This window comes from Eumetopias jubatus, unplaced genomic scaffold, assembly GCF_037043125.1.
Source record: "Eumetopias jubatus isolate StellerSeaLion01/CBP00866 unplaced genomic scaffold, mEumJub1_p1.0 scaffold_7, whole genome shotgun sequence".
NCBI classification, from domain to species: Eukaryota; Metazoa; Chordata; class Mammalia; order Carnivora; family Otariidae; genus Eumetopias; species Eumetopias jubatus.
In genome coordinates, this window is record NW_028274813.1 from 57,988,253 (window position 1) to 58,132,431 (window position 144,179).

Here is a 144,179-nt window from a genome sequence, read left to right on the forward strand (position 1 = left end):
GTGTAAGTTGTCTTTAATGTAGTATGCATTACCAGGTTTAGTGATCACATAGATCATCATAGATGACATGTTTATAAAAGTAGAAAGTCTGAAAGAATTTATATACTACTGTTGGAATTAATATGTTAAGTTGTCAAGACTTCTAGATCAAGGTCAATATACAAAATTCAACTATATTTTTTATACTGGTGGCAAACATAGAGAAAACAACATTTACAAAGATACAATATAGGGGCGCCTGGGTGGCTCAGTCAGTTAAGAGACTCTTAAGGATAGAGAACATAGGGTTGATGGAGGGAGGTGTGTGGGGAGATGGGCTAGATGGGTGATGGGCACTTGGTGTGCCCATAAGTGCCCATGAGTGATGAACCAGTGAATTTTACTCCTGAAACCGATATTGCATTGTTAATTAACTAAAATTTAAGGGGCACCTGGGTGACTCAGTCGTTAGGTGTCTGCCTTCGGCTCGGGTCGTGATCCCAGGGTCCTGGGATCAAGCCCCGCATCAGGCTCCCTGCTCGGTGGGAGGCCTGCTTCTCCCTCTCCCACTCCCCCTGCTTGTGTTCCCTCTCTCACTGCCTCTCTCTCTGTCAAATAAATAAATAAAATATTTTAAAAAATAAAATAAAATTTAAATAAAAATTGAGAAAACAAACAAAAAAAGAAATAATATTAGCTCACTGATACTTGAGTTTGAGAAATTCTAGGAGATAGTAATGTAAAGATACACAGTTCGAGGCGCCTGGGTGATTCAGTTGGTTAAGTGTCTACCTTCAGCTCAGGTCATGATCCGAGGGTCCCGGGATCGAGCCCCACGCTGGGCTCCCGGCTCAGCAGGGAGTCTGCTTCTTCCTCTGCCCCTGCCCCCATCCATGCTCTCTCTCAAATAAATAAGATCTTTAAAAAAAATGAAGATCCACAGTTTAAGATTTCACTGTCATTATCAGGATCTAGATTGCTGTTCTCTGTATCTCTGCATTCATCTTCCAAATTCTGAATTCTTATATTTATTGAAAACTAAAAGCATAGTACAAAAATCTTGAAAAATGCTGCAGTACTTTGAGCATTGCAAGAAGAAAATGCAATATGACCTACTTCACTACTGTATCATCTTTGGTAATTCTATTGTTCTTCCATTTTCTTATTATTTTAGTCTTTTTAATTTAAAATTTTTAAAAGATTATTTATTTATTTATTTGACAGAGAGGAAGAGAGAGCACAAGCAGTGGGGTCAGGAGAGGGAGAAACTGGCTCCCTGCTGAGCAGGGAGCGGGATTGGATTCAGGGCTTGATCTCAGGACTCTGGGATCATGACCTGAGCCAAAGGCAGATGGTCAACAGACTGAGCTATCCAGGCACCCCTATTTTAGTTTTTTTTAAAGAGCTTGAATAATTGATGGGTAAACGATTCCATGGATGATGAATTAGCAGAATATTTCCAGATATAGAAAAATAAGATCAGTAAGGTCCCATGATATATTCTAGATTTATAAGAGTCCAATGGACCAATAAGGCAATTACAAATAGAATAAGTTTTATTCTATTTTTAAAAATTATTTTCTCTGTTCTTTGGAAGAACTCTAAGAAAGAATAAAAGTCACGAAACATGGATTCTTACATACAGAACTCCAAAAAAAAGAAACCCCCAAAAACTAAAGTTGAGTCCAGTAGATCTTGATGCTATAACTCATTCATCTTAAAGTACAATGAAGACGGATATAAATAAATTTATTTCCCATCCTAATATCTATTTCATTGTAATAGGGAACACAGGCCTTTGTTCAGCTAAGAACAAGGGATTTATGACTTCTTAGGTTTCATTGAGCTGCAAGGCAAAGATGCATTTCTGGGGACCACAAAATGAATGAAATTATCAAAGGTGCTACACTTTGGTTTATTCCTCACTGAATTCCAGATTTCCCATGGATCCTCTCATCTATGTCTATTTACCCTACTCATTCTTGGATCTTGCTTCTTTTTTGTGAATGTCCTTATTCCACCTTTTTACCATTGCCCACAGCTCTTTACTTGCTGTACTTTAAGTCAAGAATCCTCATTAAGATAGCATCCTGAGCTCACTTTATTTGCAGGCCTACACTGAATTTTTGTGTTTGATTCCCATGTCCTCTTCAGGATTGTATTTAAATTTGACAAGCAAAAGCATCCTCTTCTACCTTACAAAACAACCTTAGCATACACATTATAGGCAGAAAATATATGACTGGTGTGCATCTTATTTCTCAACTATAATGAAGAACAAGGGTTGGGTCTTTTTTCCTACTCCTTAAAAATGCTTATAAGGCTAAGCCTGACTGGATTTTAGGTGTTGTCATATATGGAATTAATTCCATGAGCAACCCCTCGCTTAAGGATGGGGTGCTCCAGACCACCAAGCTCTAATGTCTTAACAACCTGTTTCTCTCTCCCATTTTGCTCAGCTCTTTCCTTGGAAAGAGAAGCAGAAAACGCCTTAAGATTAAGCAGCCAGAGATTGTAGTGGTGAGGAGGAAGGTTGGCAGATGCAGTGTAGGAGGAAAGAGGTGGACTGCCTAGGAATACAAAAATCCAATGTACAGGCCAGGTATTTTGGCCTGTTTTGTCTATGTCATATCACCAGCATTGCTACTGTACCTGGCACATAGTAGTGTTCAGTAAATATTTGTTGCACTAGGTGAAAAAACGAACTTTTCACTTTGATTTTTTAGGAGAGATGTGGTTTTGTGGTTCTAGGAATCAACCAGGGCCTTACAGGAGAGGATGTCCTACGGACGCCCCCTCCTGCGATTTGAGGAGTCTGAATGGCGACAGAAGTTCTCATTCTCGCCTGCGGCCCTCAGGGAATGGGATCCGCCGAGGCTGCCGAGAAAGGGTTAAGGCGCTCCAATTCCGCTGGGGTCCCTCTTCCCTCCCGTGGTCCCCCGCAAGGTTTGGCGCGGTTGCCCCGCCCCCCAGGCTCCGTCGCCGCCCCTTCCCTCCCTTTCTCCTCCTCGTCCCCACCCCTTACAGTTCCGCCCGGGTGCCGCACCCTCCCCATTCGCTCCCTCCTCCAGGAGCCCCGCCCCGGCTCCGTCCACGCCCCTTCCCCTCCCCTCTCTCCTCCTCGTGCCCTATCCACGCTCCACTCCGCGGGGTCCCGCACTCTCCCCTTCTGTTCCCTGGCGCGGTCGCCCCGCCTCTTCACCCCTTGACGTGGCAGAGGCGGCACCAGCCATGTTGGCCCTGCGGTGTTCTGCGCGGAGGCAGGGGGCGAGGCGGTGCCGGCCCTGATTGCAGTGCCACGGTTGCTCAGGTCGGCGGAAAGGACCGATTTTGCAAGGCGGTGGCTGCGACCGGCGCGGGTCTTGTTTGGGGGCACTGTGGTAAGGACTGACTTCGGGGCTGCCTCCTCCCGGCTCCCCGGAGGGGCTGCGGACGCTCAGCGGAAAGCGGGGGAGGGGAAGCTGTGCGGCCGTGGGGCGGCAGGCGGGTGGGCCGGGGTCTCTGGGGTGGTGCCCGTTCTGCCCTCTTGGTGCCCCGGAGCAGGCGGGCGTGCCGGCGCCAGCGACCGGCCGGCGGAGGCACCTTTGAATCCTCTCCCCTTCGCTGTCTCACCCACCACTCTGCTTCGTTCTTCCGGGGCCTGGGGGCCCGGGCCCCTCACCAAGCTTCCCTGGATAAGGTGCGAAAGGTGGGAGTTGGGTCAAAAACGGCTGTTCAGCATCTCGCCGAGCACCCACCCCTGCCTTCCGGGCGACCTGCCTTCCTCACCCCAGCTTATCAGCGCTTCTGGACACTTGGGCTTCTTGGTTCATACCTTGTCTGATCTGAAGTGCCCTAGACTTTGAACCCAGGTGACTTCGTCACCGGTAGTTCGGCCTTGGGAGTCAAAGGGGATAAGGAGAATTAAGTGCCAGGTCAAGCTAACGCCTTAGGCCTCGATTACAAGTAGAGTGCAGTTTTCAAATCGGACCAATTTTTCTGTTGTGCTAGCGTTTTCCGGATTTGGTGGGAAAGGAAAAGCACAGCCAATGTACATATAATCTCTGGTGTATGTTGAATTCACGTGAATTGTTCAAGATCATAAAGCTAGGCATGGAAAGCAGTTGAAAATACTTCATTGAGGATTTTACAACTGAAAAGTAAAGAGGCACACTTAGTTGTTAAATACATCTGATTGGAAGACACTCAAATTTTACTTGCAGTTTAGGATATTTTTCACTTAGGATCTATAAAAGTGCTAAAATTGGAATATTGCAAACTCCCAATTATTATTGAATAGGAGAAGCTTTTAAAAATACTGTGGGCATGTATTTGATATGTTAGGTTAAAGAGACATAATGCTTCGCTTTGCTTCTTTGCTTTTAGTTATACCATGAGAAATTATTTAACTAAAGTAAGTCCTACTGATTATAAGTTGTGCTGGGAAATGAGACATTTCTTTAGCGTAGTCTTTTGTGTTTTGTACCACTTTAAAAAATATTATGAGTAGTATTTTAAATCTCCATCCTAATACAGTGTCTGAATCATATTTATTTGGTTTAAACATAAGATTAGGGGACAGAGTGCTGATCAAATAATGCCATTTTATAAAAAGCTAGTTTGTAAAAGGAATTTATTTCAGATATGCCATTGTTGGATATGAGGCCCAGCGTGGAAAGGTTTGTACTAGAATTAGTTTTAAAATTGAGCAATTCCTACCTTGGAAAGGTGAGGGAAGTCAGGGAGGTGTTGTGCATGGCCATGTCATTGGACCAGTTAAGAAGAAATAGGTGGGACTTTTTCAAAATAGTGATGGAAAGTGAGAATGTACAAAATAAAATAGATGTGATTTAGTGAACAAATATGATATTAGAGCAGAGAGGAAAAGGAGGGTAATTGTGCTCAAACATCACACAGGTGATATTTCATATGTCATATTAAAAGGAAGGATGTTACAGTCCAGCCTTGTTACTTACAAAAACTTAAACCTGGCTATTGTGTGTAAATGTCTTTATGCTAAGTCTCAGAGCCTTTGTCTACTAGGCTCTCTGATTGAATTAAGCCCTAATGTCCTAAGACCTTTGTTCTTTTGTCTTTTTTTAAATTAAAGAATTTTATTTATTTATTTGACAGAGAACACAGGCAGGGGGAGCGGCAGGCAAGGGAGAGGGAGAAGCAGGCTCCCCTCTGAGCAAGGAGCCGGACACAGGACTTGATCCCAGGACCCTGGGATCATGACCTGAGCCGAAGGCAGACGTCTAACCAACTGAACCACCCAGGTGCCCTAAGACCTTGGTTCTTAGGATCTCTTTGGACTCTTAAACATTATTGAGGATCCCCCCCCAAAAAACCCAAAAACCCACCCCTGCCTTAATAGAAAACAGGTGGATTTTCATATCTACTTCTGCATTCGGTCTATTGTGATATGTTATTTTGCTTGAACCGTATGAAAGAAATCTGGCCTCACATAGATATGTACTGGGAAAAAGGAATATTTTAATAGCTTTTCCATATAATTGTGCATATTCTTCTTTGGTACTAAACCACAACTTGACAGTTTTAATTCAGAAATCAAGGGTTTGTTCTTTTTTTTATAAAGATTTTATTTATTTATTTGATAGAGACACAGTGAGAGAGGGAACACAAGCAGAGGGAGTGGGAGAGGGAGAAGCAGGCCTCCAACAGAGCTGGGAGCCCGATGCGGGGCTCGATCCCAGGACCCCGGGATCATGACCTGAGCCGAAGGCAGACGCTTAACGACTGAGCCACCCAGGCGCCCCAGAAATCAAGGGTTAATAACAGTGTGAAGTCTGAAATCTTAGAAATGAACTTTTTGTATCCTATTGCATTAAAATTCATTGGTCTGTCCTGTACTTTGGATCTATATCCATGCATGATTTTGTAATATCATGAATTGATCATTTGGGAGATTTTGCTTCACTGAATAAAGTATATTTTCTAAATGTTGACATGTTTCATTATAACAGTAGAAAATTCACATTAATATCAGCACCAATCTTATCAGAAAAATCTTTACATACTAGCCAGCTGTGAAGCTCAGGGTCATGGACACAGGTTTTCAAAAATTTTGATATTTGTAGGGTGCCTGGGTGGCTGAGTGGGTTAAGCGTCTGCCTTCAGCTCATGTCACGATCCCAGGACCCTGAGATAGAGCCCTATCAGACTCTCTGCTCAGCGGGGAGCCTGCTTCTCCATCTTCCTCTGTCTGCCACTCCCCCTGCTTGTACACTCTTTCTCTGTCAAATAAATAAATAATATCTTTAAAAATTTTTTTTTATATTTGCTTGAACGCTCAATTTTTATCTTTGTTAATAACTACTGTCAATTATTTTCCAGGTGACAGATTCACTTCATCAGTTGAGAAAGAGTATGTCAAATATCTAAATACTAGTTATGTACCATTTTTGGATAATTGAGAAAATAGTCAAAACATTTTTTGTGTTTTTATGGTTCAGATGAAAAACCTTGATTGGTCTAGTATTTTAATAGGTATTTTAATGCTTTTTGGTGATGTATTTTATTATTTTTTAAAATTCTAACTAAAAATTTTTTTTGATGATACATTTCAGATTATATAGATTCGATTCTGCACGCAAAAATGGAAAACTTCATTTGCTTTTTGTTCTGTAGAAATAATGGGAGGGATTGCATAGTGCTGGGGTTTGTATGTTTGTTTATTTATTTATTTAAAGATTTTATCCATTTTTTGGCAGAGAGAGACAGACAGCTAGAGAGGGAACACAAGCAGGGGGAGAAGGAGAAGCAGGCTTCCCGCTGAGCAGGGAGCCTGATGCAGGGCTTGATGCTGGGCTTGTTGCTGGCTCGATTCGGGACCCTAGGATCATGACCAGAGCTGAAGGCAGATGCTTAACGACTGAGCCACCCAGGCGCCTCAATCCTGGGGTTTATATTCACATGTGTAGCATGGAAGCTGTTGCTAAACCTAGATTTCTCTCCCAGAGGAAGCTGTTTCTCCTTTAAAACTGAGGTTGGCGTCTAACTGTTCTCTCACTATTCCAGACATTTGTTTTATCATTATTTTTCAACACCCACTTTTTCTTGAAAACTCATACTATTCTTCTCAAATCTGGCTTCTATATTTACCTTGAAGATCATCTTTTCTAAACAAGTTTAGTTATCTTAGGATTCCTCTTTATCCCTTATCAACCTTTGAAAAATCTGTGTTCGCTCTTGATTAGCACACAATTCTCTAGTGGTCTCTGAGATTCTGATAGGAAATACAGTGTTTAATTTTTCTTTTATTTTTTAACTGAGGTGTATTTAATATGTAACATTCTTATTTCTTTTAAAGAAAAAAAATTCTTAGCTGTTAAGGAAGAGAAATACCTAGATTTGTTAAGCTTCGCTTTCTGTAATTTTTATTAACAAGATCTATTTGAAAATGTTTCTAAAATTAAAATTATTATATTCAATATGCTTTTTTCAAATGATACCTTTTTTTTCCTCAGTTACATTTTAGAATCAGTTCCTCATCCTGTTGTCATTCTTAGCAAATTATGAAGGTACCCTACTTTCATAATTCTTCAATTGTTGATATCTTTCATCTCTCCTACAAATATTTTGGCCAGCCACTTAGCACTTGAAACTCTCTGTTCTCTCAGAACTTTAAATTTTACCGTTTCCTTCCTTCACTAATCACTGTTGCAGTTTGAGAATGTGAGATAGAACTGTTGCTGAGGTAGGAAAGCTGGCTTTCTAGGTAGGCGGTAAGAGTAACAAGATGGAGATGTCTCTTGATACTGGGCCCTAACGAGAGCAGCATCCTCCTTCCCCTGCTAATAAATTGAAGTGATTATATTGAAATTGTATGTCTCAAATTAGAGTTTAAAATGCTCTCCTAAGTTGGAATGTTGGAATGTTAAAAATATTCTGAATTAAGTTTCTTCCAAAAGAAGTCAAATGGCACGTAAATCATACAGAACACCACTTAGCAAGCATTTTATGTATTGTGCCACAAATGGTCCTGTATTTGCACAATAAAAAAAATTGTCCAAAATAGAAGTACCCAGTTTTAGAAAAAATGTTTTTGTTATGCGTTGTTAAGCATTCTCTTCTAGCATGGTTTGTGGAAACTTGTCATCTTCTGGTTAGAAAACCATATGAGCTTTAGAATTTAATGTTTTTGATAATCTGTTCATTAGAAAAGTGTAACTTAGAGGGCTGATATGGAAAATGTGGGATCTAAATTTTTCCCCATCTTTGCCTTTCTTTCCTATACACCCTTAAATAAATAGGATACCTATTTTACTATTTTTTTTGCTGTAGTTTTTTTTATTTTCAGAATGAATAAAAAAGGATAAAATACCCCTTACTGGGGGGCGCTTGGGTGGCTTAGTCAGTTAAACGTCTGTCTTTGGCTCAGGTCATGATTCTGGAATCCTGGGATGGAGCCGCCCCCCTCCCCCCCGCCCCAGGGAGCATTGGGCTCCCTGCTCATCGGGGAGTCTGCTTCTCCTTCTCCCTCTGCCTGCCGCTCCCCCTGCTTGTGCGCATTCTCTCTCTCTCTGTCAAATAAATAAATAAAATCTTAAAAACAAAACCAAACCAAAAAAAACCTTCTTACTGGGCCTAATGAGCACTGGGTTCTGTAGAGTCATTAATCATTTTGTTATAAGTAAGGTTATTGTTGCTTGTGAATTTTTTTTCTGAGATAAATACTTTTATTTTTTTTAAAGATTTTATTTATTTATTTGAGAGAGAGAGAGAATGAGAGATAGAAAGCACGAGAGGGAAGAGGGTCAGAGGGAGAAGCAGACTCCCTGCTGAGCAGGGAGCCCAATGTGGGACTCGATCCCGGGACTCCAGGATCATGACCTGAAGCTGAAGGCAGTCGTTTAACCAACTGAGCCACCCAGGCGCCTTAAATACTTTTATTTGGCTATGATTTCTCATGGATTAATATTGCTGTAAGTGGGGAAAAACGTACTTATTTTAGTTTTCCTTAAGAGGATTTTTAGGGGTGCCTGGGTGGCTCAGTATGTCAAGTGTCTGCCTTCGGCTCAGGTCATCATCCCAGGGTCCTGGGATCGAGCCCCACGTCCAGGGAGCCTGCTTCTCCCTCTCCCTCTGTCTGCCACTCTCTCTGCTTGAGCTCTCTCTCTGTCAAATAAAAGAATAAAATCTGTAAAGAAAAAAAGATTTTTAAACATCTTTAATTTGTCACAGAAATAACCATCAGGCTCTACGATGACAACGTATTTGGAATTCATCCAACAAAATGAAGAACGAGATGGAGTCCGATTTAGTTGGAATGTTTGGCCATCAAGTCGACTGGAAGCTACAAGGATGGTCGTTCCAGTAGCAGCCCTATTTACACCCCTGAAGGAGAGACCTGATTTACCACCTATTCAGTATGAACCTGTTCTGTGTAGTAGGACCACTTGCCGTGCAGTTCTGAATCCTTTATGGTAATTAAAATATAGTGAAAAAAACTTACGTGGCAATACTATTTAAAATTATAGTTTCTTTCTTGCTCATTTATAGAGAATGTTTTTGTTATAATTTTTCGGATTAGGATACTGAAATCCAAAGTGCTGTAAAATTGAAGGATATTCTAGTTGTAATGAGTTGATAAGAGACCAAAGGTAAAATTGTCACTATATGAACTGTTAGATCCTGTCACTAGTATCTCTAGATACTGGTGCTGGCTGTGTGTCATTAGACCCATCTTGTCATTAGAAAAGTCATAATTGAGTGGTATGGTATTTGAAAATGTTAATTTCTTTTTTTTTTTTTAAGATTTTATTTATTTATTTGACAGAAAGAGACAGCAAGAGAGGGAACACAAGCAGGGGGAGTGGGAGAGGGAGAAGCAGGCTTCCCACGGAGCAGGGAGCCTGATGTGGGGCTCAGTCCCAGGACCCTGGGATCATGACCTGAGCCGAAGGCAAACTCTTAACGACTGAGCCACCCAGGCACCCCAGAAATGTTAATTTCTTAATGCATAAACCAGAATATCAAGAATCATCTTTTATTCCTCTTTCTACCCTCTCTACCCACCCAGTCCACTAGCAGCTCTGATTCTGCCTCCAGAACATTACTGATTCTGTCTCTTACATTCTGTACTACTGATTCTGCTAGTACACTCTACTTAAAGATACACCATCTTTTTTTCTGGACAATTTAATTATCCTCCTAAATGGCCACCCTGTTTCCATTCTTGTCTTTCAGCAGTTTATTATTTATCCAGAAGCTAGAGTGTTACAAATGCATATCAGATTATTAAAATCCTTCAGTAGTGTCTTACTATACTTGCAATGAAAAATCCAAACTGGTTGTCAAGACTTAAACCTATATCACCTAGCCTTTGTATATTTCTGCTTTCATCTTATGTTACCCATTTTCCTTATTGTTATCTACATTATACTTTACCCTCTTTCGGATCCTTGAGCATCCAGATTTATTCCTACCTTGAAACTTGTGCAATAGCTGTATATTCTGCCTGGATTGCTCTGCCTGGATTGACTGGTTCCTTTTCATTTAGATCACATTTCAGTTGTTTATTTAAAAAGGCTTTCTTTTAAAGTAGCCCTCCTAAACACATTCTCACACCCTGCTCTGTTATCTTTAATCTCTTATTATCACTATCTGAAAGTATCTTCTGTGTTTATGCATCTATTTTTCTGATATGTCTTTCTGTTCTAGATTATAAGCTCCATGATAACAGGGACCTTTGATCTCTTATTTACTGCTGTATTTACTGCTGGAATAATGGCTGGTACATATTAGGCATTCAGTAAATATATTTTTGAATTAAATAAATGTTTTCTAGATCTGAGTGTAGAAGTTACCAAATCATTTGAAGAAAAAAGGATTATCTTAATTTTATTGATATTTCCTATATATTAAAAGTTATGTTCATTTAGGTGAAATTGTATATGCTAAAAGTATCAATTAGATATTGGCAACATCTAAAAGTAATTACCTTTAAAGATCACTTTAACTGTTAATTTGGTTGTGTTCATGTTTCAGAAAGAATTTTATTAAAATTAGGTTCATTGTACAATTGAACTGAAACATGAGCTCTTTTTTATCTTTTCTTAAAACAGTCAGGTGGATTATCGAGCAAAACTCTGGGCTTGCAACTTTTGTTATCAAAGGAATCAGGTAAGAAAACCCCTAATGCAGATGTTAATGCTTTGGTACTGGTCTAAATATGTAGAAAAATGCATATTTAAAAAAAGATGAAATTTTTCATATGACAAATACTTTTTAATAACTAAATGCAGAAAATTATTTGCAGTTTAGAATTTCATTACTCTTTCTGGTAAATAATTTGTTAAAAATTTTTGTTTTTTTTCCCCACAGTTTCCACCTACTTATGCTGGTATATCTGAACTGAATCAACCTGCTGAGCTTTTACCTCAGTTTTCTAGTATTGAATATGTAGTTTTGGTAAGAACATAAGAGTAAATCCTTAACAAAGTTTTAAATATCTAGTAATTTACTTTATACCAAAATAATTGTTAAGTTGAGATGACTTAAAGGGCGTCATTCTTGATTCTCACATTGAATTGATGGAGCATTTAAGAGGTAAGAGCTATCCTAGTCAATTTGAACAAGGTAATTTCTCTGTTGTAGTTATTTAATGGGTGGCCAGGATATTGGGTGATGTGATGATTTGCTATGCTGAGTAGATCAATAAACAGTACAGTGTCAATGTTGTTATGTATTTGGGAGATTATATTTCTGAACTAACCTGCAGATGCCTCAGAAATACTTTTCTATTAATATGATGCTAGAACCTGATATTTCCCCAAGTCTAATTAATAAAGTTACTCTTGCATTGGTCCTTGTTAAGAAAGTCATTTTTCTTCCCTTTCTGAATGACTTTACATAGTTGTTTACATACTTAAGTATTAAAGTGATATTATCCTTTATGAATGTTGTAGAGAAAGCAGAATATGGTTCACTTGAGCCAGTAAGTAATTTGTCCAGCCTACCTAGTTTCCAGTTCTTTTGCAGTCTGATTCAGGTTTAGATAATTATTTTATAAAAATTACCTTTTTTTTTTTTAAAGATTTTATTTATTTATTTGACAGAGAGAGACATAGCGAGAGAGGGAACACAAGCAGGGGGAGTAGCAGGCTTCTCCACGGAGCAGGGAGCCCGATGTGGGGCTCGATCCCAGGACCCTGGGATCACGACCTGAGCCGAAGGCAGACGCTTAACGACTGAGCCACACAGGCGCCCCAAAAATTACCTTATTTTGTTTTTAAACTTTATAGCTACTGTTTTTTTATTTTAAGAGAAATAAATACTTGTTAAAGAAAATGAAGCCTCATGCAATTAAACAAATCAAAAGCTTTCGAAACTATAAATGTTTTTAAATTTAATTTTTCTCTTGATAGGTCTTACATATCTCTCTGTTCATATGTAACTTGTTTCATTTCTGAAATGACTTAAGATTTCATTGTATGAATGTACTGTAAATTATTTAAGTCTTCTACTAATTGTTCTTGTATATTGTGCTGAGTATTAATGCATTAACATTATTTTCTTATTGCAACATTTTTTAAAAGCGTGGTCCTCAGATGCCTTTGATATTCCTCTATGTGGTTGATACTTGCATGGAAGATGAAGATTTACAAGCTCTGAAAGAATCTATGCAGATGTCATTAAGTCTTTTACCACCTACAGCTTTGGTTGGACTTATTACTTTTGGGAGAATGGTACAGGTTCATGAACTTGGATGTGAGGGCATTTCAAAAAGCTATGTGTTCAGAGGAACAAAAGATCTGTCTGCCAAACAACTGCAGGTAAACAACAAGTATGGTAGTTTGATCTTATCTGTGGGCACCACTCCGTAAATGTCTATAAATGCATTCTGATATAAGTTTGTAGAAAATATATTAAGATGAATGATTAATTACATTCTAACAAAGGCTTTAAATTTAGTGTTGGTATCAGTTTTCTTTCATTTCCCTTGAATTGTTATTATACAGATTGAAGACCCCTAACTTTTGATGGTGAAACTGAAGGTATTTTGCTAGAGATTTAAAGGGCTTATGGAAGTCATGCTGAAGACTGAGGGAAAGCAACCATAGAATGAATGTTAACTTTGGTTTCTTGACATCTCATTTAGGACGTAAGCACTTCTATTATGTTTGCCAAGGGGAGTATTTTAAAGCTTGAGAGTTACTAATGTATGAACCAAGAGTATATAGTTTTTCATACCCTAGGACAACATTTTTATTTTGGGAGCAAATTGAAGCTTTTCTTCCAAGACAGGGAGTTGCGTGTAGCTTACTAGGATCATTTGGGTATATTTTCTTTTTTTTTTTTTTTAAAGATTTTATTTATTTATTTGACAGAGAGAGCGAGAGAGCACAAGCAGGGGGAGCAGTAGAAGGAGAGGGAGAAGCAGGCTTCCCGCCGAGCAAGGAGCCCGATGCGGGGCTCGATCCCAGGACCCTGGGATCATGACCTGAGCCGAAGGCAGACGCTTAACCATCTGAGCCACCCAGGCGCCCCTGGGTATATTTTCAATATATTTTTTTTTTTGCTTAGAGATTTTGCTAGACCCTGAGAGAGTAAGTGAACATGTGCTTGTATTGGGAGGTTGTTGAGAGGGCAAGACTGTTCATGTAAGTATTTTGAAAAACTTTATAAGTGATTCTGCTACAACCCCCAGTTAAGAATAGTTAGCCTAGAAGATGATAGGTAAGCCTCGTATAAAGTACACAGACATGAAGTCAGACTTTGGAACATCCAGGTAGCCCAGAATGAAAAAGAAAAGAAGATTTTGAGAATGATTTTAAATGATTCTAATTTGAAGCTTGGTAGACAGGATAGTGGTGCTACAGTTAATTGAGATAGAAAATAGTGGAGGAATTTGCAGCTTTGGATGGGGAGGATAATGAACAGTGAATAAGATCATGAATAAGGTTTGAGGAAGTGAAGAAAATTAGAGTCTGCGTTCTTTCAAGAGGTTTGTTGAAGGTAAGGAAGGCAACAGTGTGGGAATTTGAGAGAGAGAACGGAGTTAACAGGTTTACTTTAGGAGGGACACTTGAATGTGTTTTTTACACAGGAGGGAAAGAGAGACTAAAGAGGGTGAGTGAAAACAAGAGTGAGGTGAGGTTTCAGAAGACATGGTAGGGAATAGAGAGGAAGATCATTTGTTTCCATGAGACAGGAGAGAAAGTGGGCAAGTTTTAGTCTTTCTGTGCCTTAATTTTTTTCATTTGTAGAAGAGAGGTAATAACAGTATCTACCTTACAGTGTGGTCATGAAGATTAAATGGTTTGTGCCTGTAAGTGTTTGCTGTTATTTTTAAAGTGTAAATTTATTTAAAGTTTAATATTACCTCTGATTATAGAGTACATTTTGCTTATATAATACATATGTAGCACATAAAATACCTCCTTTTTTGTAGCAGGCAGTACATGCCTACAGACTAAATTTTCTTCTTCATTAAAATGTTTTTATTTTCCTTCTCTATTCATTTCATCGAAAAGAGCTTGGTCTTTGCTCCCCAAATAGTATTAAACTCTTCCAGTTGTGCAATCTTGGGTTGATCTCTTTGCTTGTTTTCTTATCCTCTGTGGAAAGGGATAAATACCTATTTTACAAGGCTATTATTAGTACTAAGTGAAATAATGTGAGAATACTCAGAATACTGTAAACTGTTACAGGGCTTTGTTGCAAAACCTGGATTAATATCTTGCTTTGCCACTTAACTAGTTGTGTAACCTTTGGCAAGTTATGTAGCCTTTCTGAGTGTCAGTTTTCATTTATAAAGCAGGGACTAAGAAATCTACTTCATTTTGTTGTGTGAACAAAGAGTATATATAGAGTTTAGCACAGAATCTAACACATAGTAAGTTCTTAGTAAAAAGTTGTTTTTCCTGCTAGGAGTATAGGAAATACCGTAGGATTAATTCAGTATTTTTTATTTCCAAATATTTAGAGTTTCTGATTTTCTGTTACCTACTTTTACTCTGTCACTTCATGATGGAGCATTTCTAAATTCAAGAAAACTTTAGGGGGCGCCTGGGTGGCTCAGTCATTGAGCATCTGCCTTCGGCTCGGGTCGTGGTCCCGGGGTCCTGGGATCGAGCCCTGCGTCAGGCTCCCTGCTCCTCGGGAAGCCTTCTTCTCCCTCTCCCACTCCCCCTGCCTGTGTTCCCTCTCTCGTTTCTCTCTCTGTCAAATAAATAAAATCTTTAAAGAAAAAAAAAAACTAGTAAAATATTTTTATGTGTCTAGAGAGGAATTTTGTACACATTTAAAATTCAAAACAAAACTGGCAATTTGGTTAGACGATAAGTCAGAAATTAAGAAATATAAACATACAAGGTATATGAACCTTATAACCCCTTTTATTTATTTATTTATTAAGATTTTATTTATTTAACAGAGACACAGCAAGAGAGGAAATACAGGCAGGGGGAGTGGGAGAGAGAACCTTATAACCCCTTTTATATGATTCCATGTACCTCTCCTTTACATTTATTACAATTGCAATTTTATACTTTTTTTTGCTAATGATTTTTATTATCTGCTATTTGTTTCACCAGATTTTAATTTCATAAGGTCAGGGACTGTATATTTTTTTTTACCATTAGATGCCTGGCACATAGCAGATACTTGAAATATAGTTGCTCAGAGGGATGGATGAATATAAGTTAAGAAATACAGACATTCAAGTTACACAGTAACTTTTTTTTTTTTTAAAGATTTATTTATTTATTTGAGAGAGCGAGAAAGAGAGAGTACATGAGGGGGGGAGGGTCAGAGGGAGAAGCAGGCTCCTTGCTGAGCAGGGAGCCTGATGTGGGACTCGATCCCGGGACTCCAGGATCATGACCTGAGCCGAAGGCAGTCGCTTAACCAACTGAGCCACCCAGGCGCCCTACACAGTAACTTTTTGACTATTAATTAGAAATGAAGTATTTCGGAGCTAGTACCCCTCTTTGCTTCTACAGCATCTTGTACTTTGCTCTCTTACGGTGATTATTTCATTGTATTGTTATTGTTTACCTGATCATCTCCCCAACTGGACCTTTTGCTTTCTGAGGAAAGAGACTTTATGTTCTTTATTTTTGTGTTCCTAATACCTAGCACAGGACCTTGCACATGGTAAGAGGTTGTTTCATCTTTGTAGGAGTAATTGAATGGATCTCACAGAAATCATCTCTTTACAGGAAATGCTCGGACTCTCTAAAGTACCCGTTACTCAAGCAACACGTGGTCCTCAGGTACAGCAGCCACCTCCTTCCAACAGGTAATAATTAAATATGGCAAAGAGAATTTTACAATTTGTGCAGCTCTTTTAAGCATCCCCCCCTTAACTTGAAAATAAGACATTCAGTGATACTATGTTGTTAAATATTTTTAGGAATATAAATACATTGCATTAGTATACCTTCTAAAGAGCTGAGGCAGAATCATGTTACCAAAATGGTTGCTTTCTCATCATTGCAATGTTAAGGAGTTACTTAAGTTTTGATATTTTGATATATTCCTGATCTTCTATTTTTAAGTTCATAAAAACTTTTGTGGTTGAAGGCAGCCAAGCAAAAATAGGGCCTCAGAACTTTCTCATTTTGCCTTCTTAGCCTTAGAGGTAGTTTTTTTTTTCCCCCTAAACTTACTAATCAGAGGTGGTATTAACTAAAATTGAGTCTCATAATTATTTCAGTGGCCTTAAAACTTAACTAGACTGGTAAATAAAAGATGTAGTCCTGAAGTAATACTTGGTGTGAATGTTTCCCTTATAGCAGTTGTACTCAAACTGGTTCTGGACCAGTAGATAGCATCACCTAGGAACTTGTCTGAAATGCAAATTCTTGGGCCCTACCCCAGACTTACTGAAACAAAGCTCTGCAACCAGCAATCTGTTAAAATAAGTCCTCCCACCAATTCTGATGTACACAAAAGTTAGAGAACCAGTGGTCTGCTATGTATTCAAGTTACTTTTCTTTCTTTTTTTTTTAAAGATTTTACTTATTTATGAGAGAAAGAATGAGCAGGTAAGCAGCAGGGAGGAGCAGAGGGAGAGGGAAAAGTAGGCTCCCAGCTGAGCAGGGAGCCCAGTGTGGGACTCCATCTCAGGACCCCAGGATAATGACCTGAGCTGAAGGTAGATGCTTAACCAACTGCGCCACCCAGGCGCCCCATACTTTTCTCTATTAGTAGACAGTTTGTTTCTTTTTTTTTGAAGATTTTATTTATTTACTTGACAGAGAGAGACACAGCGAGAGAGGGAACACAAGTAGGGGGAGCGGGAGAGGGAGAAGCAGGCTTCCCGCAGAGCAGGGAGTCCGATGCGGGGCTCGATCCTAGGACCCTAGGATCATGACCTGAGCTGAAGGCAGACGCTTAATGACTGAGCCACCCAGGTGCCCCGACAGTTTGTTTCTTAAACTCTTACCCACAAACATTTTTTTTTTTAAGTTTTTATTTATTTATCTGACAGAGACAGCAAGAGAGGGAACACAAGCAGGGGGAGTGGGAGAGGGAGAAGCAGGCTTCTCGCCAAGCAGGGAGCCTGATGCAGGGCCCAATCCCAGGACGCTGGGATCATGACCTGAGCCAAAGGCAGACGCTTAACTGAGCCACCCAGGCGCCCCACCCACAAACATTTATAAATGACTTTTTATTTAATATTGTTTTGTAGATTCTTACAGCCAGTACAGAAAATAGACATGAATCTCACAGATCTTCTGGGAGAACTGCAACGAGACCCTTGGCCTGTACCACAGGGAAAGAGACCTTTGCGTTCCTCTGGAGTGGCACTTTCCATAGCTGTGGGACTACTTGAGGTAGTGACAATAGCTTTGTTTTAGAATGTAAATGTGTGTGTGTGTGTGTGTGTATGTATCAGTGGTATGTACAAGATAATGTTGAGTGAAAAAACTAGGTCATTAGGACAGCAAGTATATAATTATGTTTAAAGTTTGACTTGCAGAGGCCCCTGGAAGGGCGTTCATCCAAGTATTAGCAGTGGTAGGATAAGGGGAAATTTTGCTTTTAAGTAGAATTGGAAAATTTTACACTACACATATCTTAAGCTTTATAATTAGAAAAGAGAGTTTTAAAAAATGCATTTTAAAAATGTGAAATGCTGTCAAATTTACAGAAAAGTTGTAAAGAACTTTATTCCTTTGTTTATTTGTTTGTTTATTTATTTATTTGACACAGAGAGAGAGACAATGAGAGAGGGAACACAAGCAGAGGCAACGGGAGAGGGAGAAGCAGGCTCCTGTGGGGATCGATCCCAGTACCCTGGGATCATGACCGGAGCCGAAGGCAGACGCTTAATGACCGAGCCACCCAGGTGCCCCAAGAACTTTTTTCCTCTTGAGCTGTTTAAGTTGCTGGTACATTCTCAACCCCTTGAATACTTGATTTGAATTCGTGTAAAGCAGGATATTTTCTTACATAACCACAATACAATTATTAAAATCAGAGTATTAACACGGATACATTACTACCACCTAATTTTCAGACCCCATTCAAGTTTTGCTGGTTATTTCAATAATTTCTTTTACTAAAAAGATTTAGTTCAGAGACATATATTTAGTGGTATGTCTGTCTAGTCTCCTTCAGTTGGGAACAGTTCTTCAGCTTTTCTTTTACTTTCATGACCTTGATACTTTGGAAGATTCAGGCCAGTTATCTCATAGACTCTTTCAAATTAGGTTTGTTTTGATGTATCCTCACAATTAGATTTAGGTCTTGCATCATTGGCAGGAATATCACAAATAATGCTATTCTCATTACACCCCATCAGGTGGCCCATAATTTTCATTTGCCCCATTCAAGGTGATACAATCACCATGGTCACTTACTAAGATTGTGTCTGCAGGTTTCTCCACTGTAGAATTACTCTCATTTCCTCGCCTCTTGTAATTAATAAACATTAGATGGTGAGGATCTTTGAATCCATGCAAATATCCTGTTCCTCATCAAACTTTGAGTTTATTTGTTTATTAATATCATTATGGAGTTTACATCTCCTTCTCTATGTGTATAGTTATTCTAATTTGTTCCATAATTAGAAAAATTTATGTAGTCGTATTAGAAATGCTTTTATTTGCAATTTCCATAGTTACTGGACAAAAATTCAGAGCACATTTTTCATGTTATGTTATAGCTTTAGAAAATAAATAAATGACATAACTTTTGTAATCCACTGTGTTTGGATTCCTCAAAATTTCTGGTCTACTGATAGCACTCTTATTTATTTATTTATTTATTTATTTAAAAAATAATACCATTTTTTCTAATGTCGCTGATACGTTGGGAGAAAGGAGAGGTAGATTGGAGTACTCCATCATCTTGAACTAGAAACATATGCTTGTGTTTTAGACATAAAAATAAAAAATAAAATGACAACAAAAAGAAGATGTGCTCTATTTACTCTTCTCTACTTCTCCCAGTCTAGGATTAGCTAAGCATGAGAAGCATCCTTGTTTATAGGGATCAGGTTTATAGATTATTTTAAACTTAGGAAAGTACTCTTATTTAGTATAGGATTTCAAAAGAGTTATTCAAATGCCCTGTTTTTAAATTTCATTTTAAACATTTAGTTATTTCTTGGAAAATGTATGCTTTCCTGTTTCTAGAAAGAATATGTCAAAATTTACTTTTAGAAATGTGTATCCTTGGGGGCGCCTGGGTGGCTCAGCTGTTAAGCATCTGCCTTCGGCTCAGGTCATGATCCCAAGGTCCTGGGATCGAGCCCCGCGTTGGGCTCCCTGCTCGGCAGGAAGCCTGCTTCTCCCTCTCTCACTCCCCCTGCTTGTGTTCCTGCTCTCACTTTGTCTCTGTCAAATAAATAAATAAAATCTTTAAAAAAAAAAAGAAAAAAGAAATGCGTATCCTTGTATTTTCCTTTAAACTCTTTTGACAGATTACTTTTTTCCAATAGTGTACTTTTCCCAACACTGGTGCTCGTATCATGATGTTCATTGGCGGTCCAGCCACTCAGGGGCCTGGAATGGTGGTTGGAGATGAATTGAAGACACCTATAAGATCATGGCATGACATTGAAAAAGACAACGCCAAATATGTTAAAAAGGGAACTAAGGTAATTTTGGTTTTTAAGCCTTTTTGCTTTAGTAGACAAATTCATTTGATGGAAGAGGAAGAATACAAATACTTGATGATAAGAAATCTGATATTGCAAAGTCTGATATTGTAACTTCTATTCAGAATTGGAGAAATAGGTTTTTTTTTCTTGATAATTTTTCTGGTTTTAAATATTTAAAGGCTTAATAGCACCAATAGGTATCTCTTTAAAGATTATTCCAGAGAGAAGTTCTATGTGCTTTTTAAATATTCATTTGAAAGAATATCTTTCCTGGGCGCCTGGGTGGTTCAGTTGGTTAAGCGACTGCCTTCAGCTCAGGTCATGATCCTGGAGTCCCGGGATCGAGTCCCACATCGGGCTCCCTGCTCAGCAGGGAGTCTGCTTCTCCCTCTGACCCTCTTCCCTCTTGTGCTCTCTATCTCTCATTCTCTCTCTCAAATAAATAAATAAATAAATAAAAGAATATCTTTCCTGCTTTGGAAAAGTTTCTTTCATTTTCCAATTTTTCATTTCCAAGAGGCTGTCTTGTAGATACATACATTGTACATAGCATGGATAGTCTATCATTTTCTTGTGAGTTGTTTTCTGTTCATGTTATTTCAATTTTATTTGGGTTCATGGCAGTACATTTTCACTTTTGACTATTGACTACCCTGAATTGGTTTTGCTGTTAATGTCCCTTTAAAAAAAAAAAAATAAGATTCTCTGGAGTTCACAATTTTAGTTTAGTTGTGCTGTATTATCTCTTATTTCTTTTTGGTAGTCATTATATATAATATTTTTAAAAGTGTAATTAATAACATAATTTTTGTCACTATTACTGGATGCTTTTCTCCTGCTACCTAATTTCCCTTTGAGTTTGGAATTTTTCTTAGAGCTTCAGAAGTATTTTTTTATTTGTTTATCTAATAGCTTTTGTTACTGTTTTTCTATATTTGATGTTTTTGTTACCTGGATGTGGATTTACTCAGGAAAAACAGTTCTGTGTTGTTCTACTATGTTCATGTATGAAGAGCAAGATGTTTGATATGCCTTTTCTCCAAGGTTAGCTTCATTTAGGAGTATATTTAGAAAGAATGCTTTCAAAATGTGAAAGTGTCAGGCTTATAGAAGTTACTGTAAAATGAGAAATTTTTTATTATAGAAAATTAAATTAGAACATAATCACATTTAAATTATGATTATTCTTTTAGTATTTTTTAGGTTATTTTGATCTCTTTATGGGAAAAATGATTTATAGGATGGTTACATTTGTGCATTACTTTGATTTGATTTAATTTAAAAAAATCTTTTATAGCATTTTGAAGCATTGGCTAATCGAGCTGCTACGACTGGTCATGTTATTGATATCTATGCATGTGCATTAGATCAGACAGGTCTCCTGGAGATGAAATGTTGTCCCAACCTTACTGGGTATGTATTTATAGTTTTTACAGTTTTTGCAATTATAGACTGATAATTACAGTTTACAAATGTAAACCAGTAATGGCAGTTTAAGAAAAACAGTCGTCGTCCTACCACTCCAGGACAACTGTTAACAGTTTTTGATACTCCTTTCAGTAAAGCTCACTTTAAATTTTTTCGAAAATTCAGTTATAAAGGCACAAGTTCTGTTTGAAAAGCTTGTCTTGATATTGTGCAGTCATTGTTTTATTATTGTAGTAGCTTTTTGAGATATAATTCGCACATGATAAAATTTCCCATTTAAAGCTTACAGTTTAATGTTTTGTTTTTGGTGTATTCACAGGTCAAGCGACCATCACCAAATTTCGTTTTAGAACATTAACATTACCCCAGAAAGTAACTCTGTACCCATTAGCAGTCATTCCCCTTTCCTGCTTCCTTCTTCTCCCTCTCCCCCTCTCTCAGCCTAGACCACTAATCTACTCTCTGTCAATAGATTTGTCTGTTCTTGGTCTTAGGGGGAAACCATTTCATTTATCACCATTAAGTGTGATGTTAGCTGTGGGTTTTTGTAGATGCCTTTATCAGGTTGAAGAATTTTCTGTCCTTAGTTGAGATTTTTTTTCATCATAGGGTGTTGGATTTTTAGCTGGAGTGGGGTGAGTGAGAAGGACAGATTGTGAAGGTCTTTTGACTATTGTAAGGGCTTTGGATTTTACTTTGAGTGAGATGGGAAATCGCTGGAGAGTTTTCAGTGGAGGAGTGATATGATCTGTTGTAATGTTTTAAAGGGACCATCTGACTTCAGTTGTCTACATAAAGTCTGTATAGGGATACAGGAATACCAAGTGGTGGCGGAGAAGTGGTTGGGTTTTGGGTGTATTTAGAAGGTAGAAGATTTGCTGATAGATTGGATCTGGGATTTGGGAAAACCAAAGGAAATCTATTGGAAGGATTGCCCTTTATTGAAATGGGTAACCCTGTGGAAAGGAGTATTTGGGGAGAAGACTAGGAGTTCGGTTCTGAACATGTTTGGTTTAAGATGCCATTTGACATCCATGAGGAGGTGTTGAGTAGGCAGTTGGATATTACAACATAGAGTGCAGGAGATAGGTTTGGGCTGGGGATAAAAATGTGGGAGCTGTCAGAATATTGGTGTGTGTGTGTTTTTTTTTTTTTAAATAGCAGTAAAAACGGATGAGATTGTAAGATTTTGCAATTCAACACTGCAAAGGTCATCGGTGACCTTCCTAAGAGCAGTGAATGTTGACTTAAAGTGATCTAGAAGATGAATACGAAGGGGGGATTGGAAACAGCTGGTATAGATTACAACTTTTCAAACTTTCACATATGCAGATCAGCTGGGTATCTTGTTATAAAGTACAGGTTCTGGATTTACCATGCATAGGATGGGACTTGGAATTCTACTTTTCAAACAAGATCCTTGGTGATGCTAATGTTGCTGGGCCAAGGGCCACACTGAGTAGTAAGGGTATAGACAACTCTTTCATAGAGGTTTGCTGTAAAAGGGAACAGATAAGTGGGGTGGTGTAAGTTGTCTTTAATGTAGTATGTATTACCAGGTTTAGTGATCACATAGATCATCAGAGATGACATGTTTGTAAAAGAAAGTCTGAAAGAATTTATATGCTACTGTTGGAATTAATATGTTGTCAAGACTTCTAGATCAAGGTTAGTGTACAAAATTCAACTATTTTTGTATACTGGTGACAAACAGAGAAAATAACATTTACAAAAATATAGGGGCGCCTGTGTGGCTCAGTCAGTTAAGTGTCTGCCTTCGGCTTGGGTCATGATCCCAGGGTCCTGGGATCCGAGCCTCATGTCGGGCTCCCTGCTCAGCGGGGAGTCTGTTTCTCCCTTTCCATCTGCCTCTCCCCTAGCTCGCTCGCTCTCTCAACTAAATAAATAAAGATATATAATAGCATCAGAGATAACATAAATCAAGAGTTTCACAGTATCAAAAATAAAATTACCATTAATTATGCTATATCAGGTTTATTCTTTTGCCTGTTTTAATTTTTGATTGTATTTTGTTTAAAAGCTACCTAAAATGTTTTAAAAATATGAGCAAATATATTTGTATGCATGTGAGTGTATGGGTGTATGTATCTCCTTTTTCTGTGAGCAGCAGAAAATTCTACAGAACTTTACCCACTTCGCATTTTCACTTATACCCTAGAAAGTGGTCTATAGCAGTATATTACCTCATTGTGTGGATGTGCCATATTTTATTGAACTAGTCTCTAATAGATGATTATCTGGATTGTTATCTGGATTGTTTCCAATCTTTTATTACTAGAAGGAGTGAATAGCCTTGTGCATATATTCTGCTTTTTGTTTTTTTTTTCCAGAATATCTTTGGGATAGATTCCCAATAGTGGGTTGGCTAGATTAAAGAGAAAACACATAGGTAATTATGTTAGATATTGTCAAATTCCCCTGCATTCAGGTTGCATCATTTTGCACTCCCATCTGTTTCCACAGCCTCATCAACAGAATATGTTGTCAAACTGTGAGTTTTGCTGATCTATTAGAATAAAATGGTATCTCAATTGTTTTTATTTGACCATTAATGTTTTTTAAAACTTAAAATTAAAATAGGTATATGCTTACTGAAAAAAATCAAGCAGTACATAAGTGCTTAAAGTGAAAATGGTCCTTCAGTCTCCTTTTCTCATTCATTGGGTGTGATCCTGTTAAGTTTGATGTGATATACACAGAGACAGTATATGCAAATATATACATACACAGGTATATATTTGTTTTTAAGATTACCATTTTGTACCTTTTGAATTTTGTAATGTGTGGCTGTATTATCTATTTATAAAATAACATTAGTAAATTACCAAGGACAAATGCAAGTGTTAGGGGCACTCAGATACCCTCAGGATTGAGATTATTTGTGGGGTGAAGATGGTCTCATATATTTGAGTTTTTAAAATTAATGGTAATATAGCACATTTTGGAAAGTATCTTTAAAATTTGGTAGTATTGGAAGGTAATTTACTTTTCTGGTTTTAACACATGGACCCAATACTTGTGTCACATACGTTATTTTTCTTTCCATGCAGAGGATACATGGTAATGGGTGACTCTTTCAACACTTCCTTATTCAAGCAGACTTTCCAAAGAGTCTTTACCAAAGATATGCATGGACAGTTTAAAATGGGCTTTGGTGGTACATTAGAAATAAAGGTAAGAGCCAAAATTTGACATGTATGGTATGTTATCAAGAGAAATCTATAGGCTTGACTGTGATTTTAAAATATTATAAATCAGGGCACCTGGGTGGCTCAGTCGTTAAGCATCTGCCTTCAGCTCAGGTCATGATCCCAGGGTCCTGGGATTGAGTCCCACGTCGGGCTCCCTGCTGAGCAGGAAGCCTGCTTGTCCCTCTTCCACTCCCCCTGCTTGTGTTCCCTCTCTCGCTGTCTCTCTCTCTGTCAAGTGAATAAATAAAATCTTTAAAAAAATAAATAAATAAAATAAAATAAATCAGTTAATCAGGGGCACCTGGGTGGCTCAGTCATTAAGCGTCTGCCTTCAGCTCGGGTCATGATCCCAATGTCCTGGGATCGAGCCCCACATCGGGTCCCCTGCTGAGCGGGAAGCCTGCTTCTCCCTCTCCAGGTCCCCCTTCTTGTGTTCCTTCTCTTGCTGTCTCTCTCTGTCAAATAAATAAATAAAATCTTTAAAAAAATCATTAATTAAATTCAATATAAGCTTTACAAGTAGTGGTTGTTTTATATCGAAAACCAGAATTAGAAATTTTACCAGGAAAATGTGTCATCATTAAATGTACATGAAATATTACTTGAGCATTTCCAAATAATTGTTAGAAAAGAAGATACTATATAGGTAAAATTTCATTTAACTCTTTTTAAGTGTGCTTTATCTTTTTAGTGTTGTGTTTGCTATTGTTAATGCTAGATTTTGTTAGTTGTAGGAATTAGTTTCTAACTTAGGAGAAACCTATTCTATACCATTTGGATAATCAGTAATTGTTTTATGGTTGGTAGGTTGTTGATATTACTTTTTTTTTTAAAGATTTTATGTATTTATTTGACAGAGAGAGACAGAGAGAGAGGGAACACAAGCAGGGGGAGTGGGAAAGGGAGAAGCAGGCTTCCCGCGGAGCAGGGAGCCCGATGTGGGGCTCGATCCCAGGACCCTGAGATCATGACCTGAGCCGAAGGCAGTCGCTTAACCAACTGAGCCACCCAGGTGCCCCTGATATTACTTCTATCGTTCACTTCAGATTTGGATTTAAAAAATCCAAAGGGTTGGGCGCACCTGGGTGGCACAGTCAGTTGGGCATCCAACTCTTGGTTTCAGCTCAGGTGGTGGGATCGAGCCCTGCATTGGGCTCAAGGTTCAGAGGGGAGTCTGCTTGAGATACTCTCTCGCCATCTCCCTCTCTCTCCCCTCTCCGCTCTCTCTCTTTCTCTAAAATAAATAAATAAATCTTTAAACAAAACAAAAAACCCAAAGGCTTAGTGTTAGTTACAAGTGTATTATAAACATGTTGATTTTGAATTTCCATTAAATATTTCTTGTTAATCTTTTTATTTTATTGAATGCTTGCTCTATATCCAGCATTAGGCAAGGAAATTATAGAGATCTCAGGGGTTTTTAAGGCACAGGTTTTCTTAAGAAGAAACTTAGCCTTGGGGTACCTGGTTGGCTCAGTCCATAGAACATGCAGCTCTTGATCTCAGGGTCATGAATTCAAGCCCCACATTGGGCATGAAGCCTACTTTAAAAAAAAAAAGCAACTTAGTTTTGAAAGAAAGATAAGATTAACACTTGATAGAGTGTAATAACAGATTATAAAAGTCATGTAAAGGTTTAGGGAAGAAACATGAATGTATGCAGGTTACAATTTATTCTTCATGATAAGTGGTTTTATAGTGACTTATAGTGGTTTTGAAAGATGGCAAACTGTAAGTTGGTTGACGAGAACACATTTTAGTTAGGATCCCACGTGAGGAGAGGTAAAGAAGTGAGAATCAGTCTGGTATATTTGGGGAAACTTCCCAGTGAGAGTGAATGGTTTTTATTGCAGTGTAAGGGAAATAGTTTTAATTATGTGGTTGGTTGTAGTTTGGAGATGCATGTCTAGGCAGAAGAAGCCATTGTAAATTAGTGAAGAACAGTGTTTCGGGAAAAATTTGTCTGACAATAGTATTCAGTTTGTCAGGAAAAAGAATCTCAAGAAAAGTGAATTAGGCTTTCTAATTTTTTTTCTTTAAAGATTTTATATTTATTTATTTATTTATTTGACAGAAAGAGCAAACACAAGCAGGGGGTAGTGGCAGAGGCAAAGGGAGAAGCAGGCTTCCTGCTGAGCAGGGAGCCCGATGTGTGACTGGATCCCAGAATCCTGGGATCATGACCTGAGCCAAAGGCAGACACTCAACAGACTGAGCCACCCAGGCGCCCCCTAATTTTTTTGATAGAATGTAACAATAGCTTAAATTTTGGTGTCAGTAGAGATTGGAAAGAAACCAATCTTGGTGACAGATTTTCTAAGGGAGGAAAAACAAGATAGTGTTTAAGGCTTTGGATTAGGATGTATGAATTTTTTTTTTAATTTTAATCCAATTAACGTATAGTGAGTGTATTATTAATTTCAGAGATCAGTTGCATGTAACACCTAGTGTTCGTCACATCATGTGCCCTCCTTAATGCCCATTACCCAGTTACCCCATCCTCCCACACACCTCCCCTACAGCAACCCTCAATTTGTTTCCTGTAGTTAAGAGTCTCTTATGGTTTGTCTCCCTCTCTGATTTCCCTTATTTTGTTTTTCCTTCCCTTTTCCTATAATAGGATGTATGAATTTTTGGTATGGTTTTATTTTGAATTGAGGGTGAAGTTTCCAAATGGAGACCTCCTATGGGCAGTTGGAAATAGAGTATTAAAGTTAGGTCGGGACTAGATTTTATTTTATTTTATTTTTATTTATTTATTTTTAAAGTTATAGTGAGCTGTATATATATATTTTTTAAAGATTTTATTTATTCATGAGAGACAGAGAGGCAGAGGGAGAAGCAGGCTGCCTGCTGAGCAGGGAGTCGAATGCGGGACTAGATCCCAGGACCCCAGGATCATGACCTGAGCCAAAGGAAGACGCTTAACCATCTGAGCCACCCAGGCGCCCAGGACTAGATTTTAAATTTGGGAGTTACCAACCTAGAAGTGCCCAGTGATTCATTATTTCTAACATTAGCATGTTTTCATTGACTTTTAAGTTTTAAATATGGAAAAAAAAATGTCTATTCTTACATACTTACAGTTGAGTGTGTTTGAACTTATCTTTGACTACACTGAAGTTTTCACTGTGTTCTTATTTTGCAGACCTCAAGGGAAATAAAGATTTCAGGAGCTATTGGACCCTGTGTGTCTCTCAATTCTAAAGGACCTTGTGTATCTGAAAATGTAAGTCACCTTTACTCTAAAAAGAAAATATAGTTATTTCAAAGGGCAGACCAACAAGAGACCTGGAGTGGCAGTCTATAGCATTCCTTTCAAAATTATTATGTGGGCTAAGTTTTCAGTAGAATGTGGTTCAGCTTCCATTGGTATAATCTGTTTGTGGTCACTCCTTTTGCTTACCCCTTTTAACATCTACCCCTAAATTTAAACCTTTTGTACTGTAACCAATCTCCTATTTTTTATGCCTAAGTTATTCCTTGCCCCAGTGTGTCTAAAAAAACCCAAAAACTGTGATTTAGAAATTTGGAAACTTCTGAAAGTCGAAATACAAAATTTTTTTTTGTTAGTAGGATTTCCAGCAAAGCAACCAAGTTAGCCAGATTTTAGTTTCAGTTCCTTTCTTTTTTGTTATCCCATCTAGTGGTCATATAATATACTTTAAAATGGTGGAATTATATAGCTGTAGAGAGGATGATGGGACAGATAACAAAGTGAGTAATCATCTCTAAAAATACAGAGTTTAAAAATTAATTTGAAGCAGTTTGCATGGTAAAAATTCATATCTAAGACATGTTTTTGGGAATCAGACTGCTTACATTATAGAATTCTGATCTAGAGAACCTATATTCATATGTGCATATATTATGTTAAATCGATAACTCTTTACACAGATTAAATAGTTGGTTAGAAGGATAGTGTTAGTTGTAATTATGTCATTAAATGGTGTATTTTTTTTTAATCATTAAATGATGTATACTTTTAGGGGCACCTGGGTGGCTCAGTCGTTAAACATCTGCCTTCAGCTCAGATCATGATCCCAGGGTCCTGGGATGGAGTCCCACATTGGACTTCTTACTCATCGGGGAACCTGCTTCTCCCTCTGCCTGCCACTCCCCCTGCTTGTGCTCTCTCTGTCAAATAAATAAATAAAAATCTTTAAAAATAAAAAAATAAATATGTATACTTTTAAAGTCTACAATATGAAGAATTTGTATCAATACTTAGCAAGAATTTGAATTATAATTTTGTGTAAGAATTGCTTGATTTTAATAACATTTATATGACCTTTAAAAATCTTAAGCTTTTAACATTCATTAAGTTAGTTAGAAATGTGAAACAGTTTTTCTTACTGCAGTTTTTTCCTCCCCTTTTTACCTTAATATATATTATAGTAATAGATTGGGGGTGCCTGGCTGGCTCAGTCAGTGGAACATGCTACTGTTGATCTTGGAGTTGTGAGTTCGAGCCCCACCTTGGGTATAGAGATTACTTAAAAGCAAAATCTTTTAAAAAATTGTGTTCTCTAGCTTTCACACATACTGTGTGTTATTTTTACAGGAAATAGGAACAGGTGGCACTTGTCAGTGGAAGATATGTGGACTCAGCCCCACTACAACCTTAGCTATATATTTTGAGGTTGTCAATCAGGTATGACTTTTTGTATTAGAAGTACTCAATTTAGGCCATAAATATTTCATATTTTTTTCCAATAGTAATTATGACTTGAAGATTAATCTGTTTTGGAATTTTTGTTTGTCATTTTCTGTTTTGCAAGACTAAACTCCTTGGTAAGAGGATAAACTATAATAGAAAGAGATGTTAGGGAGACCCACAAATGCCTAACATTGGGCAACCCAGCTTTTTGTCTCAGTTTTCTTTTTATTTTTTCTGTCTTAATATAAAATTGAAGCATAAATAAAATCTTAATAAATTCTGTACTAGCTCTGCATTTTTGTAATTAGGCATCGAGCTCCTCCTAGTTGCCACAGGGTATATAACAATATATGAAACCCCTACAAGAAAGTTTAATATGTCAAAATTCATAGAAAACGATTGGAAGGTAAAGATTCTAATATTTGAAAAGTTTTTTTTCTGGTATAGGAGGAAGTTATATTAGGAATGATATAATGTACAAATTACTGACTTATATACCAGTAGTTAATTAGGCATAAAATGAACCACAAAATATTAATGGTCAGCTTTCCTAAGACCGGTACAGGAATTTTTTTGTTTATCCATCAGAATTTGTGGAAAAAATAGTGGCTCTTACTGACCAAATAAATAAAGAAATAAAGAATGCTTATTGTCAAAGGTCGTGAACAAAGTTTCTCGTATTGACCACTTGCTATTTCTTTCTGAGGATCATTTATTATAAATTACCATTGGGTTCTTCTTATTAATGGTTTTCCATTAGTCATCTGTTCATCATGTGATTATCTTCCTAAAAGTTCTGTTTTCATCTCATATACTGAGGGGAGAAGGACTTGTTCAGTTTCTCTTTATCCAGCTACTATTTGGCGAAATTGCTTTACTTATGCCTTTGCCATATCTGTTAATTTCTTTACACTTCTCTCTCCATTTTGTTCTTTCACATCCCTCTGATTATATATTACTTGAAATTGATATCCTAGCTGGACTGACTTCTCTTATGCTTCATCATTTTTCCCCTTTCCCAGATAACATTTCTCTTTTATGTGGCAAATCACAATTGTTTGGTATGCATTGGAAACAAACATCCTTCTAATCGATTTTAGAATGAATTTCATTAATGCTAGGGAGACTGTATGATAACACTGTAATAGATTTTGCTTAGATTTTACTCTTGTTTTTATATAGCATAATGCTCCAATTCCTCAAGGAGGGCGTGGTGCAATCCAGTTTGTGACTCAGTATCAGCATTCAAGTGGGCAGAGACGCATCCGAGTGACCACCATCGCTAGGAAGTAAGTTGTATTTGTTAGAGATTTAATTTGCATATTAAAACTATTCTGGGTCATGTTTCCAAACTGGGTTTCTGTTTTGAGCAACATCTATAACAAGAAAGTGAACATTTATGACTAATAGCATTTTATTTCTTTCTAATCCAGCTTATTGGCTAAAATATTCATTGTTAGGAACTGTGAAGTAACTTAAAAAATGACTCCTAACACACATTCTTCAAAATACTCTTTTATTTACCATATTCCTCTGAGAGGAGGAGAAAAACTAATAAACATTATCCTATAATAGGCAATAATAATATATATATACATATAATAATAGCATTACTTTTCAATTGATAAAGCTTTTTTTTTTGAAAGATTTTATTTGTTTATTTGATAGAGAGCACAAGTAGGGAAAGTGGGGGAGGGAAAAGCAGGCTTCCCGCTGAGCAGGGAGCCTGATGCAGGACTTGATCCCAGGACCCTGGGATCATGACCTGAGCTGAAAGTAGATGCTTAACCGACTGAGCCACCCAAGTGCTCCTGATGATAAAGTTCTTAGCTACTTTTATTATTATGTATTTTTTTCAGGTTTTTATTAGTCATTTAATTCATTTACCAAGCTTTATTCACTGGCTTATTTGTGGATTAGGTACTTTGGGGGCAGGCTATGGAAGGCAAAGCTCTTTAACATACTTGGTCTGCTATATGATGTGGAATAGACCAGTCCTCAAAACTCTGTAGTGAAAGGACAGTTGTTTTTTTCCTTCCAATTTTTTGGAGACTAATACTTTTTTTTTTTTAAAGATTTTATTTATTTATTCATGAGAGACAGAGAGAGAGAGAGAGAGAGAGAAGCAGAGGGAGAAGCAGGCTCCCAAGGAGCAGGGAGCCCAATGCGGGACTCGATCCCAGGACCCTGGGATCACGACCCGAGCTGAAGACAGACGCTTAACCATCTGAGCCACCCAGGCGCCCGACTAATACTTTTATTAAATACGATAAAAATGAATTACTAGAAACTTAAAAAATTCAAAATACAAGTCCCTATTTTTATTATTAGATTTATTGGACAAAAAATTATTTTGTTAAATCGCTTAAAAATTTCTAAACATTTATTCTTAGTTTTTCTTCTTTATTTATTTATTGAGAGAGAGAGAGAGAATGGTAGAGAGAGAGCATGAGAGGGAAGAAGGTCAGAGGGAGAAGCAGACTCCCTGCTGAGCAGGGAGCCCAATGCGGGACTCAATCCTGGGACTCCAGGATCATGACCTGAGCCGAAGGCAGTTGCTTAACCAACTGAGCCACCCAGGCACCCTCTTAGTTTCTCTTCTTACCTCATGGCGAACTGGCACTGGGTTTGCATACCACACTTTGCATAGTACTGGTTGAGACCACAAAAGGTGAAAGTCTCTTAACAGTTAATATTATAAGGTATCATTTTATGTAACAAAGTCATGTCCTACATTTCTTGAGGTAGTTACAGTTTCCACAAGGGAGTAATAGGGCATACCAGATGCCTTTTCTTATTCATATCTATATGATATATCCTGAATAAGGCAAAAGAGAGAGTTGATTAGTATAAACTTACCTGATTTAAGCATGGGCTAGAAAATGGACACAGAAAGCATTGGAGCTCTCATTTTATTGAACTGTATTTAAACTCTGGCTTCATTCCTGAAAACCATGAGATTGTTTTGGTGAGAGACAGACATTAGCCTTATGCTTGAACTGAGTTTCGGTTGGGTGGTCTATTGCTTAGCAAAGGATTGTGCATAGATTTACTGTCCTCCTCTTTTACCTTGCTTTGACTTAAAATCCTGGACCAATGTCAAGAAAATACATTATTCATTTGAACTAAAAATGCCAACTGACTGAGCATTCACTTGGATTTGTTCATATTTCGGATCAGGAACTTGGATGTTTTGATTCTTGGCAAACATGTCAGTTTATTTATGCCCCCTCAATACTCACACATTCACACGTGCGTGGGCACATGAATGTGCAACTTAAATTGGACATTCAAAACATTTTCTTACGGAAACCACTGGACATACCAAGTTGAGGGATATTTTATAAAGCTGCTGACTTAGACTTGTCAAAAATGTCTTGGAAGGCAAGCAAAGCATTAGTAACCAGTCCAGATTAAAGGAGATTGAAGCAATGTTATGACTAAAGCCAATATGTGATTTTGGGTTAAATCCTGTGTCAGGAGAAATTTTGCTCTAGAGAACACTATGGAGACAATTGGAGAAATTTGAATATGGTTTATATATCGGATAATGTTATATCAATGTTTAATTTCATGAATGTGATAATTAAGGCTATATAAGAATATAAGATAATTGCCTTGTTCTTAGGAGATATACATTGAAGTTTTCAAGGGAGAGGTCATCATATCTCTAACTTAAGAAGTTTGGCAAAGGAAAAAGTATGTTTGTGTATGAAAGAAGTGAGAATGATAAAGCAAATGTTAAAATGCCAACAACTGATAAATCTAGATGATGGATATATAGGAGTTTATTCTAGTCATAGCTTTTTTTTTCTTTTTTTTAAGATTCATTTGTTTATTTGAGAGAAAGAGACAGAATGAGTGGGAGGGGTAGAGGGAGAGGGAGACTCTCAAGCTGACTCTGCACTGAGTGTGGAGCTGGACGCAGGGCTCCATCTCACAATCCTGACATCATGACCTGAGCCGAAACCAAGAGTTAAGATGCTTAACCAACCTCCCAGGCACCCCACCAGTCATAGCTTTTATGTTTAAAATAATGTTTTTTGGGGGGGCCCCTGGGTGGCTCAGTCGTTGGGCATCGGCCTTCAGCTTAGGTCGTGATCCTGGGGTCCTGGGATCGAGCCCTGCATCGGGCTCCCTGCTCTGTGGGAAGCCTGCTTCTCCCTCTCCTACTCCCCCTGCTTGTGTTCCCTCTCTCGCTATGTCTCTCTCTGTCAAATAAATAAATAAAATCTTTAAAAAAAATTAAAAATAATGTTTGTTTTTTTTTTAAAGATTTATTTGAGAGAGTGAGCATGTTACATGAGCAGGGGGAGGGGGAGGGGAAGAGAGAGAGAGAATCCTCAAGCAGACTTCCCACTTAGCTCAGAGCCCAACTCAGGGCTTGGTGCCAGGACCCTGAGATCATGGCTTGAGCTGAAATCAAGAGCTGGCCGCTTAACTGATTGAGCCATCCAGGTTCCCCTGTTTAAAATATTCTTAAAGTGAAAAGTTTTTAAAAGTTAGGTAATAATCCAGTTAAGAAATGGGCAGAAGACGTGACATGAATAGATATTTTTTTAAAGAAGACATACAGATAACTAACAGACACATGAAAAGATGCTCAATATCACTCATCATCAGGGAAATACAAATCAAAACCACAATGAGATATCACCTTACACCTGCCAGAATGGCTAAAATTAACGACACAGGAAACAACAAATGTTGGCGAGTGTGTTGAGAAAGGGGAACCCTCTTACACTGTTGGTGGGAATGCAAACAGGTATAGCCACTCTGGAAAACAGGATAGAGGTTCCTCAGAAAGTTAAAAATAAGACTGCTGTATGACCCAGCAATTGCACTACTAGGTATTTACCCAAAGGATACAAAAATACTGATTCAAAGGGGCACATGCATCCCAATGTTTATAGCAGCATTATCAACAATAGCCAAACTATTGAAAGAGCCCAGATGTCCATCGACTGATGAATGGATAAAGAAGAGGTGGAAAAAAAAAAAAAAAAATATATATATATATATAAATATTTTATTGCTTTGGATGGTTGAGTGAATATCATCCAAAAGAATGAAATATTGCCATTTGCAATGATGTGGATAGAGCTAGAATGTATTATGCTAAATGAAATAAGTCAGAGAAAGACAAATACTATATGATTTCACTCATACATGGAATTTAAGAAATAAAACAGATGAGCATGAAAAAAAGGCAAACCATAAACCAGACTTTTTTTTTTTTTTTAAAGTAGATTCCATGTCAAGGGTTGAACTCATGACCTGAGATCAAGACCTGAGCTGAAATCAAGAGTCTGATGTTTAACTGGGCCAGGCACCCTTAAAACACATTCTTAACTATAAAGTACAACAGGGTTGCTGGAGGAGAGGTGGGCGGGGAATGGGCCAGATGGGTAATGGGCATTAAGGAGGGCACTTGTTTAGTACAGAGTGCTTGTGCTCTCTCGCTCTCTCCCAAATAAATAAATCTTTAAAGAAAACCCATATATTTCTTTAAAAAAATAAAATAAGTTTGATTTGAAACTAGTTGTAAGAATTACAGTGAAATGGGGATATTGGAAATGCAGAAGACAGATTTTACCATGTGAGTAAACTCTTAAAACTTGATTTTAAGGGCACAATTTTTAAGTTACAGCTAAATAAGTTTTAATTAGTAAATATGCATGTGTTTACTTGTCAGTGTAATTAAAATGTCATCTTTATGTTTCAGTTTGAAGCAAGTGAATATCATGGTCATCTAAGTTGGGAAAATGTTGATTTTGATAATTTTATTTTGAGTTCTTTGAGTTTTTTAAATTAAAATTTAATACTTAAACTATTAGTATAACCACTCATTGTTTAAGTTACATTAGAAAACAATTTCAAAATTACTAGTTCTTATTCTTTTACTCATTCTCATTCTTTTCTGCCTCTTGTCTGTTTCACTAGACTGAGATACTTAACGGTTGTTAGTCATCTGGAAAATATTAAAAAATTGTGTATTTGAAAAAAATTAAAAATAGAGGAAGAAGAGAGAAGAATTTTTCAAAATGTTACTGCCTGAATTTTCTGGGGATTACTCCTTACATCTTTGAGTCATGCAAAAGTGGTGTAGCTTTTCAAAAGTCCTTAAGTATTGCCAGACTTGCTTAAAGTGAGGTACTTTAGAATTAGGATCAGCTGAAGTATTACAAAACTTTGTGAGGGCGCCTGGGTGGCTCAGTTGGTTAGGCGACTGCTCGGGTCATGATCCTGGAGTCCCGGGATCAAGTCCTGCATCGGGCTCCCTGCTCAGGGAGTCTGCTTCTCCCTCTGACCCTCTTTCCTCTCGTGCTCTCTATCTCTCTTTCTCTCTCTCTCTCAAATAAATAAATAAAATCTTTAAAAAAAAAAACTTTGTGAAACATTAAACTAACAAACAAAAACTGTTGCTGTGTCTACGCAGGATCAGTTTGACTTGATTGGATTTATAGAACATGTGAATTTAATAAATGACTGCTGTTTTATACTTAATAGCAAATTAATCCCTTAAACTAAAATTTTCACTTAACTAACTTTTGATTAGTTGTAGTCAGTATATTAGCATAGAGAGAAAAGAATACAAAGAGACTTTAATTATATAATTTTTTATCATTAATAGTTGAATTAAAGACCAAATGAGAAAACAGTTTTGGGTAATTTTGTTCATTTTCCAGGTTGGTAAATGAGAATTATTTAGGCTGCGGGGAAAACTTTTATTTTTGTTGTATTTCCATGTTTCTGCCTTTAGAAAATTGAAGAAATAAAATTGAAAGTCTGATACAGAGACTTGTGTATCTGTGTGCACATGCATACACACATATATACCTGTGCTTTTTCTTTACTTGTAAAAATCTTAATGTTTTGGGGCGCCTGGGTGGCTCAGTCGTTAAGCGTCTGCCTTCGGCTCAGGTCATGGTCCCAGGGTCCTGGGATCGAGCCCCGCATCGGGCTTCCTGCTCCACGGGAAGCCTGCTTCTCCCTCTCCCACTCCCCCTGCTTGTGTTCCCTCTCTCGCTGTGTCTCTCTCTGTCAAATAAATAAATAAAATAAAATAAAAAAATCTTAATGTTTTAAGGAGTATGTTTGGAGATCTATCTTTACAATTATATTAGAGGACTTTATTAGGTTTGGATATATTTTTCTGAAAAATAATGCTATACTGAAACTGCTATTAGTGATTTTAAAAATGCTGGTTTTCTATGTAATGTTGGAATTTTCAAATATTGATGTAATTTTCTGCATCATTTTAATTTAAATCTGTGTGGTGGCCAGCTGTGATATTGTGACTTGAGTAATTCAGCAGCATCTCTATGCTTTCTTCTTGCCTTTAGCTGGGCAGATGCTCAAACTCAAATCCAAAACATTGCTGCGTCTTTTGACCAGGAGGCAGCTGCCATTCTTATGGCCCGGCTGGCAATCTATAGAGCAGAAACAGAGGAAGGACCAGATGTACTTAGATGGCTAGACAGACAGCTCATTCGACTGGTAAGAAGTAAACATTGCACTTTTCTCAATCTATATGCTTTTGTTTGTTGTAAGTATTTGTTGCTTTTGTTAAGTATCTCTTTCAACATACTTGACAATTTAACTGAAAGACTGTATGAGAGATTCCTATTCAAGTTGCTGAGAAAGGCATAGTAATGAATAGTAAGTATATTTATCTCTTTCAGTAAACTAAAATGCCTTTTTTCCTTAAAAGAAAAAGTGACACCTAAGTAACCTATTCTTTTTTTTTTTTTCTTTTCTTTTTTGGGGGCTGGTATCATATTGTTCCAAATTTAATCCTAAATTATTGTAAATTTTTTTAGGTTTTTTTTTGCATATTTTTTCTTCATTGCCATGGTTTTAGTATTTAAGAGGAGTTAATTGTGATATAAAAATTATATACATTAACATACAAAAATATAAGTAAGTATTGATTATCTGGATCTATTAGCAAAATGTGTGTTAGTAAAATTATTGATAATGCTGATTTACTTGGGTTTTTAATATAGCAGGAACCCAATACTTATATTTGGACCCACAATGCTTAGTTAAGTTCTATTCTTTTTTTTTTTAGATTTATTCATTTATTTGAGAAAGAGAGGGAGAGAGAGAACACGAGCACACAGAGGCAGAGGGAGAGGGAGAAACAGACTCTCTGCTGAGCAGGGAGCCTGTTGTGGGGCTTGATCCCAGGAGTCTGGGCTCATGACCTGAGTGGAAGGCAGACATTTAACTGACTGAGCCACCCAGACACCCCTCAAAATGAAGTGCCCCAATTAAATTTTATTCTTAATGCTACATTTTTACTCAGCAAACTCTGGCTTATTATTTTAGTCAAACACCCCGTTGAGAACTCTCTGCTAAGCTATTAGATTCCTGTTTGTAACAGGTTTTACACTTTGTTTGGATTTTCATGAAGTTTTTAAAACATTCTTGAGTGAACTAGTCTTTGTTTAGTATCATCCAGGACTTTTTTTTTTTTTCCACTTTACCTTCAAAGGTGTTTTTATACTAACCTCTCTTTTCAAGAGGAGGCATAAAACCTCTCATAGAGTCAACCACTGATTGAACACCATCGGTACAAATGCCAACCCAGTTCCTCCAAGATGAACCATTGTTTCTAGATAGGACGATAAAATATTAAATATATTTTGACCTTTGCTAGTTTGGGACAGCAGAAACATTTTCCTGAATCACACTACCATTTAGCAGTTTGACATGACAGTGCAATCTGTTGGCTCATCAACCTGAATAGAGAAGCTGTTATTTTTCAGCTGATTGCGTAAACCTCTTTAGCATCATGTGACGTTATCAATGCATTCACTTATTATATTGTTTTAAAATGGAACCTTTTCAGTTTCTCAGACTGCATCTTTTTTTAAGATTTATTTATTTTAGAGTGTGTGTGCGTGAGTGGGGGGAGGGACAGAGTGAGAGAGAGTCTTAAGCAGACTCCCCACTGAGCACGGAGCCCCACATGGGGCTCGATCTCATGAGCCATGAGATCATGACTTGAGCCAAAACCAAGAGTCAGAAGCTTAACCAACTGAGCCACCCAGACACCGCTCAGACTGCATCTTATCCTAGCATTTTACTTACTATAATTTTATATATTGGTGTTAGTAGGTTCTATTACTAGTTCTGTGACTTTTCTTTTTCTGGGTGAGAAGTTAGTAACCTGAAAGAGCTTGCTTCCTGAGCCTTTTCAATGAATGTGACTTTGTTTTAATAAACACTTTGTTGTTTTGAGAAGAAGGTGTTTAAAGTAATCAGCACCTTTATTTGCCAAATGGCTGTGGTTTGTAGTAAAGCTTTTGCTGTTTTGCTAGAACTGTTACTGCATATTACTGCATTACTGTCACATGTGACACAAAACTAAATAGTACAGCTTCAGTTATCAGCCCGCATAAAACCCATTGATAAGTAGGTTTCATTTGTAAAGATTGACCTTTTCTGTGTCCCTTATTGCCTAAGTGTAGTGAAATGACTTAGAAGATTGTAATTCTTCAGAATTCTCTGTGGGCTTCTGTTTGAATCTCTCTCTCTCTCTCACACCCGAACTTCAAATTTGCCATATTGTTTGACATGCTTGTAACACACAAACACTATTAATATATAAAACAGAATGGCCTTGTAAAGAACTAAATGAGACAGTTACAAAAAGTAAAAATTACAAAACCTACAATATAATTTACTTCTACACATTCTGTAATTTTATAGCATTACAATAGCAGCACAAGACTTCTGGGGATAGAGAATAGATGAGTCATGGCATGATGAAAATATTTTACTCTTATCTTCTGCCACACCAGTATAGCTTGTCTGTTCCTATAAGTCAGTCGGCAAATGTGTGTAAGAGGAAGTTGGTGGAGGTAATTTGAGGGAGAGGTTGACATTACCAGACTAGTGCCCTGCTTTCTGTGCAAAATAGCTTTTACCAGTTATTGGTGGCCTCCCTTATCATACGTCAAAAACTGAGAATGGAGTTCTCCAAATGAGCATAGTCCTACTGCATACTGACACATGGGACTGAAAGGTGCCTAAGAGAAATTGCTAACAGGTAACTTGGAAACCGTCTATCACTGTGGCTGGCATCATGTGGTATGCAAAGTTCAAAAAACAAATTAAAAAAAAAAACACAGTCTCTTACAGAACCCATAGTGACTAAGAGACCCTGATCTATGGTAAAAGTGGTGAGAATGTATCTTTACATTCTTTTAATTGATTGAATCAAATTGGCATACAGTTGAAGTGAAGCTCAAGGTGATGACCAATGAGCCTTTGTTACAGAGGCTGTTCTAACATTCATTTTTTGTATTGATTCTGTACTTCTGAAATTTCAGCTATAACAGTGATAACACAGAGAAGGGGTTAATAATACCTTTTAGGTACTATACTTTTCTAAGTTTTTTCCTAATGAAGAAAAATCTATGAAATTATACGAACAAACTTCTTCAATTTGGCATAGTGAATATAATTGTTTTCTTTTTTCTTGATGCCTAAGACTAATTTTCGTTAAAAATAAATATCTTTTTGGGGCACCTGGGTGGCCGACTCTTGGTTTTGGCTCAGATTGTGATCTCAGGATCGTGAGATTGAGCCCCGCATTGGACTCCCTGCTCAGTGTGGAGTCTGCTTGAAATTCTCTTTCCCTGTCCCTCTGCCTCTCCTGCTTATGCTCTGTCTCTGTCTCCCTCTAAGATAAATAAAGAAATCTTTTAAAAAACCCAAACATCTTTTTAAAAAATGTTTTGTAGATAATGGGCACTGTATGGGCAGATTGGTACTGTACCACATTTGCTTCTGACATTTTTAATGTAAGCCCTTGCTCCCCTTGGTCATAATCACTTAAGATACTGGTGTCAACATTGATTTGTCACCTACATCCAAACCTCTTGTTTGGGTCCATCTTGTGCCCACCTTCATGGATTTGTTCCTTACTTTTTTGACTCCTGACCTTTTCTGTTGAATGATACCCTTTTTACAACTTAAACTTGATATTTGATTTTTTTTTTCCTCTTTGACCATTGGTTTACCCTCTAACCACAAATTGTATTTTCCCTTTAGCTGTGCTGCTAGTTACAGTGGATAAACAGTTCATCTGATCAGACTTGGCCCAGGAGACCCTTGGGACTTTCCTGGCAAATCCTACCCCAGCCAGCTTTTTTCTTGTTATACCAGTGGGACCATGCACTTTAATTGTGCTGTTTTTTTGTTTTTTTGAAGAGAGAGTGGGGGTGGAGGAGCAGAGGGAGAATCTTCAGGAGGCTCCATGCCCAGCACAGACCCTGATGGGGGGCTTAATCTCAAAACCCTGAGATCATGATCTGAGCCAAAATCAAGAGTCGGAAGCTTAACCGACTGAGCCACCCAGGAGCCCCTGTTGTGCTGTTTTTAAAGATGACCACGTTTGTCGTTACCATTTTCTTATAGAGGTTAGGCTTTGACCGTTAGGGCCTTTTATGTGTCTGCCTTTATGTATAAATAGTTACTAAATTAAAGACAGGACTAGATTTCTTGTTAAGTGTTGTTATTTTCCTAAAGAAAATTATTGTTGCCTTATCTGCCCAATCTTATTACTTCTAAATAACTCAAACCATGGATCTTTGATATACCTTCTTTATTCTTCAGTCTGTTTTTCTTTTTCATCTGTGTTAGTGTTTTGGTTAGGTTGTAAATAAGGACTATTCCTCATGATTCCAGTAATTAATGCAAGGCACTTGATAAGTGTTCAAAAAAATTTTTAAGAAGTAACTCAAAGTGAGATGCCTAGGTGGCTCAGTTGGCTCAGGTCATGATCCCACAGCCCTGGGATGGAGTCCCACATCGGGCTCCTTGCTCAGCGGGGGCCTGCTTCCCCTTCTGCCTCTGCTCCCCCTGCTTGTGTGTTGTCCCTCTCTGGCTGAGAAATAAATAAAATCTTTGAAAGAAAAGTAACTCAAAGATTAGAAATATATGTTTGTTTTTAAAAAGTTTTGCAAATTTTGTATTGTTATCTGTGATAAAGTTTGGCTATATTTATCGAAAAATTAGGTTAATACACATTTAACTTCTGGATGCAGAAAGATTTCTTTTTTTAGGAGGGAAGGCGGGAGGGACAGAGGGAGAGAGAGAATCTTAAGCAGGCTCCACATCCAGTGTGGGGCCTGATGCAGGGCCCGATCTCACAACCCTGAGGTCATGACCTGAGCCGATGCTTAACTGACTGAGCCACCCAGGTGCCCCTGATGCAGGATTTTTAACACAAAATAAAAAACAGGAGCCGTTAAATAAAAATATTAAAAAATTTTATTATGGGGCACCTGGGTGTTGGTTAAGTATCCAACTCTTGATTTTGGCTCAGATCATGATCTCAGGGTTGTGGGATCCAGCCCCACGTTGGGCTCCAAGATCAGCAGGGAGTCTGCTTCAGATTCTTTATCTCTTCCTCTGCCCTGCTCTCTCTCTCTAAAATAAATAAATCTTAAAAAAATAAAATAAAAGGTTTTATTACATTAAAGTGAAATTAAAAATCTGTGTGGTAAGGGTGCCTGGGTGGCTCAGTCAGTTAAGCGTCTGCCTTTGGCTCGGGTCATGATCCCAGGATCCTGGGATGGAGCCCTGCATCGGGCTTCCTGCTGAGCGGGGAGTCTGTTTCTCCTTCTCCCTCTGCCCTTCTTCCCAGCTTGTGCCCTCTCCCTCTCTCCTCTCAAATAAATAAAATCTTAAAAAAATAAAATCTGTGTGGTAAAAATACTATTATCAAAATTTAATGCCAACTAGTATGTATGACTTATTCTTATACGACATATTCTTATACATATAACAGAATGTGGAAATTTTCGTATATATATCCTCTTACAAATCAGTAAGATATGGGTAAAAACCGAGTAAAGATCAGGAACAAGGAATTACCAGAAGAAGGAATGCAAATGACCAGTAAACATATGAAAAAATTATCAATCTTATTTATAATCAAAGTTAGAAAATAGAACAAGGTAACAATTTTTATCTGTCAAACTAATAAGAATTAGAAAAACAATAATGCTTAAAAGTTGCTTAGTATTCAGGGAAATGAAAGACAGCTTCATAGCTTGTAGGTTTGGAGTATGAACTGTACAACTTTTATAAACATCTGTATAACCTTACGTATAGAAGGCAGTTGATGACATATGTCAGAAGCTTAAAAACTGCCTTTTACCTAGAAATTCTACCTCTTAAGAATTTATTCTAGAGATATAACAGGATAAATACAAATGCTCATAATGAAGGATTGGATAAGATTGTTATGGTATATATTTTAATATAGTGGAAAGCTCTTCAGCCATTAAAAATGAAATGATTGTTTAGGGATATGAAAATAAATGTTCATAATACAAGTAAAAATTTTGGACATAAGTATCAAATATGTCCCACTCTAAAAATTAGCCTTTTGGAAATCCATGGTTACCCAAGCATAAAAGTCAATAATGTTGGGGCGCCTGGGTGGCGCTCAGTCTTTAAGCGTCTGCCTTCGGCTCAGATGATGATCCCAGGGTCCTGGGATCGAGCCCCACATTGGGCTCCCTGCTCGGCGGGAAGCCTGCTTCTCCCTCTCCCACTCCCCCTGCTAAATAAATAAATAAAATCTTTTAAAAAAAAATCAATAGTGTTTTTATTACCCTCATTAACCATAACATCAGATTTTCCTAATGCTTTATTTTAACAGAATTCCAGGCACAATTTAAAATGTGTATATTGTAATGTGATCAATAGTTCTGAATAATGTGTGACTACTGGTTTTGCTCACAGAATCTTTTCAGTGTATTTGACATTTTAGATTTCAGGTGTATCTGATATACAGATCAACAATTCAGGAGAGCTTTCCACAAATGGTGAAAATGTTCTGTAATCTGCACTGTCCATTACAGAAGTATTTACTACCCACATACAGCTGTTGAGCACTTGAAATATGGCTAGTGCAATTGAGGAACTGGAATTTTATTTAATTTCAATTTATTTAAATTGCTGCATTTAGCTAGTGGCTATCATATTGTACAGTGAACATTACTCTCTTAGTCTATAAGTTCATCAGTGAAGTATTATTAAGGGGCATTAAAGACAACAATACTCTTATTTTCAGATACCAAGATCTATTTTCTGAGGATTAGCTCTACAACCATAGCTTTTCTTGCGTGACAGTAGTTCTGAAATGATCTTTCCTCGAAGCCAAAAATGTGATCAAACCAATTATGCCTTTCTATGTGCTCTATACATAGTTGCATAAATAAATCATATAGTTGAACATTCCAGGAAGCAAAAGCAACTACACTAACTATAGCAGTGAATCCTTTGCTAGTTTTTACTTGTTATTTGTGCCCTTGATCATATGTGAGAACTGTGCTGAACATTGCCAGGCTATAGACCAGTTACATAAGTACTATAAAAAAATTTTCAGATCAGAGACTGTACAAGAACAAGAAGAAGCTAATGTTTGTTGAGGGCTTAGTGTTAGTCACTGTACTGAGCACTTTCTCATATGGATTATTTCAGTTATTTAGTTGCCTTTTGTCACATTATCATGGAGGGCTTACTTCTCGCTTGCCAGTATGTGTGCCTCCATTTACTTTATTTCCTTATTTCTGCCTTTGTGTTTCTTCTTTGTTTACCAGTTTACCTGTTTGTCTCAGATTTTCTTTTCCTCAGCTCTTCTTTCTTTTTTGGCATTGTTTCTATTGTAGACTTTTATATCATTAACTTGCTTTTACAACCCCTGTGGTATTTTGATAGTTGCATCTTCCTGTCAGGCTGTTGTCCTTTTTCAACAGAGTCTTAAGGGGCACATATTGAGCTCTTTTGGCCATTATCTAAGAATTCTTTATCAGATATGCTTAGTTTAAAAAAAATCAAAACATTGAAGATGAGTTGTTGCGCCGGAGCAATGTATTGTTTGCTTCTCAAATTCAAATATATTTTTTTGGGTGTAATCCTTCTCTTGGTAAGTCTGTAAGTAATTCCAATTTTATCCCTTATCAAGTATCTGCCTTCTAAAGAGTAATAGCTTTTTTTTTTTTTTTTTTTTTTTTTAGGATTTTTAGTTTATTTGAGAGAGAGAGAGAGAGAGCACTAGCAGGGGGAGAGGCAGAAGGAGAGGGAGAAATAGACTCCCAGCTGAGCAGAGAGCCTGACTAGGGTCTCAATCCCAGGACCTTGGGATCATTTCCTCAGCCGAAGGCAGACGCTTAACTAACTGAGCCACCCAGGTACCCCAAGAGTAATAACTTTAAAAAAATAGAATATGTACAGGCAAGAGGTTTAGCTGTATGCCAGGCAATATATTACTAACATTTTATTTTATTTAGTGTCAGAAATTTGGAGAGTATCACAAAGATGATCCAAGTTCCTTCAGATTTTCAGAAACTTTCTCCCTTTATCCACAGGTGAGTAGATTAAAAAGTCCATGTTCTTTTCTTACTGTTGACAGTAGCATTGGGTCTCACTTTTTCTGTTTTATAAGAATATAGGACCTGTTGTATTGGGTTATTCTTTTGGTAATGTTTTAAGTTTTGGGATAGCTGAGAAATTAATATTGTGCTTGAATAGTCATTGAAAAGTGTATTATATTTTTGTGATTGCCTTCAAATAGTCATTTATTTGTGGTGAAATAAATTTACACTGGAACCCTACTCTGGAGTAGAATTAGGTGTGAGGTAGATTAGCTTTCCATCTGATATAAGGGATCTAATTATAGTAGTACCGAAAGTAAGTAACTTGACCAGTCAACTAGTCTTACAGCATGGTATCGTTTTACCTGAGAACAAATTTATGGGGATATACCAGATAAATAGAAAAGAAGCTAATTTGATTTATCTTACAGAAATTTTTTCACTTGGGTTGTAGAATCTACCTGTCTTATTTTCATAGATACTTTTAAAAGTCTAGGTTGTTTATATGATGAGTAACAGAACCATTTATTCAGCTGAGGTCTTTATGCAGGGAACTTTAGGAGAATAAAGATGACTGACACATCTCACTTTTAAGGAGCTTTCAGTCTGAAGGGTGAGATCTGAAATATATCTAACACAGAACAGAGAGAGAGAAATGCTATGCGAGATATACAAAATTTAAAGGAAACTTAAAGGAATCCTTCCAAGTGAATGGTGTGATACATCTTTATAGAAGAGGTGGCAATTTTAGCTTAGCCTGGAAGGATGATTATATTGAGATGTGGAAATTCAAATTTTTGCCCATGAACACCTCGCTCAAAGCTTCAACTTTGTTTTCAGAACTACTCTTATTTTTCATTGATCTGTAGCGTAGAAACTTCATGTTTATACAGGGAGATGTCCCTAAACCTCGGGTTGCAGTTTTGGAGAACTAGGAAGGGGCAGAGTCTTTTTGTCTTAAGGCAGGCAAAACCATTTCTCAGGCCTCATATTAGCAGAAACTAATGGGAAAGAGAATGTGGGCATTAGCCTCAGTATTTGACTGAATGCCGAACACTTTCCTTTCTTTCTCTTCTCTCCCAACTCCAAGCCTTCTTTTTAGGCTTTTGATAGTTGATAGATCTCCCGAGAGATCTGGGCCTCTCATCTTTTCCCCTCTATTGGAAATCACAGAGGACCCAGAAATAATTTTCTTTGGGCTTTCAAAGCCTGATGCTCTTCTAAAAGGTAACATAGACTAAATTTAGGGAAGGTTTTTATTTCTGGAAAATTTACTCCCAAATTTACCAATTACACATTGCTGTGAGTAAACAGGAATGGCTGAAGTGGTAAGGAATGAGAGAGCATCTTAGTGAATTCTGATCACTGAGAACAGAGAAGGAATGAGAGTGTCACTGAGCAGCATGTACTGGGAGAGACCTGTGGAATGAGTCCCAGGGCAGAAGCATCATGTAGGCACTTGAGCCCTGAGGGTGGAGGGCAGTGGAGAGAAGTAACTGAAAAACAAATGAGAGTTCTTTGGAGAGCTGATTCTTTTGATTGTATCTGAGACCCTTTGATTGTATCAAAGTACAATGTAGCTGTCCTTTATTCAGGCCAGACTCTTCCCCTTTTTGATCTCTTTCATATGAGGAGTGGGTGGAATGAAAGTGAAAGGAGAAAGAAGTAATGAAATGGTCTAAAGAATGTTTCTTAGGGATGAGGAAGAACTTAAATATTAAGAAACAAGTAGGTGTATGTAAGTCCTTTTCTTTTAAATCAATGCAGACCCTTCCCAGTGCAACTTTTGGGAGCTCTCAAAACCTAGAAAATCTGTTAGTCTATTTTTATGTACGCTTGGAGTCTTTTGATGGTGGTAAGGAATAGTAATAAAAAAGTTCAAAGATGTGCCAGAGAGATGATGAGTAGAAACAAAGAATGCTGATAGTGCACCGTGTAGCATCAGCCTCTGAATAACTTAGATCTGAGCAAGGACTTTTTTTTCCCCTATTTTTGTTTTCCTTTTGAGTCATCTCTTTTAATTTTATTTATTGTTAAATTATATTTTCAAGTAACTGATAAAGATCGTGAATACAATTTAGAAGGTCCTTATTATAACTTGTTATTGTCTTAATAGTAATCAAATGCTTTTGTAATAGTAAACTTCTGTTGAAGTAAAATCAGTAAAAGCTATCTCACATTTTTTTTCTTGTAGTTTATGTTTCATTTAAGAAGATCTCCTTTCTTACAAGTTTTTAACAATAGTCCTGATGAGAGTTCATATTATCGTCACCATTTTATGCGTCAAGATTTGACCCAGTCCCTAATTATGATACAGCCTATTCTGTATGCATATTCTTTTAGTGGACCCCCAGAGGTAAGAGAGACAGAAAACAAAAATTGGTTTTGTTACTGTGATGTGTGTCATTAAAAAGCAAAAACAACTAAGTTTTTCTTGGAATATAGTTACTAAATACAGGAATTTAGTTCAAGAAGTTATGTTATCCATATATTCAGTTAAAAATATTTGAGTGCTTATTATATGCTAGGTTGCACTAGGAAATCATTTTAAAAAATACAAAAACCGAGGTGGAAGAGACTTTTAAGATCAATTTGTGTAGTTATTTGGTTGATCAAATTCTCTAGGGCTTATGATTATCCTTTTGTCTTTAACAGTGTCCATTGGTAATGATGATTCTAGAACCTGTAGCTTATTCCAGAGTATATACTGTCTGATAATTAGGACATTCTGTCTAAAGAAAACCTCTTGCTTAAATATCATCTCATTCTCCTGTAGCTTTTTTTGAACATAAGATACAGTTAATTATAAAGACGTATATTTAGAAAGGTGGTAACAAAGTCATCCATTTAGATTTCTTAGCAAACTGTCCCACTTACTTTAACCAATTGTTAAACAGTTTTTCTATTTTGTAGTTAAAATTGTCTGTTTTACCACTTACAAGTATGTAATGACTGTATTTGAAAGTAATATTTAAGAATGGTCAGCATAAACAATATTTATAATATCTCCTGATTAATGATCTCTGGTGATGCCTTTATTCATTGTTTCGGAAAAATAGTTTTAAAACATTTTGTTACTATAATTGTTTTTAATTTGTCATAGTGTCTACTTTTCTAGAAAATATAATATTGTTAATGTGATGGTCTAGCTATGTATTTGGTTTTATAGTTCTTTGAATCAGGAAAGAAAACTTTAGAGATTTTTTTTTTCTCATTTCAGAGTAATACATGTAAATTGTAGATATCTGGAAAATGTAGATTAGTGTTTAGAAGAAATTTGGAATCCCACAATCCCTACTGTCTGCTCCTGTTAAATTCCAACCTTTCCATTTAATCCACGAATCCCATTAGCTTAATTTACTTAAGGCTCTGCTGTTGGAGTTACTCTCTTTCCTCCATCATCACTTGCTCTTCCTCTGGATCATTCTCATTAACACAGAAACCCGAGTCACATTCATGTTAAAAACCAACAGACAAAACCACCCTTGACTTCACATTTTCTCTAATTGCTACTCATTTCTCTGGTCTCAATTGCAGCCAAACTCAGAAAATTACCTATTGTCTCTATGATGATCTCACCTCACATTCTCTTTTCAACCTCCATTATTCAGATTCTTGTTCTTAACATTACACTGAAACAACTCTTACCAGACCACCAATGTCCTACGTCTTGCCAGAACTCTTGACAGCATTTATTTACCTAATGAGGACTCTCCTTGAAAACCTTTTGTTTAAACTAATCTGACACCTGCAAAACCTACTGGTTTTCCTCCTAATCACTGCCTGTTCCTTCTCAGTTTCCTTTTGCTGACTTCTCCTTTTCAGATCTTTGAAGTGTTGGCATGTTCCGGGGCCCAGTCTCTGGCTTTCGCTCTATCTTCCTTCCCTCTGGTGTAGATATGTACTGTGATGTAGTATAATCACATAGCTTTAATTACCATCTTCATGCATGTGATATCCAAATTTATGTCATTAGTTCTGGCCACTCCCTTACATTTCCTACTCAGAACTATTTTTCCATCTCCAGATTTGCTCTTTCCCAAGCCTTTCCCCTCTCACTCAACGGTCCATCATCAGGCTTAGGAGTTAACCCTGATTTCCTCTTGGCTCTACTCTGTTTTTCAGTTGTTACCTCTGTTTTTACGAGTTCTCAGAAAATTAAAATGTACTGCAAGAATTCATGAGAGCGAGATGTTTTTAAGTTATAAGATACAAATTTAAAATTTTAAAGGTATCCTGGAAAGATCTGTTTTGTAACTTTAATTTCTTTTTCCATCTTCCTCCTTTCTCATTGTTTTCTTCTGTTAGCCGGTTCTTCTTGATAGCAGCAGCATTCTTGCGGATCGCATTCTTCTCATGGACACGTTCTTCCAGATTTTGATTTATCATGGTGAGGTAAGAGTCCACTGCATTTAACCCTGTGCACGTGTGTGCAACAGAGTGTTTTTATTCATGGAAGCTGTCCCTTCTTTACCATATGATTACTGTTTCCTCTCTGATAAACTTTTATTTCCATTTTTATAAAGTAGGTATAAAATATGATTCTTCTTGCCACTGGTTTTTAGACTTCATTTGCATTTGACCTGCCTGTGCTTGTTTTGTCCATTTGTCCATGTACGATTGGATAAATGGATTTTACACAGAGCATAGTGTTGTGAAAGTAAGAGCATTGATGTATACATAGACATGCCATACTTTTGGGTTTTACTGGAGACATCGAGAAGGAAAAAGCCTTTGTCAGTAGGCAGACTCTCCCTTTCATTACTTCATGGTAATCATTTAAAAAGTATTCCATTTGGGCCCCTGAGTGGCTCAGTTGGTTAAGCGACTGCCTTCGGCTCCGGTCATGATCCTGGAGTCCCGGGATCGAGTCCCACATCGGACTCCCTGCTCAGCAGGGAGTCTGCTTCTCCCTCGGACCCTCTCCCCTCTCATGCTCTCTCTCTATCTCATTCTCTCTCAAATAAATAAAATCTTAAAAAAAAATTTAAAAAGTATTCCATTTAATGCATTTAAAGTATTTAAAAAATATTCCACATGATCTGAAAACTCATTTTTAATGGATAAGTGAATTAAAATTAAAATTTACACCTTAATTGGAATGGTACATGATTAAAAAGAGAATATTTCAGTAGCTATTAAGCTTTAATCAGGTATTTAGCAGAACTCTGTTCATTCCTGCATTTATTCATTCAGCCAGTAATTAAATGTTTCCTCTGTATAAGAAAGCACTGTGTTCTGGATGCCTTGAAAGAGATTCTTTTTTTTTTTTAATTTTTTTATTGTTATGTTAATAACCATATATTACATCATTAGTTTTTGATGTAGTGTTCCATGATTCATTGTTTGTTCATAACACCCAGTGCTCCATGCAGAATGTGCCCTCTTTAATACCCATCACCAGGCTAACCCATCCCCCTACCCTCCTCCCCTCTAGAACCCTCAGTTTGTTTTTCAGAGTCCATCAAAAAGATAGAGATTCTTTTTTTCACAGATCCACACTCAAATTTATAGTCTAGTGACTTGTGCAGATTTATTTATTTATTTATTTATTTATTTTTATTTATTTTCACAGACCCACACTCAAATTTATAGTCTAGTAACTTGTGCAGATTTATTTTTCCAGTTGTTTTAATTGTAAATGATTTTAGATTTGCACTCTAATTGTAGAGGTGTACTCAAAATGTCCTTTTAAGTAATATTATCTAGGCCTTTGAAAAGATTTATTGATTATTGATACCAGTACTAATGTCCTTTAATTTTTAAGGATAATGCCTATTACATGAGAGTGAGGTATTTTGCTGCTTTTTTTGTGTGTGATTTTTTTAAAAATAGCTTGTTAATGTGCTTAAAGGAGAAATCTGAAATGCACATGACTGCTTCTCTGTTAAATACAGAGCTGTAAAGCCATATAGAGTATATATTGACTGATGCAGTTAAGTTAGAAACCAAGCCAAGTTTAAATTTTTAGATGATTTAATTACATGGCTTTTGGAGCCACTTACCTTAATAAAAGAATTGATTCAGATACTCTTCTACAGGTATATTATCTTTATAATTTTATTGCTATCATTACTAAAGTTTTATGTTTATATATCTTGTCAGAACATAACTCCATTGATAAAAACTTTATAATAGTAGGTGGTTAATTTTGAAGTCTCTGGGAAATCTGTTAACAAAAATCCCTCTAGTTTATCATAAACTTAAGTAGATAGCTTTTAGCTAATAATATAAACAGTATTTAAAAATTTTTTTGGTTTATTTCTTTTTACTTTTAAGGGAGAAGAAATATTCTAATTTTGCATCTCTTTACTCAAGAATACCAAAATTAGTGTTCTTCTTTTTTTTTTTAAAGATTTTATTTATTTATTTGACAGAGAGAGAGACACAGTGAGAGAGGGAACACAAGCACGGGGGAGCAGGAGAGGGAGAAGCAGGCTTCCCGCAGAGCAGGAAACCCCATGCGGGGCTCGATCCCAGGACTCTGGGATCATGACCTGAGCCGAAGGCAGACGCTTAACGACTGAGCCACCCAGGCGCCCCAAAATTAGTGTTCTTGATTTAAAAACTGATAAATAATGATTTATAATTTTCTTATTTTCTGAAGATTAATTCCTTTGAAAAAACCTCTTAAAATTTTTGGATAGGCAAGAAATTAAAAGTAATAATTCCTTTAATTGTTTTAAAATTAGACCATTGCACAGTGGCGCAAGTCAGGATACCAGGACATGCCAGAATATGAAAATTTCCGCCATCTTCTACAAGCCCCTGTGGATGATGCACAGGAGATTCTTCACTCCAGATTTCCAATGCCAAGATACATTGACACTGAACATGGAGGTAGCCAGGTAAGTATAGTTAATTTGTTTGTCGTTAGTATTGATTGTAATGAGTTGTTCCTATATGCCTTCTGACTTTTAATTTGAAAAGACTGTTTCACAAGGCAAGTATAAGAGGAAGGATGCGGGTAGAAGGTCACCAGGGAAAATATGCTGGCTTTTTGCCTTAGCAGTGGGAGCAAAGCAGTGACTATTGGCCAGTTGCCTAAAGCTAGCAGTTTCTCCCACCTTCTACCACCAGCTCAGATTTAATAACAGAGCCAGGATGATGTTATGGTGGCACATCAGCTTTAGTGGGGCAAGAAGAACAACTTGGAAAAAATTTTAGTGTAGCTTTTTTAGTATAATTTTGTTAAATCTGTTAATTTAATGAAGAAGTCTGTGAATATGAAGTTTGCGGTAACATAATTTTTTGTTTTCCTCATTCTGTCATTTCAGTTTTCTAGAAAATGTCATGTAATAGGAAAGCATTATATTACAAAAGGCCTTGTGGATTTTAGAATTATGAAGATTAAATAAAGTACATGTACATATATACATGGCCCTTCAGGACCTTTCAGAAGGCTAGGTTTAAGACCCCTTAACATAGACTTTTTTTTTTTTAAAGATTATTTATTTATTTATTTATTTATTTGACAGAAAGAGAGGGAACACGAGCAGAGGGAGTGGGAGAGGGAGAAGCAGGCTTCCCACTGTGCAGGGAGCCTGATGCGGGGCTCGATCCCATGACCCTGGGACCATGACCTGAGCTGAAGACAGACGTTTAATGACTGAGCCCCTTATCATAGACTTCTTAAAACAGTTTTTACTTCTCCCTTGTAATTGTATTAGAGCTATAATAAATTTAATTATAGGTTATCATAAGTTTCTTTCACTTGCTAAAGGCAGGTACCTTGCTTCATTTATTATTGTTTCCCTTGTGCCTAGCACAGTATTATAAAATAGGTGGTAAATATTAGTAACTATTATTCATAAATGATAGCAGTTATTTTTAGGGTTTTATTATATTTATAATAAGAGCTACCGTGTGTTGAGAATTTGCAAAGCTGTTAGTACTTTACACACCTTGTCTCATTTGATCCTCATAACAGTCCTATTGTTATCTCCATTTTACAGATAATAAGACTGAGACTTAGGTTACTTGTGGCCAAGGAAACACAGTAAATGAAGAAGCAGGCATTCAAATCTAGGTGTTCTAACTCTAGAGCCAGTGCTCTTATGTTAAACTGCTTACTCATAGATTAGAAAAAGATTTTGTGTGATACTAAATTTCAAAAGATATGGCTATGTTTTTCAGTATGAAATAATCATTTATGCCTAGTTCTCTCATTGATGTCTCCTCATGTGTAGTGCTATTTTCCTCTTTTATTTTGGTTTTCATGATGATAAAGCTTAGTGGAGAGATGGTTAAAATGTTGGGTAAGTTGTCTTATGGAATAGCCTACAGGTTGAGAAAGTTTGAGAGTCATTGTTTAAAGTAAAAGAATGTATAGGGTACTTTTTGGTACTTCAGATCTCTGATGACGTTTCAGACCAAGGGTTTAGTAAATTTCACACTAATCTTGTACTTGTTGCACACATAAATTTTATATGCTGAGTTTTGGAATTAGCAGTTTATTATTTGTTATGAATATATGATTTGGAGAGAAGAGGGTGCATTTATTTGTAACATGTAGTGGCCCACATATTTCCAAAATTTATTTTTTTTAAAGTTGCCTCTTAATAAAATTAATTTTATCAGAACATATTAAATAAAATTGATTTTAGATCATAATTTGTTTGTTCAGCTCATATTAACTAAATCTATTTTTGATGAATAATGTTATGTCTTCTTTGCTTTTAAGGCCCGTTTCCTGCTTTCGAAAGTCAACCCTTCCCAGACTCATAATAATATGTATGCCTGGGGACAGGTAAGTGTAAATAGTGGATCTTGGAAATTATTTCTTTTGTGTATTTACAGTTTGTTATTTTAGTGAAAGCTACATTTTTCCCTGTGTATTTGCTAATGATTTCTATTGGAAAAGTAATGAAAAAATGAGTAGAAAATAGAATTAGCATTTGGTGGCACCATAGAAAATAAAAGGTGATCATATCAAATAGGTAGAATTCCTTCATATTCCTAGTTTAGGACCTCACCCTTGAGACAAAAAGCAATATAGTGCATAATATAAGATAGGAAATGATGATTTAAGGTTAATGCTAGGACGTGAACTATAAAAGGCCACACATAATAAGTTGGAAGAGGTCAGGGATTGTAATTGAACAAGAGAGGCAGGAGGCCTGGAAATCATTGTTAATATATTTTGATTTCTTAGAAGTCCTACCTCTTGGTACAATATATCAACATTTATCAAGTATCCAATTACAGGACTCTGTTTGGGTACTTTTGGGTACAGAGTGATCATCCCTGCTTTTTTTCTTTGTTTCAAGTTTTTATTTAAATTCTAGTTAGTTAACATATAGTGTAATATTGGTTTCAGAAGTAGAATTTAGTGATTCATCAGTTTGATCATCTCTACTTGTAAAGAGCTGGTAATCTAGCATTAGAGATAAGATAACTAAGTAATTAAAATATAAGTCAGTATGAGATATGTTCTTTTTAGAAAAATATAAAATATTACAGGAGTTAGAAGAGGAAGAGGGGAAGAGAGCGCATGGTGGCAGCAGGAGACAATGTATAATCAGAAAAGAGCTCAGAAAAGGGAACATTTCCTTTTAGAATGGTTACAATTTCAAGAAGTAGAAATTGTATGAGGAGTTCCAGGTAGAGGACAGTGTGGACCAAGTAAGGTACACACATAGGATGAATAGAACAATAAACTGGAAATGTATTGTGTGGCTGAATTGTAGAGGATCTTAAATGCTAGGTTGAGTGCCAAGGAGCTGAGTATTTAGTAAGTAATAAAATGTTACTGAAGGTTTTTGGACAGGGGCAAATTTGAGTCTTAGATAATATAGTTGACTCCTAAGATTAATTGAGAGCAGTCTTTAAGTTGAAACTGTATTTTGAAGTAATCCGAGTGAGGGGGAATGAAGGCAAGATGGCGAAAAGGAATAGATTTCAGTGATATTTTAAATGTGGAACCAGTGAGATTTGATTAGAAGTTGCAGGAAAGTAAAAGTTTCTCTAGGGCAAGACAGCTAAATGCAAAATGTGAATTCTGATTGGATTCTGAATTAGAGAAAACAATAATAAAGAACATAATTGTGATAATTTGTGAAATTTGAATATGGACTGTGTATCAGCTACTAGTATAATATTAAATTTCTTGATTGTGATACTACTGGTGTGGTTATATAGGAGATTGTCTGTAACCTTGGGAGATGTATCCTAAAGGGGGTAAAATGTCATGATGTCTTCAACTTATAGAAATGATGCAACAAAAGAAAAGGAAACGTATAGAAACATAAAGCAACTGTGGCAAAATATTAATCAGTGAATTTAGGTATAGAGTATGTGGGTGTTCATTGTACTTTTTTCTCAACTTTTCTATACATTTGAATTTTTAAAAAATAAATAGTTGAGGAAGAACAAGGTAATGTAGGATTTTGAGCCTGGGTAACTAGGAGAAATGTGCCAGTAAGTGGGAAGGCAGAGAGAAAATGTTTGATTTTAGGCACACTGAATTTGAGATAACATCTAGATGGCCAGATAGAGCAGGCTATTAGAAATTTGGGTTTGATGATCAGGGCAAGAATGTGAAAGTTGATCATGGACAAGTGATACTTAAAGTCATCACAGTGAATACTTGTTCAGGGAGAGTTGAGAGGCAAAAGAAGGACAAGATAAACCCTTGAGGAAGTACAAGTGGTAGGAGTATTTTGTAATAGAGAGGTGGAAGGAATATGAAAAGAATACCATACTATGTCATAATAGGTGAGGGAGGGCTTTATAGAAAGAAGGAAGGGTGTTAACAAATTCTGAGATGCTGCAGACCTTTGAAGGAGGATGAAGACTTAAAAAACGTGGATGGATTTGAAGATTAGGAGGTCATTTGTGGCCCTGGTAAGCAGTTTTAAATAGTTGTTGAGTACAAGATAGATTGTAAGGAATTAGTGGGTGGTAAAGAAATGGAGGTTGTAAGTGTTAATGGTTCTTTTGCAAATTTAGTCTGAGTTCGGGTAGTAGGATAGAAGGATGATTCTTATTCAGATAAGAACACAGAACTTATTTGTAGACCAAGTGCAAGATGCTGATAAAAGAACAGCGTATAGATGTTTAAGATCCTCAAAAGCAGACAGTGTGATCACAGCACTGTATGGAGTTGAAGCATTGTTAAGGAGGCAGGACATTTCCTTCTGCAGAAGCAAATGGTAGGAAGGGTAATGACAGAGAAAGATGTTGAGAACAGAATGCTCATATTGGGTAATTACCTGTTACTTTTCAATAATAGTGGATTATTCACTAAGAGTGAGACATGCTGGGGTTAAAGGAATAGAAAACAGAAAAGATTTAAAAACAACTATAAGGAATATAAGAAAGCAACAGCAGGTGAACAAAAGGCTTTTATAGCAGTGAGGGCCCATTTTATTTACAAACAATTTCTAGAGCTTGCTTCCATTATGTTTTTTAACCATGCTTTGTAGTTCAGGCATTGCATCAAAGATGAAAGACTTTGGGGGTGATTTAGCACTGGAGATAAGAAAGATGGACACATTAAAGGGAGTGCAATGATGTAGAGCAATGGTAAATGACTGTGAGGTCCAGGCTGGGTAGAAGATGTAGTAATTAGGATTAAGGCCCCTTCCCTTTAAATATAGAGGTGCCTCAAAATTTTGCCCTGATTTCTCTGCATACATTGTTTTTCTGGGTGATTACACCGCTGTGGCTTCAGATTTCATCCAAGGCTAACTTGCAAATCTCCACCTTTGGTTTGACTTCACCTTGAGCTATAGCTTGGAATTTCCATAACTGTCTGTTACACATCACTGGAGCTTCCTGTACACATTTCATAAGCAACATGTCCCAGCTTGAACTTACTCTCATTTATACCATCTTGGTCTGCTTGACTTTCCTATTTTTACAGAGGACCCCACCATTCTCTCAATTCCCAAGGCTTGGAACTTTAGTCATTTGCATTTTATTTTCTCCCTTCCACCCCTAGTTACTCACAAATGGTTTGATCTCTTGCTCCTAACCATTCCCTCCTTTCCCTGTCACTAACAGGTCAGGCCCTTGTTACTATTCACATAGATTGTCAGTGCTTCAGCCCTGTTTCTTCCATTTTGGCAATGGCCAGAGTCATCTCCCTGAAGCAGTTCTAAGTTAATCTCTGGGGCACCTGGGTGGCTCAGTCGTTTAAGTGTCCAGCTCTTGGTTTCGGCTCAGGTCATGATCTCAGAGTCATGAGATCAGGCCCTGTGTTGGGCTCTGTGCTCAGCGCAGAATCTGCTAGAGATTCTCTCTCTCCCTCTGCCCCTCCCCTGGCTCATGTGCTCCCATGCTCTCTCTCAGATAAATAAATAAAATCTTTAAAAAAAATTAATCTTTAATAACCTCCTTTGGAATTACATATAACTCTTTATATTGCTTTTGAGGGTCCTTTGTTGCATAATCCAAAGTTTTCCCACTTTTAGCTACTGTTTTGCCTTTTTAGCCAACTAGATTTCTTATTTCACTTTGAATACAGTAAGCATGTTACCATCTTTGTGGCTTGTCCCTAGTAGTCTCCTATGTCACCATATGGTAGCCATCCCTTAAGGCTGGGTTCAAAGTTCACTGACTCCATGAAACTTCCTCTTTTTCTTTTTCTTTTTTTTTTTTTTTAAAGATTTTATTTATTTGAGAGAGACAGCATGAGCAGGTGGGAGGGGTAGAGGGAAAGGGAGAAGCAGACTACCTGCTGAGCAGGGAGCCCGATGCAGGACTCGATCCCAGGACTCTGGGATCGTGACCTGAGCCGAAGGCAGATGCTTAGCTGACTGAGCCACCCAGGTGCCTTCCATGAAACCTTTTTTATGATTGCATGACTCGTTTGATATAATATCCCTGCCCCTTCATTCCTTTTTTTCATCCATTTCTGATGGCCCTTATGAGTAATGACTGTCATTTCAATTTTTGACTTTCCACAGTACCTTAAACATAGCATGTATTGAGTATAATAGATTTGGGCAGGAGAACAGAGTTTAGAGTATGGGGGCTTTGTGGAGGTATTTAAGAGTTAAGGAGCCTTTATGATATAGATAAATAAATTGAATCCATGGTCTAAAAGTCCTGAAAGGTAAAGTCTTTATGGTAAGGAAAGGAGCTTACTCTTGGAAAGTGTGGAAGGGGTATAGCATGTGAGAGAAAAAAATTTGTGCCCATATAATGCATATACATATGCATTATCAATATCACCCTCACCATTCCACTTGCTGTGAAACAAAAAGTCAAATACACTACTGTGATGTGGAAGTTTGGAATACAGAATGTACAATGAATCAGCCTTTCCATTTTGCTTGAGTCATCTGAGTATTGAATTTAGTTCTGGATCTCACAACTTAAGAGAAACTTACTTAAGAAAAGAAAATTGAAAGAAGATAGGAAAGTAGGACCAATTAATAAAGTTCATGGAAATGGTGATTAGTCATTATGGAGAAGAGGAGCTTAAAGGATGCTTTAAAATGGTATTTGTCAGGGGTCCCCTATCAAATGCCCTTAGGGGCCAGGTGAGTAACAAATGAGTGAAGCTCTTTTAAGAAAATCTGATGCTCTCAGTGTGAAGAGGCAATACTTGGTGCTCTGGTGGACTAGGGTTTGTGGGAAGAATACAGAAATCCTTTTCTAAAGGGGGTAGCTGTTCCTCCCCTCTAGCTGATTGTTGCCGTTTACATAATTTATTTAACAAAACGTTGTGAGCCCACATTAATGCAGACCAAATAAAATATATCTTTGTGGCTGAATTTCTACATTAAAAAGTGTAGTTTAGTTCATGGAAATAAAACTTGCTTCTTGCTTTTCTGGGTTTAAATTACAACATGGGGGCGCCTGGATGGCTCAGTAAGTAGAGCTTGTGACTCTTGATCTCAGGGTTGTGAGTTCAAGCCCCTTATTGGGTTTGGAGCCTACTTAAGAAAAAAAAAAATAACAACATGGAGGTATAGTTGGTATGCTTATAAAGAACTTGAGCTGTTAAACATGGAGAGGCATCATTCTGAGCTGGTAGTTGAAAACTATAAGTTACTTATCTTTGCCTTTTCTTCTTTGTTACAGAGTTTAATAATATGTGCTTGATATGCACAGTAAGACTCAGTAAATATTAGTTATTATTAGTTTTCCTTGTTATCAGTGGGGAAAAATAAGTCTCTCCTTAAGATCTTTTATTTTTAAAGATTTATTTATTTTAGAGAGAGGGAGAGAGAATCTCAAGCAGACTCCCTGCTGAGTGTGGAGCCCGATGCTTGATCCCATGACCCCTGAGATCATGACCTGAGCTGAAATCAAGAGTTGGATGCCTAACTGACTGAGCCACCTGGGGGCCCCAAAGATACTTTAAATAGGAAAGAAAACCTGTTTTAAACTTTGAAGTTTAATTATTATGACCTGGAAGTAGAGGCATTAGAGGCATAAACGAGAGCTCTAAGGTCTTTCTTGACCTATGCCTTTTTTTTTTTTTAAAGATTTTATTTATTTATTCATGAGAGAGAGAGAGGCAGAGGGAGAAGCAGGCTCCCAAGGAGCAGGGAGCCTGATGTGGGGCTCGATCCCAGGACCCTGGGATCATGACCTGAGCCGAAGGCAGATGCTTAACCATCTGAGCCACCCAGGCGCCCGACCTATGCTTTTTATAAGAGAAATTATGTTAATATTTTTATAGATAATAATAATAACTGATAAACTGAATCTATACTGTTTTAGTTCCTGTGCTGAGCTTCTTATGCACACCTGTTTAATCATTAAAACACTTATGAGGTGGTTACTATTAACTCTTTTTCAGAAGAGGAATTAGGCTTAAACAGCTTAAGTAATACCCAAGATAACATAGCTAAACTGTGGCAGGGTCTGGATTTGACCCTAGACCATTCTGACTGGAGAATCTGAATTTTTAATCATTAAGCTAAATCAGTGATTACAATTTAGGGCGTTAACTTGGTAGCCAAGCATTTTACTAAAAATTATACAATCTTACATTTTAGTTTTCTTTTTGTCAGCAATCAAGTACCCAGCGGTAAGTTATATCCATGATGGCCTGAAGAGGGCACCACTGCAACACTGCTTCCCCACTGCTGTCGCGCTTCCTACGCTCAGTGATAGCTTGGCTCTTTCTGCCTAATCGTGGATATATTTTAAGGAGAAAAAGGGTGCAGTTGAAAAATTAAGATCAGCTGCAAATTTTTGATGTTTGAGTTGAGCATATAATTTCAAATAAGATCTCTACAGTATATAAATTAGAAAATTGATGAGTATTTTGTCTTGCCTGGGAGAAATAGATCTGGGATTGGGTGAATTGAGGTGGAAAACATGTAAATTGAAAGAAAATCAGGAATAGTTAAAGAAAAAAAGCAAGAGTTACCAGGTTATTATTAGTCTAAGTCATATCTTTGAGGCCTTTGCTTCTCTGTGTTAACTATGAATGTACAATAAGGAAAAATATTTCAGTGTTATAAAATAATAGATTTTTCAAAAGAGGTAATAATATAGCTCAAACATGTTGTATTCCTGCTATGTGTCAGGTATTGTTCTGGTTTCCTTACACAGTTGAACTCGTTTAATCATTATAACAACCATATGAAATAGGTCCTGTTGTTATCTTTATTTTACAAATGAGGAAACAAAGACACAGAGAGGTTAAGTAACGTATGTTCCTCAAAGTCATACAAGCAGTAAGTGGCTGAGTGAGGAATTGAGGCCATGCAGTCTGGCTCCAAACTCCAAGCTCTTATTCCCAGTGCTGTTGTCTCCCTTCATTGTCCAGTTCTTCACGTTTTTATAGTTAACGTATGAAAACACATAATAAAATCGATTTTCCTTTATTCAGGAGAGGTTACGGCATGTCTGTGGCAATGCTGGACTAGAATTTACAAGAGCTATAAATTCCCATCTCCTATTTGTTACCCACTTGCTGATCTCTAAAAATTACTTCTTTGTTTTAGGTTTCTTATATTTACTTATAAATGAGAACTTGAGTTTTAGGTTTCTTATATTTACTTATAAATGAGAACTTGAGTTGGGGTGAAAAATTTAAAAATCCAGATATGAAATCTTTCAGAAAACCTTTTTCTTGCTACAATAGAATTTCACTATTAGTGGTTTGGATTAGTGAAAGTCATTCTGTCAACACAGTTTTTATTAAAATAGAAGTTAGGAATTTTCCTTAACTCTTGTTAATTAGAACCCACGGAGATCAATTAAAATGACTTGAATGAAAACAGTAAGCATAGTTTATTTTAAAAATACTGTAAATGTACTTCCTTCCAGCTGGCATGTCTGTTAAAATACGTGCAATTTCTTTTTTTTTTTTAATTTCATTTATTTATTAGAGCACAATCGGGGAGGAGCAGTGGGGAAGGGAGAGGGAGAGAGAGAGAATCCCTTAAGCAGACTCCTCACTGAACACAGGGCCAGACATGGGGCTCGATACCAGGATCCTGAGACCATGACCTGATCAGAAACCAAGAGTCAAATGCTCCTGAACCACCCAGGCACCCCAAAATATGTGCAATTTCAGTTTTATTTAGTAGTCAGGCAGCAATAATCTCACCAAGCCATTTATTTATTCCTTAGTAGTGATAAAGCGCCAATACATTCAAGACAAATGGACACTGGGGCACCCAGGTGGCTCAGATGGTTAAGCGTCTGCCTTCAGCTCGGGTCATGATCCCAGGGTCCTGGGATCGAGCCCCACATCGGGCTCCATGCTTGGCGGGGAGCCTGCTTCTCCCTCTTCCTCTACCATTCCCTCTACTTGTGCTCTCTCGCTCTCTCTATCAAATAAATAAATAAATAAAATCTTTAAAAAAAAAAAAGACAAATGGACACTTCACCACTGTAAAGATTAAGTTGGGTATGTAGCTATTCTGATTCTGCAGTGCAAATCTGATCCTGACCACTTGGGGTAGTGCAGACTCCACCAGTTAAAGGACATGGTTCACAGCAAGCCTGCCCTCAACTTGAGGTGCCGGCTGTAAGCAGGATCCTGCACCTCTGACCAACTAGCCACAAATCTGTATGGGTGTGTGGGGGGGGTGTTCCCCACACCCCCCACCCCCACCTCAGGTTTGACAGCTTCCTAGAACAACTCATGGAACTTGGGAAAGCACTATATTTATGATCACAGTTTTATTATAAAGATTGCAAATAAGAACCAGTGAAGAGACCCCACAGAGTGAAGTCTAGGAGGGTTTCTGATACAGAGCTTCTGTGTTCTTTCCCCGTGGAATCAGAATGTGTCACCTTCCTAGCATACTGATAAATTTGTTAGGAAGTTCCACTGAGCTTTGGTATCCAGAGTTTGTTTCTTTACTACCACGCCTGATTGATTGAATCTCCAGCTCCCTTCTTCTTTTCCCTCCCTTGACCTCACTTCCTCTCCCTAGAGGTCAGGCTTTTTTTTTTTTTTTTAAGATTTTATTTATTTATTGACAGAGAGAGACAAAGCGAGAGAAGGAACACAAGCAGGGGGAATGGGAGAGGGAGAAGCAGGCTTCCCGCTGAGCAGGGAGCCTAATGTGGGGCTTGATCCCAGGACCCTGAGATCATGACCTGAGCCCAAGGCAGACGTTTAATGACTGAGCCACCCAGGCACCCCGAGGTCAGGCTGTCTTAAATCCCCAAGTCCTCTAATCACATGTTGATCTTTCTGGTGACTGGCCCCCATCCTGATTCATCTCATCTCAAAGCATGAACTCAGCTGTGATCCGAGGGGTTTATGAATAACAAAAACATTGGGGCGCCTGGGTGGTTCAGTTGGTTAAGCGACTGCCTTCGGCTCAGGTCATGATCCTGGAGTCCCGGGATCGAGTCCCACATCGGGCTTCCTGCTCAGCAGGGAGTCTGCTTCTCCCTCTGACCCTCTTCCCTCTCGTGCTTTCTATCTCTCATTCTCTCTCTCTCTCAGATAAATAAACAAAATCTTAAAAAAAATAACAAAGACATTATTAGGAAATTCCAAGGATGTAGTAACTCCCTCTGAGGAACCAGGGATAAAGGCCAGTCTGATTATTTTACAACAGGAGCATAGGCATTATTCTGCTTACAATGGTTCCTTGTCTGTTTTAAACATTTGCTTATACATTTTAAGGTATTACTCTGTTTTAATCATAGCAAATATCTTTCTTTTCCTCTAGGAATCTGGAGCACCTATTCTCACAGATGATGTTAGTTTACAAGTGTTTATGGATCACTTGAAGAAACTTGCTGTGTCAAGTGCTGCTTGAAGTGCTAAACATTTTAAGGACACTTAAGAAGATGAAATATTTCAATTTCATTTTTTTCCTTTTTCAGTTTATCTGTGGAAACTAACAGAGGTATCTCTCTAGACTATTAGTATTAGTATGGTTTGAGACAACATGTGGAAAAATGTTCACATTTGTAGATTAAGCTGGAATATAAGAGCAATAAGAACAAATTTGTTTGCCACAGTATTATGACTGGTTTTAGAAATCTGAGGTCTTTATAACTTAATTATGTTAAAGAGTAAAAATAGAGTTGGCCTTGTACTACAGAGATGTAATTTGTTTGTATATTGCAGAAAAATCCAAAGTGGCACTGAATGTCCTTGCTGACTTTTTGAAAACTTGTTTCTTGATTTTAACCAGAAAGTGAACAAAATCATCAACAGTAATGATAAATGTGAACATTTTTGCCTGTTCATTGAAATATATCCGTGATTTTCAAGCACTTATGCGTATACTTTTTCTGTACTTATTCTGTTAAGGCAGATTTATTTTTATGATGATTTGCTTAGGAATTATTTGACTTTATATGAGGTAATTTTCACAAAGATAATTTAATGTTTTTGGTCATTTGGAAAAATAGTTTAGAGATGAAAAATTTCTGGGGTAGCAGTTCCATAACAGACAAAAAATGTGAAATTCCCATAAAGTACCCAACTTACATCATTAGACATGATAATTTTTTTTAAAAAGGGTGATATCACGAAAAGAAACCATTTTGTCATAATGTATTTTAGGAAGTCTGCAGTAAAATAACTGTTGTCACTACTAAACCAAAATTGATTTTTACTGCATGGTTATGTTGTTTCCCCTTGTTTTCTGAGGTAAATTTTACGTATATCCTTCAGTATTTTAACACTATTTTGGGAGTTTACATATTTTTATTTTTGCTTCCATTTTGTGAAATGTATTAAGTTCTTATTGAAACAGTATTATATTTTGTTGAATGATATCATGTGGTGATGCTCAGTTTTATTTTGATTTATTCATTAGTATCATTCACTTTTACCTTTTAAAGTTTACTTGTAGCAAATGTTTACATTGCTAAAGCCAGATGTTTGACAATGAAATTTATACCAAGTACTGCAAATAAAAGGTGGTGCTATGATAAATGCTTAGAAGGACAGTTTGATGATTGTACTTGCATGAACAAATCATATGATAAAACAGAAATTTAAAAAAATTGTTTATATGTTATATTCAGTTAAATAAATTGCTCTGTTCCATTTTATTTGAAATGAACTGTGCTAGGCCTAAATACCAATAAAATATACTTTTTCTGTGTTTTCCTGCTTATTTTGAAGTCTAGTAAAGCCTGAGAAGCCTAATGTAAAATTAGAGCAGTTACAAAATCTGCTATGAGCAGATGAAAAAGTGTTCATTTTTTAAAAAATGACAGCTTTATTGGGATATAATTCACATACCACACAGTTCACCCATTTAGAGTGTATAGCTCAGTGGTTTTTAGAATATTCAAAGTTGTGTAATCAATACCACAATCAATTTTAGAGCATTTTCATCTTCCCCAAAGTAGTTGTTTTTGCTATAAGGAAACTGTGTTTTGGAGTTAACATATTTTGAATTGAATTAAGCCCCTGTGATGATGATACATGTTTAATTTGCGTGGCCCCTTAACTTACACTCTTTAAGAATGCATTGTTATTCTTGAGTGATAAGTCAGTACTTACCACAAAACTGTCCTTTACTTCTAAATCAATTACAGCTGAAGGTGCTAAAGTACCTCTGTATTTAAGGGATAAGGAGGAACAAATATATCATCATACCCCCATTTAGGGTTGAAAGAAAGCACCTGGGATCTGTTTGTGTATAATTTAGCTATTACTAAATTGCTATCTATTTAAATAGATTATTGAGGGATGCCTGGGTGGCTCAGTCAGTTGAGTGTCTGCCTTCGGCTCAGGTCATGATCCCAGGGTCCCGGGATCGAGTCCCGCATCGGCTGCTTGCTCAGTGGGGGAGCCTGCTTCTCCCTCTGCCCTGCCGCTCCCCCTGCTTGTGTGCGCTCTCTGTGGCAAATAAATAAAATAAAATCTTTAAATAAAAAAAGATTATTGAAGAAAGAAATGTTTAACCCTTTTAATGAAATTTAGAGTAGATAAAGAATATTTGTTAAATAGTTAGCACTGGTATGTCCACAACTATTTTGTAATTCACTATTGAACCTACTACCCCTAGTGGCCTTATCTCTAAAAACTTTAGACATCATCTTTGTACACTTATATTTTGTTGTAACAAGATAAACTTATTCTTTTATTGGCTGATTCCAAAAGTGAGCTGACATTTTCTCTATCTAGGGCCCCACCTGATAAACTTCCCTCTTCTATTTCCCTAGCCCATGGACTGCACCTGATGAATGTGCTTGTTGTCTAGTCCAGGCCAGAAACCAATGAATCATTTTCAGTTCTTACTCTCCACAACATCTTTAGTAACCAAATTCTACCAGGTCAGCCTCTTTAATATCTCCCTATTCTGTTTGTTGTTTTCCATTTTACTGCTCTTCTGCCTTTATCATATCTCATGTGATTGGCGCAACAGCCTTCTAACCAGTCTGCTTTCCCCAGTCTCCTCCAGCCCTCTCTTCAATTCACTGAAATACAAATTTGATTATGTCATTCCCTCTGCCCTCATAATGAGCTCCAAACACTTTGACCTGGTAACATTGGAAATTACACATCAATTGGATCCCAGGTATCCCTTGGAAAATAAGCACAAAAGACACAGTTGAAAAGGTATAGTATTGGAGAGGGGTCTCCAGTTCTACCTAAGCATTAGTTTTAGGTGTGGTATTTGGGATTTATACAGTGACAAAAGCAAATGCATTCTTCACTGGCTGTTACAAATTAAATGCTGTGGCTTGCTGCCCTTGGTTTATTTTAAATGAAAATAATTATTCAGTTACTTTTCAAACACTACCAACAAATTAAGATTATTTGCTTTCTAATGCCTATATTTACATTTTTGTTTTCATTTTTCCAGTATACACACATGCATACTTTTTGTGCTTTTTTGTTTGATTTATATTCATCTTGAGCATTTTATCAAGTAATTCAGATGTTTCTCTTGTTTGCTTTTTAATAGTTTACCTTATGAAATTAAAACATCTTCCTTATGTTCATTCTTCCTTTCTTTAATAGAGAAACAAACTCTATCTAGGCTTAATGTATTATTATCTGGTGACTATAATAATTGGTATGCAATACTAGATATGGAATAATCTAGTCACTAAAACGCAGTCACTAAATAAATTCAGATTTTTAAGATATTATTTATTTGTTTGACAGAGACACAGCGAGAGAGCACAAGCAAGGGGAGTGGGAGAGGGAGAAGCAGGCTTTCCGCCGAGCAGGGAGCCCAATGTGGGGCTCGATCCCAGGATCCTGGGACCATGACCTGAGCTGAAGGCAGACGCCCAACGACTGAGCCACCCAAGCGCCCCTAGCCATGTATTTTTAAAAGTTAAGGATAACAGATAGCAGGAGAGGAAGAATGAAGGGGAGTAAGTCAGAGGGGGAGACGAACCAGGAGAGATGATGGACTCTGAAAAACAAACTGAGGGTTCTGGAGGGGAGGAGGGTGGGGGGATGGGTTAGCCTGGTGATGGGTATTGAGGAGGGCACATTCTGCATGGAGCACTGGGTGTTATGAACAAACAATGAATCATGGAACAGTACACCAAAACAAATTATGTAATATATGGTGATTAACATAACAATAAAAAAATAAAAAAAAAAGTTAAGGATAACAAAGATCAAACCAGGATATAAAACTTTCAAACCCGAATATATAACTTCCAAACCGGTGGAGGAAAAGAAGCAATAAAAGCAAGCTGATCAGTCAAAAGGCAAGAAAGGTGAAAAAGGCAGCAGAAGGAAAGCATGGTAAATAAGAGAAATAAAAAAAAATGGATTAATGCTTTTTAGTGTATTTTATGAAAATTGAAAATATCTACTTAATGGCCTTTCACTGTAATGAACAAAATCATATATAGTATTTTGAACCTTCTGTAAATTTGTCTTGTCTTCATAAAAATTTATCTTTTCACAGATCCATGCTTTACCAAGTATAGTCAGACTCATCAGTCTTTTTTCATAGTTGATCATGAAGAACACATTATTAATTTCAAAAGTTTTTTTTTCATTTGAAGCAAAAGATACACAAGTAGGAAATCTCTCAAACTTTGATAGTCATAAAAAAAACCATTTTTACAAATTTCATAAATTCCTAAATTCTTAAAACTGTTTATTCAGAATTGATGCTAGCAGCTTTCAAAAAGCTTCTTGGTAGAGGGATGCCTGGGTGGCTCAGTTGGTGAAGCATCTGCCTTCGGCTCAGGTCATGATCCTGGGGTCTTGGGATCGAGCCCCACGTCTGGCTCCCTGCTCAGCAGAGAGCCTGCTTCTCCCTCTCCCGCTGCCTGCCTCTCTGCCTACTTATGCTCTCTATCTGTCAAATAAAATATTTAAAAAAAAAATTTCTTGGTAGAAAGATTTCCACTGTAATATATAAGCTACAAAATTCAAGATAAATTCCTATTATGTTTGGTAAAACCCTCCAAAGTTTATCTTCTTTTGCAAAAATGAGCGCAAATGGCTGAATGATGGTGCACGTTGGCATTAGATCCATTGGTATCGAACAAATGTTCAGTTACAGATCAAGGCATTTGAATACTGCTGTTTTAATTTTTTTTCTGGCCATGCAAGACAAATGTCTTCTGTTACTTTACAGGTGTTCTTTGACATTTGATTCTTCAGTGTATATGTCTTTTTTCTTACATTTTGTTATTGCATATTTAATTGCCTTCTCTGTAGTTTCTATGTGCTGATCTAAAGCTTAGTGTCTTACTATACATTGTTCAAGCCTGGTTTAGACTGCAACTACTTTGAGTTTTGACTAACCTCATCTGAATCTTTACACCAAGAAAAATCTCTAAATTTTGCTACTGATTTAATGGTTTATTTTCTTGGTTAGTCTTTTAGTTAAAACAAACAGCAGTTAATAAAGACAAATTTTACTTGTAAAGATACTCAAATTCAGTAAAAGATTCCATGTAGGCACTAAAAATATGCACTTGGAAAAATTACACTTCAAAGTTCACACTTTGTTATTGCTGTTTTAACATTATTCACAAACAAAAACTCCCAAGTTTAGAGAGAATTGTTTCTTCATCTTTGTGGTTACTAGGCTAGTGTAGTTTACTTGAACCTACTGTTTAAACAGCAGGATATTTAGTACCATGGGTATTGAAGAAACAAACTCTCCCCACCTCCACCTAGGGAGCTGAAATGAATTAAAATGTGCTACTAACTTACCCTCCAAGTTGAAGGGTGTCTATGTAGTTGGGACTGGACTCTATCTAACTGGGAGTCCTCTGAATTAAGTTGCATACAGAATATAATGTTTATTAAAGGATAAGTAATAAGAGTGTGCTAATTGGAAGGTTACAAACAGTAAACTCAGCAGTAGCCATAGCCATAATTGTACAGATTTTTATTTTTTTTTCTTCCAAGTTTTTAGATTTTAGACCAATAAAAGTCTTTTTTCAGGTTGGAGTATTTTGTCACTGACATCTGTAATTGCTGGCATAGAATGATAAAACTGTTCTGTCCTTGTTATACCACTGTGTTTGGAACCTAAAATAAGGTTTGATTTACTCATGAATTAAATAAGAAATTTCAATGAAGATTATAAAATATTTAGAACTGAACAGTAAAAGTGCTATGTGTCAAAACTTGTGGTATGGGAAAAAGGGTTATTAGAGGGATATGTAGTATTTTAAATGCAACTGGAGAAAAAGGATTGGAAATCAACTTTGCATTCAACTCAGGAAAATAAAAAACAACAACAAATCTAAAAGAAGAAAGGAAATAACGATAAAATCAGTTTGGTTTTTTTTTTTAAAGGTTTTATTTATTTATTTGACAGAGACACAGCAAGAGAAGGAATACAAGCAGCAGGGGTGGGAGAGGGAGACGCAGGCTTCCCATCAAGCCGGGAGCCTGATGCGGGGCTCGATCCCAGGGCCCTGGGATCATGACCTGAGCCAAAGGCAGAGGCTTAACGACTGAGCCACCCAGGCGCTCCAAAATCAGATTTTTAATGAGGTGGAAAACAAAACAAAGATCAATGGAGATGTTCCATAAAACAAAGAAGAGCTTAAAAGTCTTAAACCCATTTCTAAAGCTAAGAAGGAAATTGAGTATCAGCTCATCTTCTGAATAGTAAAATAGTGTTTTTTTAAATGGAAGTCATAATAATTACTTAAAAATTTTTGTTCAGGCCAATTAAGCATAACTGTTTAGTTGTTTAATGACCAAGCCATCTAAAATTTTTCCTCCAATGAATTTCAGGGAAGATTAGATGTTACAATCATACATTTACTACTCAGGAATGTAGAAGTAGTTTCAAACTAGAGAAATTGTGGAATCTTGGAGTTCAAAGAGTCCATTGAGGTCAAGTCAAGCCCTATCTCTTTATCCATCAAGAATTCCCTGTCAATATCCCAGATGGTTAGTCATCTGACCTCTGTATACAGAGCACTTTCAGTGACAAGTAAAACAAGATAGCTGTAAATTGCTGAATGCTACAGATGACTTAACACTTAGAGAAAAGATAATGTTAGTGAATTGGGAAGGAATAACATGCCACATACCGGAATAAGCCTTGACCAGAATTTGATGGAGAACATTTAAATCTGTTTTACACAACACATTCTGAGGGATGATAATCATTGACCTACAAAGCCATCTGGCACTATCTGATACTGTCATTAAAGAGAGTGGGCAGCCCATAATGCAGGAGGTGTTTGCCAATTTAGAAAAACACTTCTAAGCAGGACATGGTGCACTCACTTTCTAACAGAGCACTGTGTGTTTTCCAACAGCAATAACCAGAGTATTTAGGTAGAGAAAAGTGCATTGCAGAGACAAATGGCGTGAGTCTGTTTCCTATAGGAAATGTGGCTTGCTCTCCCGGGGAAAGGGCTGATTTCTGATCTGTGTCAAGATCTCGCTCAGCTACCTTACCAGGGTGAAGCAGCCACAGAATGATCCTTATGTATATGTTTAACCTGTTCTGCTATTTGTTTTGGCAAAGTAGGGAGATCCATAAAATCAACAATTTTTGTAGGGGTTAGAGATTTTTTCTAAGAGAAACAAATCTGGAGATTACTTTTGAGTTACAGTAAGCATGTCATTTTGAAGTGGTAAGTATACTGATTAAAGAACCTCCGAAGTGAAGGATCACATTTCACTTTATCTAGTGTGTTAGAGCAGACAGTTCCTGTCTTCAAGGCAGTTTAAAAATAACTTAATCTGCAAAGGTTTAAAAATTAATCTTCATAAAATCCTTGTGAGATGCTGATAGGTCAAATATTTTGCATGTTTGGAAAACATTGGTGAAGAAGTAAAATTCAACAGAGACAAATCCTAGAGCAGTACTTCTCAAACTTGAACATATATAGGAATCACCTACAGATGATCATTAAATGCAGATTTTAAAGTAGGTCTGAAATGGAGTCAGATTTTTGCATTTCAAACAAAGTTCCCCAGGATACCAGTGGTGCTTTCTGGACCACAATTTAAAATAGCAAGTTCTGCTAAAGGCGACATTTTCACCACGTTTTGGGACTTCCACACAAAGAAGTCCAACAGTCAGAAATGTGCGTTCTGGAATCAGGAGATTCAGGTTTGGGAACCATAAGCCTAGAATTGATAGCTGAAGCTATGAGATTAGATGAAGTTGCTTTTATTAATTATTTACTAAGTGCTAACAAGGTATGTAGGGAGCACAGTTAGACAGTCTTCCTCTGTTGAGCACGGATTATGCCATCATGTATGGTCTCTTGCAGCGTTTAATTCTAAAATTCTATTTTTAATGAGAACATTAAGCCAGCTGATTTATCCAATATATCTTTTTCAGCAAGGAAGTATTTCTATTAAAAAGGCTATCAAGTTACTGAAATATTAATAGTAGTACAATATCATGTGACCAAAGAGAATGCTTTCATTGAAACCTGGGTTTTGATAATACCCAGAATTAGGTTCTGTATTTTAACAGGTGTTTCGAAAAAATAAGATCCTGAGTAATAAACTACGAAATGGCTTAATTAACAGCTGCCTTTAATTATCTTAAGAAGATACATCCCATTTTTTTAGGACCATGAAATAGACTGCCAAGGCATATTCTGAAATGTTCTTAATTAAGTATGTTTATTTGTTGCTTAGATCCCCATTATGGATTGAGGTAGACACATCTTCCTGGAGGTAGAAAAATAAATTTGACCGTCTGAGCAGACTTTAGACCAACAGACTACTGATTTGTGTGTGTTGTGTCTTCTCATCTGCTTATATATTTATAGTGAAGCTTTTCAATTATGTTTACTTATTGAATGTCATACACACTCTTGACATGGCTTGTTGTAAATGACTCTAATGATTAGTTTCCATTTGGAGTCTAAAGTCCAGCACCGTTTCAGGGAACTAATGTTTTATTATTGCTGGTCCCCTGGCAGGAACATTCACGGCGCCCACTGTGCTTACTCAGTCTGGGCCGGTGACAGCTACATCTGCTTCTCCATCTGCACCTTGCAGTTTTAAGTCGATATCATGAGCTGTCTGTAAAACTTAAGAATCTGACTGTATCTAATGAAGGAAGCTAACTACATTGAAAAAAATCTCCACCTTTCTGCAGGACCTTCCACACAATAATAGTTCTGTGGAATGATGTGGGGATTTCTTATGATTAAGTAGATCATGAGGCTGTGATTGTCAAGCAGATACATTTAACCATGTCCAAAGAATACTTTCATTTATTAAGAATAATAATCACAAAATATGTTTAATAATGATGTAGCTGTGATATGTGTTATATAAGGCTCTGTTTCTGTCATAGATAAAACCCATTTTGATAAAGAAAACCTAAAGTTCCCACTACAGAGGAAGAAAACCAAATCCTTACTGTAGCATATGAGGCATGTCAATCATCACGCCTGCTACATTCAAGATGCGCTCCCGCTTGCAGCCCTCTGCGGAGCTGAGCAACCAGCCCCAGTCTCTTTCCCAAGCAAAGAGATGGGATCATATTTTCTAAAGGCACTTAAATCCACAGACTGGTTGGTGATCTATGAAATGAGTTGGCGTGAAATACTTACCCCTGTAAGGATAATGGTAACTAACTAGACCAATTACACTCTCCTCCTCTAAAAGTTGAATAGGAAACTCCAGAGAATAGCAGCCGTTCTGTAATGAGAGGAAAAATGATAGAGGAGAAACAAGCACATTGGTGGTGGAACATTAGGGTGAAGATTCATGAACTCTGGCTGGGAAATGGTTCCTATTTTGCCTTGAATCCTGTAGAATGGCTATTTCTAGAATCCTTTCACCCTGATTCCCAAATGTGCCCTTACAGCAAATCCTCATTATCTGAGAAGAACTAAACTTACCGGCGAAATAAAGATCACAGTGGCCATGATGATTTACCTTTTGACCTGATATTGCAAAGAATAGGGATTCAGTACTCATGAAACTAATCAGACGAAGCCAGAGTGTGGCATATTTGGACACAGTCCCAGGAGATGCAGTGTTTTATCTGTCCAGTCACCAGGTTCAGGTTTCTTTCTAACACTATCCAGCAGGATTACTAACTTAACAGCTTTCTGACAACAGAAGCCTTAATATCAATGAGTATTGGGAGTTACATATGATTCGCTCCACATCTTTGTAACTAGTATATTGCATGAGGAGGTTCGTGAGCCATAATTATGAAAGCTATTGTATTTTGTCTCTGACTGTCCCTTTGGAGGTGTTCAATGTCTGTAGTTTCCCACCCCTCAGCCACTCAACGGAGACTGTAGCAGGCTGATCATTTTGGGGTGACTCACCAAATAAAGATCACTCCAAGTCATAGACATAGCCCCACTCACTAGTGACCAGGTCCTATGCTAAGTAGGAAATATGCATCACCTCATTTATATTTCTGCCTGATGGCCTTACAGCTCACTCTGGAACCTGCTGTCCATGTTATCTTGACATATTAATCCAAGCCATTGCCGCATATTTATTCATCAGAAGAGTGTGAATGGTACAGACACAAAGAGAATCCCATGGTCAGTCTCTCGTTCTTCTCTTACTCAGCATGTCTTGGAAATAATTATGTTTTCTGACACATTCTTTGCCCAGATTTTCTCCTGGGTCCCACCCACTCAACTCTTCCTCCACAGTCTGTTTCGTGATATATGGTTCTGACTGTAGAATCTTTATTCCTAGTTACAGGATTTGCTTAGAAACTGCTCAAGGTAAACCTTAGGAGCTGAATCTTCACCAACCAATTCTTATGAAAGGCTATGCTTGCCTCTAAAACTCTGGACAAGGCCATCTGCCTGCTTTTCTTATTAATGAGAATGGTGGACATGATGCACCAGCTTTCTGTAGAATGTTGTGTGGTTATGTTCTTCTCTGCCTGCTGGGTCTGTCCTGCTGGGTGGGGATTCTTTGTGGGCTGGAACCATGGGAAGTGTATCTGGTGACGAGAGTCCCTCCCTGCCTGGAGTCAGGACTAAAAATGGACACTCTTTTTCACAACTTGAGGACACGTTGTGTAGCATCAGTGTTTCTTGACAGTTGTAGCTAAAAAAATAGCTCAGAAAAATAATACCACTCAATCACTTTATATGCAATATAGCTCAGAAAAATAATACCACTCAATCACTTTATATGCAATAGCATGTAGGTTAGATAAGTGTTCAGAGACTAGAGATAAAAGTGATTTATAGAGCAGTGCTTTGTGCTAAAAATATTAGCTGCTGATGATTCTAAAAAGTTAGAAATAGAACTAACCTACCATATAATCTGTAGGGAGGAAGGCATATTTTATTTATTTATTTATTTATTTATTTATTTATTTAATTTTTAAAAAAGATTTTATTTATTTGAGAGAGAGAGAATGAGAGATAGAGAGCACGAGAGGGGGGAGGGTCAGAGGGAGAAGCAGACTCCCCGCTGAGCAGGGAGCCCGATGCGGGACTCGATCTCGGGACTCCAGGATCATGACCTGAGCCGAAGGCAGTCGCTTAACCAACTGAGCCACCCAGGCACCCAGGAGGAAGGCATATTTAATCATTTATCCTATCAATGAAAGATTTGCTATGTGTTAAGATGACTCATGCAGTAGAGTATATTTGTCATTTGTTTCTGAATCTGGTGATTTCACAAAATTAATAAACTTGTATTTCTAGCCAATTCTTTACTATTAAATTTTAGAAGGATGTGAAACAAGACTTATGAAGAAATAGGGTTCCTGGGTGGCTCAGTCGGTTAAGCGTCTTGACTCTTGGTTCCGCCTCAGGTCATGATCTTGGGGTCGTGAGATCAAGTCCTGTGTTGGGCCCTGCACTCAGCTGGCAGTCTGCTTGAGAGATTCTCTCCCCCTGCTCATGCTCTCTCTCTCTCCCTAAAATAAAGCAATAAAATCTTAAAAAAAAAAAAAACTTGACAAGAGACAAAAATTATTCTGTGCTCTTTTTTTTTCTGTTGAGGAATGTGTCATTACATTTCTCTATTATTTTCACCTTCTACTTATTTGTGGAATTGCTGAACTAGCTCTTGAATTGAGTGAACATTTTAATTCACTCCGAGTTTTTATATTAAGACTTCAGTGAACAAAGGGGAGAATCACTAAAGAAAGAAAGAAATAATAATATAATAAAAATAGCAAGGAAAGCATCTCAGAGAAACAGGTTAGAAAATGCTAAAATAAATTTCAATTGAGGTGACTACAGCTTGAAGGCCTAACACTTTTTCACCTCAGGGGGTCAGTAGCTACTACATAACTGGAAACTCAAATCCTGTTTTAATATCTCTCTCCTCCAATTTAAATTCTGAACTTTTCTAATTTTTATGTGACTTTTTTTCTATCAACACCCATGCTTTAGTATTTGTTTTTTTGAAACCTAATCCCGACTCCTGTCTGAAATAATTAGACCCCAAAAGTAAAACATTGTTGGTTGAAAGGGTACAAAATTGAAGAGTATGACTTTAATTCCACATCATGCAAGACAAGCTTTCAAAATCTGAGTTCTCAGAAGAAAATTATAAATACATGAAATTTTTTATTTGTTCTGTAAATCAATTCTTTTAAGAGCAGCAATTGTGATACAATAAGAGAGGCTGGGTTGGGATTTTGAGGTCACGTACCATCCTAGCCTCTCTAGATGTGACCACTTTTTTTTTTTTTAAGATTTGTTTATTTTAGAGAGAGAGTGCTTGGGGGAAAGCGCAGAGGGAGAGGAAGAGAGAATCTTAAGCAGACTCCATACTGAGCATGGAGCCCAATGCAGGGCTCGATCTCACTACCCTGAGATCACGACCTGAGCCGAAATCAAGAGTCGGTGCTTACCACTGAGCCACCCAGGTGCCCCGTCTCTTGACAAGTTTTGTTTCACATCCTTCTAAAATCATAGTACCTACCTCCTAGTGTTGTGTGAGGATTAAACGATTGAGTGCTTGTAATGTGCAGTCAGGCCTCCCATGACAATGACAACCCATACTTGCAGGGCATTTAATAAGTGCCAGGCAGTGTTCTGTTTTATTTTTTTTAAGATTTTATTTATTTGAGAGAGAGAGAGAGACTGTGGGAGTGTGCATGAGCGTGCACAAGCCAGGGGAGGGGGAGAAGGAGGGCAGAGCCCTGCGGGGCTCAATACCAGGACCCTGAGAACCTGATCTGAGCCCAAGGCAGCCGCTTAACTGACAGCCCCCCCAGGCACCACCCCAGGCAGTGTTCTATGTGTTAAGGATAACCTCTGAGACAGGCACTATTATAATTCCCAGTTTGCCAATGAGGAAACTAAGACACAGAGTGGTTAAACAACTTACTCAAGATCACAGGCTACTTAATGGTAGACTAGAGATTAAGTCCAGATAGTTTGCTCCAGAATCCATGCTCCTTTTTTGCTCCGTTCCCTGAGGGTGATTAAAATTCCTGTGGAGCTTGGGTCCTGAGATAAGGGAAATGTGTTGGCGGAGGTCATCGAGAGGTCGTGACCTCCAGTTGACCTGTGAGCTGGCCCCAGGCAATTGGCGGCTCCTCACCCCTTCCTTGTCCTTGTAATGTAGATTCCGCCCACCATTCCCTCTTTAGGCCCTGTTTCTATAATGCAGCCTTGCTTGGTGTTAACTGAACCCAGTTAAGGCAGTTGTAGAAACTTAAGATTCTGGCAACTGGGTGCAGAGATCTACTGCTTGTGGCTACCAAAGACAAGCCTCGGAAGTTTCCTTGCTTCTTATAATGGCCACTTCGCAATCTGGAGTGGCCTGCCTCCTTTTTCGGTCTCTCCTTGCCCTCTGTGTACGGGGCCAAGTTTACAAGCCACAAAGGGTCATTTGGGCCTCACTGACTTCTGGCTGGAAGGCAGTCCCATTTGGTCTTTGGCCATCAGCCTTTTCCTCACTGTGCGTCGCTTCTGTAACTTCTGGCCTGTTTCTCTTGGTAATGCTCCGGGAAAGTCCGGCTGTGACCCCTTGCTGATCAGGCTCCCACACCTGCTCACCCTGGTCCTCCTGGCCTTCCCAAAGTCAGCCGGCCCACACTGGCCCCTGGCTTGGGGCCATCACCACTCTAAGCTCAGTGTGCTGATTTTCAGGTACCTTCTGCACCTTTCATTAAGGGGTTTGAAACCTCTTGTGACTCTTTCCAGCTCACTGCCGGTACCCAGGTACACCTGAGCAGGGGTGAAGCTCTGTTCTCTCAGGCCTTCTCCACACCGCTACCTACTTTACTACAGTCACCTGTAGAATAGAACTCCAGGCAGGAACAGACTCAAGCCTCTTTTGACTAGGGATTTATACTTACCTGGGTCTCTACTACTTACCCCTCCGCCGAGCACTTTGATACTGGGCTGAGACACTCAATGTCCTAAATCTCCCTCTTTTACTACTACCCATCTCCTACTTTCCTCTCCCTCTCTTCTGAGGCTCCTAATTTCATTTTTTTAAAGATTTATTTGTTGTCTTTTTTTTAAAGATTTTATTTATTTATTTGAGAGAGAATGAGAGATGGAGAGCACGAGAGGGAAGAGGGTCAGAGGGAGAAGCAGACTCCGGTTATTTTTGCCTGTGCGTGAAGGGGAGAGAGAGAGAGAGAGTGAGTGCACCGGCGTGCAGGAGCGGGGGTGGGGCTGTGGGAAGGGGCAGAAGGAAAAGCACGCTCCCCACTGAGCAGGGAGCCGATGCGGGACTCAATCCCAGGACCCTGGGATCATGACCTGAGCCAGCAGACTCTTAATTGATTGAGCCACCCAGTTGCCCCAATCTCCTTATTTTTTTTTTTTTTTTTGGTATGAAGATAAATGTTTAATAGATGTATTGGGACAAGCGGTTACTTTCCCCTGTGTGCACACAGAAACCCAGAAACCTAGAGTTCCTGGATCCTGTTCAAAAGGCCACCCACAGCACGGGGGAAAGATCACCCCAATGCAAACCTTACCACACCAATGCTTTCAAATGAAAAAAATGGCTGTTCCAAAGACGAGAGGGTAGGTCTTCCAACTTGCTATCAGTGGCAACAGGCTGGGGTCTGGAATTTCCTGGATGATAAAACTGGGTGATGATGATCAAGCTAACCAGCATGCTGATGTTGGCCAACAAAGAGAAGATGGTCAAGACCCGGAGGTTCCGGATGAGGACTAGCAGCACCAGGAAGGGCAGGAAGGAGAGCATGTAGAGTCGTGAGTCCATGGTGGGCGTCAGAAACACTGTCTCATTGTAATGGCAGTTGCTGGTGGTCCCATTAACTGCTTCCACTACCTGTTTTAAATTATCAGCCAGAAACACAATGTACACACAGCAGAAGCCCAGCTGGGTGACTATAAGGAAGAAGCTCACGATATTCCTTTCTCAGTGGGCATGGGTCCGGAGCCAGGCACTGGGGCTGGCTTCTAGGCTGTGCATCACCGTGTCGCCATAGTCCATGAAGGGCTTGTTAAGCCTGTGGCAGAAGCGCTGGGCACACCTGACCAGGATGTGCATACAGTGGCAAGCGATGAAGCCCATGGCCAACAAACTGAGAGGGCCCATCAGGATGCCCGCATTCTTCACAGCCAGGCGTAGTCCCAGGATCCCTGTACCCATGTTGCCTTTCACCAGGTGAACCAAGGTCTGGAACGCTGTTATGCCCTTGGTCTTCTCTAAGCCTGGTGACTCCGAAGGCCGTCCATCCCAGAAGCTGGAGTCCTTGTTCTGCATCTTCTTGGCACTTTTGGGAGGGGACCTGCCGTCCAGTTTGAGGTCAACAGTGCCCTGGGGGCCCCCGGCACTCTTTGTCACAGGCATGACTGCTTCCGAAAGAGAGGGCTCTGGGTGTTGAGGAGGTCTGCTCTGGAAGGAGGCAAGCAGAAAGGTGTCCGTCAGGTGCAAACCCCAGCTCAGTAGCTTGTGCCTTGCTCTGGCCGGGCTGGAATGAGGGCCCGCCTACCTCCCTCCCCGATCTCATTTTTAATGGAGATATAGTCTATTTCCCCCACTATCGCTGCCCTCAGCATTGTCACGCCCACTGAGAGTGTACAGCACATTCCCAGGCCCTGGTACTATGTCAGACTTGTAGCAAAGAGAATGTTGGGACCTGCAAGAAACTCTAACAAATTCTCTGGCAAGAGTGTAGGGGGTCATTTCAATTGGGTAATTTCTGCTCCCAATGAATACCTGGGAAAACACAGTAGATAAAACTGGTGAGACAAGGGTGCCTGGGTGGCTCAGTCGTTAAGCGTCTGCCTTCGGCTCAGGTCATGATCCCAGGGTCCTGGGATCGAGCCCTGCATCGGGCTCCCTGCTCCGCGGGAAGCCTGTTTCTCCCTCTCGCACTCCCCCTGCTTGTGTTCCCTCTCTTGCTGTCTCTCTCTCTCTCTGTCAAATAAATAAATAAAATCTTAAAAAAAACAAAAAACAAAAAACAACCGGTGAGACAGCCGGGGGTCAGATCCTCAAGGGCAATGTATCGTCAGAGCAGAAAAGTCTGAAGGGTGGGAAGGCTGGATGTAATCAAACGGGGGCACATGGGAAGGACCTGTGGTCATCTAGGCAAGACAGGTGTTGCTTGGAGGAGGGTAGTGGACATGGGAGGGAGAGGAGACAGGCAGCCTGTGCCCGGAGATACCTCACTGTAGCTAGAGAATTCACACGTATTCCTTATTTTTTAACAACTTTATTGAGGTATGTTTGATATATAAAAATTGTATGTGTTTAAGGTGTGCAACTTGATGTTTTGATATATGTATACATTGTGAAAAGATCACCACAACCCAGCTAAATAACTTACCAATCTTCTCTACATAGTTACCATTTTGTGTTTGTGTGTGTGGTGAGAGATTTAAATTGCGATCTATCCTCTTAGCAAATTTCAAGTATACAAGCAATATTGTTGCAATTTCCTTCTTTTTTAAGGCTGAGTAATAGTTCATTGTGTGTGTTTAATATATATATATAAAAGATTGAACTGTTACTCAGCCTTAAAAAAGAAGGGAATCCTGACATTTTCAACAATATGGATGAATCTGGAAGACTTTACACTAAGTGAAATAAGCCAGACCCAGAAAGACAAATACTGCATACTTACTCTCTCTTTTTTTTAAAGATTTTATTTATTTATCTGAGAGAGTGAGCAAGTGAGAAGGAGTGGGGGGAGGGGCAGAGGGAGAGGGAAAACAGACTCCCCTCTGAGCAGGGAGCCTGATGCAGGGTTCCATCCCTGGACTCCAGAATCAGTACCTGAGCCGAAGGCAGACACTTAACCAACTGAGCCACCCAGGAGCCCCCTGCATACTTATTCTAAAGGATACTTTCCCAGTGAAGTCTTCCCTGACTTCCCATGGCTTGCTCCCGTAGATACTGGTACATGGTTTGTATTATAATTTTTTTTTTTTTTTTTACTGTGTCTGTCTTTCCTGCTGGAATGTGCTGTCCCTATTGAGGGCAGTAATTTTTGCCCAGCTTCTGTATTCCCAGGGTTTATTAGATTGCTTGGCTCACAGGCCTGCTTCTCCCTCTTCCACTCCCCCTGCTTGTGTTCCCTCTCTCACTGTGTCTCTCTCTGTCAGATAAATAAAATCTTATATAAAAAAAAAACAAAAACAAAAGGCTATCAAATATCTGTTGAATGAATGAACAAATGAATAGACATATCAGAGTAGTGGGTATTACATTGTGAATGGTTATGGCCAATCCTTGGCACAAAATTCCCTGAGAGACATAAATGAAAAACACCTGGATCCTGCAGTGCAGACGAGGGCATTGCCCTAGAGCTGGAGCAGCAAGAATGTCAAGGCATGGAACCTAAACATTAGGGACAGGCAACTTGGCTTCTTGAGTAGCCAAAGTTGTTTCTGGATTTTAATGTGCTGGTATATTAACAAATCAGGGAGTCGTTCATTCTGTGCTTTTCTGACCTGCTGAGCTAAAATTCTGGTGAGCCATCGTGAAAAACAAGGGAGGTAATGGGGAGCTGCATCGAGCGACCTTCGTCTTAGGTACCCTTTGCACTATTTGCTGTGTAGGGACTAGACTGAAATAAAAGCATCTTAAACTACTTGGAAGTCTTCAGTGTTGCCTAACCTCAAAACAAAAGCAGATTTCAATAGTCTAGCCTAGTGCATCCACCACACATGCACAGTGTTGGTTGGTTATTGTTAGATTTTTATGATTTTTGCCAAACTAACTGGTGTGGAACTGTATTTTGTTGTTGATCCAGATTTTCAAAACTTTTAATCTTGTATTTTAAAGAAGTTCTCGGGGCGCCTGTGTGGCTCAGTTGGTTAAGCGACTGTCTTCAGCTCAGGTCATGATCCTGGAGTCCCGGGATCGAGAGCCACATCGGGCTCCCTGCTCAGCAGGGAGTCTGCTTCTCCCTCTGACCCTCTTCCCTCTCGTGCTCTCTATCTCTCATTCTCTCTCTCTCTCAAATAAATAAATAAAATCTTAAAAAAATAAAATAAAAAAGAAGTTCTCATCTCTCAGTTCCTGATCCTCTGTGAGTATTTTTCTGTCTTTGCTTGCTGATTAGAGTCAACAGAATTTTTATCCATTTTATGGCTTTTTTCAGAGAACCATCTTTGGGGTATGCCTGGGTGGCTTAGTCAGTTAGTCTGACTCTTCACTTAGGCTCAGGTCATGATCTCAGGGCCGTGAGATTGAGCCCACAAAGGGCTCCCTGCTCAGGGGGCTCTGCTCAGGATTCTCTTTCTCTGCCCCTCCTGTATGCTTGTGCATGCACGTGTGCTCTCTCTCTCTCTCAAATAAGTAAATAAGTCTTTAAAAAAAAAAAGAACCATCTTTGGGGTTATCAATTTCATTTTCTTATTATTTTCTTCTTCTATTAATTCCTTCTTTGTGTTTACCCTTGACTCGCTTTATTGTTTTCTTATAAGTGCTCAGCTCATTTATTTTTATTTTTTTAATTTTTATTATTTTTTTAAAGTTTATTTATTTATTCATGAGAGACAGAGAGAGAGAGAGAGAGGCAGAGGGAGAAGCAGGCTCCCAAAGGGTAGGGAGCCCGATGCGGGACCCGATCCCAGGACCCTGGGATCATGACCTGAGCTGAAGGCAGACGCTTAACCATATAAGCCACCCAGGCGCCCTCAGCTCGTTTATTTTAATGCTTTCTTAATATTTAAAGTGTTTATCAATATTTTCATCTGAGTGTCTCATTGGTGATAGTGTATCCTTTTATATGTAGTGTTCTCATTTTGGTTATCTCTAAATTGATCCTGATCATAGCTGAGTTTTTGATTTTTTTTTTCTTACTTAGGCTTTTAGGAGGTAGTGTTTGGTTTGTGGGATATGTAATTTGATATACATATCTATTAACTTGATCTTTATGTATTTCTTTTTTTTTAACATTTTATTTATTTTTGTGTGAGAGAGAGAGAGTGTGAGCGTGAGCATGAGTGGTGGGGGAAGAGGGAGAAGCAGGCTCCCTGCTGAGCAGGGAGCCCGATGTCGATGTCGGGCTCATGATCTGAGCCAAAGACAGCCAGTTAACCAACTGAGCCACCCAGACGCCCTTATTGTGGATTTCTTGAAACATTGTCCTTGTTTATTTTTGCCTACTTGATTTGTCAAGATAGATATTGTGTCAAAGTCCACTGCTACTACTGAGTTGCTGAAAATGTATTCTTGTATTTCTGAAGACTTATTTCCTGTATGGGTTTCAGTACAATCCTAGTCAGCATATAAAGATTTGACTGCTATGCTAGTACTAAGGACCATACCGCTTATTAATATAAAATGATTCTATTTGCCCTATGTAAGGTTTTTGGCCTTAACTTCCTCACTCCCTCTTTTATACCTGCCTTGGTCTTCCCTACATTTTTCTTCCCTCTAACTTTTATCCCTTTATGTCACTTTATATTAGATGGGACTCTTAAACGCAATCTGCAAGTCATTTGACTAGAAGACATTTGGTTCTACTTTTCATCTTGTTTCACGTTTTATTTTCCCTTTTTTTTTGCATTTTCATTGTTTTGAAGTATGGATCTCATTTTCTTTGCTTTTATCTTCCTTTGGAGATACTGGCACACATATTTAAATTCTGCTAGTGGTACTTAGTTCTCCACGTTTTTCAAAAGCATTCTTTTAACTTACATTTCTCTATCATAAAAGTAAAACTGCAGCTTTGATTACCATGGCGGGGCAGGTTCACCTACTTTCTACCTTCTCATTGCTCATTGTCCCTCACCCACGCAGTTTTTGTTAACAGAATCTGGGTTTTTAAATATAGATTATTGTAAAAATTAAAACAAATATGTTTTGACATTAGTTTAAAAAAACTATTTCTGCAGTATTTAAATTTATGTTTGTTTCAGTTATTTTCAGATCTCTGGAAAAATCATTCTGTGTTATGATTCCTTCACTTTTACCTCCTTTTAGGCCTCTTCTCTGGGTCAATTGAAATTTGTCTTCAAATTTCAAATATATACTTAAAGATTTTATTTATTTACTTGACACAGAGAGAGCACAAGCAGAGAGAGGAGCAGGCAGAGGGAGAGGGAGAACCACAGGCTCTCTGCTGAGCAGGGAGTCCAATGCGGGGCTTGATCCCAGAACCCTGGGATCATGACCTGAGCTGAAGGCAGACGCTTAACCGACTGAGCCACCCGGGCGCCCCCAAATATATATTTTTTGAAAGAATTATACATGAGTGGGCATATTCTCTGAAATATCTGATTTTGTTTTGTTGCTTTCACAAGTGTGAGACAACTTGGTTGCATATAAAATTCTTAGGTTGGGGTGACTGGTGGCTCAGTCCATTAAGCCTCTGACTCTTGATTTTGGCTCAGGTCGTGAGATCTGGGCCCATGGGCTCTGGGCTCACCACCACCAGTTGGCTTAAGATACTCTTTCTCTGCCCCCACCCCCTTCCCCCCATTTCCACGCACATGGGCCAGCACTCTCTAGTGCTCTCTAAAATGAATAAACAAACAGGGGCGCCTGGGTGGCTCAGACGGTTAAGCGTCTGGCTCCTGCTCAGGTCATGATCCCAGGGTCTTGGGATCCAGCCCCACGTTGGGGTCCCTGTTGAGCGGGGAGCCTGCTTCTCCCTCTCCCTCTGCCTGCCGCTCCCCCTGCTTGTGCTCTCTCTTTATATCAAAATAAATAAAATCTTTAAAAAAAGACAAAAAACCCCAAACAAAATGAATAAACAAACAAATAAAATAGAATCCTTGGATCAAAATGAGTTTCTCCTTAAATCTTTTAGAAGATTTTCCCCACTGACCTCTGGCTTTGAATCTTGCAGTATGTTGTGTTTTAATCCAGAGCGGGGACAAATAGGTGGTAGCTTGGAGTAATGGTTCAAAGGACTGACTGGTGCCTCCCAGACAGAGGCTCGAGGCATCTATTTACCTCTTCCCTGCCTACCGCTTCCCAGCCATAAGGTCTTGGGAAAGTTAGGTCTTGGTTTTCCCAGGAGCGTAAAGAAGAAAACTGATGTTGATAGTTAACCCCCTAGAGTTATTGTAAGAATTCAGTGGGTTAATTTGTATAAAGTACTTGGCCTAGCACCTGTTATGTTACTCAGTTATCATTTATTAGATTTCCCCTTCTGTTTTATATTGGACTTTTTTTCTGGGGATCTCAGGTTGTCTACATTTCTTTTTTTTTTTTAAGATTTTATTTATTCATTTGCGAGAGAGACAGAGAACAAGCAGGGGGAGAGGCAGAGGGAGAGGGAGAAGCAGATTCCCCACTGAGCAAGGAGCCCGACGCGGGACCCGATCCCAGGACCCCGGGATCATGACCCGAGCCGGAGGCAGACGCTTAACCATCTGAGCCACCCAGGCACCCTCAAGTTGTCTATATTTCAATCTCCTCTTTTTTTCCCCCTCCACAGTCACCATCTCACCTCCCCTTGCTGCCATCTGTGGTCTCTACCTCTGTAGTTTATAAGAGGATACAAGTTTGCCTTCATTTTTTTCTCTTATCAAACCCACCTTTTCTGTCAACCTAGATTTAATTCTGCTAATATGTTTCTAACACTTTTTTTTTTAAAGATTTTATTTATTCATCTGAGACACAGAGATACAGAGAGAGAGAGAAAGCATGAGCAGGGGGAGAGGCAGAGGGAGAGGGAGAAGCAGGCTCCTTGCTGAGCCAGGAGCCTGATGTGGGACTCGATCCCAGGACCCTGGGATCATGATCTGAGCTGAAGGCAGACGTTTAACCATCTGAGCCACCCAGGCGTCCCTGTTTCTAACACTTTTTTAAAGTTGTGAAATATGATGCACATACAGAAAAGTGTCTACATCCTGAAGGTACAGCTTGAGAAATACTAAAAGAATGAACTGTGTGTACCAGCTCAGGTTAGGAAATAGAATACTGCCACACTCCAGGGCTCCCCACATCCTCATCCCAAGCACAAAGCCTTGCTCCTCTCAAAGGTCACGCACGTCTGACTTCGGTAGTAATCACTGCCTTACTTTTTCTGTTTTAATAGTTTGACTACCTATGTATGCATCCCTAAATATTGTAGGTTAGCTTTTGAACTTTATATACATGAAATCAATCAATAGGAAGGTTTTATCTGGCTTCTTCCATAAGGCATGACATTTGTGACATTTATGTGTTCTGTGGTGAGTAGTTTTAGGTTGCTTATGTTCATTTCTGAAGAGTATTCTGTCGTTTGTGTATACTACCACATTATCCTCTATGTACAGTCGGGCTGTTGGGTTGTTTGTTTTTGCTACTACAAGCAATGCTGCCAAAAACATTCTTTAAAAACTTATAAAAAAGAAAACTATGTATTTAAGCTATACAACATGGTGATTTGATATATACATAGTGAAATGATTACTACAGTCAAGCTATTTAACATATATTTAAAAAAAAGAATTATTGGGGCACCTGGGTGGCTCAGTCGGTTCAGTGGCTGCCTTCGGCTCAGGTCATGATTCCAGGGTCCCAGGATCGAGCCCTGCGTCGGGCTCCCGGCTCAGTGGAGAGTGTGCTTCTCCCTCTGGCCTCTGTCCCAGCGCCGCCCCCCCCTTGTGATCTCTCTCTCTCTGTGTCAAATAAATAAATAAAATAAAAAATTTATTTATTTATTTGAGGGAGGGGGGCAGAGGGAGAGAGAGAATCCCAAGCAGACTCTGCGCTCAGCGTGGAGCCTGATGCAGGGCTCGATCTCACAACCCTGAGATCATCACCTAAGCTGAAACCAAGAGTCAGTCACCCAACTGACTGAGCCACCCAGGTGCCCCTAATTAACATTTCTTCTCCTCACATACTTACAGCCCCCAAAATCTACTCTCTTAGAAAATTTCCAATATTCAGTACGGTATTATTAACTTGAAATGTGTATCCTGGTGCCCCTGTGACATTTCTTTGGGTAAAGTTTCTATCTAGGAGAGGGTTTCTTGGGTAATAGGGCATGCATATAATTAAACTCGTAGATATTATCAAACTGTTCACTAAAACAGTACTGTGTGCCAGAGTGCTTTCAGTCTCTTTAAGATGGTCATTTTGCCATCTCATTCCAGCCTGCTCCTTCCTTGTCCCGCTTCTCTTTGTTAAACCGGTATCTTTTTATATTGTCCTTAAAGGGCTAATCGGGGTTTGGAAATTTTCTTCTGGAGTACAGAAAGAGTTTATTTTCGGAGCTTAGCTCTTTTTTTTTCCTGGTCTCTTCCATATGGTTCTCTTTTTCTTTATCCTGTAATTTTTTCCCATAGACTCATGTTGGTTTTCCTTTTTTTTATCCCTTGAACAAGGTGAGATGAATCCAGATGGTGTATTTGTCATCAGGCAGGTGAGGAGGGCTTTTGTTATTTTCCCCTCACCTGTATCTCCCACAAAAATGTGTTGATGTATTAATACGTCCAAAGATGTTTTGATATGGTCTCTTTTTCAGAGGAGATGAATGTTTTTTATGGTCTCTTTTTCAGAGAAGGGCAGGTTAATGCACTGAGCCTTCCACTTAACTCCCCATTTCTAAGTAGGCATTTGTTTCACTGACACGCCATCTAGCTCTAATGTCTGATTCTGTGATACACGAAGCATCCTCATACATAAAAACTACAGTCCCCAACAGTCAGGGTCCCTATGGCAGAAGCCACCAGCTGCCACCAGTCCCTCACCGCATCTCCTTGCAGCTCTGCACACATACCAATCACCCAGCACGACCTGCCATTTGCAGACTCTGCCTGGGTACAGAGATTTGGGAGAGTAGGGTAGGTAAGGAGAGGCTTGTGTGATATTGTATTTGGCACAGAGAGGAGCCCCTGAGGGAGCATAGAGGGCAGCTGCCTTTTTCTCTGGTTGTTCCATTCTTTTTTTTTTTTTTTTTTAAGAGTTTTAAAAAATTTAATGGAGTTCAAATCATTGTGCCAGGTTCATTTCAGCTCCTTCACTCCCAAACTTGGGGGCAGGGACTGCTTCAGTTTCTCTGCCTTCTCTTTGTATGTGATGACCAAGGTGTAAAGGGTATCTGCTGCATTGAACTTGAAACTTCACATTATCCTTAGTTTTCTTGATCTTGATGTATTTTGCATCATTTCACCTGAGTATGAGCAGAAAGTCCTTGATTTCTTCAGTTTTGCAAGGCATGGCTGGGGATGGGGGTGCAGGGGAGTGTGCAGGCAGCACCTCCAGAAGGGACACTCACCGGCAAGAGGTGAGAAGGGAGGACACAAAAGTGGTTGTTACATTCTCTTGGACTCTGAGTCCGTGAACTGAAGGTGGGGGGAATAGAAATATCTTTACTGATTTTTCGGTGAAGCTCAAACCCTGGTGTTGGGGGATTGGGGTAGTGGTTGGGAAGGGGCCTGAGGGCACTCTTTGGGCCACTGGTAATCTGTTGATGTGGGTGCTAGTTACACAGATGAGTTTAGTTTGTAAAAAGCCAATGTATCATTTATGATACATGAGCTTTTCTGTTCAAAAGGACTTGCGCCCAACGTGGGGCTCGAACCCACGACCCTGAGATTAAGAGTCTCATGCTCTACCGACTGAGCTAGCTGGGCTACATGAGCTTTTCTGTATCTGTATTATACTTCAATAAAAAGTCTTGTTGTTTGTTTCAATAAAAAAAATCTGTATTATTTTTTTTTTCCTCAAGCAGCTTCTTTCTCATGATGCAAACCAGACTGTGTGGTGTGATGAACAACAAATAGGTTTTTCTCTTTGTGCATTTGCACATGCCGTGGGCTTTGTTTGATTCCACTAAGATTCAGCCATAAGGTTATTGATCACTAAGTTATAGGTGTGGTGGGTTTTGTCTTATATTTTCATGGCTATTTTAGTGCAAACGTAGGAGCAACTTTATGGGAAAATGTTAACCAGATTCCACTTTGACCTGGAAGCCGTAACATTACATTTAATTAGCAAAGTAGAGAAACATGAAGGCAAGTTATATACTCTTAAGTGTATCAGCTGGAAACATTATAGTAAGGGTGCATTAATACCCCTTCAAAGAATCAAATCTAAATCTACCATGTTATTTTATGGGGTAATGGTACCAGTTTTAGGATGACTACTGAGATTTTTAAAACCTTTTGAGATATTATACTGGTTTTATGCCTCAGCATTAAAGAAGATAGTTGATGACATCTAGTGAATTGAAGATGTCAAGATAGACAGGCCACATAATTAAGACTGTATCATCTTTCACATACCATCAGTATGACATGTGCCCTGAGGGGTAAAAACTATCAGTTTTTCCTGAATTAGTTATATTTTTAAATGGACAGGACAGTGGTTTTCAAACCTGATTGTGTATCAGAATTATTTGGGGAGCTTGTAAAAAAATGCATACTTATTCACTGTCACACCCAGACTTACCGAGCACATCCACGGGTGTGCCAGGATATGGTATGCATTTTCATGCACTGCACTGGGGCATATAGTTTCTCTTCTTGTTTTTCTAGGATTCTGAGATACTATCCTTACAACTACATCTGGCCCCGAGGGATCATTGGGTCTGGTCTCCTGGTCCCCCTGGTCCCTTGCACCCAGACTGACCTGAAGGGTTTCAAAAAGGAGTTGTTGAAACTGTAACAGTTCTGGGAGTTGGGATGGATTGTAGGAAAGAAGAGGCAGTGTCAGTACAGGAGTGTCCTGCATGGGGAGCTGAAATTTGAGTGTATGGGGGTCACGGAAGCAGCTCAAGATCCCACGGAAAATAATACATTATATGTTAAAAAAAAAAAAAAGAAGATAGTAGGAAGGGAAAAATGAAGGGGGGGATATCGGAGGGGGAGATGAAGCATGAGAGACTATGGACTCCGAGAAACAAACTGAGGGTTCTAGAGGGAAGGGGGGTGGGGGGATGGGTTAGCGTGGTGATGGGTATTAAAGAGGGCACATACTGCATGGAGCACTGGGTGTTATACGCAAACAATGAATCATGGAACACTACATCAAAAGCTAATGATGTAATGTATGGTGACTAACGTAACATAAAAAAAAAATTAAAAAAAAAAAAGATCCCACGGAATCTTCACCCCTGTTGAAGCTGGGGCTGTTGATGACACCTCACAGGCTACAAGTGTCTATGAGGGCAGTATGATGGAGTAGGGACAACAAGGTCATTGTCAGCAGCAAGTTTAATATTTGAATCCAAGTTTTGACACTTTATAACCGTTTGACCACGTTAAACTACTTGTCAGAGCTTCAGTTTTCTCATCAGTAGAAAATGCAGGAAAATAATATCTACCTCGTTAGGTTGTTGTTGAGAAAATGAAATGTGAATGTGAAAATGCCTTGGTACAACACCTGGTGCACAGAAGGTTCTCAGGAAATGTGTTTTTTCCTCTTTCTCCATGCATTTTCCTTCTTAATCCACTCTATGAGTTTTTAAATTTTTTTTTCAGATGGACTGAATGGTATTTACAATTTTTTTTAAAAAGTTGAGGTATAATTGGGTGCCTGGGTGGCTCAGATGGTTAAGCGTCTGCCTTCGGCTCAGGTCATGATCCCAGGGTCCTGGGATCAAGTCCCACATTGGGCTCCCTGCTCCTTGGGGAGGCTGCTTCTCCCTCTGCCTCTCTCTCTCTCTTTCTCTGTCTTTCATGAATAAATAAATAAAATCTTTAAAAAAATAAAAATTGAGGTATAATTGACATATAACATATTAGTTTCAGGTGCACAACAGAATTGTTCAGTATTTGTACACACTGAAATGATCACAATAACTCTGGTTACCATCAATCCCCATAAAAGTTATGAAATTTAAATTTAAATTTTTTTATTGTGATGAGAACTTTTAAGATTTACTCTCCTAGCAACTTTCAAATGTGAAATACAATATTATTAACTTTAGTCACCATGCTGTGCGTTACATCCCCATGGCTTATTTGTTTCATTACTGTAAGTTTTGTGCCTCTTGACCCCCTTCACCCATGTCACCCTCAACCCCCTTCCTCTCTGGCAGCCACCCGTCTGTTCTCTGTATCCATGAGTTTTGTTTTGTTTGTTCATTTGTTCTGTTTCTCTATGAGTTTTTAGTGTCACATTTGTTGCTATGGTAGTTTCTTAGCAAAAGTAATAAAAAAATGAATTCCATTCATTTATTCATTCTACAAATATTTTTCAAGTACCTGTTTCAGTTATCCATTATTGCATAATAAATCCCAAAATTTAGGGGCTTAAAATAAAACAAACCCTTAATTTTCTTATAGTTCTGCAGTATGGGCTCAGGTGCAGAGTTCTGTTGATCTTATTAATGGTCACTCCTGTGGCTCAGTCAACTTCTGGAGCAGCTGGGGGCTGAACTAAATTGGGACGCTGGGATGACAGGGCCTCCTTCTCTTTAGCAGGGCAGCCCAACTTTTCATATAGTAGCTCAGAACTCCCATGGGTTCAAAAGCAGAAGTTCCAGATCTTCTCAAGGCTTAGGCCAGGGACTGACAGTGTCACTTCCAATTCTGTGGTTAACACCAGTCACATGGTATACTCTAAATAGGGAGGGAAGCACGCAAATGTGTGAATATTGGGTGTTGTGGTTCACTGTGAACTACTGATACAATAGACTGTCACAATGACTATTGCTGTGGTAGATGTTGACAAAGGGGCAGGGATACAAGGAAGTGAAACTGATGTCAAAACGTTACATTCTAGGGACACCTGGGTGGCTCACTTGGTTAAGCGTCTGACTGTTGGTTTCGGCTCGTCATGATCTCATGGGTCATGAGATGGAGACCAACGTAGGGTCTGCACTCAGTGGGGAGTCTTCTTGAAGATTCTCTCCCTCTGCCCCTCCTCCCCTTGTGCTCTCTCTCTCTCTCTGTCTCTCTCAAATAAATAAATAAATCTTAAAAAAAACAGGTCACTTTCTAGTTGGAGGTATGATTAATATACAAGTACTTATAAACAACACTGAATTCAGGCTATTAGGTCCTTATACCATTGTCAAACCTGTCTGTATGCGGATGGAGTGCAGAGGCAAAGTTAGGGATGCATGGTAAATGAGATGGGTTCTTGAGAGATGAGTAAAAGCTTCCCTAGGAGCAAGGTGGTAGGCTGTGTGCTTCAACAGTCATTAAACTCTGTAATGGTTCATACTCCACACCTGGGCTATTTGATGTCCTTTCTGAACAGGCGTTTCATTTTAGCATCTTTCTAGGTCACCAGCATTCCTCAGATACCTTCTGGTTTGTTAGGTGCAGGTTAGCTCAGGAGGAAAAGAAACACGGACACATGGGCAGCAAGAGCAAAGAGGATAAAGCTTGGCAAACAGGGCAGAGACAAGACCCTATGTTATTCTAGGGCTGGTCTACTTTAGGGGGACATGCATTTGCATTTTCTGCAGGGATGATGCCTGTATCTCCATCGTTGGAATTTTCCAAAGACATAACAACTAAGGTCGTCTTCTGTTCTTAAAATCCTCTTTGCCTCGGGGTGCCTGGTGACTCAGTCAGTTGAGTGCCTTTGGCTCAGGTCATGATCCCAGGGTCCTAGGATCGAGTCCCGGATCAGGCTCCCTGCTAGGCAGGAAGTCTGCTTCTCCCTCTGCCCCTCCCCACTGCTTGTGCTCTCTCACGCACTCTCTCTCTCAAATAAATAAATAAAATCTTAAAAAAAAAAATCCTGTTTGCCTCACAAGATAGGATTTTCAGTTTAAAATTCTGTTCCTGCAAGGAGATCGATAGTCTCACTATTCTATAATTGTCTTCATGTGTATTTAAAATGTCAGGCCTATCATTAGAGAGTCGGTGCTCTGTCTTTGAGCAAGTATCGTGGAAAGAAAACAAGCATTTAGAGCCAAAGGACTTAGGTTTAAGTTCCGACTCCTCAAGTCCCTTAACCTCTCTGGCTGTTTCCTTGTAGGGACGCGGGTTTCCACAATAATATAAATTTTCCCAACTAACTCACCAAGCTGGGAGGAGAATTAAATGACATAATGGCACATAAATGACCAGGTATTCTTTTTTTTTAAAAAGATTTTATTTATTTATTTGAGAGAGAGACAGCATGAGAGGGGGTTGGGTCAGAGGGAGAAGCAGACTCCCTGCTGAGCAGGGAGCCCGATGCAGGACTCGATCCCGGGAGTCCGAGATCATGACCTGAGCCGAAGGCAGTCGCTTAACCGACTGAGCCACCCAGGCACCCAAATGACCAGTTATTCTTAAAGTAAACATTTTAGGATATCATGTAAATGTTTTTTAGCTACTTTGATTCCTTTGTGGAATAAGTAAAATATTTATTGCTATTGTTATCCAATGTGAACATAGCAAGCACTCAAACGTTGACTGAATTAATACATGACAGAAAGGTCCCCCTGGGTTAACTGCACATTTATCACTTTGGGGCTGAATAGATGGTAATGTGACTATTAGCTAAATTAAGCATATGTTCATTGGTAACCTGAGAGTCAGCATGCTTAGACACATGGCTTTTAAATCTGTAGAGGGTTATTTGCTGGTATGGAGCCTCCATGGCTGCAATTCTAGAAAACCTCAATAAACATGGTTAAATGGTTTTTGCAAGCCCTCAGATTGAGAGAACAAATTTTTTTTTTAAAGATTTTATTTATTTATTTGACAGAGAGACACAGCGAGAGAGGGAACACAAGCAGGGGGAGTGGGAGAGGGAGAAGCGGGCTTCCCGCCGAGCAGGGAGCCCGACGTGGGGCTCGATCCCAGGACCCTGGGATCATGACCTGAGCCGAAGGCAGACGCTCAACGACTGAGCCACCCAGGCGCCCCGAGAGAACAAATCTTTTAAAAAAATATTTATTTGAGCGAGAAAGAAGGAGAGACAGAGAATGAGCCGGAGGGAGAGGGAGGGAGAATCTGAAGCAGGCTCCCCACTGAGCACAGAGCACCACTTAGAACTTGGTCCCATGCCCACAAGATCAGGACCTGAGCTGAAACCAAGACTCAGCTGCTTAACCGACTGAGCCACCGAGGCACCGCAGAGAGAACAGATTTGAAAGACTTCAGGACACTCAAATACCATAATAACACTGTAACCTCAACTGGTTATACCTCTCAAAAAGTTAATCTTTAAGTGAAAATGCTAAAATTGCCAAATTTGCTTTTTATCTTATTCTGATAAAGTCATAAGAAGGTCCTTCTAAAAAAAAAAAAAACCCCAAAAACCAAAAACACCACAATACAAAAAAACTGAAATACTCTAGGACAAGGGTCGGCAAACTATGGCCCATGAGCCAATTCTGGCCCCCTGCCTGTTTCTCTATGGTCTGCAAACTAAGACTATTTCTCCTTTCTAAATTGTTGAACGAAAATATTTTATGACATGTGAAAATGATGTGAAATTCCAATTTCAGTGCCCATCAGTAAAGTTTTATTGTAACTCAGCCATGCACATTCATTTACATGTTGTCTGCAGCTGCTTTCATGCCACAAACAGCAGAGTCGAATAGTTACAACGGAGACCGCAGGGCCACAAAGTCTAGAATATGTGCCCTATGGCCCCCTGCAGAAAAAGGTCACCGATTCCAGTTCCAGTCTCTTTACAAGGGAAGCCGAGGAGCTGGAATTTTCCACCTGATATTTGGGATTGCCGAATAGGCAATGAGGAGCTGCAGGGGCCTGTCACCCTTGAAAACACGTCTATTGGCCCCAGTGATGGGAATTTCTTTCCTGTGTATGGTGGTTTCCAGTCCTGTAGAGACTTGGAGATTTTCACCAGGCTTCTCATTATTCAGACAGGAGGAATTCTCTTATTCAATGAATATATATAGAATATGTAGTAATGATGTATTTCATACGAGGCCAGATGCCGGAGGAGAGTGAGAGTGTCTGATCTGCAGGAGCACACTGTCTAGGCAGGCAAAACAAGATGTGCACACACAAATCTGGAGCATAATAGTGCTGGATCAGGAAGACAACTTTTATTTTTGTCCGTGTAGCATTGTTCCTTTTGGAATAAGAAACCTTCTTTTGGGATCCTCCCTTCCCCCTTCTCAGTGCATGGGCTTTGGGTGGAGCTGATCTGTTTTTTTTTTTTGTTTTTTTGCTTTTTTAAGATTTTATTTACTTATTTGGGACCGAGAGATAGAGAGAGCATGAACAGGGGGTTGGGGGAGTGGGAGAGGGAGAAGCAGGCTCCCATTGAGCAGGGATCCCGATGTAGGGCTTGATCCCAGGACCCCGGGATCATGACCTGAGCCGAAGGCAGACGCTTAACCAGCTGAACCACCCAGGTGCCCTGGGTGGGGCTGATCTTGACCCCGATGCCAGAGGTGAGCCTATAACCCAGGGTTGGGCCTCCTGCCAACAGCCTCAGGACTTCTTCCAGAACTTTGGGGAAGAGGGTCTCTTTTCCTGGGGTCTCCAACTCCTAGAATCATATAAGCCACCTTGTGGGGAGAGCTTGACTGGGAAAGAAACTGCATAGAGGGAAGGCAAAGGCAAAGAGATGGAGAAGGAGGCGGAGATCCTCATGACACTGAAGGACCCTCGGGACACAGCTGGCCCTTAATTCCTTCCTCCTCTTCTGGGAACCAGCGCGGCCCCTTTATGAGATTTCTTGCCAGTGAAAGATAAGACGATGTAGGCCAGGGTGAGTGGATAGACAGAGAGATGGAAGTCAGAGAAGAGCAAGAACAGAGGCAGCTGATGCATCTGGGAAGATGTTGCAGATGTGGTGGACCTCGCTGGGCTTGGGAGGATGGAGGTGGGTAGGCTCTGTGAAGGGGGAGAAAGAAGGGCCCAGGGAAAGAGTGAGAAAGGAAAAGTCCATTTTTGAAATCCATTATTGAAATGCAAATAGTCAGGAAGCAACTGATTTCTGTGCATTGATTTTGTACCCTGCCATATTACTGAATTGCTGCATGAGTTCTAGTAATTTGGGGGTGGAGTCTTTTGGGTTTTCCACATAAAGTATCATGTCATCTGCGAAAAGAGAGAGTTTGACTTCTTCTTTGCCAATTTGAATACATTTTATTTCTTTTTGTTGTCTGATTGCTGTTGCTAGGACTTCTAGTACTATGTTAAACAATAGTGGCGAGAGTAAGCATCCTTGACGTGTTCCTGATCTTAAGGGAAAGGCTCTCAGCTTTTCCCTATTGAGGATGATATTCGCTGTGGGTTTTTCATAGATGGATTTTATGAACTTATACACTAACAATGCATCTGTAGAAAGAGAAATTAAAGAAACGATTCTATTTACAATAGCACCAAAAACCATAAGATACCTCGGAATAAACCTAACCAAAGAGGTAAAGGATCTATACTCTAGGAACTACAGAACACTCATGAAAGAAATTGAAGAAGACACAAAAAGATGGGAAGACATTCCATGCTCCTGGATTGGAAGAATAAACATTGTTAAAATGTCTATGCTACCCAGAGCAATCTATACCTTCAGTGCCAATGACATTTTTCAAAGTGCTGGAACAAACAGTCCTAAAATTTGTATGGAATCAGAAAAGACCCCGAATTGCCAAGGAAATGCTTAAAAAGAAAAAGCTGGGGGCATCACGTTGCCCGATTTCAAGCTATATGACAAAGCAGTGATCACCAAGACAGCATGGTACTGGCACAAAAACAGACACATAGACCAATGGAACAGAATAGAGAACCCAGATATGGACCCTCAACTCTATGGTCAAATAATCTTTGACAAAGCAGGAAAAAATATGCAATGGAAAAAAGTCTCTTCAATAAATGGTGCTGGGAAAATTGGACAGCCACATGCAGAAGAATGAAACTCGAACATTCTCTAACACCATACACAAAGATAAACTCAAAATGGATGAAAGACCTCAATGTGAGACAGGAATCCATGTCCCTAGAGGAGAACATATGCAGTAACCTCTTCAACATCGGCTACGGCAACTTCTTTCAAGATAACATCTCCAAAGGCTAGTGAAACAAAAGCAAAAATGAACTTTTGGGACTTCATCAAGATAAAAAGCTTCTGCACAGCAAAGGAAACAGTCAACAAAACAAAGAGGCAACCCACAGAATCGGAGAAGATATTTGCAAATGACACTACAGATAAAGGGCTGGTATCCAAGATCTATAAAGAACTTCTCAAACTCAACACCCAAAAAACAAGTAAGTCAAAAAGTGAGCAGAAGAAATGAACAGACACTTCTCCAAAGAAGACATACAAATGGCTAACAGACACATGAAAAAATGCATCATCATTAGCCATCAGGGAAATTCAAGTCAAAACCACACTGAGATACCACCTTACACCCGTTAGAATGGCAAAAATTGACAAGGCAAGAAACAACAAATGTTGGAGAGGTTGCGGAGAAATGGGAACCCTCTTACACTGTTGGTGGGAATGCAAGTTGGTACAGCCACTTTGGAAAACATTGTGGGGGTTCCTCAGAAAATTAAAAATAGAGCTACCCTATGACCCAGCAATTGCACTACTGGGTATTTATCCCAAAGACATAGATGTATTGAAAAGAAGGGCCATATGCACCCCAATGTTCAAAGTAGCAATGTCCGCAATAGCCAAACTGTGGAAAGAGCCCAGATGCCCTTCAACAGATGAATGGATAAAGAAGATGTGGTCCAAATATATAATGAAATATTACTCAGCCATCAGAAAGGATGAATACCCAACTCTTACATCAACATGGATGGGACTGGAGGGGATTATGCTAAGTGAAATAAGTCAAGCAGAGAAAGTCAATTACCGTATGGTTTCACTTACTTGTGGAACATAGGAATAGCATGGAGGACATTAGGAGAAGGAAGGGAAAAATGAAGGGGGGGAAATCGGAGGGAGAGACCAACCATGACAGACTATGGATTCTGAGAAACAAACTGAGGGTTCTAGAGGGGAGGGGGTGGGAGGATGGGTCAGCCTGGTGATGGGTATTAAGGAGGGCACGTACTGCATGGAGCACTGTGTGTTATACGAAAACAGTGAATCGTGGATCACTACATCAAAAACTAATGATGTATTGTATGGTGACTAACATAATAAAATATAATTTAAAAAAAAGAAATGCAAATGATCAGATGTGAGAAAGAGATGTAGGTTAAAGCAATTTCACAGTCAAGTCAAGTCTTGCAAAAGTGAAAGTTAACTAGACTTCCTCTTACCCCAGATCTTCATGGCTTCCATTCTTTTTCTTGGTAAAGGCTGACTCAGTTTCTCTTAGAATACTATTTGGAGAGAAAAATGAAATGCAAAGGGAGAAAGACAGCAGTTATTAATTCTTCCAAAGAGTAGTTCGGATGATGACAAAGAGAAAAATAAAAAAACATGCTTTGCCTCCCTATGGGTTAAGCAGGGCACCTGTCCAGGTTTCAGACCAGTGGGTCCTCCCAGACACAATAATATCAGATCTGGCTCTTAGCATTTAAAAGGGGATTTTGACCTTTAAGTTTGAAAGGAAATGAAAAACAAAGGGATTACATAATTAAAAATCTGTTTCTGTCTCTTAAAAGCAATTCAATTTAGGTCAGGAGCCAACAGTCTTCCTTTCCCTCTGTTTTGCTTTGGCTCCGGGTACCTAGTTCTTGTTTCTCCTGTGAATAGCTCATTAGTGTTGGGCAGATGTTCCCCTTGGGTGCACCGCGTTAATGGGGAAATAATGGAGGGAGCATTGTCATCCACGAGAAGTTAATATTGGATTCAAAATAGAACGATGAATGAGAGCATGTGCCTCCTACAAGCCTGTTAGCAGCAAACTCTCAACTGGGCTTTATTTTCTGTTTGACCTTGGTCAACCCACCATTAAGAAGGATGGGGTGAAACCATGTAATAGATGGCTGTCTCCTTCTACCCAGGTCATCTTCCTTTTAACATCTGAAAAGAGACCAAGTAGATATGGAAAAAAAAAAAGAAAAACTCATGCAGATGGAGATTTGAATATCACTGATATTAAGTCAAGACTTAACCACTCAACTAATCACTTAGGTACAATTCTGGGAATACACGATAAAAAAGATAAGTCCCTGAGTACAAAAGACTAAAAATTTCATTTTGGACTAGGTAACCCATTCACAGGTTTCAAACACCCTGTCCCCCCTCAGCTCAGTTGGTTTCCTCACAGGTGAACGCTGTTACAAGTTTCCTATTTACCCTTCGGGTAACTTTTATGCACATATGTGCCAGTCAAATCTATCTTCTTTATTTTCCCTTCTTTTGTGAACAATTGGTTGCATACTCTGCATTTTCTGCCTCTTGATTTTGCTTTTTCACTTAATACATGTTGGAGCTGTAAAGACTGCTTTTTTTTTTTTAAGATTTCATTCATTTATTTGATAAAGAGAGAGAGATCATGATAGAGTGAGTGAGAGAGAGAGCATGAGCGGCAGGAGGGGCAGAGGGAAAGGGAGAAGCAGGCTCCCCACTGAGCGTGGAGTCTGTTGTGGGACTGCTCCCAGGACCCCTAGATCATGACTGGAGCTGAAGGCAGATGCTTAACTGACTGAGCCATCCAGGCACGCTGAGACTGATGATTTTAAAAGAGCATTAGATGTAGCCTCTGGAGATTTGTATATAAATCTTACCACTGTATGTATTTATGGCATAATATTGCTTTAATAAGTGATAAGAGTAAAAAAAATAAATGCTAGGTCACTACTTAAATGATCATCTTCAGCCACAGCTACTAAGTTTTCTTCTTGGCAGTTCTCTTTCCTTTTTACCCATGTAAATCATAGTTCTTGTATAAACATTAGAAAATAGAAATAAGCAAAAGGAAAGAAATCATCCATAGTTGTTATCTCTCAAAAATATTCATTTACATCTTGGTGTTTAATCAAATCTTTCCTCTATTCTCTCTCTCTTTTTCTCTGTATACACATACACACATGTTCAAAGATACATGCAAACATACCTATTTTTAAAAATGAGATCACATTATACTTCTAGTTCTATAACCTGCTTTTCTTACCTAACAAGTTTCTGTGTCAGTGAAAGCAGGTCTAGACCATAGCTTTAAGTCACAGCAAACTATTTCATTGTATGGATAGTCCACAAAAGAGTTAACCAATCCCTTGTGGTTGAACACTAATGTCAAGTATTTGCTGTCGTCAATGACTCACACTCGTAACATCCTTACGTGCCTAATGCCTTATTGAGAGATTTTTCAGATACTTTACCCAAGGACACTTACTTCTCTTTGATTTCTTGCCTTTCCCTTCCTTCCCTCCCCTGCCCTATGTCTTTCTTTCTTTTTTGGTGGGGGGTGGGGTGGCAGGAGTGAGGGAAAGTTTCCGTCTGTCAGGCATTTAGTTCTGTCCTGAAAGATACTGGGCCTAAATCAGGGTGGGCGGCTGGCAAAGGGTCTAAGAGGAGCTTTTAAAGCCTTTTTTTTTTTTTTTAAGATTTTATTTATTTATTTGACAGAGAGAGACACAGCGAGAGAGGGGAACACAAGCAGGGGGAGCAGCAGAGGGAGAGGAAGAAGCAGGCTTCCTGCAGAGACAGAGAGGCAGAGGGAGAAGCAGGCTCCCCGCTGAGCAGGGCTCTGGATGCGGGACTCGATCCCAGGACCCTGGGATCATGACCTGAGCCGAAGGCAGATGCTCAATGACTGAGCCACCCAGGCACCCCTAAGAGGAGCCTTTAACAGCTGGTGGGAGAGAAGAGAGGTTTCTGCCTCTATAAACTCTCCATGGGCATTAAGGTGCCATAAGCCCTGTCTCTGCACACGCCTCCCATATAGTATTTTTGATACAGTATTTGATAAAGTGGGTTTTTTTTAATATAGTCTTTTAATTTGAGTTCACTGGTATCAAAACGCAGCCATGTGGACTAAATATTTAGCCTCCCAGGGTGATTATTTAGAAAGATAAGACTTTATCTGGATGCAGAAGTCCTGATATGTTTGTTTAAAACAAAAAGCCTCACTATTTAGGGTGATGCTAGGCGTTTCACCAGGGTAGAGTCCCTAGTTGACAAAAGGTGGGAGATAGAGTGGGAAGCTGGAAGCTAAACAGAAGAAAAGCCACATACCTGAACCTGTTGGAGAAGAAAAATACATTTGAATAGGGTGAGAGCAGCCATAATTATATTATGTCTTAATTTGCATCTCATCTCCCAGGCAGGTCATGCAAGATAGCAGAAACAATTAGAATTTCATAATGTAATAATCCTGTATTCCAGAAAAACAACTCATATGTGAAAGCCAGATTAATTCACAGAATGAAGGCGCTGAACTCCCAGGCGTCATCCCTGGTTCGGTTGTTGCATGTTCGGTATGTTCTGAAGCAGGGGAAGCAGACAAGATTGTGGAGGTTAGGGCCTCCCTACTTTGAGAAAGATACACAACGTCGTAGTCTCCCTCCTGCTGGTTCAGTATGGGGTTTTGCACGTGTGTGAGTTGCATCGGAGCTCCAGGCTTTCTCAAGTAAGTCCCGGTTTCCGTGAGCACAAGATCACAGAGGAATGAGATTGTCACTGACAGTGAGGTGCCAGGGAGGGCTTGGTCCCATTGTGATAACTGATTGTCTTCATCTCCCAAATCACCCAGCCTTAAGGTTCCAGAATTGGGGTGTTATTTCCAAGCTGCAGGTTATTAAAGTAAAACAAAACAAAACAAAACAAATCAAAAACTCTTTTCTGACTTCAAATGCAATTAATAGATGTCTTTCTTGTTAAGTAGTTCAAACCCCTCCATTAAAAAAAAAAATGAAACAAATCCTAGGTTACACAAGTAACAGTCACTGATATTTAATACTTTGTCTTTCTAACCAATTTAATGTGGCATAACATTTCCCAAGCTACACCTGAGCCTAAGAATTTTCTGGGGTCTGATTTTTTTTTTTTTGAAGATTTTATTTATTTATTTGAGAGAGAGATTGAGATAGAGAGAGAGAGCATGAGAGGGGGGAGGGTCCGAGGGAGAAGCAGACTCACTGCTGAGCAGGGAGCCAGATGCTGGACTCCATCCTCCGACTCCAGGATCATGACCTGAGCCGAAGGCAGTCGCTTAACCAACTGAGCCACCCAGGCACCCTCTGGGGTCTGATTTTAAAGGTTGTTAGGGCATTCTGGTTAGAGAGCTTGTGTTTGCCCCTCTGGACCCATTTTCTTTGCCTTTTCTCCATCCAGCTCCACATCCCAGGAGGGTGACCTCTAGTAACAATGGGCTCCTCCTTTCTGGCTTCTGGTTGGGGGTTCAGCAAGTAAGAGGTTGGAGAGAGGGAAGCTAGAGTACTTCCTGCAGGCCTCAGTGAGTGGTGGTAGGTAATGGCTGAGACTAGTCTGGGGTATTGTATTGTCCCTTATGCTTTCCCTGACACACCTTTGTGTGTCACACACAACTTTTTTTCTAAAAAGTTATGGGTTGAATTGTATCTCCCTAAAGATGTTAAAAGTCCCAACCCCAGAACTTGTGAATGTATGACCTTTGGAAATTTAGAAGGTCTTTGGAAATAGGGTCTTCACAGATAATCAAGTTAGCTGAGGTGGTTAGGGAGGGCCTCACTTTTCAGCTCTAGCTCTGAATTTCCAGTTGTTCCCTCCAACTCACTGATATCCGACGATAGCTATTTCCCTAATTATTTTAGTGGGTTTTTGTATTGCTGTCATTAAAAAAAAAACAATCGTACCATGTGTCATTTTGAGTTTAAAAATGTTATTTCAATCTTTTTTTTTTTTTTTGAGAGAGATTGAAAGCGTGCATCTGGGGGAGGGAGGTGCAGAAGGACAGGGAGAGAGAGAGAATCTTAAGCAGGCTCCACACTAGGTGTGGACATGGGGCTCCATCCTACCACCCTGAGATCATGACCTGAGCCGAAATCAAGAGTCAGATGCTTAACCAACTGAGCCACCCACGTGCCCCAATTCAATCTTTTTAAAAACAGATGGCAGATTATTTGGCAGATTCAAATAAATAACATACCATTGATTGAATATTTTCATTTACATCTTTAGGATCTTCTCAAACTCAGCATGCTTATAACCAAACTTTTCAGCCTCTTTCCAAATTTACTCCCTTCCTGATTTCCTTGAGATTCCCTTTGTTAGTGACACTATGATTTTTTTTAGCCAAACGAGTGAGAACCTTGTCGTATTCTTTGGTTCCCTCTCTTTCCCCATATTCCTTCCTACCATTAATTATTGATTCCATTACCATCATACTCTTGGCCCTTATCCCTTTCCCCTTTCCTTAATCACATCCTGATAGTTTCCCTAAATTCTGCCTCTCTTCTCTCCCAAGTGCCCTGTAGTTTTCTAGAAGAGAAACGTATCTGGAATTCCCTTTAATGATTTTTCATTTACTACAGAGTTCCAGCTCTCTGACCTGGTTTTCCAGGCCTTCCCCAGGCAGTTCCAATCTCATTTCTTCTGCTTTCTTACGTGCGTGTCCGATTTATCTACTCACTGTTTCAAGCTGCTGTGCTTCCTTTCAGTAAAAATAGCTCACTGAATTCCTTTAATATCTTCTCTTCCCTCAAGGGCACCTGGAAGGCTCCCTTTGTAGATGGCCCTGTCCTAGACCTAATGAAGATTTACAGAATGAGGTAGACATGTTCCTTGACCTTGAGAAGCTGTTGGGAAAATGAGGAGAAATGGATAGAGTTTATCTCTTTGCTTTAGCTGTCTTCATGATCAATATCTGTTTCTACTAAGTCAATTTTATGGAGCCTGGAACTGGTGGTGAAAGGCCAGATTGAATACTGCAACCATGTTATGTATGTCCATTCCTATTTTCCATGTTGGCGGGGCCAAGGGCCATGCATTCAGTGTGGTACCATCACTGGGGTTAAACATATATAAAAGTCATCCTTGAAATGGATTATTATTCTTCATAAACATTTTTTTTTCAGTATAAACACTCTGGCTTCATTACAACACATGGAAAAAGGAATCAGAAACTTATGGTCCAAAGACAGTGATCATAAGACCTAGGTGAGGTTTTTCTAAAAATTTGATATTGTCATTTATTTTTTTCACCCACCAGGACAACTACTAAAAACATTAACAACAACAACAACAACAACAACAAGTTTCTGTATTTATCTTTGGGAACTGGTGGTGAGTCTGTACTAATCTTACTAATCAAGTAGAGCTTCTCATTGTTCTTTTTCATGGCACTTGGTTGTTTCTTCACTATTTGTAATACTGATTTTCTCAATTCTCATTTGTTTCTCTCATGTAAATTTCATAAGGGTGGCGGATATATTTGTTTTGTTCCTTACTGAATCCCCAGAGCCCACCTCAGTGCCTGGCTAGAGTGGGTCTTCTAGAAGTTCCCTACTTCCCTTCTCCTTTTCAGTTGTTTTTAGGAAACTGTCATAGGAAGAGCTAAACTCTGCACACATTTTTGTCTCTATCTGAAATAAGGTTACATCCTTTATTTTTTCACTAGGATGCTTGTAATCTTGATATCATCTTCCTTTGGTTATTATATTTTTCTTTTTTATTTGCTCTTAAGGGAATGTGTTTGAGATAGTTTTGCATTTAATTTTTATATTTCAGTTTTAATATTAAATATTGTACTCATGATGGCTTTTGTGGAATAATATAAAGACTCATTTTTAAGAAGGAATAAATTAACTTTGTTTAAAGCTTAAGACATTGTATTTTTGTATTAATCATACATTATTTATACATGTACGTATTAATGTCTTGAGATGGACTCACAGGGGATTATTTCTGAAGTAAAACCCTCAGGGACATGCTGTATATTAAAAATACAATTATAGTGCTAAACTATAAGCAAATGTGTTCTTTTCCAATCTAACCAAGTACGGTTCTCAGCTTAGATTTTTCATTTTGTTTCAAGATGCATTTGTTTTAGTAAAGAACTCAAGGAATCATGATACATAAAAAATGGAGTTTTGGGGAGCCTGGGTAGCTCAGTTGGTTAAGTGCCCACCTCTTGATTGTGGCTCAGGTCATGATCTCAGGGTCATGAGATTGAGCCCCATGTCGTGCTCTGCGCTGCTGAACATGAAGCCTGCTTGAGGTTCTCTCTTACCCTCTGTCCCTCCCCCACTCTCTCTCTCTTCTAAAAAAAGTGGATTTTTGTTTTATTGCTAAAACATCATAAGGCCAAAAATTACATGTATCTTAGTGGTGACAATTTATCTATTCAGGCATTTTTAGTCAGAGGATATTAGAGTTTCTAAAAAAACCTTGAAAACGATATAAAATATAACTCATCTTAAAAACCATATTGATACCACTGTTCTCATCCATCATTTACACTTTACTTACCTGTCATTTACACAGTTAACTCCACTGAAGCATGTATGCAAACAAGCATTTTCTTTTCTTTTTTTAAATTGAGGTATAATTGACATATAACATATTACAAAAACACATTTTCCATATGAAAATCTTGTACTACCACACCGACAGCCACTTACCTAGATACTACCACAATATCTGGTTCCCACATTTTTTTTCTTGAAAATTAGCTTGATGGGTTCATTTTCAAGGATTAGCAATAACTTGGGCTGAATAACAAGCTCCCACTGAAATAAGTCCTTTTACAATGGAATGTATTTTTTTAAAATATTTTATTTATTTGTTTGATAGAGCTAGCAAGAGCAGGAATACAGGCACGGGCAGTGGGAGAGGGAGAAGCAGGCTTCCTGCAAAGCAGGGAGCCCTATGTGGGGCTCGATCCCAGGACCCTGGGACCATGACCTGAGCTGAAGGCAGACGCTTAGACTGAGTCACCCAGGCACCCCAGAATCTGTTTTTCTTGATACCAGAGTCTCTCCTTAATGCATAAGGATTAACAGAGGTAAGACCACCCAAGGTCCAGATGGATCAGTGTTGCTAAGTGGTTAGAGGCGACTGACCAGCCAAACATGCTCTTGGTTGGCATGAGAAAAACTATGCAGAAATCTTCCTCTGCCTGAGGTGCCCATCCCTTCTTTGTCTACTTTGGTTCTCCTTTTCTATGTTGCCTGACATCTGGCAGGCACCCAAATATTTGTCTTTTGAATGATTAGTGAGAGAGGAGGTTTCTGAGTTAGCCTTTAGATAATAAGAAAAAAATAAGTTGGTAAAAATATGTCCATTAATATTATACACCAATTTTATTCAAATAAAGTAAAGTTGTCTGGAGGCTAAAGAGATCTGGCATTATTTATCTTCTCCAGGTCATTGGTGATAGAGTCCAGTAACTGTCAGGGCCATGGTGGGAAAGACTGAGCGTAGTCAGAGAGGTTTTGTGAAAGAGTTAAAGGGTTGTCTCTCTCACCTCCCCTTCCTGCTGCTGCTCATTGGTGCTAATCACTGATACTGGCAAGGGCCCTGGCATGGGACCCCCGATGGCAGTGTCTGAGGGGTATCTCCCAGCCTAGTGGGGGCTTGTTATTGATTTTGCAAATTTGCTTAATCAGATAGAATTTATTCTCTAGTATATTTATGTAGGGAGTTTTGGGGAAATAATAAACAATTTATCTTATGTTTAAAAATGACCAGGATCTAAGGGTGCCTGGGTGGCTCAGTTGGTTAAACATCTGACTCTTGGTTTCGGCTCACATTGTGATCTTGCGGTCGAGGGATTGAGCCCCACATGTGGCTCTGCGTTCAGTGCTGGAGTCCACTTCAGACTCTTTCTTCCTCTCCCTCTGCCCCTCCCCACTCTCTCACTCTCTCTCTCTCTCATAAAAAAATCTAAAAAAAAATGATCAGAATCTAGTGTCTTATGTATACATGAATTCTGATTATAGATTGTGGAGGTTCCAGGCTTGTCACTGTAACTAACAGCAGTAATCTGGGACTGGAGAAAATATTCTTAGTGAGGATTTTAATATTAAACCAGAAAATTACAAAAAAAAAAGGTAAGTGATCCCTAGGGTATTAGAAGAGACCCGAAAGTCCCCAGTGGGTTGGGCATAACATGGTTTTTGCTCTTTGACTCTACACCCAGTATTTGTTAAACAAATGGCTGCTATTTTTGTTATTTCCAAGTGCTAAATTTTAAATTACCTTTGGGCTCTACAGTTACGGTCTCAAAAACAATATGGTAGATATTTGTACATTTTTAAAAATGATTTATTTAGAAAGAGAGCGAGGGAGTGCATAAGTGGGGGGGGGGGCAGAGGGAGAGGGAGAGAGAATCTCAAGCAGATTCTGTGCTGAGCAAGGAGCCAGACACCAGTCTTGATCTCACAACCCCCCCGAGATCATGACCTGAGCGGAAACCAAGAGTTGGATGCTTAACCAACTGAGCCAGTGTTTGTACCTTTTAAAAGAATGTTAACATTTCTATTTTTTATTTAAGAGAAGGAAATAAAAACAAGCCCCATTATTTATGCTTAGTCTCCCTCAAAGCTGGAATCACTCTTTCATTATATTGAATACTTGGGACTATTTGTTAAATTATTATCCAGGCTCTTACTGGTTGAAGGAGGGCAGAGGGATATAGTGCATCATTTTAAAAGAAAGCATAGCGACTCTCAATCTTGGGTTGTGAACAGTGGTTTACTCTCTCTTCACCTGGTTACTGCTGTCATTAGAAGCACATACTATCTTTTGAGTAAAAAGACAATTATAATCATTTTGATGTATATTGATTTGCCCAGAAGATGTTAACTTTTGTTAGAGCCCAGATGTTGAGAAGATAGGCTAAACCATGGAAACAGAGGTAGTATTTAAAATAAAATTTTTTAAATTCACGGATCTCAACTTGTCATTCTTATTTGAGATAATAAAAAGATACCTTAGGGAAAAATACAGATTCTGACTAATGATTAAATCTGAAGGCAGCCTGGGACAGGGGAGTTTGAAACTCATATCATTTTATTATTGTCAATAGCAGTCACACAGACTGACAAGAACACCTAATAGATACCTCCTTCAATAAATTTATGAGCTAATCTGAATTAATCTTTGTAAAATCCTGTGAGCCATCTATACCTGGACACTATACCAAGCAATCCATAAGAGGCCACATGGCTTTATCATAATTAGAAAAGAGAGTTAGAGCCTGGTGTATTCTATGCAATCATAAAAAAGTCTCAATTCACTCTGCTGTGATTAAAACTCCAAGATATACAGAGAAGGAACAAAAAGCTCTATATTGGAATTCTCTAGCATGTTTAAGAATGAATTGAGTGGCTCAGACCTAAAGCCATCATACACAACATTGATTAATCAAAACACAAATGTGAACAGGTCCCCAGGCTGTTAAAAAGAATACCATAGCACTGAAACTTGGCTGAGGGGATTGGGCACCTTGACTAAATTATGAGGCAGGCAAAGTGTGAGATTCAGGTTCCCTGTCTCCAAAATAACGCTTTTGGATTTAGATGATCTGAGAAGTATCTTTAGGTTTAAAATGCCACAAGGCTAATATTCTAAATTTTAGGGATTGTCCATTTTCTTGTTTCTATGTTGTTTTTGGAGCACGTCCTTCTTCTACTAGATGTCAGCTTTTTCTTCACAGCTCAGACCTAAGGGGTCTCATTCAGCTCTCTTTTTCTCCCTTCTGTACTCTCTCCTGCCATGTATGCTCCTCCTTTAAGACGTAGACCAACAACCTAATTTGTTCAAATGATGATTTTAATATGTTACCTCCTCCCTGATATATTTGCATGTATAGAGGGATATTTTGAAATATTTATCTATGCACTTTTCCCCTTTCTTATTATCTTGAGCCCTTGCAGCATTAAAATTAGACATAGAGGTTAAGTCTTACAGCCCCAGGGAAGGAAGAATACAAAGTAGGACAGAGAGAAGAAAATATTTCATTGAGTTTCTATCTCGATTGAACACCACCACCACCACTAGAAGCAATAGTTAGAAAATTCCTGGATTTTCATAGCAAGTGCTAGTTTCTGCTTCTGGTAATTGCTTAGTAACTTCTATCAGAATAATCCTTCCAAAAAGAACTATAAACTTTGCATAAAATAAAAAACACAACCATGTGAAGGCATCAGAAAGCAAACCAAAGTAGGCACATAATGTATGTGTTTTATGTGGATATTTGAAGGAAGGGAGCAGTACTGAGTGGGTTTTCAATTTCTTACAGGTTTTAGCCTGAAGGTAAGTCCCAGTTGTCACATTAGGAAACCAAAACATGGATAGAAAACCCATATCCTTACTGAGCATAGAGTTTGAGACAACCATAACAGCTGAAATGTAAGGGGGGAGCCCTCGAAAAGAGAGAACCACATAGAGGGAGCCCAAATTCTTTCTATCAATTGCCCAAATACCTGAGTGAGCCCTGAATGACACATATATAGGAAGCCTCCAAGCTTCCCAGCCAAGGCTAAAAGAACTGAACTGAGATTTCTGAGTTTGCGATCAGCCTAGTGAAGTTTTTGTCAAATAAACAAACAAACAAAAACAAAACTCTTTGGAGAAACATAGTAGAATCCATTTTTTAATGAAATTGAACAGTATATAAAAGTGCACAGAACCTCTTAGTACAGTTTAACAAATTGTCCAGGTTAAGAAATAGGACATTGCTAAATTTTCAGTACGCTCATTCATGATCACAGACACCTTCCTTCCTCCTAACGGTAAATAGTCTCTCTTTTTTTTTAAGATTTTATTTATTTGACAGAGAGAGACACAGTGAGAGAGGGAACACAAGTAGGGGGAGCAGGAGAAGGAGAAGCAGGCTTCCTGCGGAGCAGGGAGCCCGACGCGGGGCTTGATCCCAGGACCCTAGGATCACGACCTGAGCCGAAGGCAGACGCTTAATGACTGAGCCACCCAGGCGCCCAGGTAAATACTCTCTTGATGATTAGTTATTGTTTCTTTTTCTTTTTTTACCACCTACTGTAAGAGCAGTCATGCCATAATTTTTCTTGTACAGGGGCTGGCATTACAAGCACACACATTTCTATAGGATAAATACCTAAGAATGGTATTGCTGGGCCATAGGGTATGCACATCTTTGCCTTTCCTGGATAATGTCACAGTGGTTTCCAGTGAGCCTACCAATTTTCATACCCCACCCATAGTGTATGAAAGTTTTGTTGTTTAATATCCTTGACGGCTCCTTTCTTTGTATCAGACTTTAATTTTTTTGCCAGTAATGCTCACACCATTTTGCAGTCCTCATTCTCAACTGATGACTTTCCTTCCTGTTTCTTATTCAGAAAATAAACCAATTGGAATAGATGTGCCACAGTTCCCAGTTGACAACTTCCACCTGCCTGCCTGCATCAGTGCCCCTGTACACGCAGTTTCTCCTGTTACTATGGAGGAATGGTCTGTGCTGTTGGCTGCAGCAATCATCCCACTTGGGCCCTAGATCCCATTCTTTATTATCTACTCAAGGACATTGCTCTATTAATTCTGTCCTTTCTCCTGTATCATCATTTCCCCTCTCCCTAGATAGTTTCCATTAGCATACAGACATGCAACTGTTTCTCCCAACTTAAATCAACAAAATGCTGGGGGCGCCTGGGTGGCTCAGTCGTTATGCGTCTGCCTTTGGCTCAGGTCATGATCTCATGGTCCGGGGATCGAGCCCTGCGTCGGGCTCCCTGCTCTGTGGGAAGCCTGCTTCTCCCTCTCCCACTCCCCCTGCTTGTGTTCCCTCTCTCATTGTATCTCTCTCTGTCAAATAAATAAAATCTTAAAAAAAAAAAATCAACAAAATGCTGGTTAACACAACAGCCAGCAACTGCTCCATTTTTCTGCTTTTCTTTACAGCAAAACTATGAAAGAGCTGTCTCTTCTTGTGGTCTCCAGTTCCTTACTCCCCATTCCTCCTTAAATGCAACCAATCAAACTTTCCACCCTACTATTTCACCAGAACTGCTCCTGTCAAAGTCATGGAGGACCGTTGGATCGCTAACTCCAGGGGTCACTTCTCAGTCCTTAACTTGATCTGTCAGCAGTATTTTGACATGACTTTCTTTAATTTTCCAGGATGCCTCCCAAGTTTCCTCCTACTCCACTGCTTATTTTTTCTGGGACTCCTTTGCTTGTCCTTTCTCTTCAGCCTAAGCTCTTAACGTTGGATACTCTGGACCTCAGTCCTCGGATCTCTCCTTCATTTTTTCCCTCTCTAGTGATGAACTTATCCAGGCTTGTGGCTTTAAACAGTATAATTAAGCTCTCAACTCCCAAATTATATTTCCTTTCTGGATCTATTCAGGGAACTCCAGATTTGTTTGTTCAACTGCCTACTTGACCAATTTGCTTTGATGTCTAGTAAATCCCTTACATGCCTGAAACGAAACTTTTGATTTTTCTTTTTGCAAATTAGAAAAAGACTTACCTTTCTCTAGATAGATGATGCCTGTGTAGGGTATACAGCTTTGGCTTCTCTTTTTTGCAGCTTCCCTTATTTTCCTCTTCAAACTGTTCCTCCCATGGGTTTTCATTCCAGGTGATAGCAGGTCTATCCTTCCTGTTCCAGTCCAATATTCTGCAGTCATCCTTCACTCCCTTCTTTTTCTCAACCACATCCAATTAACCACTTAGTCTTGATGGATATATTAGGTTGGATAAGGGAAAAGAAAATTCTAGTTAAAGGAATAACATGAAGACAGAAAGGTCAAAGAACAGGAACACATTTGAGGAGGCAGTGTAGCTCTTGAGCCTTGCCAACTTTTTTCATGCTATGCCTTTTGCCTGGAATGTCTCCCTTTCCACCTTTCATGGCCTAGTTCATCTTCTACAGCTTAGCTCAGCTAGGATCTCCCCTACTGGAATTTCTTTGACACTGTCTTTTTCTACTTATTACTCTTTGCATCAGTTTGGTTTTGCCTTAGTTTTCTTGTCTGCACAAATGGGGGATACTAATAAAACTCATAGAGTTTTCATGAGATTAAATTGAGTTAATACTTGTAAGTTGCTTAGAACAGTGCCTGGCACATGGTAAATATCAAAAAACGTTAGCTTTTTTAAAAGAGATTTATTTATTTGAGAGAAAGGTGGTGGGGGAGAGAGAGTGAGAGAACACAAATGGGGGGAGGGGCAGAGGGAGAGAATCTTCAAGTAGAACCCCGGCTGAGTGAGGAGCCTGACGCAGTCCTAATCTCATGACCCATGAGATCATGACCCATGAGATCACAACCTGAGCTGAAACCAAGAGTCAGATGTTTAACTGACTGAGCCACCCAGGTGCCCCCCAGTTAGCTCTTTCGATAATGCTGATGATGTTGCTGTCTTCCCAGTAGATTGTGTGCTCCTGAGGGGTCAGTGAGGTAATCTGATTCATCTTTGAATACCCAGCATTTAACATAGTGCTAAGCATTTAGTAGATGATCAGCAAATGTTTATTGAAGAGGTAGATTCTTACTACCAGTCATGCAGGTGTGGTTGGATAGGCATAGATATATGGAGGTAGCAATGGTGCATTGGACAAAGGGCTGAAATTAGAAGATTTGGTGACAAAGCTCTGGCGCAGACTTTACCAGTTACATGAATTTGGGCAAGCCACTTGACCCTGAACCTTAGTTTCTTTAGCTGAAATTAGGGATAATCATATTTCAGGATAATATTTTAAGGATCACTTGAGACAATGTACATGAAAGTCTATAGCTCATGATGCTATAAGGTTATTTGGTATTAAGATTTGTAATTCAAGGTATACCTCCTATAATTACAAAGCAAGGAGACTTATGTAAGAAAACTCAGTTGTATAAGAAAACCAATCCTGACATTTTATACTTATCTTTTTATAAATGTATATGGATCTTTTTACTCTTTGTATGGGGAGGTGATGTATGGTTACTGTTGCACATATAATGGAGGCTGTGGGAACATTTCTACAGAACGTCATTTTCTGGCTTGCTCGAGTCCTCACAGTTGACGTCAACAACTCTCTGCAATTAGCTTCTTAGTCATCTTCTGTCTCAGAAAATCAGTTTGTGAAAGATAAGGTAGGTTAAATACAATCAAACTTGATTTGGAAATTAATTTGTAGAATAAAAAATTTAAAAACCCAATTATTAGTTGGTTAATATATATATATATATATATTATTTTTTTTTTGGCAAAATGAATTGCTGGGTGATTAAATCCACACTCAAACCTCTAATGTTTGAATAGCTTTCTCTTGGGTGCATTTTTACCAAGCAGATTGTGTGCAGTGGTGAGCGGTCGGTCAGCTTGAAATTTTAGTCAAACAGAACACCCGTCTCCCACATTCCTCACGACTGTGGGCTGGTCTGCCTGCGCTGATACTTTGCAGCAACTCAGCTCTTAGGTCTGTCGCAGTCCCTGAGCCAAGAGAGGCTGCTCAATCAAAATTTGTTCTTGCTTGTGAAGCTGCATTTTGTCCCATTTATTAAGGGCTTCTGTGTCCCTCTCATAAAAGTACAGAAAAGAACTGTTTTTGTATTCTGCTGTTATCCATTTAAACCCAGCCATGCTGAAATGTAATAGGCCTAGTTTCTATGTTGTAGTATTGATTACGTTTTAGGTCCTGGATATTGGTGATCTGTCTCATCATTTAGTGTTTAGCAACACTGATGAACCTGTTGAAGGAGCCATGTGTGCCATCAGAGGCAGCTGCAGATTTCACAATCACACTCTCTTTCTCAAATAAATAAATCTTAAAAAAAAAAAGGAGAGGTGGGAAAATCCTTAGACTTCTTAAGGAGGGTCAGAGTTAATGGTCATAATAGATTTCTATCACAAATGCAAATTCTACTGAAGACCTGAAAAATTAAGATTTAGGTAAAATATGAAGCATTTCCCACAATCCCTGATAGCTCTGTTGCTACACAGACATTAACTATGTTTCATTACATGATTTTTGGCTCCTTGTTTAGCAGTGTTTGAAAGTCAGCTTGAGGGTAATAATGTTGATAGCACCACCCAGATGGTTATATTGATTAATCGTGTTGCTGTCAATGGAATAAATGCTTACACAGGCAGCTTTGCTGAACCATTGTGAAAGTGTTCCTTTTCCATCTTCTTGAACCAGCAGGCTTCAGCATTGATGTGTTGGCTGATTAATGCTAGTCTGGGCCAAGCCAGGGTCATGTACAAAGCAGCCGGCTCTCCCCTGAATAATCAACTCTCATTTAGAAGAAAATAGAAAGTTGTTTCAAATTAAACACTAAAGGGAAAGTGGTGACAGATGTTTAATCAGTTGCTTTCTTGTCCCTTCTTAACGTGTGAGATGCCCTCATGAGAAAGGTTAGAGTAGACAGATGGAATGGGGACAGCCACTTAGCTATCCTCTGTTCTCATGCTCATGATAATATTCACTCTTCACTTCTTTTCAATAGATCCTCCATTTCTTATAATTTTTCAGGATCTGATTATAGACAAGGAGTTGCCTCCCCCATATATTTTTTACTGGTTGGAAAGATAGTTTTGAGTGAACGTTATACTTATCACACAGGAAATGTGGAAAGCTGAGCTTGACCAACCTTGAGCAGTTCAAAGAACTTGTCTCTTTTATCTGAGGCTCTTTGAATACCTTGACTTGCTCAGACCAAGGTCTATCACAAACACCTAGCATCTAGCCACCTTCTGCAGAGCTCAGATTCTGTTGTGTTCATCAAGATTGTCACATGCTCTCTTCTTGTTTCTATCTTCCATTTCTGATCTACCTCCGTCTCTGAAACCCACCTTTCTGCCTATGCCTTTTGGCATGATTTGGTGTTTGCCCTCTGGCTTTGTGCAGCAGTGGCTGCTAGTAAGGGGACACTCGGATCTTCTGCCTGCCTTTGGAGGGGCATGAACAGAGGAAAGAACATTCTAAAGGTACCTGCTGAATCGGGTCACATATATACAGTATGGGGCAGAGAATGTGGTGCTCAGGCATGACATACACTTCAGTAAATGGTAATTCCTTGCCACTTTTCCAAGTGCTCAACATCACTTGGCATCAGGGAAATACAAATCAAAACCACAATGAGATACCACCTCACACCAGTCAGAATGGTGAAACTTAACAGGTCAGGAAACAACAGATGTTGACGAGGATGCAAAGAGGAACCCTCCTACACTGTTGGTGGGAATGCAAGCTGGTTCAGCCACTCCGGAAAACAGTATGGAGGTTCCTCAAAAAGTTGAAAATAGAGCTACCCTACAACCTAGCAATTGCACTACTGGGTATTTACCCCAAAGATACGGATGTAGTGATCTGAAGGGGCATCTGCACCCCAATGTTTATAGCAGCAATGTCCACAATAGCCAAACTATAGAAAGAGCCTAGATGTCCATCAACAGATGAATGGATAAAGAAGATGTGGTATATATACAATGGAATATTATGCAGCCATCAAAAATTGAAATCTTGCCATTTGCAATGACATGGATGGAACTAGAGGGTATTATACTAATAATAATAACCAGAGAAAGATAATTATCATATGATCTCATTCATATGTGGAATTTGAGAAACAAGGCAGAGGATCATAGGGGAAGGGAGAGAAAAATGAAACAAGACAAAACCGGAGAGGGAGACAAACCATAAGAGACTCTCAATCTCCGGAAACAAACTGAGGGTTGCTGGAGTGGTGGGGGTGGGAGGGGTAGGGTGGCTGGGTGGTGGACATTGGGGAGGGTAAGTACTATGGTGAGTGCTGTGAACTGTGTAAGGCTGATGAATCACAGATCTGTACCCCTGAAACAAATAATACATTATATGTTAATAATAATAAAAAATTCCTTGTCACTTTTCTATCCTCAGTATTTTCAGATATCAGAAGGGGAAGGGAAGGAAGTTGAGAATTTTAGGCTATTTGCTAGATGGAATCAGAATTGAGAAGGGAGATTTTGGAGGGTAGAGTGAACATTTTTTTTTTTTCTCTCTCCTTCAATCCACCACAAGATCTAGTATCATGCTAGTCCTTCCTCATAGGTGTGGCTACTGAGGTTGGAAAACGTGGGTTCAAACCCAAACTCACTAGCTGTGTGACCTTGAGATTACTTAATGTCTCTGTGCCTCTGTGAAATGGAGAGAAGAGTCAGACCCACTGGGAATTATTTAGGGGAATAAAGACACCACATGTAAAGCACCTGGAAACAGAGCCTGGTGGTTGACAGCTGCTTGATCAGATTAGCTATTACTATCGCTATAGTTGTTTTGTTGTTCTCCACAAAAACGTATCTGGCGTGTAGCAATGTTATTATTACTATCATTATTATTGTTACCCATGTTAGTCATTTCCTACAGGCATGACATCGATTCAAAGTATAGTTTTGTGCATTATTAGCCTTACTTAAATGGCATGTGCATTTATTCATATACACTTACTAGATTAATAAAAAAATGCAAGCTCACTTTTTTTTAAGATTTTATTTATTTATTTGACAGAGAGGCACATCGAGAGAGGGAACACAAGCAGGGGGAGTGGGAGAGGGAGAAGCAGGCTTCCCGTGGAGCAGGGAGCCTATGTGGGGCTCGATCCCAGGACCCTGGGATCACGACCTGAGCTGAAGGCAGATGCTTAATGACTGAGCCACCCAGGCGCCCTGCAAACTCACTCTTATTTGAGCTTTTATTTTTGGCTTCTCTTTCTCAGATCCACCAGAAGCTGTGTGCTAGACAGGTGAAGCCACTCATCTCTACGAAGCTGTGTGCTGAGACTTGGCAGCCAGTGTGTAAGAGGCCCTCGGAGGAGACAGATCTTGTCTCAGAATCAGATTTACAACATGATGCCTTGTCTACTGATGTCTTGGACTGACTCACTTTTCTCCTCAGGCTTTGAGTCTCTTGGTGACTCGGACCTGTACTACTTGCTTCCCCTTCCTTACCTGTCGGTTGACTGTGTGGATTTACCTGCCTCCCTCTTGCTGTGAAGTGTTTGACTCCTGGCTCTTGCCTGATGGGATCTCATCCTCTGTTTCCGGGTTTGAGAAATTGCATACCGCTTACCTTGCTGACCTGGAGGCTAGCCTTTGTGTCCTGACTTTTGCTTCTTACCTGCCCTTATATTATTGATGACCTCTCAAGTCTAAATCTCTTCTACTGAGCCATCACAACCAATTCTGCTTAAGTGACCCAAGCCTTTCCTGAAAAATTGCTGTGGCTGACACACACCACATCAGGGTAAGTTTCCATCTGGTAGTTTGTCCTAGAGGATTCCGAGAACATTCTAGGCCTTGACTCCTGTGGTTCATGTGGTGCGAGTCAGTGGATATTGTTTAACCACAAGCAAAAAAGTGGATTTGAATTTCTACCTTTGAGGCTGGATCCTTGCGCTGTGGGGGTGGGGCAAAGGAAGTTCAGAGTGACCTGCCAAGTCCATACCTATTCTTCCTCCCAAACAGTGGGCACTTCCTATTTTTTCTTCAGCCACAAGTCTGTGTAGTGCTGCGTGATTCTCAGCTTCTTGAGAGAGTAAGTTTTGTGTCACAAACTCAGAGAGTCCTTGATGACATGTTGACAGGTATTGGAAATGATGGGATTGGAGAGCCAACAGGTGACTCATGCATATGGATGTCTTCTGTGATTATACATAGCAATTTATCTGGAGTTATTTATGGTAGCATTGTCACAGCGATCAATGAGCGGGAAACAAGGCTCTCAGAGCCACAGGGAGAGCCTTTACCACCTCTGTTACTGACTGCATTACGTCCATTTTAAAAAGTAAGTTTGATGATAAGCTTATTGAACTTAAGAGTCTTAATATAATGCTTCTTCTCCCCTGAAACTTAAAAATCATGTTGAACTACAAAAAGTCTGATGAGATGGAAAAGAGCTGGGTTTGTGGTCGCATAGAAGCCAGAATGTCAGGCCTCACTGAGTGGTTGGGTGACCTTGGATAAGTCACCTATTTTGAGTCTTAGTTTCTCCCTTCTTTATGGGGCTTAATAATATTTGTTCTAGCATAATTCACGAGACTGTTGTAAGTAAGGAAGAAATGAAATGATGACTATGAAAGTGTAGTGCAGCATGCCCAGGAGAAATAAGGCTGCAGATAGCATTCTGGGAGAGAGGCGATGCATCTGGGTCTGCTCATTTTAGGTGCCAGAATCTTGACTTCATTGTTCAGGAATCCATACACAATCATACTTTGAGGAAGAGGTTCTTAGCTCAGATTTTAGGAAGAGGACCAAAGGATTCGATGAGACTTATTGAATCTATGCTTTCTAATGAAACTACATGCGCTTGACTCTACCTTAGCTAAATAAAGGTAAATGCAATACTATACAGGCTGCACAGGCATCCTCTGGCTAATCTAGTTCTTTACACTAAGCAGCCAATAAGAACAACTCCTCAGTGTGTTGAAGATGATGCTTTCGGGTCTGTTCTGGTGTGGTTGCCTCTGGTCAGCTGTCTTCCGCTGATACCTTCTGCATTCCAGTCCTGGTGGAATTGACTAGGATTTTTTAATTTGTTATTTTTTTCAGGAAATCATTTCTAATGGCATGTTTTTCAATCTCTGATGATGGGATTGATCAAAGGTCACTTTGCTCATAATTTTGTTGATTTAGAGACACTGTTTCCTTCTCTGTAAAATGCTGTTTTTCCAAGCTGTGGAAACCCAGGACATTTGCAGGTTAGTGACTCGGTAGAAAGGAGGCTTTTAAGTAGGGAGAGTTCAAAGTTATCTTGGTAAAGTCAATAACCTACTGTGTGCTTCCCTGGTGTACCCTGGGTCCCCTGGTTCATATGGGTAGGGGTCAGGACGAGGAGCTATGAATTCCTTGTGCTCCTATTTGTATTTTCTTCTGTATTAGGGTGCTCCAGAAAAGCAGAACCAGTAGGATTTCTCTATCTGTATCTATCCCTGTCTCTATCTCTCTTTGTCTGTCTCTCTCTATGTCAAGATAATAGCTCAAGCGGAGAGAGAGTGAATTAGCTCTTCCCCTGCCTTTTTATTCTACCCACGTCCCCAGTAAATTGCATGATGCTCTACACTGGAGAGGGCTATCTACTATACTCAGTTCAACAATTCAAATGCTAATCTCTTCTAGAAACACCTTCACAGACACATCCAGAAATAATGTTTCACCAGCTATCTGGGCATCCCTTAGCCCAGTCTAGTTGACGGGTAAAATTAACCATCATACCTTTTAACTCAGGAAACCACAACATTACACCCTAAATCCTGCCTTAAAACATTGCACTTGTCCTGTGGCTGCTCCATAACTCAGACTTGACTTCTGGGATTTAAGAGTAGGGTTTCTGGTTGAGCCCCAGGGCTCAGGGACCTTCAGCTTTTATTACAGAGTCCAGTTGAGGGCCCTCCCGAGCAGCGGTCCTGGGCCTGACCTTCCACAGTTGCCAACACTGGGAACGGACTTAAACAACAAATCCTGCAGGTCTTTCTCAATCTGAGTTTGCTCTCTTTCCTTCACTGGGCTGTGTGTCCTCCACGAAGTTAGGGCCCGTGTCTGTTTTCACTCAACATTATTTCCACAGAGTTATGGTACAGAATAAATAAACGCACGAATGAGTTGACAGCATGAAAATGACAAAAAAAAAAACCCCAGTAAACATATAAAACTACATTAATATCACATTGTTAAACACTAATAATCAATTATTTATTAAGTTGCATACAGTGTTGCGATTTAATGGGAACAAGGAGATGCCTCGAGTTCAGATGTTAGCCCTGACTTAATAGCTGATGGCGACTTATTAACTCTTTAAAACTTTGATATCTTAACTTACAAATGCAATGATACATGTAAATGCGTAGCATTTGGGAGGCAATAATTTCTCAATAAATGTTAGCTTTAATTTCTGTAGTATTTCAAACAGAAAAGAAACGCTTTATTTTTTAAAGAAGAAAAGATAAAATACTTAGTGGTAAACCAGTGACAAAATTGACATAATCTTTCTGGAGAAAAAGTTGACCAATTAAAAACAAAAGCATTAAAATGTGCTTATTCTTTGATCAAGTATTTTCATGTTTAGGATATACTATAACAAAATAAATAGGCATGTGTAAGTTATGCATATAGGGGCGCCTGGGTGGCTCAGTCGTTAGGCATCTGCCTTCGGCTCGGGTCATGATCCCAGGGTCCTGGGATCGAGCCCCGCATCGGGCTCCCTGCTCCGCGGGAAGCCTGCTTCTCCCTCTCCCACTCCCCCTGCTTGTGTTCCCTCTCTCGCTATGTCTCTGTCAAATAAAAAAATAAAATAAAATAAAATATGCATGTAAAGAATTTCTAATAACTCTTATTTCTAATTATAAAAAAGACAAATATTCAGGAACAGGTAGATTTTGTAGGTAGGTTTTTAAGATCAGCAAATAGAAATGTGTATTTTTTTAAAGATTTTATTTATTTGAGAGAGAGAGAGCAAGAGAGATATTTCAGGCACCCCAGAAATATGTATTTTTGAATGGGAAAGTACCCATAAAAGGCCAAGTGGGAAAGCAGATGACAAACCATTAGAAACAATATGGTACCATCACAACTTGGATGAACTAATGGCCCTTGTAAACTGAATACATCTAAAATCACACTTGTGATTCTCTCAATGTTTTCCTTTCCTGGTGTTCCTATTTCTGTAAATTACACTACTTAGCTGAAATCCTTACATTCCCATATTATATGGTTATTTATTATCTCTTTCCATTACCAGTATGTTAGTTCCAGTATGTAATCTCCAGCAGAGATTTTAGCTGTTATGTTCATAGTAATATTGCCAATACCAAGAACAATGAGTACCACATAGTAGGCAATCAATAAATATTTGTTGATTAATTGCATGAGTGACTACTTAAATACATTAAGTAGAAAAGGATGACAAAAATGTTATCAGGGATTAACTCAAAGGCAGAATACTGGTATTATTTTATTTTATTTTGTTTGTTTGTTTGTAGGCCCTTTCTGCAGCTGTACTTAACCCCAGGTCCTGGGGCCCGGGGCCCATGAGCTGCAGGCCTTGCTGTGGCCATTTGGTCAGTTCCTGCCGTGATGGGGATGGGGGCTCAATTTGACTCGACTGTGGTAACGGTGTTGTTTAGAGCTCTTCTGTATTTTGCAATTTTTCTCTCTAGTTAGAAGAAATTAAAATTGGTCTAAAGAGCCTAATTTGTGGGGCGCCTGGGTGGCTCAGTTGGTTAAGTGACTGCCTTCGGCTCAGGTCATGATCCTGGAGTCCTGGGATCGAGTCCCACATCGGGCTCCCTGCTCAGCAGGGAGTCTGCTTCTCCCTCTGACCCTCTTCCCTCTCGTGCTCTCTATCTCTCATTCTCTCTCTCTCAAATAAATAAATAAAATCTTAAAAAAAAAAAGAGGCTAATTTGTAAGCCTACTGAATTTTAGGAAATCATGTACACTGTTGTTGTTAATGGTCAGGAAGAAAAGCAAAGAATGAAACTGGATAGTTTGCTATAATGGAAGGTCTGTATTATTGACATATCAAAAGAAGATCAAATTAATCATAAAAATTAACAGCAAAGAGAATCATTAAGGTCAACTATAATCCCAGAGAAGTAACTCCTGAGATGGCAGATGGCAGTGTACTGTTCCTAGAGAAATCTTACTTCATAAAAACTGGACCAGTACTCTTTTTTTTTTTTTTTTTTTTTTAGAGATAGAGAATGTGCATGGACTGTGCGGGGTGGCAGGGGAGGAAGGGGTAGGGGTGGGAGGGGCAGAGGGAGAGGGAGAGAATCTTAAGCAGGTTCCATGCCCAGCTGAGAGCCCGACGTGTGGCTCGATCCCACGATCCTGAGATCATGACCTGAACCAGAAGAATCAAGAGTTGCAAATTCAACCGACTGAGCCACCCAGGAGCCCCTGGACCAGTACTCTTAAAACAAAATCACAGATATTCAGTTAGGAAATTTTAGTTCCAACTTCCTTTATTTAAGTTACATATATTTTTACCTTAAAGTACATTCAATTTTTGTTTTTCTGATTTGAGAAAAATTGTTGGTGGTCTTTTTTTTTAAAGATTATTTGTTTATTTATTTGACAGAGAGAGAGAGAGAGACAGCAAGAGAGAGAACACAAGCAGGGGGAATGGGAGAGGGAGAAGCAGGCTTCCTGCTGAGCAGGGAGCCCTATGCGGGGCTTGATCCCAGGACTGTGGGACCATGACCTGAGCCGAAGGCAGACGCTTAACGACTGAGCCACCCAGGCGCCCCAGTAGTTGATGTTTTTTATGAGGTTAAAATTTCTATTGTGGTGAATGAGGCCAAGGTTGTACTTTGTAGACCTTACATACACCCCACAAAGTATATGATATGTTTGTAAATTCTTTACCCAAAAGTGGTCTTTGCAGCTCTTTTCTGTATTTACATTGTTTTTATACTGTATTAGAAGTTCCTAAGTGGGCTAACAAATTACAATTTTGTTACTAACCTTGGTCAAATACCATGCACATCTCTAGGCTTCAAAATGTTATGTCTTTTTAAAAGAAAAAAAAAATCTCTGAACACATGGAGAATTGGATAGAAAGAATAATTTGCAAGGAAGAGTGCAAAACAATTTTCCTTTCATAATACATTATTACTGCATTGTATACCCTGGGGCACTAAATATGAAACAGCCTGGATGATACATGTTTGTTAAATCCAGCAGATAATGGTGTATCTCTTGCTGTACTAAACAAAAATACAGTTCATTGGATAGTGTCACTGAAGCAGTATTACCTCCACCATTAGAAACATGATGTTTCTCTGAGCATATGCAATTACTTCATAGGAATCAAACTACCGTTCATGGTTGTTATAAGATAGTTTCTATCATGTGCCTAGTCGTTCTTAAGATTCAAGTAGAAAGCTGTCGACATGGCTGAAAACATGCATATTTAGTTATTAGGTAGTGTTTGGAAATACAGACCATAGGTATTACTGATAATGCTTTGGGGCTAATTTAGGTGCAATTATGAAATTTTTATTACCATTTGTTGTTTTTCAGAACAGCACATTTTGTCAAATGTTTATAAAACAATTCTAATAGGGCCAAACAGGCCTTCCTGTTTTATTCCATGATATGTCATTGTGGTATTATGTGCTTCCAAAGGAACTAAGAATTATCATAATAATGATGAGGATAATAACACGTTCTTAGAGCAAAACTCATGTAGCAGACTTGGTGTTTGCTCAATTTTTCCTCCCTCCCTTCTTCCCTTCCTCCCTTCTTTTCTTTCAGTAGAAATTTATGGAATGCCCACTAGGTCTTAACTGCTAGGTTGGCTTCTGGGAATAGAGTGGGGGAATTAAACAGATACGATCTCTGTTCTTGTGGAGCTTACAAGCCAGAAGAAGAAACAATTATTCATTGATTCAACATACATTTATTGGGCAGCTAATATGCTGGACACACTACAGCAGTGCAAGCTACAGACAAGGGCAATGAGGTGGAAAGCACTTGGTAGGTTCCAGGAATGGTAAGTAGGCTGACACAGTCAACAGATGGGATGGGGCCAGAGAGGAAACAGAAAGGAGGCTGTAGCAGGCATAGAGGTGAGAGCTGATGGTGTCTGGAAATGGGGCAGTGGTAGAGCAGATGGAGAGAAGAGGACAAATGTAAAATTCACGCAGGTGGTCGAATTGACAGGACGTTCAGGGAGCACCCTCCAAATATTAAGGTCTTTAACTGTGCTGATCCCCCAAAGTCAAATTCAAATCTGATTATCCATAAACCTATCTCTGATAATTTGCAGCTCAGAAAGACCACTGTTTATCACATATGTGGTCAGCTTTATGTCCACTGTAACAAGTCTATACTAGATTTTGCTTTGTAACATTTTCCTTATGCACTAGCTGGCTTGTTTTTGAAACTCTGTTACATATATATTTATACATTATTCTAATTATAATAAACATGGGTCAGTAAACTATTAAGGATTCCTTAATGATGGGAATTTTTTTTAATAGGAAATCGGTTCCACTACCTCCTGGCACCACTTTTATTTATTTTTTAATTAATTAATTAATTAATTCATTCATTCATTTATTTGGCAGAGAGAGACAGAGCGAGAGAGGGAACACAAGCAGGGGGAGTGGGAGAGGGAGAAGCAGGCTTCCCGTGGAGCAGGGAGCCGGATGCGGGGCTCGATCCCAGGACCCTGGGATCCTGACCTCAGCCGAAGGCAGACGCTTAATGACTGAGCCACCCAGGCGCCCCCTGGCACCACTTTTAAATAGATCATTTGTCAGGACACAAATCATCTCAGAGGAACAGAACTAGGGCTTTCTGAGTAAATTGTTCTATTTCCTCTACAGCTTTTAACCTGTTAAGTCTTCTATTTGGAACTCAGATAAACCATCAGAGATCCCTAATATAGTACAGAGTCCTAGCACTAAGTAGACTTAAGGACCAGAGGCTTTCTTAACTTCATCTTGCTTTTTGATTTGTTTGTAGACCTTTGTTATAATTCCTCTGTCCTTGAAATCTTTTTTGGACCTTATTCTATACTTTATGGAAAATAACAAAAGAATTATTCCCCAGAATTACGAGAATAATCTCATCAGCTTTCAGCAAGACAGTTTTAAAGTGGGTAATACTGAATTCTCTATCTCAGCGACGACATTTCATCTTCCGTGGGATCTTCATGTCTGTGATTTGCAGAGGTCATCATTAAATAATATGACAGAAAAAGGGACATGGCTGGAGATGAGATCTTGACAGATTGGAACTAACTTCAAAAGAGGAGAAAATTGATTTGGGGTTGTATCAAGTGTACTTGGAAATAGAGGGTGTAGTCTTTATTATCCCGTGAGTATATTAGTCTTCATATATCACTAAGTCCTTTGGGAAAAATGGCTATTACTGCAGACATGCTTGTTACATCAGATTTGTCTAACATGTTATTTGCTACAGACTTTTATTCTTCTAGATCAAGGTGGCATATGAATCCATTTTAGGTCTGTGTGTTTTAAGGCCTTATCTCAGTAAAAAAAAAGTCGTTATCGAGGTCACAAAGTCTGTAGAGCAAGCCTTGGAGAAAGGTGTGTATTGTTCCAGCTTGACTGTTACTAGAAGGTAGACGCAGGACTTCCTACCGTGAGATTAATGAAAATACCACCCACCATTGCTCACATTACTGGGCGATGTATTCTCTCCATAAGGGATGGGGTAAAATTCAAAGAACAGCAAAGAACGCTTAAAAGGATTCATTGGAAATGATGAAATAGTGGGACTTAGAAATAGAATCATAAAGGTTAGATCTGTAAGAAATCTCAGATGCCATTTAGTCCTGTCTTTTCATTTTACTGAGAATCACAGATGGGGACAAACTCCTTTTGCTCAGAATCACCTATCTCAGGGCTTTTACTGGTTAGTTCAGAGCAGGGCTAAAACTCAGGAGGGTCATGACTCCCTTTCTCCTGTTCTTTGTGTCACACTGATCTATCTTGAATCTTGAGCCATTACTTACTAAAACTAACTGTAAGGTGCCTGTTTATCTGACCTATTTCTTATCACTTCTCTCTGTACCAGCTCTGCTTGCTGGTGAATCTAATCAGCTCACAGAGCCACGGATGTACCAGCTTATGTTGCCTCTTACCTTTGTCATATTATTACTCATTCCTGGAGAACCCTGTGCCCTTTCCCTGCCTGTCAGTGTGCAGTCTACTATGTTTGACATTCTACTCGGCTCAGGCAAATCCCACTTCTGCCATGGAGTTTTCCCTGACTGCTCAGCCATGACAGATGATGGTTTCGGAATTTCTTAAGTCCTTATAGTTTATAACAGTGGCTCCCAAGTCCAGCTACTTTTCAAAGTCAACTGGGGAGGTTTTTTTTTTTTTAAGATATTAAATTTTATTTTAAATGTAGATTCTTGAGCCCTACTTTCAAGGTTCTATTTTGAGATAGGTCTGGAGTGGAGCCCTGGAATCTACATTAGTCACCACCCCCCTCCACACACAAAAAATTCCCCAAATGATTTTGACAAGCAGATGGACTTGGGAACCAATGATCTAAAATATGTAAGAATTTAAAGTTTGAATACTTTTTTTTCATGTGAGTTTGTTTTCTATTCCAACCTATAACGTGACCTGTAATGAATGTGGTTGAGGATGGTGGGAAAGGGAGGAAGGTGGTAAGACTTGTTTGCAAAAAGGAGTAGGGTCTGCTTGCAAAACAAGTCTTGAGAGGCACATTTCTTGAAACGCTAGCTATTCTGGTGAAAGTTAAAATGAAGGAAGACTCCTAAAAAAGATACTTGTTCCACAAAGCTGTTAGTTATAGAAACATCATTTGATACTGCAAAAGAAAAAAATACTTTAAAATCTAGCACAGCTGATGTATAAGTGAGTATGTATTCAGTTTGGGTCTTAGCAAAAACCTTTGGGGACTATATCCTTTTCTTTTTTGTCATTCAATTGAAGTATAATTAACATACAGTGTTATAGTAGTTTCAGGTACACAATGTAATGATTCAATAATTCTATGCATTTCTCAGTGCTCATCATGATACTTGTACTCTTTTTTTTTAAAGATTTATTTATTTGAGAGGGAGAGAGAGCATGAGCAGGGGGCAGGGAGAGGGAGAAGCAGGGTCCCCACTGAGCAGAGAGCCCAACGCGGAGCTCAATCCCTGGACCCTGGGATCATGACCTGAGCCGAAGGCAGACGCTTACCGACTGAGCCACCCAGGCGCCCCTCATTTATTTTCTTAAATTCCACATATGAGTGAAATCAGAAGGTATTTGTCTTTCTCTGACTTCTTGCACTTAGCATTATATCTTCTAGGTCTATTCATGTTGTTGCAAATGGCAAGATCTCATTCTTTTTTAAGGCTGAATAATATTCCATTATATCTTTACCCATTCATCTACTGATGGATGTTTGGGCTGCTTCCATAATTTGGCTATTGTAAATAATGCTGTAATAAACACAGGGGTGCATATCTTTTTGAATTAGGGTTTTCATATTCTTTGGGTAAATTCCCAGTAGTGGAATTACTGGATCATATGGTAATTCTATTTTTAAATTTTTGAGGAGCCTCCATCCTGTTTTCCATAGTGGCTGCATCAATTTGCATTTCCACCAGCAGTACACAAGGATTACTTTTTCTCCACATCCTCACCAACACTTGTTGTTTCTTGAGTTTTTGATTTTAGCCATTCTGACAGGTGGGAGATGATATCTCATTGTGGTTTTGATTTGCATTTCTCTAATGATTAGTGATATTGAGCATCTTTTCATGTGTCTGTTGGCTATCTCTATGATTTCAGAAAAATGTCTATTTAGATCCTCTGCCTATTTTTAATCAAATTATTATCTTTGATTTTGAGTTGTATAAATTTTTGATATATTCTGGATGTTAACCCCTTTTCAGATACATCATTTGCAAATATCTTCTCCCATTCAGTAGGCTGCCTTGTCTTTTTGTTGATTTAGACCATTCTAGTAAGGATACAGTAACTATTTGCTGAATGAATACATTTGATAACACTTATGAAAGTGAGACTAGGTTAGAAGATTTAAGGAATGACAATAAAAAACTTAAAAAGGAAGAAATGGCTTTAAATGAAGTACAATAAGAATTAAATTTGGAGGGGCGCCTGGGTGGCTCAGTTGATTAAGCGTCTGACTCTTGATTTTGGCTCAGGTCATGATCTCAGGCTTGGGAGATTGAGCCCCACGTTGTCGGGCTCCCCACTCAGCAGGGAGTCTGCTTGAGGTTCTCTCTCCCTCTCCTTCTGCCCCTGCCCCCAAAATAAAAAAAAAGGATTAAATTTGGAAATAGAGAAACTAGTCCATATAGATCAAGGACCCAAGCTCAAAGACCTTCAGCATTAGCAGAGCATCTAAAAGAGTGAAGTGCAGGGGGCGGAGCAAGATGGCGGAGGAGTAGGAGACCTAGATTTCGTCTGGTCTCAGGAATTCAGCTGAATAGGGATCAAACCATTCTGAACACCTACGAACTCAGCAGGAGATCAAAGAGGAGAGTAGCAACAACTATCTGAACAGAGAAGCGACCACTTGCTGGAAGGTAGGACTTGCGGAGAAGTGAATCCGAGGCGATATTCGGGAGGATAGACGGCGGGGGAGGGGCCTCCGTCGGCCGCTTCTGGCAAGTGATAGAGCCGCGGAGCATAAAATCGGAACTTTCAGAAGCCGGCTCCGCTGAGGGACGGCGCTCCAGTGGCTAAGCGGGGGGGTGGAACCCTCGCGGGACAGTGGGGTCTCAGGACCCTTGGGGTCACAGAAAGACCGGGGGAGCCTGAGTGCGCCAGAGCTCCCAGGTATCGGAGCAGGGAAGCCGGCTGCAGAGATGGAGCCGAGGCGCGGGCTCTCAGCTCGGGGTTGCCATAAACTGTGATCCGCGGCCCAGTCGGGCCACTGCTCCTGCAGCAGGGACCCAACAAGCGGCAGATCCGGGGAGACTCCCCTTCCTTCCCCGGGAGGAGCGGCGCGGGAACGCACCGCAGGGATCTGCTGGGTTTGGAGACTCCACACGGGGTCGGGTGCCAGAGATAGCAACGCTCGGTCACAGGCCGGGTGAGCACGGAGTGCGGCCGGAGACCGGGGACAAGGGAGTGACTGCTTTTCTCTGGGGGCGCACTGAGGAGCGGGGCCCCGAGTTCTCAGCTCCTCCGGGTGGAGATTGGGAGGCCACCATTTTCACCCTGGTCCTCCAAGGCTGTACGGAGAGCTTGCAGGGAACAAAAGCTCCTGAAATCAAGCCCGAGCAGCTTGCTTAGCCCGGACCGACAAGGGCGGGGCAATTCAGCCTCTGGCAAAGACATTTGGAAACCACAGCAACAGGCCCCTCCCCCAGAAGATCAGCACGAACAGCCAGCAAGCCAAGACCAAGTTTACCGATCAAGGAGAACGGGAGAACTCCAGCGCTAGGGGAATACTGCACATAGAATTCATGGCTTTTTTTTACCATGATTCATTAGTTCATCAAAGTTAATTTTTGTTAACTGTTTTTTTTTTCTTTTTCTTTTTCCCTTTTTAACCAACATCTTATCAATCTCTTTTTAAAAAAAAATTTTTTTTATTTTTCATTTTTAGAGTCATATTTTATCCCTTCATAGTAGTTACCCTTATTTTTGGCATATATATATAAGTTGTTCTCTCTTTAAAATTTTGAGATACAGTTTCTTCTAACAGATAGAAATATACCCTAAATCACTAGTGTATGGTTCTGTTCTAGTCTCCTGCCTGATCACATTCTCTCCCTTTTTTCTTTTTTTTTTAAATCTTCTTTCTTTTTTCAACTTCTTATCTTATCAAGTCCTTTTATAAAATCTTTTATAATTTTCATCTTTACAGTCATCTTCTATCCCTTCATTGTATCAACCCTTATTTTGTACATATATGTCTTTCTTCCTTTAAAATTTTAGGAGGCACTTTTTTCTAACAGACCAAAATACGCCCAAAATCTAGTGTGTGGCACTGATCTATGCACTAGCCTGATCATATTTGATCACATTCTGCTTTTTTTGTATTGTTCTGTTTTTGTTTTTATCTTTTTTTTTTTCTTTCTTTTCTCTTTCTTTCCCTTTCTTTTCCCCTGGTTTCAGGTCTTTTCTGATTTGTATACAGTATATTTGCTGGGGACGTTGTAAGCCTGTTAGCATTTTGTTCTCTCATTCATCTATTCTCCTCTGGACAAAATGACAAGACGAAAAAAATCACCTCAGCAAAAAGAACAAGAGGTAGTACCGTCAGCCAGGGACCTACTCAATACGGACATTAGTACGATGTCGGACCTAGAGTTCAGAATCATGACTTTAAAGATACTAGCCGGGCTTGAAAAAAGTGTGGAAGTTATTAGAGAAACCCTTTCTGGAGAAATAAAAACACTAAAATTTAACCAAGTCGAAATCAAAAAGGCTATTGATGAGGTGCAATCAAAAATGGGGGCACTAACTGCTAGGATAAATGAGGCAGAAGAGAGAATCAGTGATATAGAAGACCAAATGATGGAAAGTAAAGAGGCTGAGAAAAAGAGGGAGAAACAACTACAGGATCACGAGGGCAGAATTTGAGAGATAAGTGATTCAATAAGATGAAACAACATTAGAATAATTGGGATCCCAGAAGAAGAAGAAAGAGAGAGAGGGGCAGAAGGTATATTGGAGCAAATAATAGCAGAGAACTTCCCTAATGTGAGGAAGGAAACAGGCCTCAAAATCCAGGAGGCACAGAGAACCCCTCTCAAAATCAATAAAAATAGGTCAACACCCCAACATCTAATAGTAAAACTTACGAGTCTCAGAGACAAAGAGAAAATACTGAAAGCAGCTCGGGAGAAGAGATATGTAACCTACAATGGTAAAAATATTAGATTGGCAACAGACCTATCCACAGAGACCTGGCAGGCCAGAAAGGACTGGCAAGATATCTTCAGAGCACTAAACGAGAAAAATATGCAGCCAAGAATACTATATCCAGCTAGGCTGTCATTGAAAATAGAAGGAGAGATAAAAAGCTTCCAGAACAAACAAAAACTAAAGGAATTTGCAAACACGAAACCAGCCCTCCAAGAAATATTGAAAGGGGTCCTCTAAGCAAAGAGAGAGCCTAAAAGCAGCAAAGATCGGGAAGGAACACAGACAACATACAGTAACAGTCACCTTACAGGCAATACAATGGCACTAAATTCATACCTTTCAATAGTTACCCTGAATGTAACTGGGCTCAATGCCCCAATCAAAAGACACAGGCTATCAGATTGGATTAAAAAACAAGACCCATCAATATGCTGTCTGCAAGAGACTCATTTTAGACCCAAAGACACCCCCAGATTGAAAGTGAGGGAGTGGAAAACCATTTACCATGCTAATGGACACCAAAAGAAAGCTGGGGTGGCAATCCTTATATCAGACAAACTAGATTTTAAAACAAAGACTGTAATAAGAGATGAGGAAGGACACTATATCCTACTTAAAGGGTCTATCCAACAAGAAGATCTAACAATTGTAAATACCTATGCCCCGAACATGGGAGCAGCCAATTATATAAGGCAATTAATAACAAAAGCAAAGAAACACATTGACAACAATACAATAATAGTGGGGGACTTTAACACCCCCCTAACTGAAATGGACAGATCATCTAAGCAAAAGATCAACAAGGAAATAAAGACTTTAAATGACACACTGGACCAAATGGACTTCACAGACATATTCAGAACATTCCATCCCAAAGCAACGGAATACACATTCTTCTCTAGTGCCCATGGAACATTCTCCAGAATTGATCACATCCTAGGTCACAAATCAGGTCTCAACCGGTACCAAAAGATTGGGATCATTCCCTGCATATTTTCAGACCATAATGTTTTGAAACTATAACTCAATCACAGGAGGAAAGTCGGAAAGAACTCAAATACATGGAGGCTAAAGACCATCCTACTAAAGAATGAATGGGTCAACCAGGAAATTAAAGAAGAATTTAAAAAATTCATGGAAACCAATGAAAATGAAAACACAACTGTCCAAAATCTTTGGGATACAGCAAAGGCAGTCCTGAGAGGAAAGTATATAGCAATACAAGCCTTTCTCAAGAAACAAGAAAGGTCTCAAATACACAATCTAACCCTACACCTAAAGGAGCTGGAGAAAGAACAGCAAATAAAGCCTAAACCCAGCAGGAGAAGAGAAATAATAAAGATCAGAGCAGAAATCAATGAAATAGAAACCAAAAGAACAGTAGAACAAATCAACGAAACTAGGAGCTGGTTCTTTGAAAGAATTAACAAGATTGATAAACCTCTGGCCAGACTGATCAAAAAGAAAAGAGAAATGACCCAAATCAACAAAATCATGAATGAAAGAGGAGAGATCACAACCAACACCAAAGAAATACAAACAATTATAAGAACATATTATGAGCAACTCTATGCCAGCAAATTAGATAACCTGGAAGAAATAGGTGCATTCCTAGAGATGTATCAACTACCAAAACTGAACCAGGAAGAAATAGAAAACCTGAACAGACCTATAACCACTAAGGAAATTGAAGCAGTCATCAAAAATCTCCCAAGAAACAAAAGCCCAGGGCCAGCTGGCTTCCCAGGGGAATTCTATCAGACATTTCAAGAAGAATTAATACCTATTCTCCTGAAACTGTTCCAAAAAATAGAAATGGAAGGAAAACTTCCAAATTCATTTTATGAGGCCACCATTACCTTGATCCCAAAACCAGACAAAGATCCCATCAAAAAGGAGAATTACAGACCAATATCCTTGATGAACATGGATGCAAAAATTCTCACCAAAATACTAGCCAATAGGATCCAACAGTACATTAAAAGGATTATTCACCACGACCAAGTGGGATTTATCCCTGGGCTGCAAGGCTGGTTCAACATCCGCAAATCAATCAACGTGATACAATACATTAACAAAAGAAAGAACAAGAATCATATGATCCTCTCAATAGATGCAGAAAAAGCATTTGACAAAGTACAGCATCTTTCTTGATCAAAACTCTTCAGAGTATAGGGATAGAGGGTACCTACCTCAATATCATAAAAGCCATCTATGAAAAACCCAGGGCGAATATCATTCTCAATGGGGAAAAGCTGAGAGCTTTTCCCCTAAGGTCAGGAACGCGGCAGGGATGTCCACTCTCACCACTGCTATTCAACATAGTACTAGAAGTCCTAGCCACAGCAATCGGACAACAAAAAGAAATCAAAGGCATCCAAATCGGCAAAGAGGAAGTCAAACTCTCACTCTTTGCAGATGATATGATACTTTATGTGGAAAACCCAAAAGACTCCACCCCAAAACTGCTAGAACTCATACAAGAATTCAGTCAAGTAGCAGGCTATAAAATCAATGCACAGAAATCAGTGGCATTCCTATACACCAACAACAAGACAGAAGAGAGGCAAATCAAGGAGTCGATCCCATTCACAATTGCACCCAAAACCATAAGATACCTAGGAATAAATTTAACCAAAGAGGCAAAGGATCTGTACTCAGAAAACTATAAAATACTCAGGAAAGAAATTGAAGAAGACACAAAGAAATGGAAAAACGTTCCATGCTCATGGATTGGAAGAACCAACATTGTGAAGATGTCAATGCTCCCTAGAGCAATCTACACATTCAATGCAATCCCCATCAAAATACCATCTACTTTTTTCAAAGAAATGGAACAAATCATCCTAAAATTTGTATGGAACCAGAAGAGACCCCGAATAGCCAGAGGAATGTTGAAAAAGAAAAGCAAAGCTGGCGGCATCACAATTCCGGACTTCCAGCTCTATTACAAAGCTGTCATCATCAAGACAGTATGGTACTGGCAAAAAACAGACACATAGATCAATGGAACAGAATCAAGAGCCCAGAAATGGACCCTCAACTCTATGGTCAACTTATCTTTGACAAAGCAGGAAAGAATGTCCAGTGGAAAAAAGACAGTCTCTTCAACAAATGGTGTTGGGAAAATTGGACAGCCACATGCAGAAGAATGAAACTGGACCATTTCCTTACACCACACACAAAAATAGACTCCAAATGGTTGAAAGACCTAAACGTGAGACAGGAGTCCATCCAAATCCTAAAGGAGAACACAGGTAGCAACCTCTTCGACCTCAGCCACAGCAACTTCTTCCTAGAAACATCACCAAAGGCACAGGAAGCCAGGGCAAAAATGAACTATTGGGATTTCATCAAGATAAAAAGCTTTTGCACAGCAAAAGACACAGTCCACAAAACCAAAAGACAACCGACAGAATGGGAGAAAATATTTGCAAACGACATATCAGATAAAGGGCTAGTATCCAAAATCTATAAAGAACTTATCAAACTCAACACCCAAAGAACAAATAATCCAATCAAGAAATGGGCAGAAGACATGAACAGACATTTTTCCAAAGAAGACATCCAAATGGCCAACAGGCACATGAAAAAGTGCTCAACATCACTCGGCATCAGGGAAATCCAAATCAAAACCTCAATGAGATACCACCTCACACCCGTCAGAATGGCTAAAATTAACAAGTCAGGGAACGACAGATGTTGGCGGGGATGTGGAGAAAGGGGAACCCTCCTACACTGTTGGTGGGAATGCAAGCTGGTGCAACCCCTCTGGAAAACAGTATGGAGGTTCCTCAAACAGTTGAAATTAGAGCTACCATTCGATCCAGCAATTGCACTACTGGGTATTTACCCCAAAGATACAAATGTAGGGACCCGAAGGGGTACGTGCACCCCAATGTTTATAGCAGCAATGTCCACAATAGCCAAACTGTGGAAAAAGCCAAGATGTCCATTGACAGATGAATGGATAAAGAAGAAGTGGTACATATACACAATGGAATATTAGGCAGCCATCAAAAGGAATGAGATCTTGCCATTTGCAACGACGTGGATGGAACTGGAGGATGTTATGCTGAGTGAAATAAGTCAATCAGAGAAAGACATGTATCATATGACCTCACTGATATGAGGAATTCTTAATCTCAGGAACAAACTGAGTGTTCCTGGAGTGGTCGGGGGTGGGAGGGATGGGGTGGCTGGGTGATAGACATTGGGGAGGGTATGTGCTACGGTGAGCGCTGTGAATTGTGTAAGACTGTTGAATCACAGATCTGTACTTCTGAAACAAATAACGCAACATATTTTAAGAAAAAAGAAAAAGAAGAAGATAGCAGGAGAGGAAGAATGAAGGGGAGTAAGTCAGAGGGGGAGACGAACTAGGAGAGATGATGGACTCTGAAAAACAAACTGAGGTTTCTAGAGGGGAGGAGGGTAGGGGGATGGGTTAGCCTGGTGATGGGTATTAAAGAGGGCACATTCTGCATGGAAAAAAAAATAAATAAAGTTAAAAAAAAAAAAGTGAAGTGCAGATAAGACTTCAGTCAGTTGCAAGGATTCTGGTGGCCTGGGAAGTGTATCCTAGCCTAGAGGCATTCAAATCCGTAACAAAAAAATCACAAACACCCTGCAAAAAACCTACTTCTGAATGTAGAGCAGAATTCTGCTCCTGCTGTCAGTTTGTAAGTGCTGATACCACACAAAATCTATGGAAATGCAGTTGTAGTCCTTCTAATTACTTTTATAAACATAAAAATGGGTGGTATAAGTCACAGAAAATGCACTGACCAAGGAAGGAGTTTAGCCCTTTTTGGTTCTGGAAGAGTCTTTTGCGCTGAACAATCTGTGGCTTTGGACCAACTAATTAGCTGTTGTGGGCCTCAAGTCATTCACCTCTTGGTTGTAGATAAAAATGTCACTCCCTGGGGTACAGACAGATGTTTTTAACTCTATAGAGAAAAGGTGCCCTATAAAGTTGAAAATAACTGATAGGATATTGTAGAGCATTTAGACTTCTTAGAAAAAAATCTCTTTATATGTGTATTTTATTTCTCCTTCTTTTTTCTGCCCGAAGTAGACATAGCTTCAACCAAATCTCTCATTTTAATCCATGTCCTATCCATAAGAAATGCATAATGAATGTATTGATGAATTACCATGCAAGCTGAGAAGCTGCATGCTGGCTTGCTTGAGGATTCAATTAAAATTGAGCAATATTATTTTGAATAATCAAATGCTGTTTTGAATAAGTAATTCAAGTAAACAAGGCAATTAGTAAAAAAATGATGGTGGGGCACCTGAGTGGCTCAGTTGGTGAAGCGACTGCCTTCGGCTCGGGTCATGATCTCAGGGTCCTGGGATCAAGCCTTGCATCAGGCTCCCCACTTGGCGGGAAGCCTGCTTCTCCCTCTCCCACTCCCCCTGCTTGTGTTCCCCTCTCTCGCTGTCTCTCCCTCTGTCAAATAAATAAAATCTTAAAAAAAAAAAAGTGATGGTGATGAAGTTGAGTGGGAGCAATTCTTATATATATATGAAATATAATTTTTATACATATTTTAAATATAATTTCAGAATTGAAAAAATAATAGCTTGTTGGAATGGAAACATTTATATTTGAAATAATAATTTCCCCAAACAGCTAAGAAGTCTTTTAAATTTACAGCCATTCTATAATCCTCCTTGATAAAACAGGTTTAATGAAGTCCATAATGCTGTTTTTAGTACCAATATAAAAGATTGTCCCTGCCCTGTGGCCAGGTCTAGAGCTAATATAAAAGTTTGGACTGTATCTATACCACATTAAACAACTGTGTGTATAATCCAAGAAAGCATTCATATGATAGGTAAGTAATTCAGACGTCCATTCTCTTCTTCTCTCTCTGTCTCTGTCTCTGTTTCTGTCTCTCTCTTTTTCTCCTTCTTGGAATTGGCTCAGGTAATTGTGGAAGCTGACAGGTCCAAAATCTGCAGGGTAGACTGGCCGGCCGGAGACTCAGGGAAGAGATGATACTGCAGTTCAAATCTGAAGGCTGTCTTTTGGCAGAATTCCCTCTTCTTTGGGGAGGTCAGTCTTTTTTATTTTATTTTATTATCATCTTTTTAAAAATTTGAGTATAGTTGACACACAATGTTACATTAGTTTCGGGTGTACAATATTGTCATTCAATAATTCTATATGTTATGCTAGGCTCACCCCAGTGTAGCTACGGTCTGTCACCATTCAATGGTATTACAATATCGTTGACTATATTCTCTATGCTCTCTACCTTTTATTCCATGACTTTTCATTCCATAACTGGGAGCCTGTATCTCCCACTCCCCTTCACCCATCCCCCCCCCACCTCTCTGGCAACCACAAGTTTGTTCTCTGTATTCATAGGTCTGATTCTTCTTTTTGTGGTTATTCGTTTTGTGTTTTATTTTTTAAAAAGATTTTATTTATTTATTTGACAGAGAGAGACACAGTGAGAGAGGGAGAAGCAGGCTTCCCGCTGAGCAGGGAGCCCGATGTGGGGCTGGATCCCAGGACCTCGGGATCATGACCTGAACCGAAGGCAGAAGCTTAACGACTGAGCCACCCAGGCGCCCCTGTTTTGTTTTTTAGATTCTACCTAAGTGAAATAGTATGGTATTTGTCTTTCTCTGTCTGACTTCTCTCATTTATTTCATAATACCCTTTGGGGTCCATCCAAGTCAATCTTTTTTTTTTTTTTAAGGCCTTCAACTGGTTGGATGAGGCCCAGCCACATTATTGAGGATAATGTGCTTTACTTCTAGTCTGCTGATTTAAATATTAATCTCATTAAAAACACCTTCACAGAATCATCTAGGATAACATTTGATGAAATAGCTGTGTACTATGCCCCAGCCAAGCTGACACATAAAATTAACCATCATGATCTGCTATGTATTTTTGTTGCCCTCCTTCAAATCCTTATTGAAATGAGGTAGGTTATAAAATGTACCTGACGTTAAACATGGTTTTTCTTTTTAGTTATTTCTAAAAGCCATACCTGGCACAACCGTTAGTTTCCTTAAGCCGCATCCTGTCTTCTTTGGGATGGCTCTTATCTCATCACCCTGGCATTGAAAAGCTGTATTTTGCCAGGAGCTGCAACCATCCATCCGTGCCGTGGCAAACAGGTGTTTCTATTTATGCCTTCCACTGGATATGCCTCTCTCTGGAGATTTGAAAAACCTGAATATCAATTACTATTTTTTTAAAGATTATTTATTTATTTATTTGACAGAGAGCGAGAGAGGGAACACAAGCAGGGGGAGTTGCAGGCTTCCCAAGGAGCAGGGAGCCCGATGCAGGGCTCCATCCCAGGACCCTGGGATCATGACCTGAGCCAAAGGCAGTCGCTTAACGACTGAGCCACCCAGGCGCCCCCAGTTATATAACTATTAAGTAAACACTTAAACTTCTGTTTTCTAGTTGTCTTACTTAAGACCCTTGGTTGCAATTATCAGGAACACATTTCTAATTCTTTAAGCAAGAAGGAAGTTTATAAGAAGGATTCAAGCAAAATTAGGGTGGCTTGTGTTATTCAAAACTAAAGAGAAATAAATAACTGGTAAAAAACCTGGAAGTGAACCACATACTGTGATTATGAAGGTTCTTACTATCTCATAGAAACTAGACCAGGAAGTTCTTTATGTCTAACCTAAATTCTAGCTGCTGAAATTTAAGTAGTCCTTTTTCTGTGTGACTAATAGTAGAAGAGAAACTTTTCATCCAAGGGTAGGAAGCATCTCTGGGTCAGGTGTTTATCACCAGGCTAAGAGGCTGTGGCCAGGAAAGCAGGATCTACAGTAAAAGTATAGCTTTTGGGGGCTGTGTGTGTGTGTGTGTGTGTGTGGAGAAGGTGGAGGAGTGTGTGAGAAGAAGGCGGAGGAGAAGGGAAGGGACAATGAGACATTCAGGTGGGATATTTCTCAGAGAACAGATGCTTGGATTGGGCAGACACAATAAACCTTGTCTATGATGGCTTTTCCCCTTATAATTGATAGTTTTAAGCCACTTAGAATAATAATAAAGAAAAAGGTCCTAATATTAGGGTGTGGAAGTGTTCTTGAAAGATCTACTAGTCAATCTCCTCACCCTACTTTCCTAAGAAATGTTTTTATTAAATATTGTACTGACTGTGAGAATAAAGAGTAGCAATATATAATGTAAAACATAAAGCTCCCCCATTGCCAATATCAGCCCCCACACCCTCACCCCAGTGCCATTCACTAGAGGTGAAATGTTGCTTTGTTTGGTAGGTGGCCTACAGATATTTCCTTCAAATGTATAACTATCTTTATTCATAAAACATCTGTAGCATATACATCTGTACCAAGTAGGATCTTTTTAGCTGCAAGTTAGGGAAAACTTAATTCAAGCTAGCTAAATTTATGAGCATATTTCTTACCTTAATTGCAGGAAGTCTGGGGTTAGGGTGTCTCCAGGCACAATATGATCAAGGCTCTAGGTCAGATTTGTGTGATTTTTTTTTTTTTTTTTTTTAGTTTTGCTTCCTACGTATGTTGGCTGGTCTTCAGATAGCTTTCCTCATGGTGATTGGATGGCTCTCAAAGCATCTGGGTCACATGCCTCCTTGTTCATAGCGGGTCAGAGAGGGACAAAACTTACTTCAGTCATGGAATCATTTGGATCAACTTAAATCTTGTGCTCATCTCTGGGTCGATAGCATTATGGAGCACTGCCACATGCTGATTGGTTTAAGGCTAGATTCCTGACCAATCACTGATGAGGGGGATTGGGTTACCATGATCAGATTGGACTAATCAGAATCCACCCCTGAAGAGGGAATAGGGTCAATTTCTGCTGAGTCACATGATCTATGTGGGGGGGAAAACATAAATACATGTTGAAATGGATGCAGGAGAGGATAGCTGTGGTGTAGGCAACCAACAATGCCATTTAAATGCTTGTCTGTGAACATATAACATGTACGTCATTCTTTCCCCCCACCAGAAGACCATACTGTACATTTGATTTGTTTTTTTTCAAGTAGGGAGTTATTTTGAAATTTTTATTTTTTTTATTTTTAAAGATTTTTATTTATTTGACAGAGAGAGAGACAGTGAGAGAGGCAACACAAGCAGAGGGAGTAGGAGAGGGAGAAGCAGGCTTCCCACCAAGCAGGGAGCCCGATGCGGGGCTCAATCCCAGGACTCTGGGATCATGACCTGAGCCGAAGGCAGACACTTAATGACTGAGCCCCCCAGGCGCCCCTTATTTTGATTTTTGGGCTAAGAACTGAAGATTAGAACTTGCAGATTTACAAGGAGTGGGGTCATTAGGATGTTTATGAAAAGCAGAAATAGATAATTTCATAGAAACTGACTTGAAACAGTGGCCAAGAAAGGATGATATTTTAGGATATTAGTGATTGATATTACCTCAGGGCAGTGGGGGCCACGTAGAGGATATCTGAGGGGAGGGGGAAGTGCTGCTCTTGTGAGGGTGCCTTTGAAGTCTCCTCATTGTCTCTTGCTGCTGCCAGGCTGCTGTCAATTAGTCATTCTCTTATCATCCCTGCTCAGCCACCTGCCTGGGTCCTGAAATGGCAGTGTATCAGGTGATAGGTGATAGTTTGATTTTAGCCATATCTTGATGATAGCAAGTTTACTGATACTACTGAAGAAAGCCCATCTAATTTTTCCAGATATTGCTGGCCATTAGAAACTTGAATTTCTATAGTTTATATTAGTGAAATATAATTCATTCCAGATCCTTGACTATATTGTCCAGCTCAGTCATTAGCAAACTGGCACACGTGCCAAAGCTGATTGCACTCCAAGACGCAGGTGGTTCCCAGTCTACCCAGGGTGACACCCACTTTCTCTTCTGCATCATTCTTCAGCAGTTAGAGTGGAATATGGGGATCCTTGCTAAAGTTGTCTCTGATGGGTCTGACTTAGAGGTAGGTAGATGACAGGGTCATGGAAAGCCATGTGTGGTAGGTGTGGACAGTGTGGTAGGTGGCGTGCAGCTCATAGGGGCAGTGACTTTTCTGTGAGGGAGGAGGAGTAATGGTCTCGAAGAGGCGTTGTGAGTGAGGAGTCTCTTGTCCAATTCTCACCTCTGAGGGATATGGAACAATGAGCAGCCTTTACCTGGCAAGTTGCTGGCAGGAGAAGAAGAAGGCAGGGTTCAGAGGGGCTGTTTGTACATGACTGCTCACAGAGAAGCAAGCCTCTGCCGGGTCTCAGCACCCCAGCTGCCGAGGGTGAGGGAACAGGGTTCTCAAGGTGGTCACCAGGAGTCAGGGCTCTTACTCATGCTCCTTGGGCATCAGGTAGAGGTGAAAATACCAAACTGGCAAGTCTGTTGTGAGGATCAACTACAGTTGCCTGCCCGGACATATCCTTTGTTTTGAAATTGTTGTTTTCCAACCCTGCATCATAATGTGAACGTTGATTCCCTAAGTGAAGCTGATCTCATTTATAGGAAAAAAAAAAGATTCTTGGCTTCTGCCTTTTTCCCTTTATTGCCACTCTCTTTCATACCTCTGCTTAAAGAAAAGAGGTCAGTGATTTGGCCACCCCATTGTTGAACTGTTGCCAACTCTTTTTTTTTTTTTCCAGGTTCATAATTTCTTGTACAAATTGAGTATCACCTGATGGGTTGACATTAGCTTCTCCAGGCATGGGAACTTAACAGGTGAGGTACAGGTTAAAATCTGTTTATTTTGCTTTACAGCTGGTGTTTTTTTTTGAGATCTTACTTGAAGTATAAGACCATCAAAGCAATGCCTCCTTGTGTGGCCAGTACACAATTCATTCTACATGTGCGAGTATAAGCGTTGAAATATTTTTTGATACTGGTGAAATGGAATTGGGCATCAGTTTCTGGACCTGCCATGATTTCAGTCTTGCAAAAGGCACCAATTCCTCTGGTTGTCAAACTATTGCCAACTCTTGGTATATGCACAGCATTGTGGAGAACTCCCAAAGCTCCAATTGCTTTATAAAACCTTAAAATCACTTAGTGATGCTTATCAACCCCTAATATTAATGGATAATGATGAAAACCACAGATGTCTCCCCATAACTGACAGCATAAAATCAGTCGAGTCTGAGCCATCCTTTTTTGTTAGGACATGTCATAAAATTATGGAAGTAAAGTAGTGTGTTTTCCAATGTTTATCTTGTGAAAAATTTTCTATATTCTTTAGTACTAAGTTATCATGCCTACCTGTTTTATAGTAATAACATCAGTAATAGCAATTGGTTGAACTATATCTGAGGAAAATTGGTTGAACTATATCTGAGGAAAAGAAAACAGAAAAATTTCAAGAACTTTAACAAATTTTAATTTATTTTTTTAAAGATTTTATCTATTTATTTGAGAGAAAGAGAGAGCTCAAAGGGGGGCGGGCAGAGGGAGAGAGACAAGAGACTCTCCACTCAGTGGGGAGCCCAACACGGGGCTGGATCTCAGGACCCTGAGATCATGACCTGAGCCGAAGTCAAATGCTTAACCAACTGAGCCACCCAGGTGCCCCCAATTTTTTATTTCATTTTTGTTTTTCAATTGAAGTGTAGGTGACACACATTTAAAACTTCATTTATAAATGTTTTTATAAGCCGGTCATAATATTGCTAAACAGGCTGTGGAGAATATGATAGATTTTTTTGGATTGTGTAGGCACCAACAATTGAACCTTCAGCTTTGACTATGAAGATTAACACTACAGTCTCATCAGAGCATGATGGGCTTCAGAGCACTACCCGGGGGGAGCTGAGAGAAGAAATTTGTGTTATGTGTTCACTGTGAACGCAGTAAACACTCATGGCCACTTTAGTTTTGGTTTTTAGTTGGAGGCAGGAAGTTTTTGCTTAACAGCTTTTGGTTGTTTAGAATCAAACTCCATGTCTGAATACATAGCAGTAAATACTGTAATTCTTAGAAATTTTCTATTTAGGGGCACATGGGTGGTTCAATCCGTTAAGTGTCTGACTCTTGATTTTGGCTCAGGTCATGATCTCAGGGTTGTGGACTGAGCAGTTGGGCTCCGTCCTGGGTGTGGAGCCTGATTAAGATTCTCTCTTTCTCCTTCTCCCTCTACACCCCATCCTGCCCACCCAAAAAGTTTTCTTTTTAAATTTAACAAATATTTACTGAGCACTTATTACATGCAAAGATTGACATTATGGGCTGGAAATATGGATAGGATACAAATCTATCCTTCAAGGAACTTAGCATTTAGTGGGAGATATTCATGCATTTTCAAATTTCAAATTGGATCTCAACAACATCTGTATGTGTATACATACACATATAAAATGGTAAAAATATTATTTTTTAAAATAGCTAATACCAGAATTATATTTAAGAGGGTGATTACTTTCCCCAAAGAGGAATTTACTGATCTCCTTCTAGAGGCATATAAGCCTGTATTCTCAGAGCTGAATGAAAGAAGCTAAGGGTCCCATTGTTCACAGTGCGGAGTTCCACTTTTCCCCTCTGTTTTAATTATATTTCAAGGTAGATTTTCCTGGAGTACAGAGCTCCTCCTGTTCAGCCTCTCCAGAAGTAAACCTGTCTGCTGGAAGGAGACCTGTGTCTCTACTAGATGCAGAATTTCAATAAAGCCTTCTATTGTTACTCCTGTGCCATACCCCACCTATGAGGCAGGCTTTGTTTCTCATTCCTGAAAATTTCTTGTTCATCTGCTTACCAGCTTCCAAAATTTGTTAACACTACTGTCATTTCCTTTATCAGGCTCTTTAGTATTTTGGGTTTATTAATGTTACTTCCTTTACTTTTATTTTGGGGGCTTTGGGGCAGAAGCAGCGGCAATCTCTTTTGCACAAAAAAATGTGTCCAATTGCCTATGCTTAACCCTGTGGGATCTTTGGGCATGGCACTGAGATCTGACACCTTTGTGGCATTGCTCCCAGACCACCGCATGTGTTGGTCAGAATGGTTCTTGGCATCTCTCATTCATGCTATATATTGACCCAGCTGGAAGTTTACTACTGAATAGCATGTGCCATATTCCAGGTCTGAAGGATATTATATCACTCTATGGGGATCTGTGTGACATTATTATAAATGAACCCCAGTCCATCTACAGCAAAGTTAATCACTGAGCCATCAGGTTTGCAGCAAGGAAAGGGCTTATTTGAGAAGCAGCCAAAGGAGGAGACAGGAGGGCAAGACTCAAATCTGCCTCCCTGAAGGGGGAGAGAAAAATTTTTTATAATCATAGGAGTTGTGATTCCATACATATTGATGACAAGAATGGGGAAACTTACGAATAGGAATAGGAAACTTACGAGGAAAGATGGCACATGTGCATTAAGCAAACATATATGTAACATACATCCAGTGTTCACTTTGGGGTGGAGACTTAGTATCAGAAAGAGTCAAAATTCAGCCCCTGATATTAAGAGTTTATCTTAGGACAAGGAGAAGGGGCTATGGGCATGCTCCAAGAGCTGGTATAAACTGGATGGGCTCATTATCTCAGGTAAGGAGTGCAGGACCTTGCTTGCCCATAGGCTGAAACCATATTAGTTGACCTTAAATCCAGGCTTCTTCAGAGACACCTAGTAGATTTGTTAGTGGGGTCCAAAAAGGCACACTAGCTGATTAAGCAGAAACAGTTCTCTGAAAAACAAGCTTTAAATTTCCTGTTAGTTTCAACCTCATCAACTCTATGGAGCATGGTTTCAATTCCCCCTAAGTTATGATCATTCTTCAGTCTTGAAGGAATTGGGTTGGTGTTCACTCTTAGCTACTTTTCTTATCTCCTCTGGTAAGGTAGGTTTCAGGTAAAAAGCGGTTTTGCAAATCTTAGCTGTAAGCAAAATTCCCTTGATAATTAACATGCCTACATGCACTGCCAAACAGAAGTTCCTAATCTATAGATCACAGCAGCAAGAGAAATAGAAGCAACATGGAGTCAGACATGCTAAGCTTCTCCTTGTTACATTATATATGTATCATAGAACCTCCCTCCATTTCTTAAATACTTGAATGGGCAAAGTAGTATCCTAAGTGGGATATAAGATTTGAATAAGACGTGCAATTGCACTTTAAGGAGCCTAGACTCCAGGTACCCTGCCGGGGGAGCTAAGAACATAAGTAACACACATAAGTAACTATAATACAACAAAGGAAGTGCTAAGTGCTGTGTAGTAGGTCCTGAGAAGGTACTCTTGAGAATTCAGGGGAGGAAAAAATTAATAGTGATGGAAAAGTCATGAAGATCAGAGATGAGTTGGCCTCTGACCTGGAGCAGAAAGATGAATAAAAAGGGCGTTTCAGGTAGAGGGGAAAATATCAAAAAAAGATTGGAAGCATGAACACTTCAGTATTGTATTTACCAAATTCCACTGATTTTAAGATGCATATATTGGAAAACACTCAACTAATTTATATGTCATCTGAAAAAACCGACTCACAGTTAATCCATGATATGGTTTTTTCTTTGTAATTTTTATTTCATGCTATTAAGAGAGTTCTTTTAGATTTATGTAATGTGGATTTTACCATATTTTATTCTTGTGCATTTATAAAAAGGAAAATATAAACAAAATAATATTCCTAATAGGTTTTTAAATTTAGAATCTGACTCTTCTGAATCACTGTTCCATGTGTAATTGATAATATCCATGTTCCTCTACACAGTGTTATTTATCCTTGTATTTTTCAGCGCACTGGTGATGTGGCATTTCTTAACAGGGTCTCCATTCTTGTCTTTGGAATTTTATTCCAAGCTACTGGACACCTAATCTGTACTTGACTTACTGGGAGGTATCAAATAAACACCTTGATCCTACCAGAAAGTGTTAACTAAATATTTTCTGATAATGTCCGGGACTCATCTCCTTTATTTAAATGATCCTCATGTAATTTGTTTGCCTAAATGTTGAGGGGTTGAATATATGTTGTTTGGTCATGCCACTAAGAATAAGAACTAGGCACAAATGGATAGTGGCTATTTTCTTGCATGTGCAGGCCTGGCTGGCCTGGCTGGCCTGGCTGGCAGTGGTCATGAGAGGCTGTTGCTATAAGGCACACATCCTGAGTTTAGAAATGTTAATATATAAAAAAACTAAACATTTCAGAATTGATGAGGTATAGTACTATAAGTAGGCATCAAGGAATCATTTGTGTAATTGAGTAATAGTTGTCTTTTTTTTTTAAAGATTTTATTTATTTATTTGACAGAGAGAGACAGCGAGAGAGGGAACACAAGCAGGAGGAGTGGCAGGCAGAGGGAGAAGCAGACTTCCCGCCGAACAGGGAGCCTGATGTGGGG

The 144,179-nt window shown here is 39.1% G+C and overlaps 1 protein-coding gene, 2 non-coding genes and 3 pseudogenes across 3 annotated transcripts; 1 reads left to right on the forward strand and 5 right to left on the reverse strand.

Annotated features, from left to right (window-relative positions):
- The first annotated feature begins 3,173 nt into the window (after positions 1 to 3,173).
- Positions 3,174 to 64,229, forward strand: SEC23A (SEC23 homolog A, COPII component). The gene is made up of 20 exons (XM_028101504.2): positions 3,174 to 3,359; positions 9,166 to 9,407; positions 11,049 to 11,106; positions 11,308 to 11,394; positions 12,522 to 12,758; positions 16,149 to 16,228; positions 17,624 to 17,768; positions 19,880 to 20,038; positions 21,339 to 21,454; positions 24,541 to 24,664; positions 27,830 to 27,910; positions 29,246 to 29,335; positions 30,524 to 30,630; positions 36,688 to 36,841; positions 44,662 to 44,739; positions 46,940 to 47,101; positions 49,054 to 49,140; positions 51,438 to 51,593; positions 53,429 to 53,494; positions 62,853 to 64,229. The coding sequence occupies exons 2-20, from the start codon at positions 9,187 to 9,189 to the stop codon at positions 62,940 to 62,942; spliced, it is 2,298 nt and encodes a 765-aa protein (XP_027957305.1). The 5' UTR covers positions 3,174 to 3,359; positions 9,166 to 9,186; the 3' UTR covers positions 62,943 to 64,229.
- Positions 64,230 to 77,438: 13,209 nt separating this feature from the next.
- On the reverse strand, positions 77,439 to 78,304 carry LOC114205024 (proton-coupled amino acid transporter 2 pseudogene; annotated as a pseudogene).
- An 8,549-nt stretch (positions 78,305 to 86,853) lies between these two features.
- On the reverse strand, positions 86,854 to 87,067 carry LOC114209107 (large ribosomal subunit protein eL38 pseudogene; annotated as a pseudogene).
- A 343-nt stretch (positions 87,068 to 87,410) lies between these two features.
- TRNAK-CUU (transfer RNA lysine (anticodon CUU)) lies at positions 87,411 to 87,483 on the reverse strand. The gene has a single exon. It is a non-coding gene; the product is annotated as a tRNA-Lys (tRNA).
- A 32,041-nt stretch (positions 87,484 to 119,524) lies between these two features.
- Positions 119,525 to 119,650, reverse strand: LOC114208817 (small nucleolar RNA SNORA5). Its single transcript, XR_003609148.1, has one exon. It is a non-coding gene; the product is annotated as a small nucleolar RNA SNORA5 (small nucleolar RNA).
- A 19,843-nt stretch (positions 119,651 to 139,493) lies between these two features.
- LOC148163895 (ATP synthase F(0) complex subunit k, mitochondrial pseudogene) lies at positions 139,494 to 139,768 on the reverse strand (annotated as a pseudogene).
- Positions 139,769 to 144,179: the final 4,411 nt, after the last annotated feature.

Coding starts and splice junctions, on each gene's coding strand:
- SEC23A (XM_028101504.2), top strand. CDS start 9,187: ATGACAACGTATTTGGAATTCATCCAACAAAATGAAGAACGAGATGGA. Junction 17,769..19,879: donor TAGCTGTGGGACTACTTGAG/GTAGTGACAATA, acceptor TTTTTCCAATAG/TGTACTTTTCCCAACACTGG. Junction 21,455..24,540: donor TGTTGTCCCAACCTTACTGG/GTATGTATTTAT, acceptor CTTTCCATGCAG/AGGATACATGGTAATGGGTG.